The sequence below is a fragment of the Xenopus tropicalis genome, chromosome 10 (assembly GCF_000004195.4).
Source record: "Xenopus tropicalis strain Nigerian chromosome 10, UCB_Xtro_10.0, whole genome shotgun sequence".
In the NCBI taxonomy this organism is placed as follows: Eukaryota; Metazoa; Chordata; class Amphibia; order Anura; family Pipidae; genus Xenopus; species Xenopus tropicalis.
The window spans coordinates 19,711,503-19,842,821 of NC_030686.2; the positions used below are offsets into that span (position 1 = coordinate 19,711,503).

The window sequence follows — 131,319 nt, forward strand, 5'->3', positions numbered from 1 at the left end:
TACGAGTACCTCGTGATGCCCTTTGGCCTCTGCAACGCTCCAGCCGTCTTCCAAGAGTTCGTAAACGATATTTTTCGGGACCTCCTGGACCTCTCTTTTCGCCAAGTTGGAGAAATGCACTTTCGAAGTACTAAAGATCTCCTTCCTGGGCTACATTATCTCGTCTAGGGGCTTCGAAATGGATCCTGCCAAGGTATCTGCTATCCAGAAGTGGCCACTCCCCCAGAATACTAAAGCAATCCAGAGGTTTATAGGATTTGCGAACTATTACCGCCAATTCATTAAAGGCTTTTCTTCCCGCATTGCTCCTATCCTTTCCCTCATCCGCAAAGGAGGGAGACCCAATTGTTGGCCTCCTGTGGCCCTTGAAGCCTTCCAGTCCCTGAAGGATGCCTTCATTTCGGCCTCTGTTCTTCGACACCCAGAGCCTCATCTACCCTTCTTTATTGAAGTCAACGCCTCTGATGTAGGAGCAGGTGCTATTCTTTCCCAGAGACATTCTGCAGATGGTAAGCTCCATCCATGTGCATACTTCTCCAAGAAGTTTTCCTCCGCCGAGCAGAATTACGACATTGGGAATCGTGAACTCCTGGCTGTCAAACTCGCCCTCGAGGAATGGTGACACCTCTTAGAGGGAGCATCTCATCCGGTCACGATCTATACCGATCATAAGAACCTAGAATTTCTACAGTCTCTAAAGAGACGGAATCCCTGTCAGGCGAGGTGGTCGCTTTTCTTTTTCTTTTTCCTTTTTCAATTTTGTCCTGATGTATCGTCCTGGGACCAAGAATCGAAAGGCAGACGCCCTGTCTCGAAGTTTCTCCCCAGAAGATCGTCTACCTATAGAGCAAGAGCCTATCATTCCTCCATCCAGGATCATTGCCTCTGTATTGCCCCAATTCGCTGAACAAATATTGCTAAGCCAGTCTGCCGCTCCTCCAGATACTCCCATAGGGATGGCATTTGTACCTCCTGAATTACGCCTTCCCATTCTCCAGCAGACTCATAGCTCCAAACAAGCTGGCCACCCTGGTTCTGAAAAAACTCTTGAACTTCTTCGACGCCTAGTTTGGTGGCCGACCATCCGCAAGGATGTCCGAGACTTTGTCGCAGCTTGTACTGTATGTGCCACCACTAAAGCCAGCCACTCTCGACCCTGCGGTCTTCTGCATCCATTGCCAATACCCTCTCGCCCATGGACGCATTTGGGTATGGACTTTATTGTGGAGTTACCGCCCTCCTGTGGTAACACTGTCATTTGGGTAGTGATAGACCGCTTCAGCAAGATGGCACACTTCGTACCCTTGAGGAAACTCCCCTCGGCTGTAGAACTGGCTCAACTCTTCGTACAGCATATCTTTCGTTTGCATGGTTTCCCTGTGGAAATTGTCTCCGATAGGGGGTCTCAGTTTGTGTCCAGATTTTGGCGCTCCTTGTGGAAGTCTCTGGGAGTATCTCTTCAGTTCTCCTCGGCCTATCACCCTCAGACCAATGGGGCAGCAGAGCGTGTAAACCAAGCTCTTGAACAATTCCTGCGAAACCATGTTTCCCTTTGCCAAGACGACTGGTCGGATTTACTCCCGTGGGCGGAATTCGCTCACAACAATGCCAGTCACTCCTCCACTGGAAGATCTCCTTTCTTGTCGGTGTATGGTCAACATCCTTTGGCCTTCCCTCAAGATTTTCTCCTCTCCGAAGTTCCCGCTGCAGATGACCTGGCGGCTCACATGTCTGTTATCTGGGCTGCCACCAAGTCTAATTTGGAGAAAAGTTCCTTGGTACACAAGACCTTCGCTGATTGTCGGAGAAAGCCTTCCCCTCCATACAAGGTTGGTGAAAAAGTCTGGCTTTCTTCCAGGAACATCCGCTTGAAGGTACCATCTCCGAAACTGGGTCCCAAGTTCCTGGGTCCCTTCTCCATCTCTGAGGTGATCAATCCCGTGGCAGTCCGGCTACAACTTCCCCCAGAGATGCGGATTCCTAACGTGTTCCACGTCTCCTTGTTGAAACCAGTGGTGCTCAATCACTTCTCCTCTGCTCAGTCCCCTCCTTCTGCCGTCCTCGTGGATGGTCAGCAAGAGTACGAAGTTGAGAAGATTCTAGATTCTAGGCTCTCCAGGGGATCACTCCAATACCTCGTCCAATGGAAGGGATTCGGCCCTGAGGAATGCTCCTGGGAGAAAGACTCTGATGTACATGCTCCTCGTCTTGTGAAGGCGTTCCATGGTCAATTTCCTCAGAAGCCTCGGCCTAGTGGTCCAGTGGCCCCCCGTGGGGGGGTACTGTCATGAATCGGCGACGCTTCCTACCTGGCGTGCGGCGGCGTCCTCCCTCCCGGCGCGGCGAATCCAAGATGGCGGCGCCCAGGGCTCCACGTGGGCGCAAGGACGCCGGCGCGATGACGTCACGCGCTATGGCGCCAAATTCAAACTTAAAAGGACGCCAGAGACCCAGGTTCAATGCCCGAGTATAGCTCAACATACCTATTGTGTTCCTGGGTCTCTAATATTCTCATCTGCTTTCCTGTTGCTGTTTAATTGCCTGTTCCTGACCTTGAACCTTGCTGCCTGCCTTAAGTGACCTTTGCCTGAACCTGACCTCTCTATTGGATTATCCTGCATCTGTACTTCGCTCGGACTCGCTGGAAGCGGCCTTCCTCCTTGATCCTGACTTCACCCCTCCCGTGGGTGCCGGAGGCCCCCGCTGACAAAGCCCTGGTATTTCAAATACACAGAGGCTCAAACAGTAGTGACTGTCTATGGCATTTTACAGCAGCCCCTCTGGCATTTGCCCAAATGCACAGGTCTTGCAGGCATGATACAAGATGCAAAAGCTTTGCACCCATATTTTGCACTGAATTCAATATGTATTTATTGGTAGGGTTGCCACCTTTTGAAAATAAAAATCAACTTTCATAAATCGGCTCAAATTTTTTTTCACATGCATACTCTCTCTGTAGCATTCTATCTCTCCTACACACATAAACTCTCTCTTCTTATATCTTTTATGATTAACTGCAGGTGCAAAATCCAAAAGATGCTTTTCTATTAACCATAATGCACCTGTGCCCCTGAGCTCTCCAGCACTCATACCCATAGTAAATGATCCCTTAAGTCTCTGACACACACAGAAGTCTTCAGACTCTGTAACACAGACCTGCCAGAGTTCTAGAGGATCTCCCAGAGGGCCCAAAGTCTAGTAGGTCCCAGTAGGTCCCAGGCAAGGACATTTTCCATAAACACACACTCTCAAACACACTCATCTGCTCCTTATATTTTATATGAATCAGCTTTAAAAGCGTTACACAAAGCTTTTTTTTTCTATATTATGTGTATATATTTTTTTTTTCTTTAAAGCTTTTTGAAATATATAATTGTGCTAATATTGTATATATATTGTGCTATGTGTTTTTAGCATCTGAACTAGGAAACCAGAAATGAGTAAATGACTATGAGTAAAAGATTCAATATAAATCCCAAAGGGAGAAATCTTTCCAGTTTGATTTATATCTATAAAGCCAATACTGTACTATAAATATACTACAACATGGTTGAGAAAGGCGGTGTGCCACCTGGAAAGCTGCAGTACTTGGCAGAATGAGTCTCCCAGTGCCACCCAGTCTATGCTATGACAGTGCTGAATCATACAGCCTGCCCTGCATGTAAAGGGAGTGGCAGAAAGTAGGTTATGCAGTGAGAGAGTAGCACAAACAGGGAAGAGAAGCCTGCCAGCAAAAGCGAGCAAAGAAGCCAAGAGCCAATTTGGCAGCCACCAATGGAAGCCAGGCACCGTGTATGATACGGTTAAGAACTGCAAGCCAGGTCTGTATGTTAGTGTAAACTGGAATGATTGGGGGTCTGTGTACATGTAAACAAAATACTGGACTTCATGGTCTTTACTTTTTCCTGCTGTACATGTGGAGACATTTCCCGTAAAACACTTTCATCATTCCGTTGTGATTTTGCTCCTTTTATAAAAACAGAATATACACCCCTGGCTAAAAAAGCATATGGGTATGGGTTACAAATAGTAGCTCTGAAGCTTTTCCCAAATTGTACCTCTCGAATGTGACTTTGCTGTTGCATTAGAAATCTCCCTTGTCTAAAAAAAATAAAAGATACAGATCTATAATGCAGAATGCTTAGGATCAGGGCTTTGGATTTAAACATTAAATGAACCCAATAGGATAGTTGTACCCCCAATATGGATTAATGCTGCTTAGTTACTGTCAAGTACAAGCTACTGTTTTATTAATACAGAGAAAAGGTAAATCATTATTAAAAAATAGAATTTGCTTAGAATGTTTTCTGTGGGAAATGGTCTTCCTCTAAATCGGAACACTCTGTATTTCAAATCCCATACCCAGAGAAGAATCTATGGGCATAAGACAAGAAAGCTTAGCTTGCATTCCTGCATCTCTTGCTGAACTACAGCTGCCAGAATCTTCTCTTGGCCAAGCACCGTTGTCATATCAATAATGTATCAGAAGAAATAATGTACCTTTTACTAAAATGTATAAGAATCTTACAAAGAAAGGGTACAAGATGGGGGGTGGGGGGGGGCACTGATTTGAATCTTTCATGAACTATATTAAATAAATAGCAAAGGTAGTGCCTGGTGGCAATTGTGTAGATGGCAGTGGCTTCAGCTTATCTCAGCCCTCCCATAGGAGTGGTGCAGGTCACTATCAGGATGGCACTAACGATGGTGCCCAAGTTTAATGGCACAAATCTGACAGACTTGCTTGAGAAGGTGCCAGGAGTGGCCCACAGGGCTCAGGGCTCACTAGACAGATAAGTCCAGTGGGCAGTGTTGAAGTTTTCACCTGGAAAGAGAGCATACTGAGACTGGGATTCCAAATAGGCCCTGGCATTTCTAGTACACAGAGGCCCAAATAGCTCGCCCCACCAGTCCATTAAATAGTGATTGTCTATGGCTCCTCTTTGAGCAGCCCCTCTGGCATTTGCCCCAATTCACATATTGCCAGGGAAAGCCAGAGAGAAACACTTTGGAGGAAATTGTAGCATATCTATGAGTGCCTACTGATTTGACAGTGAATAAGGTTCTTTACCAAGAATCAGTGGAAAGGAGAGATGCTGCCACAGATTACAGTAGCTATTCAACATTTGTATAATAAGCTTCTTAAGGCAGATGCCCCTTACTAAAGGGACCCATGTTTATGGATGCCCAAGGCCCAAGAAGAGGGACTGATGGTTATAAGGGCAACCACAGGGAGTTGAGAACTGAGCCCTGTAGAATGCAAAGAAGGAATTGTGGACATAAAGCCCATGCTACTGATAAAATAGTGGGTTGAAAGGCTGGGCATTTGTAGAATACTGGTTTGCAGATGACTACTATGTTATTGCCTTTAATTGAGCAGTAGGAATTTTCCTGTCCCCGACTGCTGCTAACAATACTTTTGGTGTAGGTCACTTGGCTGGACATTGAGGTCTTTGGAAAATGCTTACTGTGTAAGGGGGTGGCAGTCATTAGACAGACTTCCATCCAGGAGCACCCTACAATGACTACCCTACAAGAATGGGTTGTTATTGGCTAATATACAGACCGTGTGTCCACCTTAGAGGAGATTGCCCAACTATTGCTACAAGTAGACCAGCATTATGAGCAACAGCAAGTTATAATGCTAGCTGTCAGGCCAGCCAGGGGTAGATCAGACACCAGCATAACAACCTTACAGCATACCCATTGATTATAACTAAGACACTGTCTTAATCTGTTTGACATATTTGAGAAGCATCTGGATGTGGTAGTGGGGCATTTGTTGCTTAGGCCAAACATTTGGCCAAACAAACAGCTAAATTACTTGGGCCATGGATATCATCACCAACCACGAGGCCCCTTTAGGACCAGACTTCAGGGTAGTCCTAAAGCAGAGGTATCCCGTTAGTGGGAAGGTGATATGGTGGTCTTGGTGGAAAACTTGGAGAAAGCTGGAATTAAGTAGGTTTCATAATTGAGCAGGGGATTTGCTATCAGGTACGGTCAACTGAAAATAATCTCCCTGACCACTTGTCTGAGTGCCAGTTAAGAAGCAGAGGGCTGCCTCTATTTTGTCTGGGGGAAATGTAAGGAGATATACTTTGGGATATAACCTTTGATATGAGATACATTATAAGAACCCCCAGAGTATTGTGTGAGGGCACAAACTGATATACCTGTATTTATGTACAGGGGCCATGGGCTGGTGGTAACTTGTGTACAAAAAACAAAAAATATTAATAAAACATGGCAGGACTGCTCATTTATTCCTTTTGTATGGTTATAAAAGGTGCTGTTCCAGGGTTTTTTTATTCTGCTACTATTTTTCCTACACATTACATTTCTTCAACTAAAAAGACTCTCTGTAATGGTTAAAGGCCTGTGTATATGTGTGTGGGTATTAATGGACACTGGGAGGGGGCAGCATATTTGGGAATGCTAAGTAACATGTCAGGCTTGCATTACTTGAGCAGCTTTACATGCCAAATATCTGTCTCTCCATCTCTTCACCTTACACTTAATTAATTTGTATTGAAGCTGCCTTCGCACCCAGGGCAAGACTTACTGAGGAACTTGGATGTCATCTGCGTAGCACAGCACAATTAGCAGCAACGCCATCAGAAATCATTTGTACAGGTATGGGATCCATTATCCTGAAACCTGTTATCCAAAAAACATTATAAGTAAATAATTATAATTTTTAAAAATGATTCCCTTTTTCTCTGTTATAATAAAACAGCACCTTGTACTTGATCCTAACTAAGATATAATTAATCCTTATTGGAGGCAAAACAACCCTGTTGTGTCTTATTGGGTTCTTTCCTATTCCTCGCAGTTGTATAACTGGACCTGTTTATATAGTTAAATGTTTTTCTGGTAGAGTTAAGGCATTGAGATTAAAATTACAGAAAGATCCCTTAGCCAGAGCATTCTGGATAACAGGCCCCATACCTGTATGTTGTTTAAGCAAAAGTATGTATAAATACCAGCATACAGTATATACATATAATATAGTAAAAAATGTACCCCCTATTGTAAAATATAAGGATATTATAAGACAAGTACCAATTTAACTGATGACATCACTACGCACGGTTTATATATTATACATAATTTACAGGATATTTGTGGCTCTTGTGTATTTTATATATATATATATATATATATACTGTATATATATATATACTAATATAGAGCGGTTGATCATTATCATTACATGTGTCATTGCACAGGGAGGATCATCATCAGCATACTGATACTCACAACTTCTATGGTAAAAACAGGCGAGGCATTTTGTCGCCTGTGAAAATTGCAAATTGAAATGGGCGCTGATAAAAAAAACATGAAAATGTATCCACATGATTGTTTTGCACAAATACACAAATAAACTAGTGGAGATGATTTAGTGACTTCAATACATAGGTATTTCCAGATGCTTATCAGGCTGTGCTGGAGGCTATTTAGCTCAGGTGACAAAACATTCTAGGGATCATACATGACCCCATAGTGGTGCAAGTGCAAGAGTACTAAGCAGCACAAGCGCACACCCCTTAGTGCTCATTTCCAAAGCACTTGCACCCCCAAGCTAGCTGCTCATTGCATGAATCAAGAACAGGGTTAGACTGGGCACTTGGCCCTAGTGGGCCCTGGTGGCTCATACCCGATGCCTGTTGCCGCTTCCCCTGCCACCGGAGTCCTCCCCTGATGTGTTTCACTTACGGACGTCTGGAGGGGGCCCCTGCAGGGAGTTGGGGGGCTGCGGGGGGACGGAGCGTGGCTGGGGATGCAACCGGCGGGGGCACCTTGGGGGGTGTGGGTCCCCTGGAACAGCAGCCCCAGTGGGCCCTGTACCCCCCCAGTCCAACCCTGATCAAAAACACGGTGTGTAAATAGAAGTATCAGTGCGCATACCCAACTTTTTATGTATGTATGTATATCTTTATTTATAAAGCGCTACTTATGTACTCAGCACTGTACAGTAGAATACATTAATACACACAGGGGGTTATTTAGATAATAATAGATAAATACAAAGTATAACAATAAATACAAATAAATACAAGATACAGTTGCAATAAGTAAAGAGTCAAAGACAAGAGGATGGAGGTCTCTGCCCCGTAGAGCTTACAATCTCAAATCAGGTGCTGGGCGAGTGCTCCAAAAGGTAGTCTTCAAGTTTAGTTTTCAAAAGACTGAGGGAGGATTCTCTCTGGAGGAAATAAGGGAGGGCATTCCAAATGTAAGGGGCAGAAAGGCAGAAAGGTTTAAAGTGGGAAAGAGCAGTAGTAGTGGGGATGCAACCAAGTGGTTTCTCTGCGAGGGATGAAGGAGTCGACCAGGAACGTACAGACACACAAGAGAAGAGATGTAGTGAGGAACAGAGGAATGTAGGGCTTTGAAGGTTAAGAGAAGGCATTTGTAAGATATTCTTTGTTTAATAGGAAGCTACAATAAGGACTTTAGCAGGGGAAGGGCCTGAACTCTCCTGGATGAGAGGAGGAGAATTCTGGCAGCAGTATTTAATATAGACTGTAGGGAGGAAAGATGGGAGTTAGGGAGGCTGGTTAGTAGCAGGTTACAGAAGTCAGGTCGGGATAGGATGAGAGCATGCATGAGCAGCCTAGCTGTTGCAGTAGAAAGAAAGGGATGGATTTTGGCAATATTGCGTAAGAAAAAGTGACAGGTTTTGACAGTGGTGTTAATATGGTCAGAAAAGGAGAAACAGGAGTCAAAGATTACCCCCAAACAACGCGCCAAATCGACAGGGTTGATGAGGGTGCCATCAACCCTCAACCCATCAATATGTAGGCGGTGCTTCCCGCTGCTACGCAACATGCTTTTCTGAATGAACAGCTATTTATACAATGCCCCATGAAGTGGGCAAAGAGTAAATAAAATAGGTAATTGCAGCCTTTTTTCACACACTGCGTGGGGCATCACAAATTATTTGGGAATCCAGGATTCTGTTTGAAATTCAGCCAAGATTTGGCCTTTTTCAGCAGGATTTGTATCTATGCCTCTGGCCGAACGGTTCGGTATTCAGCCGAATCTTCTGCAAAGTATTTGGGGTTTGACCAAATCCTAAAATAGTGGATTTGGTGCATCCCTAAAAATTAAGCCTTCCATGTTCTTATTGCTATGCAAAGCAGGGAGATTACTATCAGAATATTGGTAGATACCTATATAATCAGTTAGACAGCAGATTATTAGTGTACAGATACTTTGTACTATCATACAATACAGTACTGTTTAAAGCTTAGTACTTAGTATGACTGTCTGCCCATCAGCTTGTGTTCTTTTAGTTGTGTAACCCAGGACCCCCTGCATCCTGTGGCCTGGCACGGTACCGTCAGTGATGGCTCTCAGGTTCCGGGAAAATTCTTTTGGTATCAGCTGGACTCTGGAAATCCTGTACTCCAGGTGCTGACAGCCCATGATGTCTATCATCAGGCCAGTACAACGTGTGGAGATCCTCGGCATTAGGACAGCATCCCTCCTGTTCTACTTCTTCATTCTAGCAGCTTTGTAATATTAGCCAGGCTACATTGATGCTGCAACTCCTATATGCTTGAATACATTACAATGATAACTTATACAGTATAAAGGCTGTATGTGGCTTTTAAACTTATAAGAAATATTTGCTTTAGATAAAGTTTATGCACATTTTATACATAAACCCAAGCCATTTGAGCTCATAGTGGGGAAGGAGAATCTGATTAAATAGCTTCTCATCCTTTTTGCATAGTTGCTTTGAGGAATGTTGGTATGAATTATAAAAGGAAACTTCAGCTGTACTGTTCAAAAGTATTGCATTTGTACATTAAAACTACAGAAACATTTTAAATACAAGATGAACATAGGTGCATATTGCTAATTAAATAATAATTAATCTAAAATTTAAGTATGCACCAAGTCTACTATTTTGGAATTCGGATGCACCCAGAATCCTTTGTAAAAGATTTGGCTGAAGACCAAATTGAATCCTATTTTGCATATGCAAATTAGGCAACAGAAGGGATAAAAAGATTAAAAGTCCCATGATTTTAAGGATTCGGTTTGGCAGGCACGTGGATTCGGCCAAATCTGAATTCTACTGAAAAAGGCTGTATCTTGGCCAAATCCTGAACTGAATCCTGGATTCGGTGCATCCCTAAAAAAATTGTTTAAGCGCTCTTCTTAAAATTTTTATTCAATTTTACAATTTGCTGCTATGTTTCAGATATTGGCAGTTTTAGAGTGATCATATCATGCTTTTTGATTTTCTTTAATAAGCTTGCTGGTAGTTTACTATAGAGGATAAGGGTTCCATCTTGCTTGCTGACCCAATGGTTTCTTGTTGGAACTTGCCCATTACATTATTTCTTCAAGAAAGCTACCAGTAGCAGCCAGTGCTGACAGCGATTGGGTCCAGAGAGTACTTTTAACAAATTAGCACCCTCCACCTTTCTATGGTGAATGTCAACAGCTTATCTCCAAGTCAGCACAACTTTTTAAGTCCCCCAGTAGTGAAATATTGTAGCAACCTGCCATGGATCTGAGGCACTGCAACTCTTTTCATCAGTCAGCTCATCAGGTCAGATAGGACCCTATATTTTGCTACTGGAGGATTAAGAAAGTAGTGTTGAATTGGTGCAAAGTCCTGCTGTCAGCACAACTTTAAAACCTTTTGGAGAGCTGGGCAGAGTGGCCTCTGGTGGACAGCCGGAACAGCAGCTTAGACCTTCTCAGCAGAAGGCATGATATGTGCTAATATCTAAAAAATGACAATAAATAGAAAATTAAAGAAGAGAACTCTGAGTAACTGTCCATTCATTTTTTTTGATTTACAGTAACAAAACCACCAGACTTCCATTTGACCCACTTTTTTCCTGGCCACAATCTCAACACTGTCATGTTTTACTACCTACTTACTACCTCATGTGACATACAACATATTCCTAGACCTTCATATCTTGACAGCACCTAAGATAGCTGTGACTGCATTAGATGGCATGTTTGCTGTTCAGACATATTTGCTTTGTATTATAATACTGGGTACAATGTCAGGAAGTGCTGACATAGGTTCCATACGAAGAAGGCAGCATGGTATCATTAGCATAACTTCCTCAAAAGGGAGTAACGACTGCAAGGGAAAATTGATTCCTGTAATCAAGCAGACTTGGCTATTTGCATTTTGTAGCCCTCGGCTGCCACCACAAGGGCTCTTGTAAGTGTCACAAAGTGACCACTGATAGCTGCCACCATCAGCCTGACACATGAGTAAATCCAATGTTTTGTTGGACAATCTAACCAAAGTCCCTTGTTTAAGTCAGCCCCTAGGTAGATAATCACTTGTCATAGACCTAATACTTGGTCATTAACAATCTGTACTTGTTATAGCCCCAATACTCAGTCATAAACTATCTGTACTTGTTATGGTCCCAATACTTTGTCAAAAACTATTTGTAATTGTTATGGCCCCAATGCTTTGTCAAAAACTATCTGTACTTATTATAGCACTTACACATGGTCATACGCTACCTGTACTTGGTCATAAATGGTTTCTACTTGTTATGGCTCAAATACTTGGTCATAAGCCATCTTATGTGTTATGGTCCCAATACTTGGTCATAAACTATTTATACTTGTCCTTAGGGTTGCCACCTTTTCTGTAAAAAAAATACCAGCCTTCCTATATTTTTATCTTTCTTCCCTACTTGTAAGATTGGCACAACTCATAATTTTTACCAGCCAGGCCAGTAAAACACTGGTCAGGTGGCAACCCTACTTGTCTTCCACCTGTACACTGTACTTAAGAACCCTTACCTACAACGAGGAACAGTATTGCTTTATGAACATGGATCCTGGATGTTTATGTACCTTTTACATAAGCCCACCTGAATGAGTGCATGTCAAAGAGGGGGTATATTTTTCCTTAAGAACAACTTGGTGAACATGTGTCTGGTTTCAACCTCTACTACTATGTATAGCACAAATATCAAGTTACATTCTATGCTTGGTCATAAATAGAGGGGGTCAAAACTAATGTCATTTCTACTGAGATAATGTTTTTTTTACAATTAATACGAGAATCTAGTAAATAGTGTTATCAATATAAAATAAATAAATATATAAAATATATAAAAAATATGTAACTTTACTAAATAATGCAGTTGTGTATGTTTTGGTCAAAAGTAGAAGTTATAGCAGTTAACCATCACTAATACCCCATTCTACATTACAGTTAGATAGTTACATAGTATTTTGACCACAGTAGAAGAGAAAACTATGATGAAAACAGATCATTGTACAGTATTACATGTAGGAACGCAGAGGATAGATTGCAGGCTCTATGGCACAGGGACATCCTTCCTCTTGTCTGTTTAGCACTTAGCTTTTTATCTTAACATACTGTAACTCTACTTAGTATTTTTTTTGTATTGCCCCCTTTTTTCTATTATCAGTTAGAGTTGCTGACTTTTAGGGCTCTGGCACACGGGGAGATTAGCCGCCCGCGACAAATCTCCCTACTTACGGGCGACTAATCTCCCCGAACTACCATCCCACCGGCAAAAATGTAAGTCACCGGTGGGATGGCACACGCTGCGCAGGCGATTTCGGCAAATCGGCGATGTTGCCTCGCGAGGCATTTTCGGCGATTTGAGATTACAGATTAAAGATTGAGTTAGAGATTAAAGATTGTCAGATCCTGTTGCAAGGATGCCATATCCTGGATGGGCTGCATAGTTGTGCCATTGTCAAACGTCCTCTGTACACAATCCCGTAGCCAATTTCCTCACCATATACAAACAACATTACCAAGTCCAAAAGACCTGCAGGTGTTTATGCACCACTGTATCAAAAGCTTTGGCAAAATACAAGTGGATAACATCTACTAAAAACCACTTTGATTCCGACCCACAATGCCATACTGCAGAACATAATCTTAAATCTTATCCCTTACAAAGCTTTAAATAAACTTGCCCACAACAGTTGTCAGACTTACAGGCATGTAATTGTCAGGCTGAGATTGTGATCCTTTTTAAAAATATTGATATTACATCAGCTTTGCTGCAATCCATAGCTACCATTTATTAAAAATGACTTTGTAGGCTGGAAATAAGATCTCTCATTACCATATCCTGTGTCAGCCACTGACTTGATTGAGCTGATGGGTAACTAAAAAGTGAGTTCTGTAACTCTGGCTCCTTTGTCATGAGGAAAGAACTGATTAAACACATTTGATTTTTTTAGGGCCCCTCATACCCAAATCAATATTATTTTTAAATGGCCAAAAATGACTCAAAAATATTTCTGCAATTGATAGCAAAAATTCATGAAGGATTAAATCACCTATAGCAACCAATCAGACACAAAGCAAACATCTTATTGGTTGCCATGATTATTGATCTTGGACATATGTGTCTACGTATTCTGGCAGGTTTTCACGTGAGCTAAGAATACCATATCATGCAAAAAGGGCAAATTAAAAAGCAATTAGTGTTGCCTAGTAATTTGCATTTATTAGATGTGTCCCTAACCAGGTACAAGTCCCCTCATGCCTGCAATTATACTGAAATTATGGACAAATAAGCCGCCATTGTAGTTAAAAAAATTAGGATCTCTTTCTGAATTTCTATCTTGCAAAATGGACTTGTGGTAATAAATGATCGTTTTAGTCTCCCTCCTTTCTTTCACAAAACATAGTCCTGCCTTGCTTTATGGCTGAGATTCTAGCTATTTTTATAACAGAGCATTCTGTCACAGTGCAACAGATCCCATCTGATACCCATTGTAAGCAATAGTCCTGCCTTATTTTATGGCTGAGATTCTAGCTAATGTTGTAACAGAACATTCTGCCACAGTGGTCAGAGATACAAATTGAAGCCAATTGTTTGGGTCTAAACAATTGTTTAACAAGCAAGGCAAAATAACCACCTCCTCAGAAGTTATATTTTTATAAAATTAGATTTTTAGTAACATAAAACGTAATTGTGTTGGGTTGAAAAAGCCAATATACTGTTCTTCGACTTCAGCTTATTCTTCCACTTTTTCTTCTTCTTCTGCTTCTTCTTCTTAGTGCCCCTTATTTTCTCAACGCTACTCCTCCTACAGTTTTAGGGGTACAATACCCAAACTCTCCTCACTTCTTCTCCCTATAGCGGAGCAGGTTGCTTGTGCTTTTCTAAGGAATCGCTCCCCCCGTCTTTTTGTGGCGCCGCTCCGAACACCCCAATTTTCCCATTGACTTTGACAGGGAAGATTTTCAAACTGCTGCCACACTTACAGCTTTGAAGCTACACCCCCAAACTTGAATAACATAATAATGAAGTCACCCCAAATAAAACAGCAACATTTGTTGGATGACCCCAAAGTGGGAGGGGCCAACAACAGCCAATCAGATTTCACCAATAGACGTCATATGTATAAATTTAACCTGCTGCCATTCTTTATATATTAATACTAAGGTCCCCAAACTTTGCAGAGCTAGTCACCAGGTAACTGCGGTTCAGAGTTAGATAAAGTGGGCGGAGCCACCAACAGCCAATCAAATTTTAACTGTTGATTTTTTTTTTTGCAAAGTTGGTCACTGGAGGACTGCAGTTCAAAAATAGGAAAAGTGGCTTGGGCCACTCACAGCCAATCAGATTTTATCCATTGAATTTTATTGGTTTAAATTTAGAATGCTCTCATTCTCACACTATTTATGCCAGGGTGCCCACTGTTTGTGACTTTGACTCAAGGTTAGAAAAAGTGGGCACACCCACCAACCACCAATCACAATTTACTTATTGACTTTTATTGGTTTAAATTTAAACTGCTGCCGTTCTTTAACTATTAATCCTAGGGTCCCAAAACTTTGCAGAGTTAGTCACTGGGTAACTGCAGCGGGGAAATTTAAATTGCTGCCATTCAGACACTATTAAAACCAGGGTCCCCAAACTTTGCACAGTGGTTTTTACTATATAACTGTGGTCCAACAAAAGTGGGCAGAGCCAACAACAGATCAGATTTCATTTTGTGACTTCACGTTTTTCAACCCAACATGAAGTTTGTTCTCAAACTTCCCTTTCTAATTATAAGTCCATATTTGATCATGTTTATTAAGGCAACTCCCCATGCATCAGCTTATTGTATAACCCTGGGAATTTTTGCCTTTCATGCTTTCCTTTGGGAGTGCATCTCCCATGTTGAAATCAGTGCCCAAACCTGCCATGCAAGCTGGGTGTCTACCCAGCCTACAGAAACATTACGCCCCACAGGTATTCTACATGGAATTATAGTTCTACAAGGCTTATGGTAATGAAGCCAAATAGTAGGTTACTGACAAATATATGGTACTTATTACATTTATATTACTAATCCGGGGATGGTTTGGAGGCAGGAAGGATTATTTCCCCTGACTGAATCACATTGGAAACAGTTTAACATAAGGTTTATTTGATTTCCCTTGGATCAACTAGATATTAGGTAGAATGATTTCAGCAAAGAATGAACTTGATGGGTGTGTTTTGTTTTTAACCTCAACTAATCATTAATGATATGTGAAATTTACAAGGGTCTGAAGTGCGGCAAGGGGCTGTTATTAATTCTGTGAGTTGCATTTCAGCAACACATTTAGTAATGCGTGTGGTTCCTTATCTGTGACTTAAGGTGCCCATACACTTTCAGATCCACTCGCTTGGCGAAGGGACTAATATCGTCAGCTAGAATCGGCCCGCGTATGGGGACCTTCACAGTTACTACTGCCCAAGTAAATGCAATCTCCCCTTTTATTGCTTTCCCCTTTGTCCTGTTATGCACTTTGTAGAAGCAAACCCAAAGCATGTCCTAAAGGAAAACTAATATTTGTCCTGGTTATGTTCCTCCTTAGTATTACAGGTGGTACTAGAACTATTACCTGGAATGCTTGGGACCTGCACAACACAATTAGTGCAGAGCTGCTGCTTGGCTGACCCCACAAATTGTTAGGGTCTGGGATGGTGACTTCCTTATCACCCAATATGGAGTCAACACTTGCCTGGTGCTGTGCCTCATACCTAAAAGATCTTTGTTATTATTTTCAAAAGCTACAAAACTAATGGTTCCTTGGGTTAGTTGACTGTTACTATGTACAAACCTGGACTGGAAGTGTGTAGATTCTTGCAAATGTCATAGGGACTGCTGTAAGATGCCACATACAGTATTTATAGAGCCTGTGGGGGGATGTTTGAGCTTCTGTGTACTTACAATGCCAGGACCTGACTATACACCCTAATCTGTAGAACTGAGAGGAGAGATGAACCCACCTAGACACCTCTGCCATGTCAATGGCTGGCAATACAAACATACTGTATAGCAAGGAGGGGCGCAGCTGACATGGGACTAGAAGACAGATAGCAGCAGCTGGGTCCCTGGGTATTAATAGACATTCCAAGGAAGTGCCAAGCAGGCAGACTCAGCAGTATCCCTAAATATGGAAGCACAGCCTGTGTTTAGGGAGAAGCTAAGGACAGCAAACAGATCCCTAGTGAAGCCAATACTACATGTTAGAGAAATCCCTCTGTAGGCCAAACTGAGAACATACATTTTGCTTCTAAATCGAACCCAATCGGCTCTCCATATACCAAACTAATTTGCATTTTTAAAAAGTTCATACCTTGTAGCAGTGCTGTCCAACTGGCGGCCCGCGACACCCCTCTGTGTGGCCCCCCACCTGTCTGGCTGCTTTGATGGCTTACTCTTGTGTAAGATTTAAATGGTATCAGTACTGAGATTAACTGCCCCCCCTGCATGGTTCTCACCTCAGATTCAGGCTGTAATCAGGCTGTATTGTTTAAATATGTAATCCCCTGTGTTGTTCACACCTTTTAATCTCTGCATTGTTCACCCCCTGCATTGTTCACACCTCAGGCTCAGGCTGTAATCACCCCCATTGTTCCCCTGTTCACACCTCTGGAGCAGTAGAAACCCACAAATAATCCCTGCACTCTACAAAAAGAACATATACTGAGGTGGTACTGCAATTAAAACGTTTTTTAATATATAGTTATTGTGCAGACTGTAGGAGCAGTGCCAGCATTGTGTCACTGTAGGCTGACTGTGTGTGCCATACACACACAGGCAGGGTAGGGCAAGCAGAGTATGGCACACACAGGCAGAGTATGGCACACACAGGCCAAGTATGGCACAAACCAGCCAAGAATGGCACACACAGTGAAAGTATGGCACACAGGCAGGGTAGGGCAGGCAGAGTATGGCACACACAGGCAGGTTAGAGAAGGCAGAGTATGGCACACACAGGCAGGGTAGGGAAGGCAGAGTATGGCACACACAGGCAGGGTAGGGAAGACAGAGTATGGCACACACAGGCAGGGTAGGGCAGGCAGAGTATGGCACACACAGGCAGGGTAGGGCAGGCAGAGTATGGCAGGTTTTTGCTGTACTACAACCATTAATATGGGTATGGTCATGTGATAACATGGGTGTGGTTTCAAGTGGGTGCGGTTTCAAAAAGGGGAGTGGTCAAAACTGGCTTCCATTATCGGCCCTCCACCACGTAGGTCGGAAAAATTCCGGCCCTCGGTACAACAGAAGTTGGACAGCACTGCTGTATACCATTGTCTGTTAAACTTTTTACAATCCCTGTCTGTTTAAATTTATGGTGAAGTGCTGCATAATTTGCTGGCACTATATACATAAATGACGATGATCTATCAGAGTTTTCTGAAACTTCTGAACTTTGCTTTTTTCATCTAAATATTTTCTTTTTCAAGTAATTCTCTATATGCAAAAGTACAGTCAGGGCAGTTACTTTAAATTTCAGTTACAGACTAGTTTCACCCTTCTAATGGAACATGGAACTTTCACCATCAATGAATAAAAGGCAGATTTGGCCCCCTACTAGCCAATCCTGGACTGGCAACCTGTCAGTTTTGACAAATGCCAGAGGGACTGCTGTAAGATGCCATAGACAGTCACTATTTATTGGGCTGGGGGGGGTGGTTGTTTGGGCCTCTGTGTACTGTAAATCCCAGTCTGGACCTGCTGCTACCTTATATGTGCAGCCAGGGGCATAACCCTGCACAAAATAGAGGGTGACCTGTGTCCCCCCCAATCACAGACCCCATTTCCCCCACTTGTGGTGACCTGCCCTCTCTATACATACATTTAAAAATGTTTTCCTTTATTTCTGCACTAATAAAACAGTGCCTTGTACTTAACGGTAACAAAGTTGCATCAACCCATATTGGTGGCAAAACAATCCTATTAGGTTTATTTAATGTTATTAAATTGTTTTTAGCAGACTTAAAAGTGTAGTGATTCAAATTACAGAATGATCCTTTATGGAGAAAAGCCAATCCCAAGCATCCCATATAACAGATCCTATACATGTATAATCTTTATAAAGAGCTGCATAAATGTGTTGGTGCTTTATAAATAATGCATGCTAAAAAAAATAACTGAGTTCTGATCAGCAGCTACCATGGCTGAGCATTAAAAACCAGTAGCTGAGCTTTAACCTATAGGGTTTCACTCCTTGCCATGTGCTGTGCTTAATAGGATAATGAAGTTATAAGAAAATAGCAGTATAGTAACCCTTTATGGCAATGCTGTGTGGTTTACTGCAGTTAGTGAAAGCTATGAAAGCTAAGTGTAAATCTCTTGCTGCAGATATTAGTAGAAAGCTCACTTTCAGTGTGAATTGCTGCCTGAGCGACTAGAATAAAATAGGCCTGTACCATAAAAGGGGCTATGTGAGGTCGTCTGGGAGCCAGAATTAGTGAAGGGTGGTGAGATAACATGTGTGCAGACATTCTAGGACTAAATATATATGTCACTATGCATTTGAATATTCAACAAATAAACATGACGAACACATAGGCACACAAGCCCATATTGATAAAATGATATAGGAAATATATATACAGTGGTGTGAAAAACTATTTGCCCCCTTCCTGATTTCTTATTCTTTTGCATGTTTGTTACACTTAAATGTTTCTGCTCATCAAAAACCGTTAACTATTAGTCAAAGATAACATAATTGAACACAAAATGCAGTTTTAAAATGAAGGTTTACGTTATTAAGGGAGAAAAAAAACTCCAAATCTACATGGCCCTGTGTGAAAAAGTTATTGCCCCCCTTGTTAAAAAATAACTTAACTGTGGTTTATCAATTTCAATTTTCAATTTCAATATCAATTTCTGTAGTCACCCCCAGGCCTGATTACTACCACACCTGTTTCAATCAAGAAATCACTTAAATAGGAGCTACCTGACACAGAGAAGTAGACCAAAAGCACCTCAAAAGCTAGACATCATGCCAAGATCCAAAGAAATTCAGGAACAAATGAGAACAAAAGTAATTGAGATCTATCAGTCTGGTAAAGGTTATAAAGCCATTTCTAAAGCTTTGGGACTCCAGCGAACCACAGTGAGAGCCATTATCCACAAATGGCAAAAACATGGAACAGTGGTGAACCTTCCCAGGAGTGGCCGGCCGACCAAAATTACCCCAAGAGCGCAGAGACAACTCATCCGAGAGGCCACAAAAGACCCCAGGACAACATCTAAAGAACTGCAGGCCTCACTTGCCTCAATTAAGGTCAGTGTTCAAGACTCCACCATAAGAAAGAGACTGGGCAAAAACGGCCTGCATGGCAGATTTCCAAGGCGCAAACCACTTTTAAGCAAAAAGAACATTATGGCTTGTCTCAATTTTGCTAAAAAACATCTCAATGATTGCCAAGACTTTTGAGAAAATACCTTGTGGACCGACGAGACAAAAGTTGAACTTTTTGGAAGGTGCGTGTCCCGTTACATCTGGCGTAAAAGTAACACAGCATTTCAGAAAAAGAACATCATACCAACAGTAAAATATGGTGGTGGTAGTGTGATGGTCTGGGGTTGTTTTGCTGCTTCAGGACCTGGAAGGCTTGCTGTGATAGATGGAACCATGAATTCTACTGTCTACCAAAAAATCCTGAAGGAGAATGTCCGGCCATCTGTTCGTCAACTCAAGCTGAAGCGATCTTGGGTGCTGCAGCAGGACAATGACCCAAAACACACCAGCAAATCCACCTCTGAATGGCTGAAGAAAAACAAAATGAAGACTTTGGAGTGGCCTAGTCAAAGTCCTGACCTGAATCCTATTGAGATGTAGTGGCATGACCTTAAAAAGGCGGTTCATGCTAGAAAACCCTCAAATAAAGCTGAATTACAACAATTCTGCAAAGATGAGTGGGCCAAAATTCCTCCAGAGCGCTGTAAAAGACTCGTTGCAAGTTATCGCAAACGCTTGATTGCAGTTATTGCTGCTAAGGGTGGCCCAACCAGTTATTAGGTTCAGGGGGCAATTACTTTTTCACACAGGGCCATGTAGGTTTGGATTTTTTTTCTCCCTAAATAATAAAAACCCTCATTTAAAAACTGCATTTTGTGTTTACTTGTGTTATCTTTGACTAATAGTTAAATGTGTTTGATGATCAGAAACATTTTGTGTGACAAACATGCAAAAGAATAAGAAATCAGGAAGGGGGCAAATAGTTTTTCACACCACTGTATATATATATATATACACACAGATACTCACCCATTATCAATATATACAGGGCATTAAGACATTCTCCACATTAAGCTATCAAGAAATGCCAGTCCTACACTTATTCATTAAGAATTCTACTGCTTCAATATACCTTTAACAAAGGGACTAAGTTTTACCTGCAACTTACTTTCTTTCAAGGTAAATATATATTCAAGCAGTAGAATTCTTCATCGTGGGGTGCTAGAGCCGGAACTAGGGGTAAGCATAAGTGTGCCAGGACCCTCTCAGATAACTCTGCTACCTCCTATAAATTTGGCCCTGTGTCTCAAGCTTGCCCAATGGTGAGCAGGCGAGTTGCACACAGGATGAGGAGGGAAGTGGAAGTTGCATGGGGTGAATTGCTAAGCGGAGGGGAGTAGTTGATGAGCAGCCTGTTACAATGCTGTAAATGATGGGGGTAACTTACATTCCAGCTAGTGTCACAAATTGTGTTTTTGTGCCAAAATGTGCCCCATGTGAGCACTGACAGGCAGGTGCTGTGTCTGTAAGTACATTCTAAAGTATACAGGGGATAATGTTTTCCAGAGACGACAATGTTGCCAAAATGGAAGCTGGGGGATTGTAGCGGGCATACTATGCTGCTGAAAAATTGTACATCTTGTGCCATCCCTAGAACTGACATCATTGCACAGTGACATACGTACACGCTCTTTTAAATTCTCTAATTGCTCACCTGAGAAACTGGAAAACCTAGGGAAATTATGTATGGAGATAGGAGACCAGGGCCAAAACTGGGGAACTCATGGGAAAATCAGAGGGGTGTGTGATTTTCTCTTCTGGCATACAGTGGATATAAAAAGTCTACATACCCCTGGTAAAATGTCAGGTTCCTGTGCTGTACAAAAATGAGACAAAGATAAATCATTTCAGAACTTTTTCCACCTTTAATGTGACCTATAAAATGTACTCAATTGAAAAACAAACTGAAATCTTTTAGGTGGAGGGAAGAAAACCAAAAAAACTAAAATAATGTGGTTGCACACCCTCTTCTAACTGGGGATGTAGCTGTGTTCAGAATTAAGCAATCACATTCAAAATCATGTTAAATAGGAGTCAGACCTGCCATCAATTAAAGTGCCTCTGATTAACCTCAAATAAAGTTCAGCTGCTCTAGTTGGCCTTTCCTGACATTTTTTTAGTCGCATCCCACAGCAAAAGCCATGGTCCCCAGAGAGCTTCCAAAGCGTCAGAGGGATCTCATTGTTAAAAGATATCAGTCAGGAAAAGGGTACAAAAGAATTTCCAAGGCATTAGATATACCATGGAACACAGTGAAGACAGTCATCATCAAGTGGAGAAAATATGGCACTACAGTGACATTACCAAGAACTGGACGTCCCTCCAAAATTGATGAAAAGACGAAAAGAAAACTGGTCAGGGAGGCTATCAAGAGGCCTACAGCAATATTAAAGGAGCTGCAGGAATATCTGGCAAGTATTGGCTGTGTGGTACATGTGACAACATATCTCCCATATGTCTGGGCTATGGGATAGAGTGGCAAGACAAAAGCCTTTTCTTACAAAGAAAAACATCCAAGCCAGGCTACATTTTGCAAAAACACATCTGGAGTCTCCCAAAAGCATGTGGGAAAAGGTGTTATGGTCTGATGAAACCAAAGTTGAACTTTGTGGCCATAATTCCAAAACATATGTAACATCACCAAAAGAACACCATACCCACAGTGAAGCATGGTGGTGGCAGCATCATGCTTTGGGGCTGTTTTTCTTCAGCTGGAACTGGGGCCTTAGTTAAGATAGAGGGAATTATGAACAGTTCCAAATACCAGTCAGTATTGGCACAAAACCTTCAGGCTTCTGCTAGAAAGCTGAACATGAGGAGGAACTTCATCTTTCAGCATGACAACGACCCAAAGCATACATCCAAATCAACAAAGGAATGGATTCACTGGAAGAAGATTAAAGTTTTGGAATGGCCCAGCCAGAGCCCAGACCTGAATCCGATTGAAAATCTGTGGGGTAATCTGAAGAGGGCTGTGCACAGGAGATGCCCTTGCAATCTGAAAGATTTGGAGTGTTTCTGCAAAGAAGAGTGGGCAAATCTTGGAAATTAAAAATGTGCCATGCTGATAGACTCATACCCAAAAAGTCTGAGTGCTGTAATAAAATCAAAAGGTGCTTCAACAAAGTATTAGTTTAAGGGGGTGCACACCTATGCAACCACATTATTTTAGTTTTTTTGGTTTTCTTCCCTCCACCTAAAAGATTTCAGTTTTTTTTTTCAATTGAGTGGTACAGTTTATAGGTCACATTAAAGGTGGAAAAAGTTCTGAAATGATTTATCTTTGTCTCATTTTTGTACAGCGCAGGAACCTGACATTTTATCAGGGGTGTATAGACTTTTTATATCCACTGTACATGCAAAACGTGACACTAGCTTCAATTGCCAGGGATAGTGTTGGGTAGGTCTAGACTCTGAGGACTCTGTGTACTTGAAAATGCCAGGGCCTATTTTCAATCCTGGTCCAGGCCTGATGGCGCTTGTCATGAGAACACCCAAGGTTGCGAATTTTTTTAAATTCACCCCTCTTTATATAGGGAATAGTATACCCTGCTGTAAAATATTAGAATTTTATAAGTCACAGAAGAATTCAATGACCATAAAGAGGCAAACAGCTGCAGACCAAGTGCTTTTTACAGATTATGTCTTTTTTTTTATATCCTCATACAGCATACATACAGCAGCAAATATTTTTTATACCCTATAACTTTCAGTAGTCATGTGACACATTAAGGGACATACCTAAGCACTGATGACGAACACTGACATCACTAAGCATTTACAAAGTGTATATATTACAGGTTAGTGTATCCTGAGTATTACCAATGTTAATAGGTCAAATGCGTTTGCACTAGTGCTTAATGCATCTATTACGATACTGCCAGGTGTTTCAGAGACCATGGAAATTAGGGACGTTTGGTAACCATGTAGGCAAACATGTCAATAAATAGGGAGTCAAAACTATATCCAGAAGGCAGCTTGGATATGAACATTACTGAATGAGTCGGTTGCTTTCCCAAAATGAATTTGTGTAACATACGTAGCATTTGTGTGAAGAGTACAATATTCACACATACTCAGATATAAAATCACACTACATTTAGATTAACAAGCAATTCAAGCCTATACGCAATCACAGTGGGCGGAATGTCGAAACCGGAAGTGGGTGCAGATCGAGGACCGCGAAGCCACAGAGCGGAAGTGAGTGAGTTCTGAGGGCGCTGTATACATTGTTGCGCCTGCGTTTGATGCATAGGTGGGAGGGGGCGTTTTCAATTATGGGTTTGTGTAACATAGGTGTAGAGGTGCGAGTTGCAGGAAATTCCAAAAGGTCCCATTATGCCAGCATTGTGAGTTGTAGTTCTGCTGTAAACTGTTATAACGCCACAGTCCCAATTCAGTTGTATCAAGCTTTGTGATACGTAGCCTTAATTCTATTGACTGAGCCGACTGAGATTGCATTACATAGTGTTAAATATAGGAATGTGCATGGACGTTACCAAGTTTGGAAGCTACGTGGGGGTGGTGGGTAAGTAGTTGAACCTTCCAGAGCAGATATCAGGGGGGTAGTACAGAGTGCAATTGGCCTGTAATGATTATTAGATATGTTTACTGTCCAAACTGTAGCTGCCCACCTATGGCTGCTGGGAGTTGTACTTAAATAACAGCTGGTAGGTAATAGGTTAAAGCTACCTCCATTGCTTGCATCCTCAGATTAGTTCCCCAGCTCCCCTGCAGTGCCTCAAGGCGAGTTGGGGAAATCGTAGCAATGCGTATGCCATCCCGCTGGCGATTTACATTCTTACCGGTGGGATGGCATTGCAGGGAGATTAGTCACCAACGGCAACAAAGATTTGTTCGGGGGGCGACTAATCTACCCGTCTGCGACTTGGAAGCACAAGGGTTAATGGGCATGTAGATAGGTTAATTAGACATGCTGTTTATTTTGGGCTTCTGGGTATTCTGTGTTTCAGGCATGGGATCTGTCTTTGGAAATGATAATAACTTGATCAAATAAGTTCCCCCAGGTTGTGTTAATACATTGGGCTGGACCAAGAAAGTCTCCTGTGTATGTGAAATCTCCCCCTCTGTATGGTGGTAAACAGGTTAAGACATAGGATCCAGCATGTATTTTTGGGTTTCTCCCCCACCACCCCCTGCAGTTTTACAGTTATTCCCCCCTTATCTCATAACAAGAGTACACAGGAGTTGCTGCAGTCATCCATTTGTAGTATGGATGCACCGAACCCACCAAGCATATTCTGCCGAATCCCGAACTGCATCCTTATTAGCAGCGTGTGGCAAAATTTTTTCCCCCCCTACCATTTAACCTACCCGAATGCTTATTTGCGTATGCTAATTTAGGATTTGGTTTACCCGGGACAGTGGATTCTGCCAAAACCGAATACTAAAAAAAAAAAAAAAAAAAAAAAAAAAGGCTGGATTCAGCCCGAATCCTGAACCATTCGGTGCATCCCTAGTTTGTAGTTTTAGGCTTTTGCCACACTGGGCTGTTTTTCCACTTGTATCCCTTTGGGGATGGCATAACTACCATTCAGTCAACCTTGTTGTTCACAAGCCCATCAATTTATCTAAAATACAGAAGAGAAATATACATCTTGTAAAGTATACCTTTTTAAATAGTACTTAGTGATGTCAATTCTGATACGTGACTGAAATGTTTATTATAATAAAAATTAGAGGTTACCTGTAAAAAAAGCACTCAGTCTTTTTTCAACCCCTATAAACCTATACAAGCTGTTTAATAATTGTTAGTAAAAAAATTCTCATCAATTTCCTTTAAATAGATGGTAGGGTTAGAACATAAATTACCAAATGCAAAGTACATTCCTTATGTGTATTTTTAGTACTTCTACATATGTGTGGATGCAACTGTAACACACACCCCCTGCAGGACTATTTTCCATATACTTCAGTAGAACAGGGACCTCTAGTGGCCATTAATAGATGGTGCTGCTCTATGCAGCTCTCATTGACTTGCATCAACTCGGATTTATAGAGCGAGTGTTCTGTGAATAAGATACATCCTTGTATTTTACAATCTCAAAGTTTTCACAGGGTAAACCTACTTATCAGCACTAGAGTTACACGTGTGGGTCATGGACAATGCTGGAAGCTGGGGTCTCTCCTAATGCATATTTGAGGCCTTGTTTTTTTTGCACATCTCAAGACATCCAAAGACATTTGTGTCACAGCCTTTGGCCAAGTACATACACTTCTTAAAAAAGTGAGCAGGATCTGGGGGGTGGGGGTTAATGTCCATCGATGCTCAGTGGCCTCCTTTCATAATGGATATATATACAGTACTTTCTTCTGTTCTGGAGACTGTACTTAATATATTTTTTTTGTATAGCAGATGGCCTCCAAACTTCTTCAGAGGTTACGGTCAACACCTTTAAAGGAGGAGAGAGGTCCTGGTCCCCCAGATGAACCACCAGAGAGTGCTGAGCTAGTGGATGACACAGAGGGACTGTCTCTTCGACTGAGTGGCACTCTCAGCCTAAGTGAAGACAGCCTTGCCTCCCAAGAGAGCGATGGAATGGGTACCAGTTATTTGGGATCAGATGGGCATGGAGGTAGGTAAAAGTATTGCTGTTGGGACAAGTGTGGAATCTAATTAAACAATTGGTTATAGACCATTACTTTACTGGCTGCAAGGAGAAGGCTAGCTACCTGCAATAATATTGTCAGTATTACCTCTTACAGAAAGCAAATCCCAGGATGAAAATAGTTCATATACATTACTGACCAAGCAGCTAAGAGAAATGTGGGAACGTTCCCAGAATGTGCGTATCCCCATAAGGCTGACTTTTGAAGTGACAGATGCAAATATTGTGCAAGATGCCCATGCCAAGTATGTGGTGAGTAAATTAAAAATATAGTACATTCATCTAGCTAAAGGAACCTTAGTTGTTCTTTTACAATGACTGTAATGCTTGTATTATGACATCAATGTATACTGATGTTTCCTTGCCTAGGAGAGCTTTTGTCATTTTTAACATGATTCAAGTGTCCATGGGCATAAAGAATTCATTTCTTTTTCAGTTTTGGTTATATAACTTTTTTACAATAAAACAGCATGGGGGTGTGGCCTTATGCTGGCCACACTCCATTTGCATATGTCTAAGGCTCAGTCTCGGCCAGCGGAAAAATGAGAATAAGCCCCTCAGCTGGCATTTTTGTATGACTAAAGCTGATGCCACAGGGGGCTGATTCTCTGTGAAAAAAACTTCCCTCCATTAGCCCTCTTACCTCTAACGCAAGAGTTTGCATTTTAGAGCCAATATCTGTTGTGTGTGCCTGCACCTGGGCCAACATAATGCTTGCAGGTGCAGGCAAGGTAGGGGGCTGATCCTCTGCTTGCATTTTTCTGCTGGCCCAGAATCAGCCTGTGTGGCATCTCCCTAAAACAATTAGGGAGAAGAAGCAAACGGAATACACATCTTTCTTTATTTGCTCAGGGCCTGTACACAGGAAAGAAAGCTATGCTTCACTTATGACTCTCCAAGCACTAGGCATAATTAAAGTGAAGTAAATTTACAAAAACTGCCTTCCTGAGCACTTTTGCAGCTTACTTTTTCTAAATATGTAATTTTTGAGAAGCAGGCATCACTAGTTAGAAGCCTTCTGTGCAGGAAGCCCTCCATTCCAACCCTGTCAGTTGGTGGTAAGCAAAAGCATCCCTAAACCTAGAGCAGTGCATTTGCAACAGATGCTGAGCCCTTTACTCTGTTCCTGTAGAGGCCAGTACAGTGAAATAAGATGAAGCATTGGTGTTCCCTTGGTGAAGATGTTACCTATGTAGGATCCATTATATTGGTGAAACTAATCCCTGGACCACTCTCCTTTCAGAGGTGGAAAATTGCTTTTGGTGGTGACAGAGAAAAAGCTCAGGGGAGCATTTTTTGCATCCTTTATTCTTTAACATATACCACCCCTTCCCATTTTATTGACCATTCATTGTTCTATACATGTCCACTCAATTTTTGATATAGCTAAATACTCTACATAAATTCAGAATGTCTGCCATTACCATGTTTTTACCATATGTTGTATCTCTCTTTATCAGTTATACACCATCTACTTGTTGCAAACTGGCCAGTATGATCCTTCTCCTGCCTACATCTCCTGCCGATATTCTGACCTATATCATCTAAAGAGGCGCCTACTTGCACTTTTCCCTTCAGAAATGCGAGGGGTTTCCTTTCCTTGCAAACGTGTACGCAAAAACTTCACTCCTGAGACGATTGCAAAGCGCAGCCGTGCCTTTGAGCAGTTCCTCTGCCACGTGGCTTCTCTGCCTGCCCTACGCGCATCATCTGCATTCCTTAACTTTTTTTACCTTAGAGATATACAGAAGGCACAGGCGCTGACCTGCGCAGGACTCTACAAACTAGCACTTCCCATCTGGACCAACAGTTGGCGTCTACAAGAAAAGCTGTGCCCCTCTGGGCCCTCTACACATAGATTGCTGGTGCTAGCAGGACTGGTGGTTTGCCATCAGGAGCTGGATACACTGGAAGAGGCTCAGGCATTCAGTGAACGGGCTGTAGCTTTATTGCAGGATGCACAGGACAAGCACATTTCTTTGCTGGTGCCCTTTCTTAATGCACATATCCAGCTGTCATGGAGAGTGGGTATAGACAAGAGAGAGTCTGAAGCTTTATTACAGAGGCTGCAGGAAACTGGGCACTACAATCATAATGTGCCCAGTCTTAAGGAGTTTCTTGTTAAAGAGACAATCAGTTGATGAGGCAATGTCACTAAGGCAAACAGAGGAGCCATCATTATCTAGTGGCAACATTTGCAGTTAACACCTCTGGTTTTGAGGTTCAAAAACACCACTATGCTAGTAATCTGTTAGAAATAATCATTTATTTATTTTACAGTTCATACAATTAGCATAAATTATTTACAAGTCAGTTAATTAATGTTTAGTGCCAGAACAGACGTGGGGGATCTCCAGGAAACTTGATTTTGTTTCTGTCAAAAGTACAGTGGATTTTGTGCTTACAACTTGCTTTGTGATTGATCTTTCCGCACACGGAAAACTCCTTCCTGGGCGCATGTGACAGCCAGAACACCGTCTCTGCGCCACAGACGACCTTGAACAAGCCCACGACTGTTCCCTGTATGGACCAATAAACTATTACAGACTGTAAAACAAAACTTTAGGCATACTCTGTTGTGTAGAACAGTTATATAATATAACAGGCAGCACATAATTAGGGAATGTTGGCCTGTTGCCCTGAAGCTGTTCCTGAAGGACAAATTCAAAATGTAACTAAACAAATTGTAACTAAATTGTATGACCACAGGGGCTTTTTGATCTTATTCAGACAGTCCTCTCTGCTTTCTTTTAATTTAGTCAAATTGAATTGCTCCTTAAAAACTTAGCAAAAAACTTGGGGTTGTACCTGTTGTCTATTGTGAGTGGGATGCTGACAACGTCAGACATCTTCGTTAGATACAGACAGGTGCATAATGTTATATTTTTGATAATTTGATGCTGGTAACCACAGGTACACAGCAAAATGAAGAGTATACCTTCAGCCTAAATTATCCACCTGATGATGCTGAATGCTACCAATATTCTCTGTATAAACATTTGTGTAAACATTGTTTAGAAGGTGTAGTCCTTAAAACACACTATGATCTTTTATTCTTCTACATCAGTGCTGTCCAACTAGCGGCCCACGCCACCCCCCCCCCGTGTGGTTTTGCTGCACTACCACCATTGTGATAAAATGGGTGTGGTTTGAAGTGGGTGTGGTTTAAAGGGGGGAGTGGTCAAAACTGGCTTCCATTAGCGGCCCTCCACCATGTATGTGAGAGAAATTCCGGGCCTCGGCACCGCAGAAGTTGGACAGCACTGTTCTACATAATCCCACCTAGAATTTAACAATGCTAAATTGCTCTCTGTTATTGAATTGTGAACAAATATTTTATTACCAGCTCCCCTAAACTTACCAGCCCAGTGGCTCTCGCACTCATAGAGCATCCATTCATCAGCCCTGAAGGGTGAGTGGAACCACATGGAGTGGTCAAGAGATGCCATAAATTGCATGCGGTACTGCAGATAGGGAAGCAAAGCTGTGCCAAGAAAGGAGTAGTCTGAGATATATGCAGCTACACAGCAGTGCAGCCGCATATCTCCAGGGCCTAAAGGTTTCAATAAAAAAAGGGGAAGGAAAAACACAGGACAATAAGGGAAACATCAGTATTTTTAATTAAAAAATTCACCTTTTTATACCACTATTTTTTCAGTATTTACAGGTTGTAACATTTATATTCAGGCCAAAGCTCCAATAAAGAACTATTTTAAGACTCATGGAAGCAGCTTCTTTCTTTAGGAATAGCCAAAGTCCAGTACTGGAATATATGTACTGTACATTAAAGGGATCTGTTATGCAGTAACCTGTTATCCAAAAAGTTCAGAATTATGGAAATGCCATTTCCCATACAGTTCATTTGAAGCAAAACATTCTAAATAATTTCCTTTTTCTCTGTAATAATAAAATAGTAGCTTATACTTTATGGTATCTAAGCTGCATGAATCCATATTGGTGGCAAAACAATCCTATTAGAGTGGAAATTATTTTTCGCAGATACGGTATGGGGATCCACATTATGAAAAGTTGCCTTATCCGGAAAACAAGCATTTTGGATAATAGATCATAATCCTGTATTACCCATGTACCCAAGTGCTACTGTACAAAAAATTACCTATACCTTTACTCAGTAGTTTTAGGAATACATAGGTAATGGGAAAATACTCTGACAAGGGACCTTGGAAACAGAAGTATGTATTACAGTATCTGCCTGTAAATCTTGCTACATATCTTCTGCTCGCTCAGTTCCCCCTCCCTCCATTTAGAATTAGCCTTGGCGAATGGAGCATGTAAACTTTAAAGCTGCTGTACTTCTAGAGAAATAGTATCGGTCTGTAGGACAGGACAGACTGAAGGGGCTATGCGCACATGCGCCTTTAGAACAGGAAGAAAGTTAATGATGACGTCAAGCAGAGAAAATGACCACCGGGTGGAACCCTTAAAGGGGACATATCATGTAAAAATTAAGAATGTACCAGTGAATTATACTCCTCTAAACATAGAAGGATTGTTCTTAAGGTGATACTGACACGAAAAAACTACTTTTCAAAATATGAATATACATAAAAAACTACCTATAGGTCGTGTTGATGGTTTTTCGCTGACAGGTTTGGTTTTGTAGGTAATTGTTACTTGAAGTTCCTAAACCTGACTGTTTTGCCAACCTGACTGTCCCTTCCCAACCTGTCAGTTATTGCTTCTAATGCTTACAGACAAATATGGCAAAATTATAAAGTTCTTGCAAAGACAATGTTATGATAGATGTAAAAAAAGATTTACTTTCTGGTGTCAGTATCTCTTTAAAGTTTTTCGGACTGATTTATTGAGAAATTCCCCAAAAACCCTACTAGTCCCGACCATCTGTTCCATTTCCTGCTGGTTAAATTGCTGCAGGGCTGTGATTGGCTATCCCCCTCCTACTGTGTTTCTGGCAGGGACCGTTAGGACACACTGACCCTTCATTTAAAGCACTGACAGAGACCTGAGAGGATCTATAAGGAGCTCCAATAAAGGGGCCATTTTTGCAGACAGTTTTCAATTTTAGCCCAAAGTGAAACAAGTGCCATATATTATTCATAATTGCCTACAAAATAAGGATTATTACTATTCTTTTTTTAGTATTCTAACACGTTTTAAGGTAAAATAAGATTTACACATCTTTTAAACAAGCATGGTTTTTTTTTTCAATTAGTGCTATATAATGACAAAAAATATATGCATTTTGGGTCCTATTTATTGTGCTAATTTTTAGCTAAGGTGATATTAGATGTATACTGTCCTTTTACAGGTATGGGATCCATGATCCGGAAACCCCTTATCCAGAAAGCTCTGAATTACAGAAAGACAATTACCCACAGACTCCATTGCTATAAATGATTTCTATAAATGATTTCCTCTGTAATAATAAAACAATACCTTGTACTTCATCCCAACTCAGATATAATTAATATTTATTGGAGGCAAAACAATCCTATTGGGTTTAATGTTTAAAGGAAAATTATACCTCCAGAATGAACTTAATCAACAGACAGTGTATATCATATTAAGTGGCCTATTAAAAAATCTTACCAAACTGGAATCTACATATCAATAAATATTGCCCTTTTACATCTTTTCCATGAAGCCACCATTTTGTGATGGTCTGTGTGCTGCCTCAGAAACCACCTGACAGAAAATAATGCAGCTCATACTGCAACAGGAAGTAGTGTGGGAGTAAAAAAAAACTTTTAATTGGCTTATGGGGCCTAAGATGTGGAGCTACCTCGATTTATACATCATATCTGCCATGTGCTTGACAGTTTGCCCATCTCTTACCAATGACTCCTTGGGCTCGCACCCAGAACATCTGGCGAGGTTCCTGCGGGATCCGATGGAACATGTCAGGAGGATTGATAGGTTTAATCTCAATAGGGACCTCTTGTGCAAGGAGTTTGTTCAGACCCATTCTGTGTTTCTCCACCAGTGAGGGGTCACTGTAGAAAAGATACATCACCTCATTTAACCACCTTCAAATGACAGAACTAATGCTCTACTAAATATGCATTACATATATAGTAAAAACAAAATACCCCCCTTTGTTCAATATGAATAGGGCTTGTGCTAAATATTGTTTTAAACAGATAAATCTATGTTTTGTTTTTTCTTACGCTAAACAGGGCAAACAGGAACTTCAGCTACTCAATGTTTGGTCCTTGCAAGATAAATATATATAAGATTTCTCAGGAAATCATGGCAGTCTGACCAATGTCCTAACTCCTTTTTATCTATTCAGATAATATTTATACCCAACTGAATGAGCTTATGTAAAAGCACTTTAGCATTGTCAACAAATCAAAAAATAAACTTTGGTTCCAGAACTTTTCTGCCATCTTGCCATTGGGAGCTGCAGTGTCAATAATAGGTATGCGCTGAATCCAGTATTTTTAGATTCAGGCAAATTACACCCCTAATTTGCATATCAAAATTACAGTAAGGTAGGGTTCAAAATGAACTATGTGCAGAATTTTTTGTATTCATGTGACCAAAAGTCACATGATTTTTTGGGATTCGGTGTGTCCCTAGTCAATAATATTGATACATTCAAAACTTATATTGAGTACCCCCTAGGTGCCTTCACAATGTACAAAATACTCCCTTCATAGTGTGTAAAAAATGTTTAAAGGGTAACCCTTTTGAAATAAAAAATAACAAATGTGGTATAAAGGTGATACCTTTATTGGCTAACTAAGATAACCATAGCAAGCTTTCAGAACATTTTAGTTCCTTTTTCAAGCTGATTACAAAGAAGCTGTGGTGCTCGCTGATATATATACAACATTCAGCTCATAGATCAAATAACCAGAAAAAAAGAATATCTGTGTGGAAGGTGTTAACAAAGTCATATAAATTAATGAAAACTTTCAACTCTCTGGAGAAGGGACTGAACCTGGGCCTTGGATTTATGGCAAATTGTATAGATTAAGAACTGCCTGCACCCAGCCAGAAATACCAACATCTGTAGAGACACTGGGCCAGTTAATCACATGGAATTCCATTCACTTCACTTCAGTAACTTACCTTAATTTATATCAAGTCACTTTGATCCACATTATCCTGTACCTTATCTGTTTGTATCTGTTTGTCCCTTGCAGCCCCCCCCCCCCCCCCGTTTATATGACTTTGTTAACACCTTCCACACAGATATTCTTTTTTTCTGGTTATTTGATCTATGAGCTGAATGTTGTATATATACAGTGGCTTGCAAAAGTATTCGGCCCCCTTGAACTTTTCCACATTTTGTCACATTACAGCCACAAACATGAATCAATTTTATTGGAATTCCATGTGAAAGACCAAAACAAAGTGGTGTACATGTGAGAAGTGGAAGGAAAATCATACATGATTCCAAACATTTTTTACAAATAAATAACTGCAAAGTGGGGTGTGCGTAATTATTCAGCCCCCTGAGTCAATACTTTGTAGAACCACCTTTTGCTGCAATTACAGCTGCCAGGCTTTTAGGGTATGTCTCTACCAGCTTTGCACATCTAGAGACTGAAATCCTTGCCCATTCTTCTTTGCAAAACAGCTCCAGCTCAGTCAGATTAGATGGACAGCGTTTGGGAACAGCAGTTTTCAGATCTTGCCACAGATTCTCCATTGGATTTAGATCTGGACTGTGACTGGGCCATTCTAACACATGGATATGTTTTGTTTTAAACCATTCCATTGTTGCCCTGGCTTTATGTTTAGGGTCGTTGTCCTGCTGGAAGGTGAACCTCCGCCCCAGTCTCAAGTCTTTTGCAGACTCCAAGAAGTTTTCTTCCAAGATTGCCCTGTATTTGGCTCCATCCATCTTCCCATCAACTCTGACCAGCTTCCCTGTCCCTGCTGAAGAGAAGCACCCCCAGAGCATGATGCTGCCACCACCAAATGTGACAGTGGGGATGGTGTGTTCAGAGTGATGTGCAGTGTTAGTTTTCCACCATACATAGCGATTTGCATTTTGGCCAAAAAGTTCCATTTTGGTCTCATCTGACCAGAGCACCTTCTTCCACATGTTTGCTGTGTCCCCCACATGGCTTGTGGCAAACTGCAAACGGGACTTCTTATGGTTTTCTGTTAACAATGGCTTTCTTCTTGCCACTCTTCCATAAAGGCCAACTTTGTGCAGTGCATGACTAATAGTTGTCCTATGGACAGATTCCCCTACCTGAGCTGTAGATCTCTGCAGCTCGTCCAGAGTCACCATGGGCCTCTTGGCTGCATTTCTGATCAGTGCTCTCCTTGTTCGGCCTGTGAGTTTAGGTGGATGGCCTTGTCTTGGTAGGTTTACAGTTGTGTCATACTCCTTCCATTTCTGAATGATCGCTTGAACAGTGCTCCGTGGGATGTTCAAGGCTTTGGAAATCTTTTTGTAGCCTAAGCCTGCTTTAAATTTCTCTATAACTTTATCCCTGACCTGTCTGGTGTGTTCTTTGGACTTCATGGTGTTGTTGCTCCCAATATTATATGAGGCCGTCACAGAGCAGCTGTATTTGTACTGACATTAGATTACACACAGGGGCACTCTATTTAGTCATTAGCACTCATCAGGCAATGTCTATGGGCAACTCACTGCACTCAGACCAAAGGGGGCTGAATAATTACGCACACCCCACTTTGCAGTTATTTATTTGTAAAAAATGTTTGGAATCATGAATGATTTTCGTTCCAGTTCTCACGTGTACACCACTTTGTATTGGTCTTTCACGTGGAATTCCAATAAAATTGATTCATGTTTGTGGCTGTAATGTGACAAAATGTGGAAAAGTTCAAGGGGGCTGAATACTTTTGCACGCCACTGTATCAGCGAGCACCACAGCTTCTTTGTAATCAGCTTGAAAAAGGAACTAAAATGTTCTGAAAGCTTGCTATGGTTATCTTAGTTAGCCAATAAAGGTATCACCTTTATACCACTTTTGTTATTTTTTATTTCAAAAGGGTTACCCTGTAAACATTTTTTGACTGGCTAACACGGTACATCACCTTTTCCTGCATTCATAGTGTGTACAAAGGTTTTTCAGCTGTATACCGAAATCAGAGCACAGTCTCCCATACCTCCCTAAGCAGTGCTTGTTAATATCCAGTTAAAGTACCACAAAGCTGCATTCACTACTGTGGAAAAGACATACTTACCGTAAGTACTTTTGAATAAGTTCTTCCCGGGTCAGGAGTTCCTCTGGTGGAGGTACAGTAGGTATGCTGAACTGGTGCTGGATGGGGCTCTCCTGGAATTGATGGAAGGAGGCCTGGCATGTCAGAATAGGCACCCCATGCTGAATTGCCTTGACAGAGCGCACACTAAAGCTGCGTCCGTCTCGAGTCCTCTCCACCTGGTACAGCACTGGAATCTTGGGGTCCCCTGATAAGGTGCAGAATAAGGAAAAGTTGATAGAGTCAGCGCAAAAGCATATATTCTTCCCCTGAAGTCTCTCAGCATCTCTCTATCAAGAAGTATTGTTCATCAACAGCTGGGCATTAAATTCAGATTTGTATCTTTAACCCTTTAAACTGAGAAATTACCTGCACGCACAAAGTAACAATGCAAAGAGTGAACGTTGACATCCTCGCTGACAGAGCTCGCTGCTGCTACCAGAGCCTGACCCACTATCTGACCCCCAAACAGCCTTTGAGTCAGTGGCACCCAGTGATGGGAACCTCTGCAATGAGAAAATTATAGTGGTTTAACAGAGGTTAGAGAGGTTTAACAAACAGCAATTTAACTGCCACAGATATCACAGTGATAAATAAAGGACAAGTGTTACTCCCTATCAAGTCTCTTGGCTGCAGTTGTTGCCTAGTGCCTTCTGTTTCAAACTTAGCACTGCTACACCTATTGACAGACAGTTGCATCTGATTCGTGTCAAAGTGCAAGAGCAATTCTGTCAATTTTAACACGCCACCCACAATTGCTTCAGGCACATATTCCCCGTTGTGACCGCAGTGGCGCTGGAATCATGGGAAAAAATGCTGCACTGCATCAGACATTGCACTTTTCACACTGCAGGTAAGCAAATAACACCTATGCAGTAGCATAACTAGCCACTTCTTTAGTGAACTCATCACTTTGTGCTATAAATATATATATACAGTATATATATACAGGAAATTACAATTCACTCTTTCCTATGGTCACTCATTTCTCAAGTAATAATGACACAAAAAAACAACTTATTAAAATATGAATCTTCATAAAAAGTTACCTATAGGTCATGTTGACCATTCTTTGCTGATAGGGCTGCTTTTGTAAGTAATTGTTCCTTAAAATTCCTAAACCTGACTGTTCCTTCTCAGACTGTCAGTAAAAGTTTCTAATGCTAACAGACTCCTGCTGCACAAATATGGCAGCCCCCTCATAGAGGAACATAGGGGATTAGATAGGTAGTTTAAAAGCATCAGACATATACATTTATGGCAAAATTCTCTCTAACTTCTGCCTTATTCTCCCAACCCCCCCTTCCCTTTGTAGGAGGTACAATCACCTAAAAAGATCTTTATCCAGGGGCTCCAAGTTCAAGACACTGGTCACTAGAATGCTCCTTAGATCTGATGGGTTAGCTTTTGCTGGCTCTGGTAAATCATCCGGTTGCAAGGAAGCTGCCATGTTTTTGCTATCATGTGACTGCCTGTGCTAGCCCATGTGACTGAACCTTGATCCTTAGTCAGGAAGTAAAGGGAACTAAAGCTTCGTCACATGTTGGTTAGCAGGAAATGAGACAAAGAGAGAGAGGGGGTGGTGAACAACACTCCTAATATAAAAGCAATGTTTTGTGGAGAACAATTCCACCCCTTGTCAGATTTAAATTATGTACACACTGGTGAAAATGTGAAAGCACACACCCCTCCCTTTCCTCACACTGAGGCTCTTTATAATGTTCCGTCATTACTCAGTCCATGTTGCAATAAGACCAGTTTTCACAAATCCACATCTTGTTGGTGTACTCACTTTCCCATCATTCTTAGTAATCTTGAATTTTTTTTAAAAAAGTGTATTTTCCTAGATATTCCATAAAATCAGAACTACATTTCCCATCATCCCCTACTGGACATATCTTAAACATAATATACAATCTAACACAAGCCAAAACATGCCGTATAGAAACTAAAAGGTTGTGATTTTTTACCTTTCTGTTGGAATTACTTTTTTTTAATTTATACTTTCCATCTTGCTGCATTTACAAAAATAGAGTAGTGGCTCTGTGGCTTTCTTAGGTTGTAACACCGGTCTTTTTTTTATAGTTTTTATAAAAGCCTAAAAATGATTGCTTTGTGTAGATACAATTTTATTGTTATTATCTTTCTATTTAATCCCTCTGCTGTTCATCCTACAGTCTCTTGTTTAAAACACTGCCTGGTTGGTAAATTGGACCCTAACAAACAAACAACAAAAAGAAATAGCTGCCGAACTTTCAAACTGGAAAGCTAATGAATAAAAAGGAAAATAATTTAAAAAAATTCAAAATAAAGACCAACTGCAAATCCTTTCAGAATATTGCAGTCTATATTATTCTAAAAGTAAATTTTATTGTGAACTACCCCTTTCAGTTCACCTTTGTAGCACCACATTCTGACATTCTGTCAGGGTTACATTTTCCTCATAATAAGGTTGTACACATATACAGTATGTAGAATGGGCAATAATCATTCACTCTAAAACAGTGGTATAGAGGTTGCCAGAGCTTGGTTGGGTTGAGAGTTTAATTGGGTGGGCAAAAGCATGAATAATTGGGAGGAGGGGTGTTTGAATTTACCATCAATGCTATCAGCAGTACATAATTACTACTGTCCCTTAAGGTGGCCACACACGTGGCGATTTGCGATGTCACACGAAAGATCGTACAATCAGCCACAAACCATTCAGGGCTGAAACGGCAGATAAGGAGGTAGAAACAATAGGATTTCTACCTCCTTCTGCCGATTCAACGCTGAAGGCAGATTTTGCTCAAACACCTTCTATGGCGCCCGATCAAAATCTTTTAACTGGCCCAATCGGCGAGTCGACCGATATCAGCAGCTTCCTGCAATATCGGTCGACTCGCCGACTTGCCATACACGCACCGAATATCGTACGAAACGAGGTTTCGTACGATATTATCGGTGCGTGTATGGCCAGCTTTACCTTAAGGTGGCCATACACAGTGCTTGTTTGGATTGTTTGGCTCTAGGGCCAAATGATGGAATTACAATGACAGGCATATGCGTCGTCAGATCAAGGACCGCATGAATGAGCACATGCAGTCCCCAATCCACCAGAAAACCAAACCTGCCCAATTAAGTTCTGGTAAATTTTAGTTATCAATCTGTCCAAAGGACCTAAATTGGCACCTAAAATCCGCCCATGAATGGCCACCTTTAGGCAATTTTTTTCTAGCTAGCAATTCAACAATCCAGTTGTGCCCGATTTGGTGACATTTGATAACCAGAAAAGAAAGTTTGAGAACAAACTTTATGTTGGTTTGAAAAAGTGAAGTCACTGAATGAAATCTGATCTGTTGTTATTATTATTATTATTAACATGTATTTATAAAGCGCCAACATATTCCACAACACTGTACAATAAGTGGGTTTCATACATTGGACCTACAGAGTAACATATAAAGCAATCAATAACCGATACAAGAGGTGAAGAGAGCCCTGCCCAAAAGAGCTTACAATCTACAAGGAGAAAGGGTTGAGACACAAGGTGTGGGAATGGGCACGACAGAGTTGTGAGAGGTGTGGCACAGGTTATTGCTTTTAGCGGCACACTGAGGTTATTTTAAACAAGATTAGGGTAAGCATCTCTAAATAAATGCGTTTTTAGAAATCTCTTTAAGGCAGAGAGATTGGGAGAAAGTCTGATAGTTTGTGGGAGCGAATTCCAGAGAAGGGGGGCAATCCTTGCAAAATCTTGAATGTGAGTGTGTGAGGAGGGAATGAGAGAGGAGTTGAGGAGCAGGTCAGTAAAGGAGCGTAACAAGCGGGTTGGATGGTACCTAGAGATAAGTTCAGAGATGTAGGGTGGGGCAGAGTTATGAACTGCTTTGTATGTGAGAGTCATTAGTTTGAATTTTATCCTGGATGGTAGGGGAAGCCAGTGCAGGGATTGGCAGAGTGCCACGGCAGAGGAGGAGCGGTTGGAGAGGTGTATGAGCCTGGCAGCAGTATTCATTATGGAATGGAGAGGGGACAGTCTTTGGAGGGGAAGGCCAATTAAAAGGGAGTTACAGTCGTCCAGGGGAGATATTATAAGAGAGTGAATAAGAATTTTGGCAGCATCTTGGGTGATAAATGATCGTATTTTGGAAATATTTCTTAGGTGAAAGTGACATGATTTGATAAGTGACTGGATATGAGGAGTGAAGGACAGGGCAGAATCAAGGATAACCCCAAGGCACCGGGCCTGGGGAGATGGGGTGATGGTGGAATTGTTAACCTTTATAGATACCTCGGGAACAATGTGGGCGTTGGATGGGGGAAAGAGAACCAGTTCAGTCTTAGAGAGGTTTAATTTAAGGTAACGTTGGGACATCCAAGTGGAGATAGCGGGCAGGCAGAAAGAGACACGGCTGGCTGTTCTTGGCTCTGCCCAGTATTTCTAACCTTGGACCACAATTATTTAGTAAAAACCACTGTGCACCCTGGCATAAATAGTGTGAGAATTACAGCATTTTAAATTTAAACCAATAAAATTCAATGAATAAAATCTGATTGGCTGTTAGTGGCCCAACTCACTTTTCCTATTTTTGAACTGCAGTCCCCCAATGACCAACTTTGCAAAGTTTGGGGACTTACGCTTGGGGGCGTAAAAATTGTTGGACTGACAGCATTTTACATTTCACCATTGAAATGTGAAATGTGATTGGCTGTTGGTGACTCCATCCTCTTTTTCTAATTTTGAACCACAAATGCCCAGTGACTAACTTTGCAAATGATTAACAACCCTGGAATTTAATACTTAAATAATGGCATCAGTTTAAATATAAACCAATAAAATTTAATGGGTGGAAACAGATTGGCTGCTGGTGGCTCCACCCACTTTTCCTAACCTTTAACCTTAGTCCCCCAGTAACCAACTGTGAAAAGTCTGGAAACACTGGCATTAAACATGTGAGAATGGCAGCAGTTAAAATTTCCCCATTAAATCGATGAAATGAATCTGATTGGTTGTCTGTAGCCCCACCCACTTTTTTTTCAAACCTTGGATCTTTTATTGTCACCAGTGACTAACTTTGAGGACCTTGGCATAAATAGAATAAGAATGGTAGCATTTTAAATTTCAACCAAAAAAATTTACTAGTTGAAATCTGATCTGACTGTCTGTTGGTGGCTCCATCCACTTTTTCAAACCAAAAAAAAACTGTCCCCCCCAATTACTGTATGAATGGCAGCAGGGTGAATTTCCCCATTGAAAGTCAACAGGTAATATCTGATTGGCTGTTGGTGGTCTGCCCAATTTTTTTAACCTTAAACCACAGTTACCTGTTGCCTAACTCTACAAGGTTTGGGGATCCTGGTGTTATTACTGTGAGAATGGCAGCAGGGGTCTTTTCATTCAGGCTGACCCCATGACTATGTGATTCATGTTTGGTAAGTGTGGCCTAAAAGCTGTAAGATTGGCAGCAGTTTTAATTTCCCCATTAAAGTTAATTGGCGAAATTTGATTGGCTGATGTTGGCTCCTCCCACTTTGGGTTATCCAACAAAGGTTGCTGTTTCATTTGGGGTGACCCCATGATTATGTTATTCAGGTTTGGGGAGTGTAGCTTTAAAGGTGTAAGTGTGGCAGCAGTTTGAAATCTTCCCTGTCAAAGTCAATGGAAAAATTGGGGTATTAGGAGCGGTGCCACAAAAAGACGGGGGGCACAAGCAACCTGCTCCACTATAGGATGAAGAAGTGTGGAGAGTTTGGGCACTGTACCCCTACAACTGTAGGAGGAGTAGCGTTTAGAAAATGGGGGCGCTAAGAAGAGGAAGAAAAGCGGAAGAATAAGATGAAGTCGAAGAACAGTCTGTTGGGTTTTTCAACCCAACATAATAGAACAGATGGTGGACATACAAGGGCAGATTTAGGCTGCCAATTTGGCCCCTTCAAAATTAGTCTTATCTGCCCATGTACAGAGCCCACAAACAGGCATACCCGATTATGTCTAGGCTAAAAGCTCAAGATTACTTTTGGATAATTTCACCCATTAACTGTTTTTAATTAACCATTGTTTTGTCTCTAAATTGTAAAAAAAATGTAGCCCTTGTTTGCACTAAAATCCACCTGGACCCTCCGATGCCACCATGCAGGCCTTGACTTCGATTAAAATAGGCACTGTAATTTCAAGTACAGTGGCCCAAACAGCCCCCACACCAGCCCAATAGTGACTGTCTATGGAATCTTACAGAGGCCTCTCTACAGAATCGCCTGTCTGGGCCTGCCATGAAAAAAAAACCTCAAAGTGACTTAGTAATTTTCACCATTTGTCTTCTCTTAAATTAGCCATTGGTTTGTCCCTTAATTGTAAAAATATGGCCATCTTCACATACAACACTGGATCAGAACTCAATTTAGCTGTGTCTCTTATGAGTAAGGCCCATCTGTGAAACCCCTGCCAGCACCAGTTATCAGACACCCTTTTGGAGCCACATAACTTTCTGCTGAGAAACGGACAGGGAACCTGCACACTTTGGAATTAGCACCAAAGTAAAATATCTCCTAAATTAGCCGTTGTTCTGTCCCTTAAGTGTGAAAAATCTCTCCCCTGCTTGCACAAAAGAATACTGGGAACCTCAAAGTACAAAAACCTGAATCTGACTTAAGGTCCCCATACACGGGCCGATAGTAGCTGCCGATATCGGTCCCTTGGACCGATTCGGCAGCTAATCGGCCCGTGTATAGCGTGTGAGCGGCCTGGCCAACCGATATCTGGCCTGCAATTGGCCAGATCTCGATCGGCCAGGTTACAAATTACAGGCGGATCAGGGCATACCTCCCAACTGTCCCGCTTTTCGCGGGACAGTCCCGACTTTCATTACTCAGCCAGCTGTCCCGGATTTTTGTTTAAATGTCCCGCTTTTCAATTGCCCACTTGTGACTGTGACGTCATGATTAGACTGCTCCGGGAAGCACAGAAAGTTTGCGAGGTGAGCGCTGCAACTGAGATTCCAAGCCGACAGGATGGATTTATTGCTGTTGCCCTCTGCTCTTTTATGGCTCCTTCTCCCCTGCTGCCAGTATGTATGTTAGTTGCAGCTCACTACAGAAGCCTCCCTGTCTCCCACTCCTACCGATTCCTCCCCTCTTCCCGGTACAAGTTTCACTATGCTGTTTACCTGCTACCCCTTACACCTCTTTCACTGCTGAGCTCTCTTTAGCTGTCTCCTTCTGATAACCTCCCTACCCAGAGTTATCCTGAACCTTTAGGCCAACATTTCCTTAACCCCAGTCTTCCTTACTGGTACAGGACAAAACCCTGATGGTGGTCAGTATATCATCTATAATACCACCTGCAGGGTAATTAGCTTAACCATGTTAGTTTGCTACAACTCCCTGCACTCATTAATATCTAAAATACATTCTGCATTCTATTAAAAGTATTGCTGAAAGGATATTGCCTTATACTTCTCACTGTAATGTATGCCTTATACATACACTGTAATGCTTGTGCAACAATGAGTGTCATGACATGCTGTGCTACTGTGTATGGGGGGGCTACTGTGTATGGGGGCTACTGTGTATGGGGGGGGCAAAACTGGTACATACTTATAACTCACTTATAACTGACTGCCTTTTCTCTATACTTGTATTTATATGTAGGAGTTGCTATAATGTTTTCCTTAGGTAGTACAGTATGAGGGAATAGCACATTTGCGTCTGATCCCGCCATTTCATCTATATAAAAGGAGTATTTTTTAAATGGGGTGTGGTAATTGGGGCGTGGTCACAAAAGAGGGCGTGGTCAAAAAATTGCCGTAGGTGGGGATATCAGGTGAAGATCCGCTCGCTTGGCGACATCACCAAGCGAGCGGATCTTATAGTGTATGGGGACCTTTAGCCCTAGTTTGCATGAAAATTCAAATTAGGAAAGATGGCTCTGATGGCAGCAGGTTTTGTTGGCAACAACAACAATTTTTTTTTTTTTCCTGGAACAAGTTTGAGCTCCAAAGACAAGAAAGGAGGTATCTCCCACCAGAAAGTAAATAACGAACTACTTCCTAGTTGTAGCATTACTTTTATGCGCGACATATGTACGTCACCATGGCTCGCCACGCCTCCTAGGCAGCTACGTGATTTCATAGTCTCACGAGATTATACTTGTGACGTGTGGGTTAGATGGCCGTCAGGAGCCGAGGATCAGGATATTTGAACGGTGTTGCGGGACATTTAAACAGCATTCGGGGGCAGAGAAAACTGGGACTGTGCCGCGGAAAGCGGGGCTATTGGTCGGCATGAAGGGTCAGCTGAACAGGCAGCCGGCGTATTTATATATCAGATTAAAAAGCAGCCGACTAGCCTTAAGTCACCCCGCTTTGTGCTAACAGCCTTACATCTAAACTATCCCTTTGGAATCATTTGCAGCATTCTAAGGAGACTGACCCTGTAACCCCCCATGTTATACGTGTCAGTATTCTAAGAGCTGCCAGCCCAGCCGGTATTGAGTGTTTAGTGGCTGATTGGGTGGGGGGGAAGGGTCAGCAATGCTTCTAGGGAGCTGTTTTCTGACGTACGAGGACTTTAATAAAAGGTTTATCTCCTATAAAAATGACACCAAGAGCAACTACAGCATCCACAGCAGCACCTCTGTACTGGAACACAATGAATCCCAAGGAGCCTGTGTGCGGGAAGATGTCATGTAAGGGTTCTTCAGCTTGACTTCTGTGCTTCATTTACACCTTCAAACACTGACCTGTTCATTTATCCTTTTTGTTCTGCTTGTAATTTCAGCGGCTATCTGGTTTCTAGGGTCCAATATACCTTAGCAACCAAGCAGTGGTTTGAATGAGAGTGTGGTAGACGAATAGGAGAGGGCTTTAATAGAAGGATACAGATTTAAAAATAAAATTGTAGCCTCACAGAGGAACATTGTATGTTTTCATATGTAAATTGTCATATCTTGTATTAAAAAAAATAAAATAAAAAAAAAATTGTAGTCTAGAATATATTTATTTATAAATAGGGAAATATATATATATTTAACTGCAATGTAGTAGAAATTTAAAGGGTCATGCGTTAAACTGTACTAAGAGGTATGGTCTTACCTAGGAAGTTTCTCCACTTGCTGTTTTTCTACTGGCAGAAAACTCCTCCTTCAGCCCCCTATCCACCTTGTATATGTGTGCATTAACTCGAATGCAGTCCACCTGTCGCTGTGTGTAAAATATATATATATATATATATATATATATATATAGCAACAAATAACCGAAAAGTGCTTGTGTGGATTTTTGGGCCACAAAAAGACTTCAAACATAAATAAAGGCAGCTCTCTCAGCATTATTATTCTTTTCTCTAGATGGACTGAAAAAAATGTTGCTGCTCCCGTAGGCTATCACATGCAGTTGTTTCTCCGCCGTTAGTATGGATTCAGTTACCATCATAGCGGTGTATTGGGGTACACCGCTATGATGGTAACTGAATCCATACTAACGGCGGAGAAACAACTGCATGTGATAGCCTACGGGAGCAGCAACATTTTTTTCAGTCCATCTAGAGAAAAGAATAATAATGCTGAGAGAGCTGCCTTTATTTATGTTTGAAGTCTTTGCAGCAATACTGGTTTCCAAGGAATTTATGACAGAGTTTTATCTGCTGTTAGCTTCAACTTGACCCACTACATTTAATAAGTTGCACAGCACTGGCCTATAGCATATGACAATTAGGAGCTAGTAGGTCCATAAAATGTCAATTAACTACATTATACAAATGTTTGTTTATTATGAATACTGCTTCTTAAACACATTTTTCTGTCTATTGCATTGCAGATTCGCCCATTTAAAATTTTGTTGTTCACGGAGGCAGGAAAATCCATGCCCAGCTTACTTTGTTCTGCAGTATGACGAGAAACTGGATTGCCTAGTGATAAAGGATGAGGACTCTGATCATGTCCACACTGAGGAGCTTTCCAATGAAACAGAATCTCTTTCTGAAAAATCTGAGCCGCTGCCCAAGAAACTGTGCAGTGAGAAGCTATTTTCAGCTTGCACAGATGAGAATACAGTACAGGTCTGTGTAAATATGGAGGATCTGTCAGATCTAGATGACTGCCATGGTGGTTCAGTCAATGAGACTGACAGTTTAGAGAATGCTGTCTTGGGGGATGCTGTCACGAACTTGACCCAACTGATGAACACATTTTTGTCTGAAGATACAGGTGCCAAGGCTACTATGACCATTGGGAGTCGTCAGGAACTGGAGCATTTGGGTTTCCAGACCAGTAAAATGGGTGGTTTGTTTGAAAAGTATCCAGAGAGTCTTGTGCTACATAGGGTCACTATCAAATCTGGTTATATCCTCTATGCTTTCCTGGTTGAGACCAAAGAGCGTGGCACAAAAGTAGTCCACTTCGCCTTTATCAGAAGGGAAAATACAAACACCTTGCACAAAATGTTAACCGTCTTTCAAGACTTCAACGCAGAATGGCTAAAAGTAAAAGTAATCTTTACGCAAATAGCTTTTGGCCACACGGCCCTTCTGAAAGAGAGTTTTCCTTTTGCACAGGTTCTGCTGTCAGTGTATCACATGACTCGTTTGATTGAGCGAAAGATCAGAGGACCTGCTACAACCAAGGAGTGGCTTCAGAAATATTTAGATGATGCTATATACAACACATCTCCAGAGAAGCTGTCGCTTCTTGCGGAAAAGCTGCAGGGCAGAGTGGCGAAAGAGCTGTACGACTTCCTGGGCACTCACTGGTTTTCCTGTGAAATGCTTTGGTACATGCATGTAAAAAAGGGCTTGCATTCATGCAGCACCTACATGGATAGTCTGGATGTTGTCACCAAAAAAATAGGCTGTTTGCTGGACAAACAGAGCTCGATAGAATCAGGTATCCAGAAGTTTGTGGAAAATGCAGACTGTTTCAACAGCAAAGTATTAGGGAACCACAGAGATGGTTCCTTGGGCTTTGTCAGGCAGAGCCCCAGAAAATCAAACAAAAACAAGAAAGTGATTCAAAATAAAAAAACGTTACCTTCGCCACCAAAAGTCTCTTCACCCAAGCCTTTAGGAATCATTGACACAGCACTGAATGTTAAGAAAGAAGAAGATGCTTCCCCAAATGACTGTCCCGTTGAGCAATATGACAGAAAATCTCCCCCATGCTCCTCCAGCATTTTGAGCAGATGGTTAGTGCAACAGGAAATCTCCAAGCAGGGAGATAAAGAAACTGCAAAAAAGTTTATGGCCCACAAAATTGCGCCAGCTCAAAAGGGTCAAGCCAGACCTCTGAATGCACCAGATACCATGGCTTCAGCGTTGTGGGAGCACTGCAATCGTCTCGGCTTCCAGCTTTGCATGAAGGAGTGGGAGTTGGTGAAAGGGGCCACGCATCTTATTAGTGCAAAGAGCAACTATATCGCTGTCCAGATTCTAGAACAACCACAGCAGATCAGTATTGGTTGCCGTTCTTGCACCTGCTACTTCAGTGGACGCTACCAGCTGCCATGTCGGCACATCCTGAGTATGCTATATGGAAGCAAGAAGCCTGTGGAATTAGCCATGGTCTCTGGCAGCTTGCAAAAGAAATACATTCAGCCCTTGTGTGGTTTGAAGGTCTGGAACAGGTTATTGCACTATGCTAATAATGAGGAAGAAGTAAAGGAAAGACATTGCAAGATTCGGACTCTCACAAAGGAACTCTCAAATCTCCTCTTACAGTGCGGAACCCCTGAATTGAAGGCCAGGTGCTGTACTTTGAAAAACATGATATACAGGTGGAGTACACAGTCTAAAACAGATGTCAGTCAGGATCATGTTGAAATTAACACTGTAAGACCTCCCTATCAGTGGGTGAAGAAAGAACCCTCAGAGGGAGAAGAGGATTACGGTTGTCGGGAACTGTGTAGATTGGATTTTCACCCATCTCAGAGCTAAAGCACAAACGACTACTGAGACATGAAAGTAATTGTTAATGTGATCTCTGTACTTACCTCATGCCTTCAGTGAACTGTGTGTCTGGGCCTTAATATTTGTGTCTATAAACCAACAATGCCGAAAATGTATTTATTGTAAGAAAATAAATCTTTTTGTACATATCCTTTTAATCTATATATTTTTTCTTTTGGTATGTACATGTAGCAGGACTATATATCTTTAGAATTGGATTTTGGACTGTACTAGGGATGCACCAAATTCAGGATTTGGTTCAGGGTTTGGCCAGGATTCAAACTTTTTCAGCAAGATTCAGATTTGGCCAAACCCAAGTGCCTGGCCAAATCCAAATTCTTAAAATTGTGTAAACATGGAGTTACAATACTTTTCACTTGCACTTTGTGCATGGTTCTCTTTAACCCTTCCATTCCCACATTTGCATATGCAAATTCAGATTTGGTTCCTCTTGCATGAAGGATTCACGGTTCAGCTGAATCCCAAAAAAGTGGATTCAGTGCATCCCTGGACTGTACCGCTTTGATGTCCAGCATTCGTTTGGTCCCCCTTATAAGGCTACAGGTACAGGTATTTGAAAATATTGTTATTCGGTGCATTTAGCATTCTAAGGCAGAAAAAAGTGTTTGCCAAACCACAGCCTAACTGACTTTTAATTTGGTCTTCTGGTACTAGTAGAGCAACTAACTTTATTCTTCCCAGCCAGGGGTGAGCCCTATGGATTGGGAACTACTAACTAGACCCACCTGTTTTAGGTTGTGCTTCAGAAGCAGCAGGCAGGGGGAGGCATATAGGCATACTCCCCCCACCCACCTTGTGCGTCAGTCTAATCTTATATACAGATTCTGAATTATGGGAAGGCCAACACCTGCAGAATGCATTAAATTCAAATAATTCATTTTTTTTTTACAAATTATTTCCTTTTTGTCTGTAATAATAAAACAGTACCTGCACAGAGCTGCATGAATCCATATTGGTGGCAGACATAAGATATGGTGATCCAACTCATGATCCCTTAAAGACCCATTCCATTAAACCCCAAATCTATATATTTTTTACAGTATGTATAATGTGTGTATTTATCCAGAAACCCTTTATCTAGAACAGTGCTGTCCAACTTCTATGGTGCCAAGGGCCGGAATTTCTCTAGCATACATAGTGGAGGGCCGCTAATGAAAGCCCCTTTTTTTTTAAACCAGCCCCTTTTTTTTTAAACCACCCACTTCAAACCACACCTATGCTACCTGTGTGTGCCATGCTCTGTCTGCCCTATGCTGCCTGTGTGTGCCATACACACAGGCAGCATAGGTCAGGCAGAGTACATTCAATGACACAATGCTGGCATTCAATGACACAATGCTGTCACTGTTCCTACACTCTACTCGACCTGCCCTCTGCTGCCTGTGTGTGCCCTTCTCTGCCTGCCCTTAGCTGCCTGCATGTACCATGGTGTGTCTGCCCTATGCTGCCTGTGTGTGCCCTTCTCTGCCTACCCTTAGCTGCCTGCATGTACCATGGTGTGTCTGCCCTATGCTGCCTGTGTGTGCCATACTCTGCCTGCCCTTAGCTGCCTGAGTGTGCCATGCTCTGCCTGCCCTATGCTGGCTTTGTGTGCTATACTCTGTGTGCCCTTAGCTACCTGCGTGTGCCATACTCTGCCTGCCCTTAGCTGCCTGCGTGTGCCATGTTCCGTTTGCCCTTAGCTGCCTGTGTGTGCCATACTCTGCCTGCCCTGTGCTGTCTGTGTATGCCATGGTCTGTCCGCCCTTAGCTGCCTGTGTGTGCGCCATGCTCTGTCTGCCCTATGCTGCCTGTGTGCTATACTCTGCCTGCCCTATGCTGCCTGTGTGCTATACTCTGCCTGCCCTATGCTGCCTGTGTGTGCCATACTCACAGGCAGCATAGGTCAGGCATAGAACATTCAATGACACAATGCTGGCACTTCTCCTACAATGTGGGTATTCACAGTCTGAGCCTGAGGTGTGAACAATGCAGAGATAAAAAAGTGTGAACAGTGCTGCCAGTTGGACAGCACTGATCTAGAAAGTTCCAAATTGAGGGTAGGCCATCTCCCTCAATTTTAATAATAATTCAAAAAATGTGAAAATGATTTACCTTTTATCTGTAATAATAATAACACAGTACCTTGTATTTGACCTTGTACTACGATATATGAATCTTTAATGGAGGCGAAAGAATCCTATTGGTTTTATTTACTGTTTAAATGATTTTTTAATAGACTAAAGGTGTCCATACACGTTACAATAACTATCTTTCCTGCAACCATTGGTCAGATATGCAGGTAGAAACAATAGGAATTTTACCCCTTACTGACAGTTCAGCATTAATGCACAGCTGATCTTCGGGTGCATCACAATTTTTCATCCTGCATGTTCAACAAGACAACCAATATCCAAGGCTATTGCCGATATTGGTCGCCTCATTAACCCCACCATACATGCACCGAACATCATACAAAACCTTGTTTCATACAATATTGGTGCATGTATGGGCACCTTTAAAGTATGGAGAACTAAATTAAGGAAAGACCCCATACCTGAAAAACGTACAGGTCCCTAGCATTCGATAACACGTCCTATACTTTATTTAAAACCTGAAGAACAACACTTTTAGTGTTCAAAATGTTGGATTAATAAAGATTATTTGGTTTTTTTTAAGTCCCTGTGTGTGTGGCGCTCTGTTCTTTTTACATATATATATGTAGGGAAACTTTACAAACAATGTAGATCTCTCTAAAAATATATTGCATAAACCAGCTCATGTAAAATCATGATTCATCTAAAGAAACCATTTTCATAAAAATATACTTCTTTTGTGCTATTGGATACTCCTAAATAGAAAATTGCCATTTTAAGAATTAAGGGCCGCTTCCTGGGATCACAGGATTTACAAGGCCACACATACATACTAGGCCACATCAGCCAATGAATGGACCAAGTTCTGCCGATTGCTCCCACACTCATTCCTGTTACAGTTAGAGCTGCATTATTTCTAGTCATGTGATCTTGGAGGAAGCCCACAGCCTATTACTAAATGGTGAATCAAGGGAAAGGATGAATAGGGCAATATTTTCTGATATATATATATATTCCAGTTTGGTGAGATTCTTTAAATAACCTGCCAAATTTAGTCAAATGGGAGTGGTATTTAGGGGGTGTGGTTACAAAAACGGGCCTGGTCAAAAAATTCTGCCACACTGTGCCCGGCATTTGTTCTTGTCCCTCTTTCCGTTTTCAAAATGTTGGGAGGCAGGGGCGGGCCAAGCCAACCGGGTGCCCTAGGCAACTCGGTCGGCCACCTCGCCCCTGCACCTTCCTCTTTGCCCCCCCCCTTTGGCGCGCATGCGCAGTTGAACGCGCTGGGGGCGGGGTTCGCGTTGCGAATCTATGGATCATTGCCCCCACCGCGTAGGGACAAGCGGCGGGGGCAATGACTAAAGAGAGCAGACTAGGGGTAAGCAGGAGAGGCTGCCTGGCGCCCCCAATCATTGCGCCCTAGGCAGCTGCCTCTTCTGCCTACCCCTAGTTCCGGCCCTGTTGGGAGGTATGCATTAACCTTATTCACAGCTACACAGGGTTACGTGGTCCCAGGTACCTTTCCTAAGCCACATGCACTGTTGTCTACAGATGTGCAAAAACTGCCCCCCCTGTTTACTTTGTAGGGGAGACAGGACAGACCTTGGTTTCATATCTTTTTGGATTTTGGTCTGAGCAGATCAGGGGGCATGGTTAAGCGTGGACATTTTTTTCTGTGGATACAGAATGGGAGAGGGATACTAGCTATATTATGAAGACTCTGATGTAAAACACATTCCAGTAGTTATGTTTTCTTTATCTAGTCAAATTCCCCCTTACTTAGTATTGCTCATTTAAGTCATATTGATCAAATTCCAGATAGGTATGTATTGTATAAAGGGGATTACACACAGCCAATTATTTAATTTTACTTTTTTTTTTGTTATCTGCGTATGCCTGTTAGAGCTTGGTTGCTAGGTAAAGTAGGGTTCCCACGGCAGCGTTGGAGCCCCTCCTACTCGCCATTCTTATTGGACAAAGGCTAAAACCTTGTGATTGGAGGAAAAGCGTCGTGTGATACGTGTTTTTTCTTTAGCGATCCCTTGTTCCAGGAAGTGTGCTGATTGTTTAGGATCGGCAAAAGCAATCTCTCAATTATATGGCTACTACCCCTGAAGTGATCGAGGAATCCAGCAGATTGCATTGGCACTGCTCGCTCCTGTTTGTTTCGGGCTCAGGACTCGTATTAGCTGGAAATGACCGAGGTAACGATTTAAGAGCTAGACGAATGCATTACTTGGTAATGTAGGAGCATTTTATCTGTGCAGCAAACATACTTGCTTACAGTCTGCGCTTCTCTACCTGTCCTACTGCTGCTACCAGAATTCGGAGAGCTGGAAACATGCAGGCTGGACATTAAGATTAGGGCCAACCTCCCTGCTCTAGCACCAGTAACCTTTACTTTCACACCGGGTAGACATATGTCCTGATACAATATTACCACCTATTTTGAAAGGCTGCAGGGTTACCCTTCATGCTAGGCAGTACAGTGACAAACCATCCATTAAGGTTTTGACATTGATTAAAAGTAGGCCCTGGCGTTTTAGTTACACAGAGGCCCAAACAGCCCCCTCCAGCCCAATAAATAGTGACTGTCTATGGCATCTTACAGCAGCCCCTCTGGCATTTTCCAGAATGCACAGATTGCCAGCCTAGGGCTGGCCCCATTATTAACAATTAAATGTGTGTTTGTATTTAACTCATGGCTTCTCCTAGCTCCCCTTCTTTGCAGTGGGCAACCATAATGTCAAGTTTTTGTATCCTCTCCCTCAAAAAGTAAAAATGAAATCCACTAAAATTGTGTCTTGTCCCAGCCAAAGACATTTCTGCTATGGTTATACTATTGCAAGGATTCATTTCCCCTTTTCACAGTTGCTCCTAGCATTTGAACTGATAAAAGTGGGTTTCAATATTAAAGGGAAAATGTAGTCTCCTTTTTGACATGGGCTTATTTAGTTGGGTTTAAGTAAGCATAAGTGCATACATGCTATGTGAACTGCCAGAAATATATATAAAAGTATTTCTTTTTTACACAAATATGTTTGTATATCTTTATGTATAAAGCGCTACTTATATATGCGGCGCTGTACAGTAGAATAGATTAATATAAACAGGGGGTTATTAAGATAATCATAGATAAATAAAAAAGTATAAAAATAAATACAAGATACAGTTGCAATAAGTTTAGAGTCACAGACACAAGAGGATAGAGGTCCCTGCCCTGTAGAGCTTACAATCTATATGGGAGGGTAACTTACAGACACAAACAGAAAAATATAAGTGCTGTAGGTCACAGTGGGTGACACTACAATATAAGTGCCAGTTCCCAGATCAGATACTGTGCAATTGCTCCAAAAGATAGTCTTTAAGTTTAGTTTTAAAAAGACTGAGGGACGTTTCTCTCCAGAGGAAATCAGGGAGGGCATTCTAAATGTAAAGGTCCCCATACACGGGCCGATTATAGCTGTCGATATTGGTTACCTGGGACCGATTCGGCAGCTTATCAGCCCGTGTAGGGGCAGAACCGAGGGGCCTGGCCGACCGATATCTGGCCTGAAATTGGCCAGATATCGATCGGCCAGGTTAGAAAATCCAATCGGATCGGGGACCGCATTGGCTCGCTGATGAGGTCCCCGAACCGACTGCCCCATATCCACATGTAGAATTTGATCGTTTGGCCCCAGGTGAAGTATCAGGGGAAGCAGCCAGTGAATATGTTCGCAGACACTGCCTGCATTGGGCGCCACAGTATACTTGGCAATTTACAGTTTAATTTTGTGTGTATCTGGCGTGAGTGCAGAGATAAGCAGGGACAATAAGGAGTAGATCTTCTATTGCTTAAGAAAGTATGCAGCAGCCCCATGTATTTGAAAATGCTCACAATTTTTAGTTTTAGTTGCTGTTAAGGGTCTCATTAAAATGGTTATAAGAGATGTGGATCTTAAATGTAAAGTAGCTAGCTAGCATGTCTTTGTGTGTCTTACACTGCTATATTAAACCACTGTTTAAACACTGTTGTGTTCCCCTTAAACAGATGTTGAAAATCCAGCTCAAGTCCTTGGAAAATGTCAGTCCCGCAAAAAACAAGGTTTTCCAGTCACTGCAGAACGTAATGATTAACGATCCTGGTTCACAGCTTAGCTTTCAGCTGGATACACACACCAACATAGAATCAATCAACTTCCAGTCCAGCTTCATGACCAGGGTGTTTAATGAGAGCCCAAAAGCCCTGCTGATGATTCGCATAAACAATACCAAAGGGAAAACCTTATATCTGTTTGCAGCAGATGGGCCATGTATGAGGATGGAGTATGACTTTTTAAAGCTTGTACACTTAGCTATCCCTAAGGAAGAGACTCCCAAAGGTTTGACTGACATGTTCACTCTGTTGAAGGATTTCAACTCTCGCTGGGCTGATATCAGTACCTTCCTGGTGGACCCTTTATTTAAAGGCAAATATATAATTTCCAAAATTTTCCCATCGGCTGAGGTTGTTCTTTCAGCTTATCATGTCAGCAAACACATACAGGAAGAGATTTACAGTCTGTCGTTGCCTCAAAAGTCAGAGAAGTTGTTAACGGAAGCACTAAAGAAGACAATGTGTTCAGCCACAGATACAAACCTAAAGAAGATGCATATGACCCTGCTACAAATTTTAAAACCAGATCAAGAGGCTGCCATGAATCCAGACCTACTCCTAGAGGATAAGATATGGGCCTTACACCGCTGGAGAACTCCTCCTCAGTGCTCTGTATATTTCCATACAGTGGAAGTGGCACGTAAAGAGTTCAGCAATATCTTCGATAAACCCGTTGCATTAGAGACTGTTGTCACTGATATAATTAAATTCATACAGGATAAAGCACATAAATGGCAGGTTGAAAAACTCACCTGCAGTCCAGATGATACATCCCTTCTCTGTTCAGGGAAATGTCCAAAGAAAGAGAGCTATGGGCCCATGTCATCAGATTTTTGTTTAAAATCAGGGACAGAGTCAGACTCCAGCGTGAAACCCAAGGAGGAGTCCAATTTGGAACCTGAGAGGCAGACAGAGGCAGGGGAATTAATTTGTCAGTCTCTGGATCGCGTTTGCATCGCTGCGGCTTCTGATCTGTGTATGAAGGAGTTATGCGCTGCACAGAAGTCTGCACAGCTCTTGCTCAACAAGACTGACAATATGGTCATCCAGCTTTTGGAGAATCCTCAGGAAGTTACCTGGGAGAGCCCAAAACAATGCACCTGCTACTTTAATAAGTGCCTCAAACTCCCCTGTCGCCATATTTTGGCTGTGCTCAATGCCAATAAGGAGGTGCTAAAGCCTGAAATGTTTGATAGCGCTTGGCATAAACAAACTAATGGATATGAAAACATACTCCCTGTGCCCATCCCTACCTTAGAAATCATCAAGGGGGAGAGCAAGGGGATTGCTGATAAACACATGCAAGTGGAGACCCTCATGAATCAGATGGCTCAGTCATTAGCGGATTGCAGTAATGAGGTTTTCCAACACCGGTATAGTATGCTGAGAGAGTTAGCAGACTCTTGGATTGGCCCTTATGAGCAGGTGGAACTGTAGAATAAATTTATTGTCCGTATTCATTGTTCTGCCAAGTTTAGATTGCCAGGTACATTAGAGGCACCCAAACTGGTTCTTAGTTATACATGGACTGAATAGGAGGATTCCAGCAGACGTTAGAGAAGCAGCCCAGACATTGCACTCAGGACCTGCTAAAAAAAAATATTTATTTCAACAAATACCTTAACATTTCATTCACTGTAATTAAATCAAAAAGTTACTTAAAATCAATGATTCACAAACAATTCCACACAGCTGGCTCTCCTCAATATATATAGCGCGCACAGATACTCTGAATTATGAAAAGTATATTGCTCATACAGAAAGTTGTTTAGTTATGTATGTATGTGTGAAAATAGGCGGCTATTATCCGTTCTTGTTTATATACACATCCAGCTATCAAGGTGTATTCACTGTGAATACAGTAGCAGACCACTTCTATTCACTGCATCATAAATAACATGCTGTTAAAATAACTGCTGTAGACCGTGACATCACGACTGATCCTTAGGAGCTGATCTTTTAAAGGGGAGTCTAAACCCAAAAAAATGAGTTGAAGTAAACTGATTCATAGTGCTCCTTTGAGCACGTTTGCAGTTTAAATTCATTTTTTATTTTTAGTGGTTTGTGAGATTAAGTTAGCTGTTTTATACTGCCAGGCAGGCTTGGATCTGCAGCTGTTTTTTGCATGCACTTTTTGAATTAACCCTTGGGTTGTTGAATCCCAGTTGAACCAAAAGCCTGCTATTAGCAGTCTAAAATGCAGATATCTAAGAAAAAATTAGTAAACAAATATAAATTATAAAAGTGATCAGATAATCTTCCCTTTAGTAAATTTAATAATAAGACCAGTTAAAGAGGATCTAAACTCAAACAATGAATTAATGTTATCTTAGTCAGGGTGTGTCTCCAGCACTTTTGCAATTTACATTCACCTTTTTAGCCGTTTCTAAGATTTGAATTTGTAGACTGAAGAATTTGGGCTTTAACTGAGAGTCAGAAACACAAGGGTAAACAGAATACAGGAAGTGCATAGAAAATACATAGACAGTTAAGGTGATGTATACGTGAGGGCCTCTTATATGTTGGGCAATATCAATATGATCTGATCTCTTGGGCCAACAATTGGATCATAATGGGGACCAATGTAGGCCAACAGGAAGACCACATCAGCACAGCGATGCTGTCCTCAACCCCATGGGATTATTAAACTTTCACAAATAGATTCCTACACAACACTATCAGACAGGAAGTCAGAGAGGGTCCATAAGGAGGCTGATAAGTTACTGACATAGTCTTAGGGCAGTGGCACACGGGGAGATTAGTCGCCCTCGATAAACTTCACTATTGAGGGCGATTAATTTCCCTGACATGCCATCCCACCAGCAAGAATATAAATCGCCGGTGTGATGGCATACGCGTTACTTCGGTTTTACGAAGTTGCCAGAAGTTTCCTTGTGAGGCAATTTCGTGTGACTGAAGCCACTGCCGTTAGGGGGCCGAAGCTTAAATCTGCGCCTGTATGGCCAGATTTAGGGTCGCTGATACTTTGGGCCTTTAAAAAAACTGATGAGCTGAAATCAGAATGAGACTGCCTATACCTCCTGAAACCATTTACAACAGAAAACGTCACCCAATCCACTTGAGTGGCAAAAGATGTAATGTGATCTGCTTAAAGGGAGTGGCATGTTGTGATATTAAAAGCAATCTGAGCCAAATGTCAAGGTGAAGTTTGCCCCATCTGTATCTTAAGGCAAACTATATCCTTGTTATAAGCAGACGTAATTTCTATTTGCATCATGACAGACTTTCTTAGCTACAAATCTGTGCAGTGGGAACTACTTGGTGTGTTGTGTCTTCAAACTTTGCTATCTAAAGAAAAATAAATAGAAGCCAAACTTTGTGGGTTTTTTTTTTTTTGTTAATGTACCAGAAGTAAAAAAAGAGCACAAGTTAGTTGTGTGTGTGTAGGTGCAATATTCCAGTGGACCCCTGGCAGTGACAAGGGTCAATATCAGGGCTCTTTTGTATCTGTGCGCCCTTGCTTTGGACAATGTTGACATTTTCTGTATCTACTGTCCCTCTCTGCTCATCTTAAATCATCATTAAATTATATCCACAGACACAACTGTGATTTTGGTGCAAGGAACAATTCTGTGGGAATCAGGGCTGTATTTTTATATATATATATATATATATATATATATATATATATAAAATCAATAACGTGAAAAAAACCTTTTCTGCTGCCGCCAGATCTACTGGTGGAAATCTGGGGGAAAAGTTTTTTTAAATCCAGTCAAGATTTTACGCCCTTATTGAAAATGAAAGGATTTTAAAAACAAAAACACAATCATGGAAAAATAAAAAGTCTGTCCGTTATGGCCTGATTTTTTTTTTCCCCTTGCCTCAAATTGAATTAGCAATTTTAAGTACCGGTAAATATGCAGTCACTATAACATATTGATGCAAACATTGGCAAGGAGAAAATTCATCTAAGTACATATGAGCCTTGAGGGCCCCAGATTAAAGAAAAAGGTGAAGAAACACTGGGTTTACAGTACAAAAAATTAATCTGCTGGTTGTTAGATGTAATTTCGGAGAATATCTGTTCTCCAGCTCATGTACAGGCTGCTGATGTACTTTTGCTCCCATATTTTGGCAGTACAGGTTCATGTAGATCAGGGATCCCTAACCTTTTTTACCTGTGAGCCATATTCAAATGTAAAAAGACTTGGGGAGCAACACAAGTATGAAAAAAGTTAATGAGGGTGTAAAATAAGGGGTGTGATTGGATATATGGTAGCCCCTATGGGGACTGGCAACTTACAGGAGGCTCTTTTTGGAAGTACAACTGGTTTTTATGCAACCAAAACTTGCCTCCAATCCAGGAATTAAAGTGCTTTGAGGCCACTGGGAACAACATCCAAGGGGTTGGGGAGCAACATTTTGCTCACGAACCACTGGTTGGGGATCACCGATGTAGATGTAGACATTCCTTATTCTGTACTTTTTTTCCTAAAAGCTGGATTTTTACTGATGAAGATCTGGGTAGCTTCGATCATGTCCTCTTCTGGAATCTGTGAAACAAGCACTGATGGAAGATGCCAGCCTTTCTTGCCAGCATGCACTCTTTAAAGGGATAGACTGTTACCAGGTCCAGACTGGGAAATAAAATAGGCCTTGGTATTTCCATTGCACAGAGGCCCAAACAGCCCCCCCACTGGCCCAATAAATAGTGACTGTCCTGTCTGTGGCCTCATACAGCTCATCTGGCATTCATTAGAATCTACAGATTCCTTGTCCGGGCCTAACTGTGACCCTCTTCAGGTCCGATACAGAAATGGAAGCACTGTTCAAAACAAAGGAATTACTGGTATAAGGTTGGAGGCTAACCGTGTAGTCTAATATATAATCAATATTTTTTATTTACAGTTTTTGGTACTTACAAAAAATCTTTGCCCATTACAGTGCAGTCCAATTAATTATTTGTCTGGCAATAGTTTATCAGATTTGACAAAAAAAAAAAAAAAAACCAGACAAACATAAAAATATACATTGCACAAGAATAAGGAAATACCATTTTTATAAAGGAGAAGTATGAACCATTAGGGCTTGTGCAGAACATACATTTGCCTTAAATAGATGTGATTTTACTTCTTAGGCTGAACAAGGAAATTAAACTAGTTTTCTTAGCTTAGCTCTGTCTCGTTCTGTCAAGTCACTGTTTGAGGAGTAGTAGTATAATAGCAAATGGTGTATGCAGATCTGAAGTCTAAGGCACTTAGGACGCTTCGCTTAGGCCCTTTGTTTGCAATACACTGATTCCCACATAAAGGTGAGCTTAAAAGTAAGGCAAACTAATGCTGTATATTTTCTTAAGAGGCTTCTAAATGCTGGAGACAAAACAAGATTCATACATTTCTAATTGTACTGTACTCTTTTATATCTTACCAGCTTTTAAATGGGGATCACTGACCCAGGCGGCCAAAAAACATTAGCTCTGTGAAGCTTCAATGTTACTGTTTTTGCATTTTTATTACCATTCTTTCTATTTAGGTCCTCTACTATTCATATTACAGTCTCTCATTCAAACTACTGCCTGGTTGCTAGGGTAAATTTGATCATAGCAACAGATAGCTGTTGAAATTCCAAACTGAAGAGCTGCTGAACAAAAAACAAAATAATTCAAAAACCACAAAAAATAAAAAGTGACAACCAATTGCAAATTGATTAAGAAAATCAATCTCTACATCATATTAAATGTTAATTTTAAGGTGAACAATCCCTTTAAATGGAACAAGTTATCCAAAAGAACCCAGGCACACCATTGTTTTACCTATTCAAGTTTATTAAGGGATATAACTTCATGACTGCAAACCAGAGTTGGGCTACCCATGGCTTTCTGGGTGTTGCTGATTACAACTGCTGAGAGTTTTAGTTCTGCAGTATCTTGAGGATTGTAGTTTTCTAAAGCTTGATGCTGTAATGCAGTGTTGTATGACTTCTGTGGTACAGAGGGACAGAATTTTTCTGGCCTACATGGTGGAGGGCCGATAATGGAAGCCAGTTTTTAAGACCATACCCACATTAATGGTGGTAGCGCAGCTAAAACCCAAATGGTTGGTGCTCACTGTGGGGATGTCACCCATCATTTATATGTGAAAGAATTATGTGATATTAAGACACACCCTTGAATCCATATGCCTCCTCCTCCCCTCTGGATACCACAGCAACTCCCAGCATATAATTAGACACCTTAGGGACCATTTCATTACTATTTACAACTGCTAACAAACTCTGCCTGCCCGTGTGTGCCATACTCTGCCCATGCTGCCTGTGTGTGCCATGCTCTGCCTGCCCAATGCTGCCTGTGTGTACCATACTTTACCTGACCTACCCTGCTTGTGTGTGCCATACTCTGCCTGCCCTATGCTGCTGTATGTGCCATACACACAGGCAGCATAGGGCAAGCAGTACATACAGTGACACAATGCTGGCACTGTTCCTAAAGTCTGAGTTGTGAACAGTGTGGGTGCTTACAGTCTGGGCCTGAGCTGTGAACAATGTAGGGGGGAATACGATGCAGGCACTAAAAGGTGTTAACAACACAGAGACTTAAAAGTGTGAACAGCACAGTGGATTACAGCCTGAATCTGAGATGTGAACAATGCAGGGGGCCAGTTAATCTCACTACTGATATCATTTAAAGTTTACACAAAGGTAAGCCATGAAAGCAGACAGACTGGTGGGAGGCCACACAAAAGATGTGTACAGTAGCATATGTTAAGGCATAAACTCTTTATCTTCTCCTGGTGCAAAACTATGTAACAGATCTCCGAAAATAGATAAACCCTTAATTCCTGTGTTTGGGTCTCATTCAGGCTGATCCGAACACCCTGATTACTGATGCAGGCTGCCCTCTTTGTCTCTTTCCTAGGCATCCCCTGCCAGTCTGTGTCTATGCAGCGACTGCTGTCATTCATATTTGCAGAAGTTCTTCAGCATTGTTGGCAGGTCAAGCCAATCAAAGGCTAACCGGTGGACAATATGTTTCTGGATCACCAAGCGGCAGAGTGTCTGCAAGGATGGGACTGAAAGGAGAGAGGACAACCAGTTAGAGCAGTTCTGCCCAGGTTCACCTTCCACAGGCAGCTTAAATCAGGCAGAGTATGGCAAACACAGACAGCATAGGACAGGCAGAGTATGGTACACACGGGCAGCACTGGGCAGGCAGAGTATGGTACACACGGGCAGCACTGGGCAGGCAGAGTATGGCACACACAGGCAAACTATGCAAGTAACTGATCAATATGTACTGTACTATGTGCTCCTGCATACTGTCTGAGGTGTGAAAAGGTAACAGTGTGGGCTCTTACAATCTGAGGGGCCAGTTAATCTCAGTACTGATACCATTTAAATTTTACACAAATGTAAGCAGTCACAGCAGCCAAACAGATGGGGGCCTAAACAAGGGAGGGGGGGGGCAGAGGGCCGGATGCAGACAGCACTGAGTAAGAGCATTCAAAAACAAGTCACAATTGAGATCTATAGAAATAGTATCAGTTACTGTAAAATAATAATTACAAAATGCAGAATAATATATCAGTATATTATGTGTACCCTAGAGCTCAGTTTACACAAATACAGCATACATAAGAAAGTGATACGTACATCCGTATTCTAATTGGATGACACGGACACTCTTGGTTGAAGCAAAGACGTCAATAACAGCGTAAAGAGGCTCAGTGGCAGGTATTCCTTTGGCACTGGGTCCCATATCCTCACCGTTTATAATGATGTGCATATTTCTGGTGCCATCAGACTGAGGTTCGTACAGCACCCCTATTCTACTCCTGAGAGCTGTAGGTGGGAGCACATTGGATTTGTACAGTTCATCCAAGATATGGCTAAATCGCCCAGGACGACTACGAGCTACTAACTTTTCTCTAGGATATTTAAATTTTCCCACCTTTAAATAGGGGTCTGCAAGAAGCCCCTTTATTGCTATGGTGTTGCTGTCTTCCTCTGTTTGTACCTTGTTATGGTTGCGAGTGATGGCAAAGATCCAGCTCCCCCCCTCATTTACAAGATCTGGAAGAGAATACTCCGGCACCACATCAAGGTTATGGGGATCCCGAGCCATAAGTCCCACCCTGAGGTGCCCACACCATCCCAGTTCCTTGTCTTCAATCTCCACCAAGAATATCTGCCCGGGCTGCAGGGGTTCCTGGCTAAAGCAGATGCCATTAGCAAAGCTCTCTACTCTGGTGGCTAGCGTTCCAGAAGGGTCTATACGTACATTGGCCCCATGGATATGATGGAAGCTCATAAATGGCTGACACTGCACGGCCATTGTCCCAGTAAAAATCTCAGCCGACATGCTGTCCTGATGCTATTTTTATAAAAGGCCTGCCCAGGGACAGCTGCACCGAGGAGGAGACGGTTCCTTTTAGGGAAAGCAGAGTGGTCTCACACCTAGCAGGAGGGATCCAGGACTATCAGTTTCCTTTTTTGTTATCAGTATAAACAAATAATCCCCAGATGCACAAGGTAATCCATCAAATCGTAGCACAATGCAGTTTTAATGACACAAGAAAAATGACCATGTTAAAACTCATACGGCTGAACTTGCGAAATGTGTGTCTTTTTTTCAATTTACTATGTTACTTTGTATGGGGGTATTTAAATATAGGATAATCCAAATGCACATTATTATAAAACTATATTTTGCATTAAAAGGTTTTTTTCTTACATGAAACAATATGGGCTGTTTTACAAGGGTGTGATATTATAGCTTTCCTTTAATATACTCTCTCCTTCTATTCTGTTGGGTAGACTAATCCAACCCGCAGTGGAGAAACCCTCTGCATTCAGTTGGTTAGAAACCAGTGTCTCTGATTCAGGATCAAGCCAAAGTTTTCTGCTACCTTCCCTCCTTTGGCAGTGCTTGGGAGAATCTATGAACAGGGTCACACTGGGGTGTGCAAGGCCTACCGTTGTTGCTACCATAGGGGCCACCACACCCCCTCTGGGACCCGTGCCACCCATCCGATCATCCACCACCAGCCCACTCCCCCCATGCACGCCTTAAGGTGGCCATACATGGTAAAATCCGCTCGCTTGGCAAGGTCGCCAAGCAAGCAGATCTTCTCCTGATATCCCCACCTGCGGGTGGGCGATATCAAGCTAATTTGGTTGTTTGGCCCTGGGGCTAAACGAACAAATTAGAACGACGGATATAGGTGTCCATCGGTTCAGAGACCGCATCAACAAGCCGTTGTGGTCCACGATCGGACTGATTTTCAAACCTGCCGGATTGAGATTGGGCCGATATCAGGCCAGATGTCGGTCGGGCAGGCCCGTCGTTAGTGCCCGTACACAGGCTGATAAGCTGCCACATCACTCTAAGGGACCGATATCACCAGATAGAATCGGCCCGTATATGACCACCTTTACACTTACTTTTGCCGAATCAGGAGAGGACAGCAGCAGAGAAGCAATGAGAGAGGGCAGATGGGGATCAGGTCTAGTTCAGCTGGACCCACCAGGTTTTTTCCCAGTGTCCCACCGGCCCAGTTCATCCCTGCTTATAAAGCACACTGCTGTATCCCTTTTCCCAAATACTCAAGGTGACAGCTGCATTTTGGTTTTAAATATACAGAATGATTTCACTTTTGGGTAAAAATGTGTGGCCCCTGAGAACTATTTTATTCCAAGCCTCCACCCCTGGAACATTACTGTTTTTTGTCACTTGTTGTTGCTAAATATGGACCCTTTACACTTTTAAGTTGTATACAGCTCCTCTGTTCTAAAGTTCAGGCAAAGGCACAGACTCAATTATGACCCACAATGAAGTCAGGCTGCATTTTCTGATAAATATCATGAATAATATGTGCCTCTAAGCAATAAACATTAACTGTGGTAATGGAATTAAGTGGAAAAATATGTAATTTTTCCTCTGTGAAAATGTTTTTTTATTGCTAATTATTTGTATTTCTACAATATATAGTAGTAACTTGTTACAAGACAATTTAATATGATCATTAGTGCAGTATTCATATGAAACCCCACTACCTCTCATAGTTGGAGTCATGCCAGTTCTGTTTGTGCTGCTAAAGTACCTACATCAGGACTGGTAGCCTTCATTCTGCCTAGGCCTCATTTATATGGCCCCAACCGAGTGTAAATGTGTCCATGCATGGTAAGATTTGCTCATTTGGCAAGGTCACCATACAAGCAAATCTTTCCCCCAATATACCCCCCCCACCCCCCAGGGTGGGCGATATTGTGCTAGGTTCTAAATGATCGCATTACAACGTAGGGGATACGAAAAGTCGAAGGGAGAATAACTTCAATGAGCCATTGCGGTCACCAACTGACTAAGAAATCAAACCTGCCCAATTGACACCTACCCGATTTTTGGCTAAATATTGGTCGGGTAGGCACATCAGGGGTCCTCATCTTCCAAAACTCTTTAGGTTTTCTTCTACTCCAGTTATCATCCAATAAGCTGTTAAAATCTCCATACCAGATGTCTTCAGACACTTAGATAATGGGGTGGTTAGCTCAAAAATATGAAGAAAACCTTGAGCAGTAAGGTTAGACTCATATCTTAAAAGAGACTACCTTACGCATCTGAGCTAAACTGATAATTTTTTTGAAACTCTGAAAGCATTGCAATAAGGCAAACATAAGGACCAGAGTCAAGTTTTTCAATTCTGCACTAGTGGGTTTCACTAATCACTGATAGCCTACGATGATAGGGATCCTGACTAATCTTCTCCCACCCACAAATCGAAATCAGTCAGCTTTTGCACTAGTTACAGAACGAACAATAACAGGTATTGTGTCTGTCCAGTATCGCCAGGTTTGTAGGAATTTTAACATTTGCCCTTTTTCGTCTATGACCCTTTCCAGTGATGCCAGGTCATCCATTGCTGTCTTTCATTGTTGTGGGTTGGGAGGGGTAGTGTCCTTCCAATGTAGGGTGAGCAGGCTCCTGGCTTGGAATAGTGCCTTTGTGACAAATATTTTTGAGTGAAAGTCTAGAGAAGTGTCCATGTCAAGTCCCAACAGACATTTTCTGGCATCGCTGGACCCCCACCCTGGGATTTTATTTCCTAGCCATTTACCAATTTCTTCTCTGTAGTGCTTTAAGTGAGTACAGCTCCATAGTGTATGTACCAAGGTGGCTATTTCTGTTTTGCGCCTCTGACAGTAAGGGGAGTCTAGTACTTTCATAGTGTGTATGAATTAGGTACAGTTGCAGTAGTTTATGCCTCTGGGAGTAAGATACATGTACTGGGGTAGCTAATACCCCATCCCATTGACTATTTCAGTATCACGGATTTCAGTATCTTTGTATAGAGGATGACTAGCTTGCCCTTTTGTGCTGGTGTTTGTAGGATATCTACAATAGGAGAATTGGCTACATAGAAATATGTCTATGAAGATTCTCATTCATCCAGGTCATGATATACAGTATCTAGTAGAATTAAGTCTAAAACAACTGGACTTTTCTGAGTTTTTCTTGAAAACGTTTCACCACTCATCCGAGTGGCTTCTTCAGTTCAAATGACTGGTAGGGAATTCCCCGGTATTTAAACTCTTGATGGTAGTAGAGTCACAGACATCCAATCACAATGGTTCCATTGAACTTGTTCAGTTAGGTGTTAGCTGAAACTGACAGGTGTAAGAAGGTATGATCCAATCACAATGGTACCAAGATTCTCATTGATGAAGGTGTTAATCCTTCAAAGTACATGACTGGAAGTGTGAACTGTTGTGAAACTGCCGGGGTAAGGATGTCAACGCGCCATGTATGTTGGTGACAAGCGGTGTCTCAGGCCCCCTCCTCTGTTCAGGGATGGTTTTTCCAGGTTGGCATAAATGGCCTCTTTCACACCTCTTTCAAACCATCTGTCCTCTCGGTCCAAAATATGCACGTTACTGTCCTCAAAAGAGTGACCTTTTTCTTTGAGGTGTAGATAGACCGCTGAGTCTTGTCCTGAGGAGTTTGCCCGCCTATGTTGGGCCATTCTCTTACAGAGAGGTTGTTTTGTCTCCCCAATGTATAATGTATGGGAGGCTTGATAGGTACCATTTTTGGGAACAATGCTTTTCCCCAGATAGTTGTTTGGGGTAGGTGGTGTTTGTATGATATAATGTTGTGCCCAGTACCTGCAGTAGTAGAATTGGGGAGAGTTCTTTTCTTGATTTCTTAGCTAACAGGACTGGCCATGGTGGTTCCTGGGCCTTATTAGAGTGGTGAGGCGCAGTATGGCTCTTGATGGGCTCCATATAAATTTAGTAAAGAGAGAGTGCATGGAGAAGAATACCTTTTTGGGAATGAGGACCGGGGAATGCCAAAGGATATATAGCAGCTTGGGGAGGATAAACATTTTTATAAGGTGGATTCTTCCTACTGGGCCTATCGGAAGTGTTTCCCATGTTGTAATCTTTTCTTGTACCCAGCCAAGTAAGGGGTCCAGGTTGTGTGCTATATATTTGGTAACAGGGAGAACAACCTGTACACCTAGGTATGTAAATTTGTTGGTGACTTGCAAAGGGAATGTTGGAGGAGGGGCTGCTTTGGGTTTTTTATCCACTAAGAAAAGTGTGGATTTGGATGCATTGGTCTTAAGGCCTGATATTGATCCAAATGTCTCCGTAATTTCAATTAGTGCTTTGAGTGATGGTCCACTGTCTTGCTGGTACACTAGGGGGCACATTCATGAAAACGTGAGTTCGAATCCCGAATGGGATGAATTCGGATTGGATACGATAATTTCTTCTTGGCTACAGGATTGGGTACAGAGGGTGGTTGTTAATGGTACATTCTCTACTTGAAGTAAGGTTCTCAGTGGGGTCCCTCAGGGTTCTGTACTGGGTCCACTGAATTTGTCCTGTAATAGAAATATTATATTGCCTATGACTACGTATCTTTTGTATACAAAACGCCTCAGGACCTTTTTTGTTTTAAGATCTCTACAATAAAGACAAGTTTTAGTGGACCAAGGAGTGCATGCCATTTCTCTTCAAACAGAAATATTATATAACCTCATAGGGAGTGGGTCATGCCACTCTGTTAAGCACAATTTACAGCCAGTAAATCGGGAGGTGGGAAGAGTAACGTGAAGAGGTACGGAGCTGCAAAATAGCCCTGATGCATTTACAGCACCTACTAATAATAACTGGTGTTGAGCTGAACTGGGTCATGGTGTTACAATACAGTTATTGATGTCACCGTTTCAGCATATGTTGCGCCACTTTAGCTTGTGTAGTTTTCTGTAGTGCAGTGGAGGATTGGACATCGATTAGGAGCTGTGGATCTTTGGCATTTGGTGTTCTCGATCGCCTTTTCCATGTCTAGGGTTCCTTAGCTAGGAATTCCTCTGGCATCCATTCATGCCTGTAGCTCCTGTGGTGTAGTAAAGAAGTGTGATTTGCCGTCTGCTTGTACTCTCAGGCGAGCTGGGTAGAGTATTGATGTGCGCTCTGATGTGCGTAGGCAAACTTTGCTGCTTTGGAAGCCTGCCCTTTGCCGTCGTACTTTCATGGAGTAATCAGCGTATATAGATATGTTTGCGGCCTGGTATCTTAACGGCCCTCTTGTTCTGGCAAGCATTAGAATTTTGTCCCGGTCTCTATTTTAATCTTCTCCATTTTGTTGTTAATTAGTGATGTGCAGAGGTCGTTAGCTGCTCATATCTCTGCTAAGACATCATGCAGGGTTGGTTCAGTGGTAACAGGAGGCTCTGCCTGCGACGCGGTTGCCGTTTCAGGCGTGGGCTTTTCTCCAGTGTGCGTAGGGGAATTGGGAGAACATGCGGCCCGCTCTGTAGCTCCACCATTTTGGTTTGCGGGCATATTTCTCTAAACGGGCTGCCACCTCGGAGGCCCTTTTTTGATCTCTGTGTTGCGCCATCAGAGCCCTTTGTGAAAGAGGTACCCAACAGGGTTCTTCTGGCTCCGATTCCATAGCGCATAGGTAGGTATTTCAGGATTTTTTCCCAGGGTGTTTGGGAGTTCTAGACAGTGCATGTGCTCACATCCGTGGTCAGAGCACTCCCAACAATACATCCTTTAAGGTACATACCAATGGGTGTTCAAATGTTTATTTGCTAGGTTGTTCATTTTTATGCATTACCCTTCCATGGCGACATTAGAAACTATTTATCTCTCCCTACCTCACCTTTCTCACCAACAGGTTAAAACAGCCCTAATAACAACTCAGCCTCCAAAAGAGCACTCAAAATAATAAAAATAGCAGCACAGAGATACTAGCATAGGTGCTAAAATTTGGTTGGTAAATCAGTCTCGGTAAGGCCAGATGCCAGATGCAATACCAATTATTAGGTCTGCCATTAAATCCATGGATCATACAGAATCTTTAAAAAAGAAACTAAATTTGTTACATGAATGGCCCAGAACTAGTAAAATATGAGATTAATGTGAAATTCTTAGTGGACACCACAAAATGTTCTCCTGTTCTATTGTTTTTCATATCCCACCCATTAAAGGATTAGTTTACCTTTAAATTAACTTTTAGGGCAGTGACACACAGGGAGATTAGACGCTGCACAACAAATCTTCCTTGTCGAGGCTGTTGTCGCCACTGGCTAGAATGTAAATCGCTGACTAATCTCCCTGTGTGTCACTGCCCTTAGTATGATGTAGACAGTAATATTCTGAGACAATTTCCAGTTGGTCTTGATTTAATATTTGTAGTTTTCAGTTATATAGCTTTTTGTTTAACAGCTCTCCAGTTTGGTATTTATGCAGCTATCTGGTTGCTAGGGTCATATTTAAACTAGCAACTGTGTGAGATATGGTACTTAAAGGAACAGTAACACCAAAAAATTAAAGAGTTTTAAAGTAAATTAAATATAATGTACTGTTGCCCTGCACTGGTAAAAGTTGTGTGTTTGCTACAGTAACTCTACTATAGTTTATATATTATAAGCTGGTGTGTAGCCCCGGGGGCAACCATTCAGGCTGGAAAAAGGGAGAAAGGGCACAGGTTACATAGCAGATAACAGATAAGCTCTGTAGAATACAATAGTGTTTCATCTGTTATCTGCTATGTGCCTGTGCCTTTTCTCCTTTGAATGGCTACCCCCATGGCTACACAGCTGCTTACTTATACCCAGGCCCGGATTTGTGGCGAGGCCACAAAGGCCCGGGCCTAGGGCGGCATAAACATAGGGGCGGCATGCCGCCCCGCCGCACGCAAATTTTAAAATTTTGTTCCCATACGGAGCAATGGGGACCTCTCCCCACTGCTCCGTATGGGAGTTTTAACTTTGGCACATGCGCGTTAGCGCGGCGGTAGGGGAGGAGGAGGTAGTTTGCGCATGCGCGCTCGCGAGGCGGTAGGGGGCGCCGACGCTGCTTATACCAATGCAGGGCAGCAGGACATTATATTGGAATTTCTTTTTTGGTGTTACTGTTCCTTTAATAAACATAGCCTCTCAGAACAATAGTATTTTGGCTGCCTGTCAAAAAGCATAAAGAGACAGGAAAAGGCAGCAAGTAATTCAAAAAGAGGGATGTAGGAGAGCTCAGAGAGGAGAAGGGAAGGGGGAGAGAAATAACAGACTGCACCACTGATTGATATGCTAATTTGGAAGCCACTGTAGATGGATTACCAGGTAAGTGTAGTGCAGCGCAGTGCTAAACAAAATAGCTGCGCACAACAAAGAAAGTTGGACACACCCAGCGCGAACATGTGACCTTCAGTCAGCTGCTGCTGTCACATGACAGCTCTAGAGCGCTGTAGAAGAAGGAAGTGTTTGTTTTGCTGGGCGCCTGCAGAGGTGAGAGGGGCGAGCTGCCGGGGGAAGTTTGGGTGGAACAGAGAGACAAGAAAGAAGGCAGGTATGCGGGAATAATTTAGGGCAAGGGTGCTGCAGTCAGCATTATGGTGTTATTGAGTTGTATATCTTTGGTGTAGAGACTGGTTTTGGGGCAGGGCGGGGGCTGTTTCTTTTATGTATCCTTATGGCGACTTCTATAACAATTGTCAAGTATACATCATCAGTACCTCAGTCTGCCTCCATCCTTTTTGTTGACTCCCTCCAATACAGAGTTTGGCGCCCATACTGGCAGATCTCTTCCCTTGTGCTTGTTATTAAACCTGCTGGCAGATACCTTCAAAGGCCCAAATGGGAGTGTTGCAATCTCCATTCCTGACAGGCTTTTTCCTGTCCATTACATCCTGTTTATGTCTCAAGGGGTGGATTTGAGACAGTGCAGCCAAAATGCCCTTGGGAGAGTAGACTGATTATTATTATTATTATTATTTATAATAGCTGTGCTGCTCTCCTGTATCATTCAGAAAGCATTCTTTTAACCTCCTAACCTGCAGGAATTGTTTCTATACAAATTTGTTTGAGCCACCCCAAGCCGTATTATTTATTCTTTCTCTACTGCCTGGTTTCAGATGGACCTCTATTTACAATGCTTCATGCTCCTGGGGGGCCTCTTTCTTGTTGCCTGCTACACTGCAGATGAGGTTACTTATTTACCTGGGTTGCCTAAGCAGCCATCTTTCCGACAGTATTCAGGCTTTCTCGATGTGCCAGAGGGAAAACACCTTCATTATTGGTGAGTGGCCAAGAATAAACCCTTGCTTATCCACAGTCTGTGAGTCTCTCTCCTAAGCTTTTGCTTAATTTCAGGTTTGTGGAGTCTCAGAAGGATCCCAGCACTGACCCTTTAGTTCTCTGGCTAAATGGAGGTCCAGGCTGCAGCTCATTGGATGGACTGCTGACCGAGCATGGCCCTTTTCTGGTGTGTTTTAACTGGAAATGTGAATTAATTGGACATTTTCAAGGGAAGATGTAACCCCCCCCCCCTTTGTGACACGAGCTGATTTAGTTTGGTTCAAGTAAAAAAGGTGCAAAATTAACTCATGCGAAAAAGGGGGTATATATTCTAAGTCTACTTATGATGAAATTTGGTAGAATGTGCATAAGTTTCACCAAAAAAATTCCCCAAGAAAGTGAAATAAAGTTCTTCCTAGGTTTTTAAGGTACATCACTCTCCTCTTCGCACTTCCCGCTTCCCACTCCTTGGCTGCTTTTTATCCTATCCTGGTAGGCATGGGTCTTGGTCCTGTGTAAAAATGATAGCAAGGAAAGAAGACTAGAGTAGCCTGATGGAGCAAATATTTGCATCAAAGGCAAAAGCTGTATAGATGCTTTGACACTATAGTGTTTTCACTCTTGCTGGTGGATTGTGAGTGAATTGTAATGATCATAATCCCCCTAATAACTTGTCACTGCTGCCTATGGCAAAAGCTCGGAGTGTTTTTTCCACTGGTACAGAAAATGCTTATTTAGGCCCCAATCCACCTGTCACTGTACACTTTGGAAGGATTTTGCACCGAAACCCACACAAGCATTTTCATGCCAAAACCCGCTCCGTGTTCACAGCGACAGTCTCATCCTGGGCGGAAAGGGGCTAAATGGGCAGTTTCTGCCAGTTTGACATTAGCCTAGCAGCAACTGGGTAAATATTTCATCCAGAATGGACTTACTTTTAAAGGAGAGCTGGGATTCTATTTGATCACATTATTTCCATTTTTTTAAATAGATCCAACCAGATGGAGTTACTCTGGAGTACAATGACTACTCTTGGAACAAGGTAATTTTATTCATTTATAATATATATATATATATATATACAGTGGTGTGAAAAACTATTTGCCCCCTTCCTGATTTCTTATTCTTTTGCATGTTTGTCACACAAAATGTTTCTGATCATCAAACACATTTAACTATTAGTCAAAGATAACACAAGTAAACACAAAATGCAGTTTTTAAATGAGGGTTTTTATTATTTAGGGAGAAAAAAAATCCAAACCTACATGGCCCTGTGTGAAAAAGTAATTGCCCCCTGAACCTAATAACTGGTTGGGCCACCCTTAGCAGCAATAACTGCAATCAAGCGTTTGCGATAACTTGCAACGAGTCTTTTACAGCGCTCTGGAGGAATTTTGGCCCACTCATCTTTGCAGAATTGTTGTAATTCAGCTTTATTTGAGGGTTTTCTAGCATGAACCGCCTTTTTAAGGTCATGCCACAACATCTCAATAGGATTCAGGTCAGGACTTTGACTAGGCCACTCCAAAGTCTTCATTTTGTTTTTCTTCAGCCATTCAGAGGTGGATTTGCTGGTGTGTTTTGGGTCATTGTCCTGCTGCAGCACCCAAGATCGCTTCAGCTTGAGTTGACGAACAGATGGCCGGACATTCTCCTTCAGGATTTTTTGGTAGACAGTAGAATTCATGGTTCCATCTATCACAGCAAGCCTTCCAGGTCCTGAAGCAGCAAAACAACCCCAGACCATCACACTACCACCACCATATTTTACTGTTGGTATGATGTTCTTTTTCTGAAATGCTGTGTTACTTTTACGCCAGATCTAATGGGACACGCACCTTCCAAAAAGTTCAACTTTTGTCTCGTCGGTCCACAAGGTATTTTCCCAAAAGTCTTGGCAATCATTGAGATGTTTTTTAGCAAAATTGAGACAAGCCATAATGTTCTTTTTGCTTAAAAGTGGTTTGCGCCTTGGAAATCTGCCATGCAGGCCGTTTTTGCCCAGTCTCTTTCTTATGGTGGAGTCGTGAACACTGACCTTAATTGAGGCAAGTGAGGCCTGCAGTTCTTTAGATGTTGTCCTGGGGTCTTTTGTGGCCTCTCGGATGAGTTGTCTCTGCGCTCTTGGGGTAATTTTGGTCGGCCGGCCACTCCTGGGAAGGTTCACCACTGTTCCAGGTTTTTGCCATTTGTGGATAATGGCTCTCACTGTGGTTCGCTGGAGTCCCAAAGCTTTAGAAATGGCTTTATAACCTTTACCAGACTGATAGATCTCAATTACTTTTGTTCTCATTTGTTCCTGAATTTCTTTGGATCTTGGCATGATGTCTAGCTTTTGAGGTGCTTTTGGTCTACTTCTCTGTGTCAGGTAGCTCCTATTTAAGTGATTTCTTGATTGAAACAGGTGTGGCAGTAATCAGGCCTGGGGGTGACTACAGAAATTGATATTGAAATTGAAAATTGAAATTGATAAACCACAGTTATTTTTTAACAAGGGGGGCAATCACTTTTTCACACAGGGCCATGTAGATTTGGAGTTTTTTTTCTCCCTTAATAACGTAAACCTTCATTTAAAAACTGCATTTTGTGTTCAATGATGTTATCTTTGACTAATAGTTAACGGTTTTTGATGAGCAGAAACATTTAAGTGTGACAAACATGCAAAAGAATAAGAAATCAGGAAGGGGGCAAATAGTTTTTCACACCACTGTATATATATATATATATATATATATATATTGGAATTTTTTTTGAGTTTCAGTCCTCCTTTCAGTCCCAAGCTTTGTTTGGGCCCCCTTTTACCACATAACATAAGTTGCCAGGTATAGAAAATTACCAGTGTATTGCCACCCAGCCATTGTTCCAAAAATATTAAGAACAGCAAAGATGCCTTCACCCCAAAATCTCACTCTATTTTTATATTGTGAAAATATGCATTCTCCCCAGAGAATATAAAATTTTACCTTATCTTAAAGAGGTAGTTCACCTTTAAATTAACCTTTAGATTGAGAGTGGTTTTCTGAGACAATTTGCAGTTGGCCTTAATTTTTAATTATTTTCATTTTTTGACTTACTTTTTCTTTCCAACAGTTATCAGATAGCTGCTATCTGGTTGCTGGGGTCAGGAAGTGGTTTGGAATATGAATAGATGAGGGCCTATATAGAAACATAAGTTATAAAAAAGTAACAATAACAATATATTTGTTGCCTCACAGAGCAATAGTTTTTTGGCTGCTGGGGTCAATAAACCCCATTTAAAAGTCTAAAGAGTCTAAAAAATGAATTTGATTAATCTGACCTGCTTGCTGAACAGTTATGTCCCATGTGCCCCCCCACTAAAGTCACTGACTAAGGTTAGAGATCTGAAAGCAGGAAGTAAAGTTCTGGCTATTATGTTTGGCATCTGCTCACTCCAGCCTTAATAGATTACATTTTTGCCTAACTAACTATATTGCAAATATGTTTTATTTTGCACAGACAATATATTTTACCCAGGTTTATTTTTATACTGAACTGCTCCTTTAACATTAATTTTAGAACTATGATGTACAGTGTTCATTTTGAAGTATGGACTAATGTTTAACCTCTTTCCAGACATTTCTGAATTTTTGTTTAGGGGGTTAGGGACAGTGACCCCAGTCAATTTAAATGTGAGCTTTCCATTTAATTACATGATGCACTTTAAAAGCAGAATTAAAACCTGTCTGTTATATAACTGATAGAAAGTGTAACTTGCTTTGTTCCCTCTTGCACAACGGCATCTGCTGTATGTGTAGTGGTGGTGGTACTGCATCTCTCTCAATCTGTTTTTCAGATTGCCAATGTTCTGTACCTGGAGGCTCCGGCTGGTGTGGGCTTCTCATACTCTGATGATAAAAACTACAAGACAAATGATTCAGAGGTATAATGGGAAGACTGTGTTTTTTTTTAAACTCAAAGTGTTATCTCCTCTCTTACTTCTTCTGTTCTCTCCCTTAGGTTGCTCACAATAACTATCTGGCATTGAAGCAGTTTTTCCAGCTGTATCCTCAGTTCAGTAAAAATGACTTTTACATTACGGGGGAGAGCTACGGGGGAGTGTACGTGCCCTCACTGGCTGTGGAGGTTTCTCAGGACTCCAGTATAAATCTTAAGGTGAGAGCCGTACTGCATTTCTCAGGAAGCAAATGCTAATTTATACTAATATTAGCATATGCTAATTAGGATCCGGAAATGGTAAAAATCGCCTTGCGTACAGTGTGCAGTGAAAATGTTTTTCCCCCCTAACATTTAACTCGTCTGAATGCTTATTTATGCTAATAGGGTTAATTAGGGTTCGGTTTGGCCAGGACTGTTGAATCGGCTGAAACCGGACCCTGCTAAAAAAGGCTGAATCTTGGCCGAATACCAAACAGAATCCTGGATTCGGTGAATCCCTAAAAAAGACACATTGCAATTTTCAGTGCTGCTGTTTATCTCTCCACTTATATCTGTGTGTGCAGCTATAGATAAGTAGATTCAAGTAATAATTTGCCTGCAACTCTTTTTTTTTTGTTTTTTTTTAAGGGGATAGCTGTGGGCAACGGACTAAGCAGCTATGAGAATAATGACAACTCGTTGATTTTCTTTGCTTATTACCATGGGATTTTGGGCAGCCAGTAAGGAACCTTCCTATATTTTTTTTCTGTTTACCATAAGTGTTTGTGGTGTCAACCCCCCCTAAAAAAAAAAAAACAATCATGGACATTCTGCATCCTATGTTTATTCATATGTTTTAACTGAACTCCTTTAGTTGGATGTTCCATGGAATATAATAACTCACTCCCATTGGCAAGATGTGTGTTGCTTAAACTGCACTCAGAGCTCATTGCATAATGTTCCCATCTCTTTCTAATTCTCTTATAGCCAAAATTATGTTTCTCAGCTATGCCATAAGCATCTGGCTGGTTTTACAAACATTCTCCTTGTTATAACCTGTGCCAGCTTTATTAATTCCACACCATCTCTCTTAAATGCAACCACTTGCCAGTTGTGTCTTGTCTCTGTAGGCCATGTTCATTAACCTAGATCCAAGGCTCCATCTTTGTGGTGTTTGATCTTTAAATGTTATTTTCCCCTTTCTGCAGGCTGTGGTCTGGATTACAGAGGTATTGCTGCGCAAAGGGACCTTGCCAGTTCTATAACAATCCAGATGGAAACTGCTCCCTCTTGGTAAGAGTGTACTTCTGGGAATTAGGTAAAATGCAATAGATCAGTCTGTATAAACTGTCACAGGGTCTAATAGGCTGAAAGGATATTTGCAGAGTGGTAGAACAAGTGAGTTTGTTTGTCCCTAGGATTATACAGGAATTAGGCAGAACAAATATGGCCACCAGTATGTTCCTTCTGTATTTCTAGGTACAAGAAGCCATGCATGATGTGTACAGTACAGGACTGAATATCTACAATCTTTATGAGTCCTGTACTGGAGGGGCCCCTGGGGAGGTCAGGTAATTAATTCCTGTATTTTGATGTTTAGAATGGTGAATGACGATTTACTTCTTTTTTATAAAATGTTAGGCAAAAAAAAACCTGCTAAATGCTGGTTGTCCTTCTGTGCAGGGATAATGGTGATCATGTAACAGTGTATCATCCAGGAATGATTTCTCCTCAGCTACTCAAACACTGGAACAAGGTAGGTACTTTTTTTTTTTTTTTTTTTTTTTCTTTTCAAAGGTTTTTATTTATGCATTTGTAACATAAAACAACATTAAACATAATGACATTGGTTCTACAAGCGAATTCTGTTCATGTCAGGATATATACAGTACATTGACTTATATAATCAGTAACAACCTACTCAAGGTAATGTTAAGGCTTCCGTCAGAGAGGGTGAAGTGGACTCTGGGGTTCTCAGTGGGGTTCGGATTCTTTGGGACAAGATTATGTGATGCTATTCCATAGCCTCGACCCATCCTCCCCATACTTTGTCATATTTTTGGGGGCATCCCCTTGCTGTGTAAGTGAGTTGTATCAGTGGCAGAAGGGCTTTAAGTAAATTGAGCCAAGTAGGGACTGTCGGGGGAGAGTGTGCCATCCATTGCAAGAGGATACATTTCCTGGCATAAAACAATAATGTTCTAAAGAGGGTGCGCGATGCTGATTTAGGAATAATATCATCTATAATGCCAAATAAACAAATCTTGGGATCGAGTATTTTAGGTAAAGATGTTGCATTTTGGATGTGGTCAAGGACCTGGTCCCAAAAGTAGTGGATTTGTGGGCATAACCACATTAGGTGATAATAGTCGGCTTCAGGGGCACCACATTTAGGGCACTGAGACGAATCACGAATTCCCATTCGATATAACCGTAAGGGGGTCAGGTGGAGTTTATGAATGATTTTGAATTGGATTAGTTTGTCTCTTGTAGAGATCAAGTAGTCATAGGCCCTGTCTGTCGCTTCCTCCCAGTCTTCATTGTTCAGCTCCGATATGTCTTGGCACCAAGCTTTTTGGGCTGTGAGAAAGGGCAATTGGAGCGTAGAGAGGAGCAGAGAGTATACTGTGGTGATCAGCTTTTTGGGGGAGGGGTTTCGAAGGGTGGTTTCAAGCTTAGTAAGCACAAAGGGGACTATGGTTCTTTGGAATTGGTGTCGGAAGGCCTGTTGGAGTTGTAAGTATGAGAACCAGGGTAATAGGTCTCCAGTATCTATGTGTTTGATCTGGCTCCTAGGTAGCAGGGCCCCAGCATTGGTCACATCTCCCAGTGTATGTATGCCCCAGTGTGGCCACACCCGGTATGGGGCAATTTGTTGGAAGTTGGGTAAGTAGGAGTTTCCCCACAATGGCAGGCCCGGTGATAGGATTGGAGGTTTCAATTTGTATAATTGTAGTATCTTTTGCCATGCTTTGTAGGGTGTCACAATGACTGGGTGGTTGGTTTGCATATCTAATGGTTTACGAAATGGGATATACTTCAGAGACTCCATTGAGCTAGCTAGGGTTGCCTGGAGTGGAACATTGGGATTAGTGAGATCTGGGGAGAACCACCATTGGACGTAATAGACCTGTGCTGCTAGGAAGTAAAATTGCCAATGTGGGAGACCTAGACCGCCTTCCGTGATTGGTGCTCTAAGTTTGGCTCTGGAAAATCTGGGAGGTTTGTTGGCCCACAGAAAGGCAGTCTGTGCTTTATCTAGAGAGGCAAAAAATTTGGGTGGAATGGAAATAGGTGAGTTGTGGAAAATATAGAGAAATTTAGGAAGGAATATCATTTTTAACAGATTGATTTTACCCCAGATGGATAGGGGGAGATTGGCCCACACCAGCAGCTTCTCTTTCATGGCTTTAAGAATGGGGTCTAAGTTGTTGGGGATGAAGTCGCTCAGCTCTTTACTTATTTGGATACCCAGGTATTTAAATGTGTCAACCCACTGCAAGGGAGTAGGAGGTACTTTTAATGGGTGTTTTTATTTCAGTAGAAAATCCTTGTTCTGTGCTAGAAAATGAAATGTTTACATGAAGTTCTTTTTCTTTTAGTGTTTGTTACTTTCCTTAATTCCCCTGTGTCTCTGTCGCCTGCAGCCATGCAGTTTCCACTAAATAATTTGTGGATCAAGCATGCAAAAGATGTGTGCCAATTTATTACATTATTATATGACTCCCAGAATGCATTACCCCTACCCCCATATTTTACTGTAAGTGGATGTTGTGGGTTATTTACCAAATTGGAGCTATAATTAATGTATTCTGCAGCGCTGTACAATAAATGGAACTCACCAGATTTTAGTAGTGGAAACTGATTTCCACTTGCTTTGCTTTCTCTCTCTGGCACAGAAGCTGCTATCCCTTTCACTTGTACAGAAACCGATACGAATGGACCCCCCATGTGTAAATAGCACAGCTTCCCGTACCTTCCTGAACAACGGGCTTGTGAGGCTAGCTCTTCACATTCCTTCAAGTGTGCAGCAGTGGGAGGTCTGCAGGTAAGGAAAGGAATGGGGAGAGCACAGTAATATCTTTTGGAGTGGGATATTGCATATATTAAGGTCTCAGCAGGACAGAATTTTTAAAGAACTGGAACATGATCCTTTAAAGTTTAAATGTATTTAAAGAACTGGCATACTTAAGGCCTATGGCACACAGCAGTTTTTCCACCTGTTTACAAATGCTAGTGAGTAACATTGGGGGGCATGTATAGACAATGTTAGTCCTTCTAACACACTTTTGTAACATCTGTTTTTTGTTTTTTTCTTGCAGCTATGATGTGTACAGTGCCTATGGGCGTGTATATCAGAGCATGAAGGACCAGTACCTGAAGTTACTCAGTACCATGGTAAGATACATGCTGGGATATTTTATTTGTATTTCTGAAGCCCAAAATATGGGGGGTGTTGTTAACAGTCCCTTAAGCTGGAATGGATGTAATTGCAAAAGTTATTCTAGTATTAGGGAGGGAAATGGCACCTATAATCTGCTCACAGACCATTCTCTCTTCTGCAGAAATACAGAATCTTGGTTTATAATGGAGATGTGGATATGGCTTGTAACTTCCTGGGAGACCAGTGGTTTGTGGACTCTCTGCAACAGAAGGTAAGAGTATTACATGCACACGCTTAAAGGACATGTAAAGCCAACACTTGCCTACAATGTATATCAGCTGGGCACGACTCCCCCACCCAAATGGCATCATTTGTACTGCATATATCCCCTACGCTTGCTAGCACCATCACATTTTCCTAAAGCAAATAGCAGCTTTCACCCGGTGGCCATTTTTCCTCTGATACATAATTAGATACATTTAAATCTATAAACAGCATACACACACACAGACCCTTTTTCAGGGAACATTTCATCAAGAATGCAGGCTCACACAGGCAGAACTGTCTTTGATAAAAGTTCTGCTTTGTTTGAGCTGAGCTCAGGAGAAAAAAATTGAAGCAGACAGCTAGAGCTGAGTTTCTATGGGAACCTGCAATGCCATCTCTTCACTGGCTGCTAGACTGGGGGCGTGTTTAGTAATCTGATTTTAGAACAACTGAGCATGCCCACAAGCCAACAACCAAAGCAAATTCCTGAGGGAGGGGGCCGAGTGGGTTACCGGAGAAGGTAATCTAAGTGATTAAGGAGATGTTGCTGCCTTACTATTAACCTCTGGACAACCAGTGTGGCTGGTATTGAAAGATTTCAGAGAAGCTGTTCACTGATCGGTTTCACTGCTGTGGAGGGACAGTGTACCCTGCTGTTAAATGTGTCCTCACAGGACTTATATTCATGACTCAAACGTTACATTGAGTATGAGCCATTCTTGATAAATTTGTCTAGTTTATTTCCCTTTGTATTCTGGCGTTTTCCACTGAAGTGAGATGTTACGGGTATACAGTTCACTCCATAAATATTTGGACAGTGACAACTATTTTTCTAATTTTGGTTCTGTACATTACCACAATGAATTTTAAATGAAACAACTCAGATGAAGTTGAAGTGCAGACTTTCAGCTTTAATTCAGTGGGGTGAACAAAACGATTGCATAAAAATGTGAGGCCACTAAAGCATTTTATTAACACAATCCTTTCATTTCAAGGGCTCAAAAGTAATTGGACAATTGACTCCAAGGCTATTTCATGGGCAGGTGTTGGCAAGGTCGTTGTTATGTCATTATCAATTAAGCAGATAAAAGGCCTGGAGTTGATTTGAGTTGTGGTGCTTGCATGTGGAAGATTTTGCTGTGCAGTCAAAGGAGCTCTCCATGCAGATGAAAGAAGCCTTCCTTAAGCTGCAAAAATAGGAAAAACCGATCCGAGAAATTGCTACAATATTGGGAGTGGCAAAGTCTACAGTTGGGTACATCCTGAGAAAGAAAGTAAGCACTGGTGACAATGGTGGCAATGCAAAAAGACCTGGACGTCCACGGAAAACAACAGTGGTGGATGATCATAGAATAATTTCCATGGTGAAGAGAAACCCCTTCACAACAGCCAACCAAGTGAACAACACTCTCCAGGGGGTAGGCGTATCAATATTCAAGTCTACCATAAAGAGAAGACTGCATGAAAGTAAATACAGAGGGTGCACTGCAAGGTGCAAGCCTCTCATAAGCCTCAAGAATAGAAAGGCTAAATTGGACTTTGCTAAAGAACGTCTAAAAAAGCCAGCACAGTTCTGGAAAATCATTTTTTGGACAGATGAAACCAAGATCAACCTATACCAGAATGATGGCAAGGAAAAAGTATGGAGATGGCGTGGAACAGCTCATTATCCAAAGCATACCACATCATCTATAAAACACGGTGGCTGCCAGTGGCACTGGGACACTAGTGTTTATTGATGATGTGACACAGGACAGAAGCAGCCGAATGAATTTTGAGGTGTTCAAAGACATACTGTCTGCTCAAATCCAGCTAAATGCAGTCAAATTGATTGGGTGGCGTTTCATGATACAGACAGTGACCCAAAACACACAGCCAAAGCCACCCAGGAGTTTATCAAAGCAAAGAAGTGGAAAATTCTTGAATGGCCAAGTCAGTCACTTGATCTTAACCCAGTTAAGCATGCATTTCACTTGTTGAAGACTAAACTTCTGACAGAAAGGCCAACAAACTAACAGCAACTGAAAGCTGCTACGGTAAAGGCCTGGTAGAGCATTAAAAAGGTGAGCATCACTCATGGTGATGTCCATGAGTTCAAGACTTCAGGCTGTCATTGCCAGCAAAGGGTTTTCAACCAAGTATTAGAAATGAACATTTTATTTCCAGTTATTTAATTTGTCCAATTACTTTTGAGCCCCTGAAATAAAGGGATTTTGTTAAAAATGCTTTAGTTGCCTCAAATTTTTATGCAATCGTTTTGTTCACCCCACTAAATTAAAGCTGAGAGTCTGTGTTGTTTTATTTAAAATTCATTGTGTACAGAAACAAAATTAGAAAACAGTTGTGTCTGTCCAAATATTTATAGACCTAACTGTAGATGTTTCTAGAGTTCGGCCACGGGCTACCTATATCACATACACATCTGGCTTATAGTTACAGGTACAGCGTCGACCCTGGTTATATAAGGAGGGGGAACAGCAGCAGCAGATTGGTGGCTTTGTAAAGGAGTTTTCTAACCTTTCCTTCCTAACCATCAAGGTATGTCAGCCAAGAGGGCTAAAGTGTATTTTAAGCACTGCCTTCATTCTTCCTCCTTGACTATTTTATATTCTGCGTTGGCTTTTTCAAGCCAATTCTTTGTCCTTCCTTTCTCCCATTATGTTGCCAGTATAGTATACAGCTAGTACTGGAAAACATGACCCTTCATTACTTTCTTGGTCTGTCTGTCTTCCTTCCTTCCTCCGTATGCCTCTAGCATAGTATCTACTCTAACAACTGTTGTGATTGGTTCACAGGGAGCTGGTCACATGGTACCAACAGACAAACCAAATGCTGCATTTGTTGTGTTCAGCCGCTTCATCAAGAATGAGCCCTTCTAATTGCAAGCACCCCTGCAACACACTAAATAGGTCTGCACAAAATTTTCCAAAAGCTCTGAAGGCTTTAGGCATGTATCACAAGCATCCTTTCCCTTCTCAATAACTTGCTTTCTGTCAGTAGTTTCCCTAGGGCGCAAAGAAACAAAAAGTCTGAGCCCAAATCTGCTTCCTTTAGCTCTGTCTACTGTTATACAGTAGCAATGTGCTTGAAAGATGGGAACACAGCATTGTGTCAGTATATTGATTATTTAATGAATACGCCTATAAGGAATAACCACTGTTGGGTTTGTGGGTGGCTCTTTCCTGGTTACCCAGTCATGTTCATCTCGGGTGCCAGCTGCTTGTTTTTTGCTTTGTATAGGGTTGTTGATCTGTGTGGGATGCTGGTGCCGACCCTAAAATATTGCATTTCCTACCTCTGCTTAAATTAAAAGGGATAACCCTTATTCCAGTTGAGCTGATTTGATCTGTGTTTTCTCATTAAATCAAAATATCACTTGAAGCAAAGTCTGTAACTGATTTTCAATAAAAGGATTTTTTTAAAATAACTATCTGAATTGTTGTTCTGATTTTATGGGTGGGAGTGGCTAGCTTATATTTATATGGGCCACCATATTCCATAGCGCTTTTTAAGGATCATTATTGACATACGTGGAGTTTACAATCTAAGGTTCCTATCACCTCACCCTTGATTGGGGCTCATTAGTACAGTGCAGACACCTATGTATGCTTATTTACAAAACCTGCACTTGACTTATGAGCCCTATCACGAGACGCGCCTGAAACCGGGATGGGGAACAAGGGGGTTACATTCAGTCACCTTTCACACAGGTTAGACTAACATCAAGAACCCAAAACACACCACCACCCCAAATAACTATTCGCTGCCACCATCTATCATTAACAGGAGATGTAAACCTAATTACACAAATATATCACCTACAAACTTTCCTACTGCAGTTAGGGTTAGTTTCCACTAATTTAACAGGACACTAGCAGCCACAGGGTTAAAATTACAGTCAAACACACCCCCCTGCTAGCAGCCCACTAGTTAATTAGCATCTACACAGAACTTGCCCCCCCCCCCCTTGCTCAACACACACACACCCCAAACAGTTAATACAGTTAGGCCTGAGCAGTCATCCAAAGGACGTGGAGATCATTATAGAGCCAAAGGACAAAACTTAATAAATTTTATATTTAATATTACAAGGGTAAACCGTGTATTAAAAAGATGTTACAAAAGAGACATATACAAACAGTAAATAAAATAAAAGGGAATAAAAACAGAGAAAAGTACATTACCGAGTTCCTTTTGCGCCCTCTGAGGCAAGACGTTGGAAATCCTGAGCCCATCCCCCAACATTAAGTTGAGGCCTCCAGAATGAGCTAACTAGTACCTGGTTCTGTGCCCCTTATATCCCCCTGCTGGGCTCCTCCCTCATTACCGTATGCATGAGGAGGGAGTGCCCAGGGGCTTGTCACATGCCCCCCCCATAGAGCTGTACCTCTCATGCCAGTTTCTTTTCATATAATATTGGTACTTGCCAGTAGGGGATTGTTTTAACCTATATGTGGGCGATCAAAATTATACCAAACATGAGGGGTGTCTCATGTCCCAGTCCCCCAGAAACCATCCCTCCTAACTGGTGGGTATAGGCAGTCCTTGTTTGGTATCATTGAGAAGCATGCGGCCCCCTCAAAAACCTTATGTGATTTATGAGGATGGGAACCCTAAAGCAGAGGAGATATGGACCCCTTTCTATAATCCATATTTTTCTGTATGCTGTTCCCCCCTGCAGTTCTGGGTCCACACTTTGCCTCTCTTTGATCAACAGATCAAAGAAACCAGCTTCCTGCCTCCACAGGCTGGTCCCACATTGTCTGATGAAGTTGTCACCTTCCACAGTCCCTGGGGTATTTGTGAATTACTGGGAAGGGTTTCCCTCAAATGTGGATTCCAACCAGACTTTTCTAAATTGAAAATTTAACCCTTTACATTTTGAGCTTTACTGCTACAACATGACAAGCCCCAATAAGGGTGTAGCCATCCTACAGTTGCACACTGCCCTGGCTGTGGTTCAGAATCCCATGGGTGAGCTTTAGTTTACAGTGGGCATCCCAAATCTTTACCCTGAGTGCCACGTTCAAATGTAAAAAGAGTTGGGGAGCAACACAAGCATTAACCTGGGCGTACCAAATAATAAATAAGCACCTGCTTTGAGGCCACTGGGAGCAACATGTTGGTCCACTGGTCTACAGGGTATTCCATTAAAAGGTAAATATTAGGTGAGATATTGTATTTTCCTTTGCAGGGACTCCACTGCCCCCCTCCCCCCAATGAATAAAAAAAAACTTCCACTGCCCCCAATAAACTGACTAACATAGTAACATAGTAAGTTGGGTTGAAAAAAGACATACGTCCATCAAGTTCAACCATAATGCCTATATATAACCTGCCTAACTACTAGTTGATCCAGAGGAAGGCAAAAAACCCCATCTGAAGCCTCTCTAATTTGCCACAGAGGGGAAAAAATTCCTTCCTGACTCCAAGATGGCAATCGGACCAGTCCCTGGATCAACTAGTACTAAGAGCTATCTCCCATAACCCTGTATTCCCTCACTTGCTAAGAATCCATCCAGCCCCTTCTTAAAGTTATATAATGTATCAGCCAGAACGACTGATTCGGGGAGGGAATTCCAGAACCTCACAGCTCTCACTGTAAAAAATCCTTTCCAAATGTTTAAATGGAACCTCCCTTCTTCTAAACGGAGTGGGTGCCCTCGTGTCCGTTGGAAGGACCTACTGGTAAATAAAACATTAGAAAGGTTATTATATGATCCCTTTATATATTTATACATAGTTATCATGTCACCTCTTAAGCGCCTCTTCTCCAGTGTAAACAGACCCAACTTGGCCAGTCTTTCTTCATAACTGAAACTTTCCATACCCTTTACCAGCTTAGTTGCCCTTCTCTGGACCCTCTCTAACTCAGTAATGTCCCGTTTGAGCACTGGAGACCAAAACTGAACAGCATATTCTAGATGGGGCCTTACCAGCGCTCTGTAAAGGGGAAGAATAACCCCCTCCTCTCGTGAATCTATACCCCTTTTAATACAGCTCAAAACCTTGTTTGCCCTTGCAGCTGCTGCCTGGCATTGCTTGCTACAGCCAAGTTTATTATCTACAAGGTCCAAGGTCCTTCTCCATTATGGATTTGCCTAGTGCAGTCCCATTAAGGGTATACGGGGCTTGCATATTTTTACATCCCAGGTGCATGACCTTACATTTATCCACATTAAATCTCATCTGCCACTTAGCTGCCCAGATTGCCAGTTGGTCAAGATCCTGCTGCAGGGATGTCACATCCTGGATAGAATTGACTGGTCTGCAGAGTTTTGTGTCATCTGCAAACACTGATACATTACTCATAATACCCTCCCCTAAGTCATTTATGAACAAATTAAACAAAAGTGGACCCAGTACAGAACCCTGAGGGACCCCACTGAGGACCTTATTCCAAGTAGAGAATGTACCATTAACAACCATACCCGATCCTGTAGCCAGTTTTCTATCCATGTGCAAACGGCTTCACTAAGACCAATAGACCTTATCTTAGAAAGCAGTCGTTTGTGGGGAACGGTATCAAATGCTTTGGCAAAATCCAAATAGATGATATCTACTGCATCCCCACTGTCCAGCTTCTTACTTACCTCATCATAAAAAGCAATTAAATTGGTCTGACATGACCTGTCCTTCATAAAGCCATGCTGATTACTGCTCATAATGGCATTCTCCACTACATAATTTTGAATGTGATCCCTTAACAAGCCTTCAAATAACTTGTCCACCACGGATGTCAAACTTACAGGCCTATAATTGCCAGGCTGAGATCTTAATCCCTTTTTAAATATGGGAATGACATTCGCCTTCTTCCAATCCCTAGGTACCATACCTGATGAAAGAGAGTCTGAGAATATCAGAAACAAGGGCCACTGCAATTCTGCACCTAGTTCTCTCAGTACCCGAGGGTGTATTCCATCTGGCCCAGGTGCCTTGTTTACATTTATCGTGTGTAACCCTTTAAGCACCATATCCTGTGCCAACCACTGTGTAGTTGGAGCTGAGGCAACAGTGAAGCTATTGGGTGGGACTTGGCCCACTGGCTCCTCTACTGTATACACAGAAGAAAAGAACTGGTTAAGCACATCTGCCTTTTCTGTATCCGCTGTAACCATATTGTTATTATAACTCAATGGGGCCACACCCTCAACCTGCATCTTTTTACTATTAATATACTTAAAAAACTTTTTGGGGTTAGTCTTGGCCTCGGCCGCGATGCGCTCCTCATTTTCTATCTTTGCCTTCCGGATTGCTGTTTTACAACACTTGTTATAGTGTTTATAATCATTAAACGCATCTACTGTCCCCTCTGACTTATATTTCTTAAAAGCTTTCCTTTTTTTCCCTATTAACTCCTTTACCTCAGAGTTAAGCCACATAGGTTGATTCTTAACACTTCTACTTTTTCATATTAATGTAAGCACATACATTATTAATTGTAACTATTATATTATATATGAACTGCTTATTACATCAGTTGTTTACATCAGGACCTATTTACTGAACTATGAGACTTTCCAGCAGGGGACTGGTTATTGGGCCCACAGCAACATCATTGTGTTCATGGGGGGGCCCAAAGTTTCTAATGGGGGCTGTGTGTAGGCACAATCATAGTTTTGTAGCCGTATATGGGTAAATATGGGTGCTGCTCCTTTCACTGAGAGATCCCCCCCATTAATTCAAGGTGGTACATGCACAGGTATAATGCAATTAGAGACACAATATATATGTACCACTGTCCTGTGTGGATCGTTATTTGCATAGCCACACATCCACTCATTTTGCAGAGGCAATCTTTATAGTCTTTTTTTCTACTTTAAATATTTAGTGGTACCAGCCCTACTTATGTATTGCCTGCCATTGTGCCATGGGTTTGCGGCACTACCCTAGCTTGCCATGCTGAGCTCCCCTAATGGAAGAGACTCACTGTTTGCCATCAATAGAAACCCACGGTTGCCTCTAGATGGCGATGTTCTGCTGTGGTTTTAGCTTCCGCTTTTTAGGTATAAATCCATGAAAAGATAGAAGGAATATTAGGTCACACAAGTAATACCCTGCATTTATTATTATTATTATTATATATATAGCATTAAAGGATAAGTAAACTTTAGAGGGGTGGTTCACCTTTAAGTTAATGTTTAGTATATTATAAAATGTCCTTTTCCTAGCAAGTTTGCAGTTTGTCTTTATTATTTTTTATAGTTTTTAAATTATTTGCCTTGTACATCTTTCGAGCTTTCAATTGGGGGTCACTGACCCATGCAGCAAAATAACTATTGCTCCCTGAGGCTACAATGTCATTATTATTGTTACTTTGTATTCTATTCATTCCCTTTCCTATTTATATTCTAGTCTCTCATTCATTTATACAAGTGCTGTCTTGTATAAAAAAGGGCATTAACTCAAGGGATGAAAACATAATTTTGCCCCTTTATAGGTCCCTGGTAAGGCCTCACCTTGAGTATGTGGTGCAGTTTTGGGCTCCAGTCCTTAAGAAAGATATTAATGAGCTGGAGAGAGTGCAGAAACTGCAACTAAACTGGTCAAGGGGATGGAAGATTTAATCTATGAGGTTAGACTGTCGAGGTTGGGGTTGTTTTTCCTGGAAAAGAGGCGCTTGCGAGGAGACATGATTACTCTGTACAAGTACATTAGAGGGGATTATAGGCAGATGGGGTGTGTTCTTTTTTCCCATAAAAGCGTTCAACGCACCAGAGGCCGCCCCTTTAGATTACATGAACGGAGCTTCCATTTGAAGCAACGTAGGTGGTTTTTCACAGTAAGGGCAGTGAGGTTGTGGAATGCCCTTCCTAGTGATGTGGTAATGGCAGATTCTGTTAATGCCTTTAAGAGGGGCCTGGATGAGTTCTTGAACAAGCAGAGTACGCAAGGCTATTGTGATACTAATATCTACAGTTAGTATTAATGGTTGTATATAAAGTTTATGTATGTGAGTGTATAGATTGGTAGGTATAGGTTGTGTGTGCTGGGTTTACTTCGAAGGGTTGAACTTGATGGACTCTGGTCTTTTTTCAACCCTATGTAACTATGTAACCACTGCCTGGTTGCTAAGGTAAACAAGACCCTAGCAACCTGATAGCTGCTGAAATGCCAAACTGGAGAGCTGTGGAACATAAAACTAAATAACTGAAAAACCACAAAAAATAAAACTGTTTCAATATCAATGGCTATGTCATACTAAAAGTTTAAAAAAAGGTAAACAACTCCTTTAAAAAAAAATTATGGAAAAAATTCCCAGGGTGCTTTTTCTTCAGTTTCAGAGCAATTTCAGTTTTTATTAACTGCCAATTAAATTAAATTTGTAATAAAAGTGTCACCTGCTGGTGGGTTCTAATAAATATTTATTAAAAAGGAGAATGGAAGCCTGAATCAAAATGGGTTTTTTCCCTTTTAAGAACCAAAATGTGTAAAGAAGAGAGACAAAGAAATCACTGGGGGTCTCTAGGCAGCTGCCTAGGGAATAAGAAGCAAGGGGAAACAATTCCAAGAGAGGAAACTAAACAAATGCTGACATCCTGCTAAGATTTGGACCTTTTTTACAAAGCGATCTGTTAAGAGATAAGAAATTGGAGTCCTTGATTTCATCCAGGATGGTAGGTGAAGATGTAGTGGCTTTGAATTCATGTTAAAAACAAGACTGGTCTTGTCTTATATTATAGTCCATGAGATTGAAGAAGACATGGGAGGTTATCTGACTGGCTGATTGGTTTGGCAGGAAAGCTTTGAATGCTGAAACAATGGGAGATATCTTAAAGCTGACCCCAGGACCTGACACAAGCCAGCTGGACTTTTCACTTTTGATTGCAGAGATCACAGAGGTAGGGGTCAATGCGCCATTTGGAAACTGAACAACAAAAAAAGGTCTCAAGACTGGACTGAACTTAGGTTCTATATTTGTTTAAGATCTTTAATGAATGTTTGAATGACAACTTCTATTGTCAATCTTCTTGATGTCAAAGGTTAAAGAACTGGAATTAAGAACTGGAGGCTAATTGGCCTTCTCAATGGATTATTTTATTTTTAGACACATTATTGTTTTGCATGATGAAAAGGCAAAGTATTTTTGGGGCAGTCCTTACTTTACAGGAGGTTTAGGAAAGATGCAGAACTTTGGGGGAAGTATTTCTTGTCCTTGGATCAAGCAAAGGTCTTTAGTAGATTTAAGGTCCCCATACACAGGCCGATTATAGCTGCCGATATTGGTCCCTTGGACTGATTCAGCAGCTTATCGGCCTGTGTAGGGGCAGAACCGAGGGGCCTTGGCGACCGATATCTGGCCTGAAATTGGCCAGATATCGATCGGCCAGGTTAGAAAATTCAGTCGGCTCGGGGACCGCATCGGCTCATTGATGCAAGTCCCCGAACCGACTGCCCCATTGCCGCGTGTAGAATTCGATCTTTTGGCCCCAGGGCCAAATGATCAAATTTGCCTCCCCAATATCGCCCACCCGTAGGTGAGGATATCGGGTGAAGATCCGCCCGTGTATGGCCAGCTTAAGTCATGAGTTTTATCAAGCAACAGCATTTTGGGTAAACTCATTGGTTTTTCTAAAGGGGAACTCCACCCAAACACAACTTAAGCTTTTTGAAAAGTAAAAATAATTTCAAGCAACTTTGCAATATACATCAGTTGAAAAATATGCAGCCTAATGCAGTCATAATTTTAAATCTGATCGGGCTGACAAATTGGGGAGTAGTCGACTGTCTTCAGTCTGTCTTCAGCCTGAATCCTCCAAATCCCACAACTCCCTGCAGAGGTGATGTCAGCAAAGGGAAGGATGTAGTTGCTGTGGAGCGGTTGTTACAATTTTAGTCCCTCCTCCCCTGCTAGGATTTCAAATGATGCAGAAAGAGAACTGTTTTGCAGCTGGATTTCAGAATATAAAAGTGGTATTTATTTATACTGTTTGAAGGAACAGATTACATTGATAGGTATGTTAGGGTTTTCTGTGTTGTGTGGGGCTCTTTAAGGGCTCTGGTACACAGGGAGATCAGTCGCCCACGACAAATCTCCCTTGTTGCGTGCGACTAATCTCCCCGATATGACATCCCACCGGCGAAAATATAAATCGCTGGTGGGATGGCATACGCTTCGGCGATTTCCACAAATCACGCCACCGCGTATGCCATCCCACCGGTGATTTACATTTTCACTGGTGGGATGTCATATCGGGGAGTTTAGTCGCCCTAAACGACTAAACTCCCTCGTGTGCCAGAGCCCTAACAAATTTTAGTTCAGAAGCTAGGCTAGGGGGGCAAAAAGCTCTCTACTGATAAACAGTTGCAAAGGTGATATTTTTAGTGTATGGCTAGAGGCAGGGTTGTCCTTTGCATTGTTGTATTAGATGCTCGGAGGAAACAGATGAAAGAAAGGGAGATAACTTTCTTATACAGAAATGAGATTGACCTGGGATGAGTTGTCCAATCACTTCCTTTGATGATATCTTTCGCTTTGGAAAGGTGGGTGAAAGAACACTATTCCCCATATGTAATAAGGGCCACTAAGTTTGCCCAGTAGCAGTAACCCATATCAACAAATAAGATCTTTGCTTTTAAACAGGTGACCAGTAAATGCTACCTGCTGATTGGTTGCTATGGGTTACTGCTCCTGGGCAAATCTAGTGCCTTTTATTGCATAACCCCAACTATCTGCGTTCCTGGGTATTGCTTTTTTTTCCAGGGAATGGATACAGAGCAGTAGTGTAAAGGAGGTCCAGATATGTGAATATATTGTTAAAGAAAAAAATGAATGCTACTACACCTGCATTTTAAGCATGGCAATCCTTGTGATTGTGGTTAACTGCTGTCTGGGGATCGAAGCCCAGACTCGGCAGATTCAGCAAAACCACAAAATAAAAACTGATGTCTACAGATGTTATCTTAGCTGTCTTGTCTTGGGAAATTTTCTGGGGTTTTGACTCTTTGTGACCGGTCACCCACATGTAATGTCAGTATTACAGAGTACTTAAGAAGATGAAAGAGTCTTTGAGATGGGAGCATGAGTCAGCTTGTTTCATGACAGTTAGTGGTGAACAAAAGTCTGCATCCAATTATATTGTTTTGAAGTAGTTGTTTTGTTTTTTTGTAAGCTGGGGTTACTGGAGAGCATAACCAAAAATTACCTTTTAAGACTGGAAAAAGAAAACACGATCACAGAGAATATATTTGGTGCACAGCTAGGATTCAGTTTATAATTTAACCAAATCCTTTTTCCAGGATTCAGGTTTAGCCAAATCCTAAAGATAGCTATATGATTGGGTACACTCTTCAACCATTAGTGTCCAATGGACAGAGATCATTTAAGGGGCCATACACACATGGAAATCTTTCTATTGTTCCAGTCATTTGGGCCAAAAGTCCCTACAACAGGGGAGCAGGAAAAAGGTGAGCCAGAGTTGGACTGGGCTTATGGGACACTGGGAAAAAACCTGGTGGGCCCTGGTGACCCAGACCCAATCCCTTTCAGCAATTTAGGCCTTCCACCCTCGCCCAATACTATCTATGGTATCTTACAGCCGCCCCTCTGTAATGCTACAGATATGTAATCAAAAGGTTTTGAGGGTCTTTAGTTCCACATTTCTGACTGTCCAAAACCTGCCTGTTGGGCTGGGTTCCAAGCACAAAGCAGAACATAAGGGAGAACTACAACTTGCAAAGCAGCACAAGTAGCTTATTTTCTAATATATCATTACTAAGTTGTACTGTTCTTTAGCACAGAGACCCCTCTAGGCTGTATCATAGTGAACAAAATGTACTTTTGGGATAATGGGTCATTTCTTCGTTTGACTTGCACTGAACCTAGGGTTAGGCCTAGAATCCGGTGTCAGAGCAAGATGTTTTCCCAAATAGGAAGTAGAGACAGTCACATGAGTATAACAGGAAATACTGTTCCCCACACAAATTTTAAACATTTTTGGAATTTAAGTAAATGTACTTTTTGCAAAATTGTACATTATTACACATTGTTCTCAGTAATAATTAGACATTTTCCCCCAAAGGCATTCCCATTAAAATGCTGCATTCCTTACTAGCATTTCCTCCAACTGTGGGTAGAAAAAGATACATGGGGGGGGGGGCAAAATGGTGTTTCTGAAATGTCTTTTTTCATTGTTTTAGTATAAATTTTTCCATCAGGAAGCTCTGTCTGGCATGTTAAAAACCTAGGCTCATATTGTTACAGTCTGTGCTACTGATTATAAAGGCTCTATGTTTTAGAAATGTTAGCAGAATTCTTATTTGCTTAAGGGATAGTAATTATGGACTGCTTGTATAGAGTACTGTCTCAGTATACTTCTCTACAACACTGTTTTTTTGGCAGGGGGTTGGTACCACCCAACACCAAACTTTTGCTTTGATTGGTAAAGCAACAAAATTAATTTTTTAGGACCATCCTTCAGCCCACAGGTAAGGTGTCCAACAGAAAAAAAAACACTTTTTCATGGTGGTGGAGCACCCTGGGGGGTTGATATTTGGTCTTGAGAATCCGGAGGATCCCAGCAAGAGGGTCTTAGATAGAGTCGTTGTTCCCCACTGTTGTTGTTGAGATAGTTGGAGCAGGACGATATTTCTCAATAACTTCTCGAAGACTTTTGGAGAAGTGCAAATCGCCACCAATAAGGATAAAGCCCTAAAAAATATCATTACAAGACTTCAGATCTCAATGAAGTTTATAAATGAAGAACAGGTCTACCTTTAGCATTTCTACTACTTTTTCTACTACTTACAGCATGGTGAGATGTAGTCTCTCGTGTAAAATCCAATCCTTCTGGTAACGGAATCTGAACTCCACGCTTGGTTCTCTCTGGAACAAAAAAGAAAAAGTGTTACAGAAGAGATCCATGCTCTTGAGGCTGAGCTCGTGGACTGGACACTTATGATGGCTTACCATTAAGAACAGGCATGACAGTGAGCTGTAAAAGTGTTTTTAATGGGTTCTGTAGCGGGATGAGCTGTGGAGAAAGGAATGATTAATAGTAATGGCTTCAAGATTTGCAAAATATACCCTATTCTAAAAGTAAAGTCACACTCACTGCCAAGGATTCCAGTGCTGACTTGTTGGAGAATATGCGGAACCTGCCAGAGATAAAGGAACTGATTAATACCAGCCAAAAGCTGTAAGAAACTAAGGAAGAGTTCAGTAAATGCAAACATCTGGAAGGTCAAAGAAGTGACTGACTAGACCATAACCTCAGGTAACCTAATAAATTGGCTGGGTAATAGTCTCTCATCAGCTTAAATCCTTTACTTTAGAATGTTAAAAGGGGGAGGTAGGTTATATTACCTCTTAAGGTCCAGGTGAACCTGCAAGGTCTTCTTTTTGAGAGTGACTTTGGCACTGAGGCGAGATTCCTTAAATATAAATGAAATAGTTTCAACTCATTATACCTGTGTTGCAGGACAACATTTATCTATCTGGGACAAAAATCTGTTAGGCTTCTATTGCTGAATTACATCGCGGGTATATTAGTGGGTTTCATAGCTATCTTCACAGAATATGGAGGGTAACATACCATGGTTAGGCTGCTCAGCTGCACAGGAGGCAGGTCCTTCGGGGTGAGGAAGATATTTAGAATTGCGTTGACAGAGACACTGGTCCCAGAGGGTTTGATTGTAAAGCGGGGAGGAGCTAAGACTCGCAGCTCCAACTTCATGGGGGACTCAGCCACCGAAGGATCCTATAATAGGGTATAAATGCAGTTAGAGAGATGCTTTATAGAGATGGGTTATTTACAGTAGTTGTACAAGGGCAGTAATATTCTGACACAAAATGATGAGGTGCGTAGAATATGGTGAAACAGCTGAGTATAGACTAGGGAATATATAGGCGAAAGAGCTGGGGGGAATATACTAGGGGGTTAATAGAACATAGATTCCCAAACTGTTGAGGTGGCCCTATATGGGGGCCTAAAACTGTCACACAAAAACAGCATGAAGTCATACAAAGGCTGACTTGAACCAAAAAAGTCTGAAGATCAGTGATAAAGTGTTATATGTGTTAAAGACATAAAGACATCAATACAGCATAATTATATCTGGCTTCCAATCCAATATTTGTTAAAGGCACAACACAGAAACCCCTAATACACCTATGAATGTGGTCTGTTCCTTCAAAAAGTATGAATAAATACTATTTTATATGCTGAAACAGTCCTTCTCTTTCTGCATCATTTAAAATCCTGGCAGGGGAGGAGGGACTGAAACACTGATGTTACAAATTGTAACAACTATTGCACAACTTACAGACAGCACGCAGAAACTACTTAAAGTGGACCTGTCACCCAGGCATAAAAAGCTGTATAATAAAACCCTTTTCAAATTATACATGAAACCCAAACTCAATTTTTAATTAACACATCAATACCCATTATAAAAGCATTTAAAAATTACAGCTGTCAATCATATACTGCCTGCCCCGCCTCTATGCCTTAGGCATAGAGGTGGGGTAGTCAGTTGCTTTCACTTTCAATTCAGAACTTCTTAGATGTTGGTGCTCTCCTCACATCCCCCCTCCCTCCTAATCATCTAATTTTGGAACCTGAGTATGGACATGGGTATCAGATCCCCCCATACAGGCACAGAAAAAAGATTTTGGCAGGGTGCAAAGCTTTCCTTAATAACAGTGTCCGCAAAATGGAGCCTGCCTGCATGCTGAAATTGTGAATTTCAAGAATGAAGAACAACTTGGAATTATTTCTTAGGGCTCTGGCACACGGGGAGATTAGTCGCCCGCAGCAAAACTCCCTGTTCGCAGGCAACTAATCTCCCCGAGTTGCCTACCCCTGCCATCCCTCCGGCGAACATGTATGTGCAGATGGCAGACGCCGCGGGGCGATTTCAGGAAATCGAGTCTTTCTCTGCGATTTGCGCGAAATCGCGCCGCCGCGTCTGCCATCCCGCTGGCGACTTACATGTTCGCCGGTGGGATGGCAGGGGTAGGCAACTCGGGGAGATTAGTCGCCCGCGAACAGGAAGTTTTGCCGCGGGCGACTAATCTCCCCGTGTGCCAGAGCCCTTAGGGTGACAGGTCCCCTTTAACTTACAACACATTGCACTGTGATGTTTCTTTTGTTTTCATCACGTATGCAGGGATTTGTGGGATTTGGAGGATGTACGGTGATGGCAGGCTGAGGATAGTCGCCTACAGTTACATTTTATTTTGAGTCTTAAAGTAGTCAGCCAGATCAGTTGGAGAACATGGGGCGAGGCTTAGGTAACTGTTCCAAACCATATAATTACATAAAAAATTGTGGAAAAGACTGCATATTTTTTAATTGATGTATATTGAAAAGCTGCTTGAAATTTTGTTTACTTTTCTAATAGCTTCAATTGTGTTTAGGTGGAGTTTCTCTTTAATTATAACACAGGACAATCTCACAGAGCAAGAGACAAAAGAGTAGATCTACCAACTTTATTACCAGCAACATGATGCTTCCAAAGAATGAAGTCCGCAGCAAAACCTCCAGGTCTTTGGGCATCTAAGAAAAAAGGAAAAAAAGCTCAGTGTAACCAATACATAGTGCAAACACATTTATCTTGTGAACGGAAGGCCCATACATGGGTCAACAGTGGAACTGATTTTGACAGACTAAGTTTCTGTAAATGGATATAAAACAATATTTTACCCTAATCAATATTTTCTGTCTGTATATATATGTCAAATGATCTGGGCAGCCAAGTTTTGCATCGGGCTGAACTACACAGCCACACTGGCCCCAAATTTTTTTTGGATGTTCAGGAACTGGTCCAAAAGGTGCGCAGGTGAGTTGGGCAATTGTCCACATCTGTTCTCCAACCAAATCAGAGTTGAGATTAGGAGGTCTAAGCCAGAAGGGACAAGATCTAGTAATCTAGAAAGGGTTGTGGCCACTCTGATCCCATAGGTTATAAATTTCTGCACAAAGACTGCAGTACACAGTACAGCCTAAAAAGGGGAGACAGAAGGCTAATCTATTGAGAACCAGGAGTTCTGACTACTTACCGTGCAGTACCTGGTTTAGACCTGGTGCTACTAAACCTACCTGGTCATCTGCAATTTCCAGACTCAGCACATCAGAGTAGAAATAAGCATGCATTGCTGAATCGAAAAAGTACTCTGACAGCGCTATGTACACCATGCGTTCTTTTTCCTTGATGTATAATTCTGGTGACATATTGGGAATGGTCTCATTTTTTGCAGAGAGAGAGAAGAACATGCCCTGCAAAAAAAGGAAGAGTGTCAGAGGCCGGCATAAGGCAACAACATGACTACTGAATGTCTATGATAGAAAGCAATGATTATAAAGCTGCCGTTGAAGACATCAATGATGTGGGTTTTCTGCATTTTTTAAAGAATGCGTTTGTGATTGTGACTTTAAGAGTTATGGTTCCTACCTTAAAGTCCATGTCCAAACTGTCTTCAGACACGTCTGGGTCACTCACGAGGGAGTAATCAATTCCTATATAATCATCTACTGGATTGCGCACTGCAACAAATAAAGAACTGAGCAATATAAGGGTTCTGCGCTGAACCAATTTTTGAGACTTGAGCCAGCTACCGATGTAATAAACTGCTGGCTAGCAGTGGGTTAATACTACTGCTGTGTTAGTTCAGGTACAGATACACACTGGAACTTTTGGTATATATATTAGAACATGGCAGGTAGATCTGGCCTGCTCCATGCTTGCTCTCAGCTTAACAGGAAGCACAAAACAGGAATAGGAATATCATCAATAAGCAATGGCAAAACAGTAAGAATGGCCCTTAGCCAAAATGTCTACACAAGCAGGTTACTACAAACGACCCACAACTGCCTTATCCGCAGCCTGATCTGCGACCCACTGACCATCATTAAACAGGAATTGCTGCTGCTATAAACCGTAAGTGCCATCATCAGAAGAAGTGGGTGGGGTAAAAAAAATTGTGAAAAAAGTTTAAAGTAGTAAAATATCGACAATATAGGGAATATGATATAAGATGTATATTTTTTATCAACTCTTCCCCGCCCCTTGCTAACACCGCCACCCAGAGTACAGAAACTCACCTGGCACTGTATGTAGCAATGAGTTCAACAAGACAAGCCCGGCATGCTTGAGTGCTGGACAGATCTGTCATAGAAATGAAACAGTAAAAAGGGCAGGAGGGCTGCTGTGTGTTAATTGTATTAATGGGGAAAACGATGAGAAGTTCTGGTGGGTGGTAGAAAGACAATGGGAACGTGATAGCAGAATCGTCTGTGTTTACTCAGTAGTACTATTTGCAGTGGGTTAACCCAAAACATTGTAAGTAAAAGATGTGGATCACTTTGGGTAAAATATGGTATTTACTGTGTTCAAGGTGTGGGTCTGTGGTAACGTTTAATCATCCTCCATAGGATTAGGGCAATTTAACTACAAAGTACTAGTATGCTAGTATCAGCAAAAGGGGAGCCAGAATCAAAATACATCTATAAGTTAAAGATAGAGCTTTGCTGGAAATGATGGGTTTCTGAAGGGAGTAATTATAAGGAAGAACTGATTTAAACACAACATGTAAAATGTAATGGTCTGTTATTATTCTAGTACTAAACAGATGGAAGCCGGGTTGTAAGTGTAAGAGGTAATTATTAAGCATACACAATGTAACAGTGCCATAACTACAGAGGAAGCAGACCCTGCGACTGCAGGGGGGCCCACGAGGCCCTAATTAATGAATAATACAATAAATATTGGTAAAACAGGTCCCACCTACCTGCTTGTTTAAGAGGAATCTCATTCCTGACGTTATGAAAGCACCAAGAAAATCATAAACCCTCCTACAATGAGAGTTTGGAATTATTCTTAGAATACAAAAAAAATATTAACATAAAAAACATTTTTATTGGGTTTTAAATGGATGCAAGAAGAGATTGTGGTGGTATCGACTAGGAAAAGAGAAGTGATAACAGGAACCAAAAAGGCAGAGCAATGTATATAAGAAACATCTGTTTATATATATATAATACACAAGAGCCATGAATATCCTGTAAATTCTAAAAATGGTAGTTAGTGATGTCATCATTTACAATTGATGCTTAGTCACCCCGAATTTACCATATTAACTCCTTAAGTCTCACTAACCCCAATGCGAGCAAATGTGCAAACTCCCTACCAACCTTTCTTCCCTTCTCTTTTTCTTCCTTTTCTCTCCCCCTCTCTTATATTTGTTTTATTTGTTTGGAAATAAAAACATTTAAAAAAAAACAAAAAAACAATTGATGCTTAGTCAATTGGTATCTGTGCTTAGCCTTTGGTCTCATGCTTTTATAAGTTCATGGAACTCCTTGTTGACTAATAATATCCTTATATTTGACAATAGGGGGTACTCTATCTATCTATCATCTATCTGTACAGAAACCTAATCTAACCTAATCTCATGAAATTATGCATTTTAAACCAGTTCCATTTGTAAGAGCTAAAATGCAAGTTAGAAGAATAATGCAGAATAATTGTTCTTGGGAAAGCATGTCCACTGAAGGTGGGTCATGGCTACCAAAGACTTCAATAAGTGTGTGATGGGGAGACACATGATGATGCATGATGAAGAAATCTTTGGGCAAGAATGTGTCGTTAATGTTTATTTGTAGCCATAACTTGGGAAACAGATTGAGTTAAACAGGGAAGGTGCAAGTAGAGAATGCTACATAGTTAAGTTAGGTTGAAAAAAGACCAAAGTCCATCAAGTTCAACCCTTCCAATGTGGCGGATTAGAGAGTAATGTCCATGGGAAGACAGCTTGAATCAAAGAACAGAAAATAATAAATAGAAAGATTTTGGTATAATATTAGAATGAAATTATATCAATAGGGATGGAATGTCCCATCATACTCACTTGAGGGTTCCACTGAAGTCAGCATGCATTCTGTTGATAGATGCATCACAAGTCATATTGGCTATTTTCATCCGCCCCAGCTCATCCCTGGAAAGATCCACTTTCGTCTTAATGTGCACCCCTTCAGCAGAGGCGTTAATCATCCCAACATCGTAACTGAAGTGCCAAGACAAAGAGCATATACATAAATATCACCCATTGTGCCTTGCATACTGTTTCTGTCTCTTTCTTCTCTCCAACTGTTCTTTTATGATACTGATCTGATGATACTAATCTGATGATAAAGCATGAGAATACTCACAAGAGCCAATAGAGAAGCTTGCGCTGGAAGGTCAGGCTGATAGATGCGTTGTTAATGTCCAACACCAGCTGTTTGTGTGGCTGAAACCACAACTCTGACTGAGCCAAATGCAGATGCGTCACACGAACACTGAAACAGCCAATGGAAGATGTGCCCTCTTTGGTCACAGATAGCATTTAATAGCACAGATATGATAAATGTAATATTCTACTCACTTGCTGATGTTGTAATTGAAGTTCCCCTCTTTTCCACTCAAGTCTGGAATGATGATATGCTCCAGTTCTTCCTCCACAAACCTCAATCCCTCCTGTTTTACTGGGTACAAGACAAAGCCACTTGGTACAAGATCATTCTCTGAACAATAAGCTGAACCAAGCCCAACCCGCTGTGCCAACATGCGTTATGTACCCCTTCCTGAAGAATTACGTCATCTGCAATGCTAAATGGGTCCTACATAAACATTAATTACCACTAACAGGCCTGGACTAGCAATCTGTGGATTCTGGCAAATGCCAGAGGGGCTGCTGTAAGATGCCATTGACAGTCACTATTTAGTAAGCTGGTGGGGGGCTGTTTGGGCCTCTATATACTGAAAATGATTTCCTATGCAGGCCTGCTCACTAATATTTGTAGCTTTCCTTCTGCTTACCAAACTGCAGCCCCTTGGAGGTGATCCTGATTCTGCAGCCAGGATTCTGCAGGCTTGATGCCAGTGCCATGGTGAGAAGGGAAAGGAAGATATATGATGGTTCCATTGTTCTTCGCTAGAGGGGCAGAAAAGAAGGGTGACACATAAGCTTATAGACAGATTTCAGTGATCATTGCACATTGCATATAATAATAGTACAGAAACTTATGCAGTTTAGCTAATACAAGGACACTCAGGGCTGTAGTCCTTTAGCATATGAAGCTTGACTATTGCCAATCGAAGTTTTATGGGACTTACAGTATATTGTTTGTTACTACGTCTGAAGCGAATTTACTCTCTTAATGGAATTAGGCTCTTAGTCTGGTGGTTTATAGTGTGCTGGAATACTTGATGAATTACCTAGGCAATTAATAATTCCATGACAGTAAGAAACACACTGCAAGAGGTGGGGTCTTAAGAAGCAGTGAGTGGCAGTGGGCGGGCCAAGCCGAACTGGAATCCAAAACAACCAGGCTGGCCATCTCGCTTCTGCACCCTACTCCCCCCCCAAGCATGTGCAACGCATGTGCAGTTATGTTCTGGGGGGGATTGCTGTGCAATGACAAGCGGCGGAGGCAAGAGGGTGCGGAGTAGGGTTAGGCAGAGAGGTACCTGCCTGGCTCCCCCCCATCATTTCGCTTTCGTCAGGTGCCTCTTCTGCTTTCCCCTAGTTCCCACCCTGGTGAGTGGATGCACACACAAATTTAGTATTTCGTCTGTGGCCAGATGGGCCAGATGGGTTACTCTCAATTCCCTAGTTCACAGAGTAAGGTTGCCACCTTTTTTCATATCACATTGGCATCAAGCGTCATTTTACCAGCCAGGCCAAAGCCAGAAGTTCTGCTTCAGCCCCGCATCCTTTTTCAGTCAATAAAAGATTCCATGACTGGACACAATGTGAGCATGTTCCTAAGGACACTCTCAAGGCTACTTCGACGACTTTGGCAAATCGCGGCGCCACATTCTACATTCTAGCCGGTGGGATGGCATTGCAGGAAGATTAGTCGCCCGTGACAACGTAGATTTGTTGCAGCTCGACTAATCTCCCCGTGTGTCATGGCCCTAAGCCAATACAGAAGGCACTGTCTCACCAAACATTATTAGAAATGAGAAAACTCTCTCTTTTCTTATCAAATAACCAAGATTACTATATTATCCTCAGACAGCTCCTGGGGCCTTTAGTTTTACATGCTCTGCCCCTTCACTCGCTTGTGCTTGGCAAACACAAGATTCCAAAACACTACGTGTCAGAGATGGACAGTTTGGACATCGCCAAAATCTGCAATGAGACCCATATTTGGACTGACCCCATGGGCGTTCCTAGCCCTAATGCTGCCCGAGGAGGCTTTTGCGATGCCTGATGGGTAAAGCTAAAATGGCATACATTCTACATGTGATGTAATTTAGATCTGATTTCTGAGTCACACATGATAATTATTATTATACAGGTATAGGACCTGTTAACCAGAATGCTCTGGGCCTGGGTTTTTTTTAGATAAGGGGTACCTTAAGTCTATAAAAAAAATTATAATTTTAAGATTAAATAAAGCCAATAGAACTATTTTGCTCCAACAAGGATTGATTATATCTTAGCAGGGATCAAATACAAGGTACTGTTCTACAATTACAGAGAAAAAGGGAATCATTAAAAATTAAAATGATTTGTTTAAAATGGAGTCTACGGGAGATGGCCTTCCAGTTATTTTAAGCTTTCTGCATAACGGGTTTCTGGATAAAGAATCCTATCGCTGTACCTTTAATTATAAAAAAGCACAGGGCAAATATTTGCCATTCAATATGGAGACTTGTGCAGTAGACAATAAATCCAGAACTGGCTATGGAACGGAAACCTTTGTTTTGTACTCCTGATACAAAACACTGAGATACAATATTGCACTTGCAAAGTAGGGAAGGGGGTATAACTACCAGTGAGCAGGGATTGCAACTGCACCAGGGCCCTGCTAAGAGAGCTCCACTGCTGCAGTCAGAATCCACTGAAGCGCAGTGGCAGAAATCTGATGTTATGGGGTGGATGCAAATTTTGCCCCATGGCCCTAAAGCCCTTAGTTAAGCCACTGCATGAAGGCTGAATATATGAGCATATGTGCATAGTTCACTTGTGCCATGGTCACCCAATATACATAAAAAATTGAAATCTAGTGACCGTAAGAAATGATTTAAGATTCTTGGAAACAATACAGCATGTGATATAGCTCATACTGTGATGACAGGTTTGGGGGGAATCTAGATGGGAGCATAGGGCAGGCAGAGTATGGCACACACAGGCAGCATAGGGCTGCCTGTGTGTGCCATACTCTGCCTTCCCTACCTTGCCTGTGTGCCATACTCTGCCTGCCCTACCCTGCCTGTGTGTGAAATACTCTGCCTGCCCTATGCTGCCTCTGTGTGCCATACTCTGCCTTCCCTTTGCTGCCTGTGTGCCATACATGCAGTGACACAATGCTGGCACTGCTCATACAATCTGAGGTGTGAACAAGTGAACAATGTGGAGGCTTACAGTCTGTGCCTAAGGTGTAAACAATGCAGGGGGTCAACAATGCAGGGAAGGTTGGCACAGTACAGGGACAGGGGATTATATGTTTAAACAATACAGGGGTTTACAGCCTGAATCTAAGGTTTTAACAATGCAGGGGGGGAAGCAGTTAATCTCAGTACTGATACCATTTAAAGCTTACACAAAAGGTAAGCAGTCACAGCAACCAGACAGGCAGGGGGCCACACAGAGGGGGCACGTGGGCCGCCAGTTGGACAGCACCGGAATAAAGCATTTTGGGTATGTTAATCCTAAATTGAAATGTTGTCCAATGAAAAAACAATTAATTTCGAGCAATTTTCCAGTATCCATTTTTTTAAAACAATTCAGTGGTTTTAAAGTTATAAGTGATTTCTTGCAACAGGCTAATATTAATTTGGAGGCACTAATATCGATTTGTTTGTCTTTTTCTATTAGTCTGACATAAACTTCATTTTGCAAGATCTTCTGCAGTTGGAACTGGATTTTCATTATTCAGATCTGACAAATATTGAGTTTTTAGGCAAGGCTGTATGGTTCACAGTGGGGCACAGTTGAGGCTCTATGGCTTCTATCCCCGGTTAGAGTTAAGTCATTATAAATAGACACTGATCTTGGGGCGATTATAACAGATTTAGGATAGGCTGCAAGAGACAAACTGCGTCATCCACTCAATCATTCTCTATGGCCATAGGAACTTTCTCCACCCTAGATACAGGGGAACCCCTTCCCATGCATGCCCACCTTCCCCTGACAATGAATAAATTTCAAATAATAAAGAAATGATATACCTACTCCACTTCAGCCGTTGCAGGGAAGACCTTGCTGTTGCAGTAATCACAGAGCCAAGACTGGAGCTAAGATCAGCAGCCTGCAGAGCTTTATATACAGCGCACATACACTCAGCCCACCGTGTACAGCCCCTCCTCCTGCCCAGAGACCACACAGCTGGCGAAGGAACAGTCCCCTGGGCTGCACACTGCAATTAGCACTGGATAGTACACAGCATACACTAATGTGTGTATTATTCTGTAACACACTCATTGCACTAACAAACATAGAAGCACAATCAGTCTGTACAGATTTGGGCAGAAGCCAAGAAATGTGGCAAATTGAGATTTTACACTGATTAATGATGGTGAGACATAATGATGGATGGAGCAGGCAAAACCAGGCATGTGCTCTGAGTTCATTAGTAGTCAACATACCTCTTTCCATCTGTGCTGAGCAGCAACTCCCATGATCCTTAGCAACCTATGGTTTAGCTGCTGCTGAAGAGCTAAAGCTGTGGAGGATTTGTAAAAAAAATCATACATAATTAGTATATTTTTGTTTTACAGAGCATAATATAGCTTTAATGGGTTGTTCACCTTTAAATTAACTTTTAGTATAATGTAGAGAATGCTATTTAAGAAAATTTGCAATTGGTCTTCATTTTTTTTTATTAATTACGGTTTTTGAAGTATTGCTTTTTTGTTCAGCAGCTCTCCAAGTTGGACATTTCGGCAGCTACCTGGTTGCTAGGGTCCAATTTAAACTAGCAACCAGATAGTGGTTTGAAAGAGAAAGGCCCAAATAGAAAGATAAGTAATAAAAAGTAACAATATCAATAAAACTTAAGCCTCACAGAGCAATAAATAATAAATGTAGACACATAGTTGTGAACCACCCCTCTAAATCAGAGGTTCCCAAAGTGGGAGGCTGGCACCCGAAGAAGCTTGGGACAGAGCCCAAAATGTATGAGAACCTCCCCCTAAGTAATACCATAAAGTGAATATATAGTTGTTTTTTTTTTTACTTTATGTCACCCATGGCTGCTATTAGTAGGAGGGTAATGGGGGTTCTCCGTAATGGGACTTGTGGCAAAGGAGGGGCCTATTAGGTAGCCTTTATGCACACTATCAGCTTACAGGAGGCTTTATTTGGTAGTAAATCTTGTTTTTATTTAACCAAAACTTGTCACCAAGTCAGGAATTCAAAAATAACTACCTGGTTTGTGGGTACTGAGAGCAACATCCAAGGGGTTGGGGAGCAACTTGTTGCTCACAAGCCACTGGTTGGGGATCACTGGTGAAGATGATGGAGGGTGTACACCTTACCTAAAAGATAGTCAGAAGTTGCTATTCTTCAAGTACATCTCCTCTTCTGCATGGGTCTAAACAGGTATTTTTTTGAAACACTGCATCCAGGTTTTCTTTCTGTTGAAGAAATATATAAAGATATAACATTAGTGTAAAGGATATGTAGTGGGCATCATGTGACATTTAAAGAAAGGACTCATGGGCAATAGTCAAACACTGTGGAATTTGGCCAGGTGCCCTAATGAGTAGATATGAAATGAGGTGAGCGGTGGCTTTTACTCACTGTAGATGCCCATCAATAGATCAGCTTTTCAGTCAAGTTTGCACCTTGTTGCACCTTTGGTGGTTATTATTAAAATAACTGAAACCTGGGCATTGACTACATGAAGCCTGTTAGAGCTTGGGGAATAAAGGTAAAAAACCAGAGGTTTTGGTATACGAAAAACATTACTCATTCAAGCGAATTGTATAAAGGGTATATTTCTCCTTTAAATATTCACCTCTTGTCAGGAAGCACTGCAGGAAAGGTTAGCACCGAGGCCCAAATGATTATGGAGCAGGTGAGAAGGAACAATGTATCGAGGTAGAGGCAAATTTCAAGGGATGTGCTGGGCTGGGGACTTGTCTGTGTCATTATTTGCAGGGAGCCACTTTGCTGAGAGTTTAGAAGGTCAGCCTTGGATCTTTAAATTTTAATCTGATATTGGAAGCCAGTAAAGGGATTTGTATTGAGCAGATGTGAGGCAGGGGGATAAGCCCTGGAATTCCAGTCCAGAGGTTTAAAGAAAGAGTGAGAGACATATTTAGAGGATGAGGTGGAATGCTGACCCATCTTTACTAGTGATGGATCTTAGCACTGTTGGGAATTCTGCACTCTGCACCAAGCAAAAAAATCTGGTGCTTAGTGCAGGGAGGAGTGTCTACACTTTTGTGTGGGAGCACTCATATTAGTTACCATTCCTGAGACAGCCTCAATCCATTAAAGGAGAAGGAAAGGATAATAAAGAGTTAATCTCAAGCTGCAGGTATACCTTCAGTTGTCCCAATAGTGCCCTTAAGTCTCCCCATATTTCACCTGTTCAGAAGATCAGAAGCCAAACAGGAAGAAAAAATGCTGAGCTGTGTAAAGAAAGTTCCCATAATGCCTCGCTCCAGCACAGACATCCAGACCAAGTGAACATGCTCAGCTTCCTGCTGATTGGCTCAGATCCACATTCCTAAGGGGGGGGCGGAGGGAGTCCTTAGCATTCTTGAGGGAGGGGGGAGCAGGAGAGATGCAGAGAGCAGAAAGCTGCGTGTCTCTGGCACAGGAATTACAGACACAAGAAATCTTTTTTCAGAAAAGTCAGTGCAGCATTTCTGTGAGTGCTTATGGCTGTATTTACATAGACCTTTCTGATAAAGCTTACTTAGTTTTTACCTTTCTTTCTCCTTTAATGACCACTCAAGCTGGCCATACACGCACTGCTGATATTGTATGAAAACTCGTTTTGTACGATATTCCGTGTGTGTATGGCAGATCGATGAGACAACCGATAATGCAAAAGCTGTGGATATCAGTCATCTTATCAATAGGCCGGGTTAAATGTTCTGCTCAATGTTCTGCTCAACAGGATATCATGTCTGATGGTCAGGATGTGGTCCAACGGCTTTAGGTACAGAGGCCAAGTGAGAATGGCCAAGATATAGTCCTGTTTCTCTGGGCATCTTGCCTTACCACAGGTGACGCTTAACTACCTAATCCAATAAAATAATTGTCTTATTCTGTATATTAATATGTTAACCAATTAAATTACAAAGGTAATGATACGTAATTACTTATGCTAATGATGTTTATTCAAAGGTATAAAAAATTATGTCACAGGGTAGGTGACACACAAAGTTGTGAGAAGCTGATGAATGCTGTACTGCTATTCTATGCTTGGTGCACCGCATCAATAAATTTCCTTTTCTGAGTGAGCATTGCAACATCTCCTGTTCTGTCGTTCCCTGGAAGTGACCTTTGACCTGCTTGATTTGATTTTTTTGTCCTAGGTTCTAAATGCGGCAGAGATAAGTAGTTTACTGTCATTCCGAGGAATGTTTGGTCTTTGGGTCCAGTTTTTTTAGAGGAGGGCAGAAAGGCAGTTTTCCCTGGACCACAGTACAGGTATGGGATCCATTGTTAGATCTGATTTTTGCTTTGCTTCTTAGACCTGAGCTTGCATTGCTCAGAAGATTGGCTCAGATAAACTTTTACCTACATAATAATATGCCTGGCAGACTTCCATGTCTGGAACGTTTCTGCAAATGTTCTGCTCAATGTTCTGCTCAACAGGATATCATGTCTGATGGTCAGGATGTTGTCCAACGGCTTTAGGTACAGAGGGTAGGGAAGTGAGAATGGCCAAGATATAGTCCTGCTTCTCTGGGCATCTTGCCTTACCACAGGTGATGCTTACCTACCTAATCCAATAAAATAATTCTTATTCTGTATATTAATATGTTAACCAATGAAATTACAAAGGTAATGATACATAATTACTTATGCTAATGATGTTTATTCAAAGGTATAAAAAATTATGTCACAGGGTAGGTGACACACAAATTTGTGAGAAGCTGATGAATGCTGCACTGCTATTCTATGCTCAGGCCCGGATTTGTGGCGAGGCCACAAAGGCCCGGGCCTAGGGCGGCACAAATTTAGGGGCGGCATGCTGCCCCACCACAACGAAATTTTGACATTTTGCTCCCATACGGAGCAATGGGGATTTCTCCCCACTGCTCCGTATGGGAGTTAAATGCCTGTGCATGCGCTCTTGTGTAGACGCGACGTGGCGCGGCACGGGGGGTGGGGTTTGGTCGCGCCTGCGCAGGGGGTGCGGCCTAGGGGCAGCAGAATTTGAAATCCGGCGCTGTCTATGCTTGGTGCACCGCATCAATAAATTTCCTTTTCTGAGTGAGCATTGCAAAATCTCCTGTTCTGTCGTTCCCTGGAAGTGACCTTAGACCTGCTTGATTTGATTTTTTGTCCTAGGTTCTAAATGCGTCAGAGATAAGTAATTTATTGTCATTCCGAGGAATGTTTGGTCTTTGGGTCCAGTTTGCTTACAATACACCCCTGCAAATATCCTTGCAGTAACATCTGGAGGGGCATGTAAATCACCAGGAAAAGAAAGACAGAGGAAATCAAATGAACAGTACTACACAGGGGCTTTTTTAGAGGAGGGCAGAAAGGCAATTTTCCCTGGACCACAGTACAGATATGGGATCCATTATCTGGAAACCTGTTATCTAGAAAGTGTCGAATTACGGAAAGGCCATCTCCCATGGACTCCATTATAAGAAAATGATTCTAAGTTTTAAAAATGATTTCCTTTTTCTATGTACCTTGTACTTGATCCCAACTAAGATATAACTAATCCTTATTTGAGGCAAAACAATCCTATTGGGGTTATTTAATATTTAAATTATTTTTAGCAGACTTAAGTTATGGAGATCCAAATTATGAAAATACTTTGCTGATAAATTTGTAATACCAGCCCTGGCCTTGGCTCAAATACTGGCCAGGTGGCAACTCTAACCAGACCTAGAAAATCTGTAGTGCAATTGCACCCGAGGTGCATTTAAATACAAGCTCAACTGCATCCATTTTGATGTATCAACTCCAATGGCAATAGGTGCCACTTCATCTGGCATCCTCCAAAATTTCAGAATAGAAAAAGATGCATTAGCTTGAAAAAAAAGGTGACTGCATTGGTTAAGTGCACTTTGCACACTACGTCTGAAGTAAGGTTAAATAGCAATTCATTTAGATTAACGTGACATTAGTGATGCAAATTCAGTTCATTTTGCGATAGGCCCTAGTCTATAGCCTATACACCTCCAATATCATCTGAAACTGTAGGGCCACCGCTGCCAGTTCTGATGGGGATTACTCTCTATGGACAAGTTCAGACATGCAAATAATAAACACAGACTTAGTGAACAGGCTAAAGAATAAAGGGATGAGAAATGAAAATCCCTTTTGGCACAGTGGATTTTTGCCCAGAAGCAGCTTTTATGTTGCATTCATTTTTGCTTTGAAACTGGTCATCAGATTTACTTTTCCTCTGGGCTTGTCATGTTTCAAGAGGACAGACATTAGCATCGGATTCCTAACATAAAGCTACCCTTAGGTTGTGAAGTTATGTAAAAAATTTGTTAAAGCTTAAAGGGGTTGTTCATCTTTAAATTAACCTTTAGTATGTTGTTGATTCTGAGATTAGCAATTGGTCTTCAATACTTATTATTTTTTTTATTTAATTATTTAGCTTTCTGTTCAGAAGCTCTTCAGGTTTTCATTTCAGCAGCTATTTTGTTGCTAGGGTGCACTCTACCTTAAAGCAACAGTAACACAATTTTTTCTTAAGTAAAAAATCTATTCTACCCTGCTCCAATAATTGCCCTATCCTGCACACAGTTTATTATTTTTAATGCTTTATTAAAAAATACCTTCTAAAACTCTGCTTCCGGTCTTTTGTGTGCAAGATAGGGCAATTATTGGAGCAAGGTAGAATTGTGCTTAAAAAGTAGTGTTTCGGAAATTCCACCAAATCTGTTCCACTTCTTACTGACTGAATTCTCTGGATGTGCAGGGGATCTGACGGCTCTTAGTACACGACACTGTAGGATAGGAACCAATCAGCAGCTAGGCTGACCTGATAGGGAAATGAAGCATGTCTTTGCTTGTGTGAGTGCAAGGCTGTGATTGGCTATTCCCCTCCTGCTGTGCTTCTGGCAGGGATTGTTAGGACACGCCCACGATCTATAGGGAGCTCCAATAAAGGGGCCATTTTTGCAGACAGTATTCAATTTTAGCCCAAACTGAAACCAGCACCATATATTATACATAATTGCCTACAAAATTAGGGTTTTTTCCATTTATCCAATATATCTTCTTTAAGGACCTGGCAGTGGTTTGAATGCGTGAAATATGAAAAAGAGAGGGCCTGAATAGAAAAATAGGTAAGGATCTGGGTTTTTTTGCCCTTTATTTGTAAACACTCTGCAACTGGGCTGCTATATCTCACTAACAACCATGCCTGCCTCATTTCGCTCACCCTTCCAAATGTTTCTAAGACTGCTTCATGTCTGTGAAATTTACTTCTGTTCTATTTCTGGTGTCATTTTGTGTTTGAACTGGGAAGGTTCTTTAGTAAAGACACCATTCTGTTGTGCTTTATGGCTGAGACTTAACAGACCATTCAGACCAAAGTGGTCAGAGATCCTGTCTGAAAGCCAGTATTTACATCACTGCGGGATACTGCTTCCTTAAAAGGACAAATTAGTATATTAATTAGTAAAGAGAATACTTACAAGACTCACGGGAGAAAAGGAGTTAGGGATGCACCAAATCCAGGATTCAGTTCAGAATTTGGCCAAGATTCTGCCTTTTTCAGCAGAATTTCCTTACCTATTTTTCTATTCAGGCCCTCTCTTTTTCATATTTCTGTGCAATTATGTGACAGAATGGATTTGCAAGGATTCAGATTTGGTTCAGCCAGAGGCATGGATTCGGCTGAATCCTGCTGAAAAAGGCAGAATCTTGGCCAAATTCTGAACCGAATCCTGGATTTGGTGCATCCCTAACTCCTTTTCTCCCGTGAGTCTTGTAAGTATTCTCTTATACAGAAAACAAAGACAGTAGGTAATCCTGCCTACAAGGCTTACAAACTAAATATACATACAACAGCAAAAAATATCTAATAATGACCAAATTGCACCCTAGCTTTACTTCGCATAACCCCCACCTTCCTTTTCCTTACATACTCCCTTTGTTGTCTGTAGAAAACTTTAACAAATCAAAAAAATCAAAATAAAAAAAAAACCCTAACAATATATTATATAATACAATATTGAAATATGGAATATTGGACTATTCTTCAGGAATTTTTAAAGAATGCCTTCACTACATCAAAACAGATGCATTACAACAGGTCACCCCAAATTGTTGCATGAGGGTGGCTGAACCCAAATTCAAGTTTTGCCCCAGAGCCCATGGAGCTGTACTTAATCCACTTGAATCTTTCCAGGTTTTGCTTCTAAGGTGAAATTTTGCAGACATTTCCAAGGTGATATTTCCCTGACATCTCACTAGAAAAAGCCAACTTTATTACTGATCTTGGCTAAACAGGTAATTTTTCCATTTGAACTTACGCTGGATAGGTGGTGTAATGTTCATTAAAATGGCAAACATGACAACAACAACACCAATGTAACTCAAGCTGGTTTGCGCCTGTGTTCAGAAAAAAAATGATAAATGAAATATAAATCTACTGTGAATATTGGCATATATTTGTTACGGCAGTAGATAGACCACTAAATAGTTAATGCAATTATGTATTTGTATACCATTGCTATTCTTCTCCATTTTACAGAAATGCACGCAATGCTGGAAGCTTTATAACCTTTTTTGAAAGACTAATTAGTAGATTAAAAACAAGGCTTCATCTATATAAACAAATCATTCATCTGTTTTCATTTCAAACACTTGGGTTTCTTCTCCGTCACTGGATAACCACAGTTGCCATGGCATCACTTCTAGCCAGTCACAGCACACTGAGACACTGTTTATTTCTAGTTGCCATCTATTGCAGAGGCATATTTTGAACCAATCAGCAAAACTTCCCTATTTGTGATGTCACGTCTGATGTGCAGCTGGAGACAGCCATCTTAAGTGTGTTAATTTGTATCTTTAATATCAGTTGACGCTGACTAACAACCTAGGAAATGTCTGTAAAGAGACAGAATATGAAATGTTATTTTAAACAGAAAAAGGCAGTAATAATGCCCAGGTTCAAATATGGATAAAACTGAATATTCACATATTATAATTTCATATTACCTCATGCATATTATTTTGTGGGATCCTTGGTGTCTAAATTATATTGCTTATAAAATTCTGTTCTTGGGCATGATTGCTGAAATTCTTATTACATTTTTTAAGCAAATTTCACTTATTCCTCTAACTCTCCATATAAATGATAAATGAGCTGTGTCCAGGGTGGTGGTATTTTCAGGGTCCCTTATTGTCAGTGGGTGCATATAAACAAGATTCATCAAAAGAGGCAGTATAGATGTATTGTCTAACTGTATATGGAGAATGTTTAGACGCAAGTGGCTTTCATGAGCCAATATATTTTTTCATATAAAATGCTTCTTTTTTAATTTCCAAAGTGGCAGTATACCACACATTGGGGCCGATTCACTAAAGGTCGATAATGCTTATCGCATGCTTTTTTGTGTTAAAAAGCACGCAATAAATAAATACAGATTCATCAGTCATTTTGCATGCGTTAATCCGCATATCGCATGTGGAAAAAAATGCATCATCGCAAAGCGTTATTTCTAACGCATTGCGTTAATTAGCGAATAGAAATAGTACTAATGCATGATTCACAAACACATACGAAGCGTTAAACGCGCTAAATATCGCATCAATCTGTGCGAATATTAACACCTACTTGGGGTAGTATGTGTTGGCCCTAGAGTGATGCATCCTCCAGTTTTCAGGGAAATGGTAATTTTCAGAACAGTAGTTTTCAGAAAGTAACGGCTACGTGCGTAATAGCGTGCACTAATATGGCGCGTATCGCTAATATGACTGCAGAAATTATCATGCATGCGTTAAAATATCGCGCAAAGAACATTGCTTCTTAATTATGACACCTGTCCTTTTAGTGAATCGAGCGTTAAGTTGCAAAAAATAAGAAGCAATAAAATTGTTAACACATGCTATAAATAGCGCTCGTTTTATCGACCTTTAGTGAATCGGCCCCATTGTTCATTATGGATTCAATGAATAGAGCTTGTGCTCCAAAAATAGGCAGCAAGTTTTTAAGTGTGGGGCTAAAGTCGCACGTGCTATTTCTCCAGTGGTGTAAATACCGATCTGAACTGCTGTCAATTCCAAAACACACAACTGTGCATTTTTTGACCAAAATTTGCCCCATGCGTGTCTAGCAGCAGATTTGAGGTTTTTCCACTGGCGTGTTTGTAACACTAATTGTGGTAGACACAATTCTTCTCGTGGTCACAAATGATAAACTGTAAGGAAAAAAAAATGGCAAATTGAATCCAAAAACTCTACTGTCTACACTGAGCATGGTAAATCAATGTGCCTTATAATCCCATATTTGTGACAATATTAATAGATTTATTAATAGATAATATTTAATATTAATTGGAATAGCCAGAGTTGCCCTTACTTTAATAGAACATAAATCAGGTGACTGTGGAAGCTTTTAATGAAGAAATTGCCATGGCCTTTTTTACCCTCCATCAAAAGCTATGGTTGACAATAAAATCCATAAAAACTGGCAAATCAGAATCTCAATATGACCTTGCTGCAGATCAAAGCAATGTTTGCTTCCATGTGAGCCCAGACAGTCAAGCATTGGTTAATGGCTGGCGATGGGCCACAGTACTTGCTCGCACAAAGTTTTATTGTGGACTTCACATGAAAGCTCTCTGTGTGCAGCCACCATCTGAATTCAGAGCACACAGCAGGACTAAGATGGGGCTAATCACTCTCAGAGCTAATGCCAAGTAGAGCACTTCCACACCCCCTCTGAAAGATACAGGTTACAAACGGACAATGACTATTCCTATTGCCTATATCAAAACTGTGTGTGCTGTTATATATGCTAGACCACATCATACATAAGTAAACTTACAAGTACAATGCTGTTAGTGATATTGACTAATCCTTATGTATTTCATAATACTAAACATTACTCTATATATGCCTCATAAATGTTGCCAAGTACTAAAAACAGGGGGCACTGTATTAATCTGTGTTTATATACTAGACAGCTAAACAGCAGGGCTGATGAACAAACTTGCTGCTAAACTGCAGATGTAGCAATGAATCAGCAATAAGCTTTAAACAGACTGCTACAAGTTAAAAATGAAAGCAAAGTTCGGATTGGTTGCTGTTGGTATCAGCTTCCTAAACCAAAAGTGCTAGATCGAAGAATCTACATTCAGTAACGCTTTGGTCCCTTCATCCACAATCTGTAGCACTTGTCATGAGAAAAGTTGTCAGTCATAAAAATTTGTAAGCAATCTTCTTATTGTTACGTCACTGCATGCCACATACTTTGGTAATCCATATGCATACTGGGCATCCGATTGTTCAGCATTCCCAGAATTCCTTTTGTTTGCTTTTGTCAGTATGAGGCAGTCTCCTCAACCTTATTTATTTGTTTTCAGAAATCCCTTGGCATTCAAATTTTTAACGCAAGTTTTATCTCATTACCTAAGGATGTTGGTGATGAGACAATGTAAAAGGTAAATCACTAAGCTTTGCAGTTTGGTATGTTGTGAGCGGAAATTGACCAATTCTGAATACATTCCAATGTGTACTTTCCAAAATGTATGTTTTATGAGGTCAACTTTCTCTTAGGGGCCTTTGCTACGAGGTAGCCTTGTAGTAGCTACAGTAAGAGCCACTTAATTCATATACCCCATTTGTGTTTTGGGGTCTCTACATGCCACATAAAGTCAGACCAATAACTTATATGGCAAGACTACATGCCACCTTTCAATGCTCACCACCTATCCCCCCACCTCCACTTTCCCCCCACTACTTACTTGTTGGTTCAGTGGTGGATGCACAGAGCTGGAGTTAAAAGGCATAGTGTCAAGCCATAGGCATGCACCTCTGCTACCTACCCCTTGTTTCATACCTAATGTCACAAAATTTCCAAACTGCAATTTTTGACATGGTTTTCAGAAATGTAAAAGCTAAATTTAGCAAAGCTTTGCAGTTTGGATTACAATTACATATTTACCCAATATGCATTTATTATTATCAGTAATTTTCAAACTCATATACTAGGGATACACCGAATCCAGTATTTAGTTCAGTATTCAGCCTTTTTCGGCAGAATTCAGATTCGGCTGAATCCACGGTCCTGGATGAACTGAATCCGAAAAATCAGGTGATTTTTTTGTCATGCAAACAAGGAAGCTGAAAATTTTTCGGCGAGATTCAACCCTTCCAAAACCTAATTAGCACATGCTAATTAGGATTCAGTTTGGTATTTGGCCGAATCCTTTACAAAGGGTTCGGTTGAATCTGAAAAAGTGGATTCGGTGTATCACTAATATATACAGCCTTAGCACTTTCATTGACACCATCCAACCTCATTGGTTTGCAGTGATGGCTGTATTCTCTATATAGGCACCAGAGGATTCGCATTAGAGGGGTGGCCCTTGGGTGCCTATATATTAATAAAAAAGCTACTCCGCCACCCACCACCATATACTCCCAGGGAGTATGATTTCCCACGGATAACAAAACTCCCCATTTGCTATGACACTTAAATATACCTATTTCAGGTGTGGTGCTTTGCAAATTCTGTACTGCTGGGGATCCTGGGATACATTGTGGAAAATAAACTTGGCTGTAGCAAGCAATTTCAGAGAGCAGCAGGAAAGCCCAACAAGGTACTGTCCTATATATATTAAAAGGGGTATAGATGTAAGAGAGGAAAGGGTCATTCTTCCCTTTAAAAAGCACTGCTCAGACCCCTCATCTAGAATATGCTGTGCAGTTTTGGCCTCAAATCCTTAAAAAGTCTGTTATTAGGAAAGCCTGGCCAAGTTGGAGGCGCTAATCACAAACAGGGTAATTCTGAGTTTCTATGACTCTGATGAATGGTTGGCTTGTAGGAAGTCTCTGTTGCACAAAATTCTCTTTACAATTGTGGCTGAACTAAGTTGTTCCAATAAACAAGGGTTTCTTTGGAAGTCTCTCTAGTACAAATGACTCCCAAAGCATGAGACTTGCCCTGCTAAGAGAAAGCAGTTAGGGTGAGATTTAGGGCGAGGGCAGATGAAGTGTTAGTCCGCTTCTCTCAGCCCTGTGCTTTTCTGCCTGGCTGAGAGAAGCGGATCCGCTTTGGTACGCCACTTCCGTGTGCATGTGTTTAAATTTATGGCAACAGCCAGAGTGAGCCGCCCCAGGGGCCCCGCAACCCCCCAAGCTGCCTCCTCCGGCCATGTCCCCCGCCGCGCACCCTAACCCGCCCACCGGGGTTCCTGTCCGTCGTCCTCCCCTGAACACGTATGTGAAACGCGTCAAGGGAGGACATCGGAGGCAATAGCAATAGGTTTGGGGCCCACAGGGTATTTTCCCGGTGTCCCAGTCCGACCCTGAATATGGCCCTTCTTTGCACAAAATGCAGTGGGACTCTCTGATGCCACTGTGAAAAAAATCGATCTTAAAAACTAAAGATTACTTTTGGGCAACTAAATCCAGTGTCTACCCCTAAATTAAACTAAACTGTGAAAAATCGAATCCGTTTTCACAAAAACCACCACCTTATGATGCCATAATGAAAAGAAAAAAAAACAACACAACTCATGATTACTTTTGGTTAATATTCACCCAGAATATTTCCCTATATTAGTCCCTTTTGTGTCCCTATATAGTGAAAAATATGGCTAGTCTTTACATTAAACAGTACTAAAAATAACTTAGTCCGTTTGTGAGTAACACTGGGTGACAGCTGGTGTTGTCTACCTTCTCCATACAACAGGGTTTCGAAACCCCTGCTCTTCACCAATGGGGCCCCAGAACTTTCTGCTGTGGAAGGAACAGGAAACCTGCACACCATAGTAACCAAAAAGTAAGGATTATTTTTGGTTATGCACTCAATCTGCTAAACACTTGGACCCTCTGATACCACCACAAAAAAAGAGCCTAAAAATGTCAAATAACATTTGGTTAGCGTCTCCAAAAATACAGTGTTTTTTTCTTTATTATCTAGCGGAACTAGCAACCATGAATACAAAGAAATGAAAAAAACGAAGGATGAAATATTTTTTCGTTTCTGACAGGACAAGAAACACAGAGACTGAAAAAATAAGGACACAAATCCCTCTGCTTGTCGTGCCCTGCTATTACTAGCGGCTTGTTTTCCTACTACCTACCCTATCCCCTGCTCGTCACACCCACTAGGCGGCTACGTGCTGCGTCACCTCGCTTATATACTTGTTGTCGTGACGTCACAGTTCGCGAGATGAGATTGGTGACGTCTGGATTAGATGGCCTGCAGGAGCCGAGAAGCTGGACATGTAAACACCGTTGCGGGATATTCGATCAGCGATCCAGGGCTGCGGCGGGCGGCGTTAAGAGAAAAGCGGGACTGTCCGGCGCAAAGCGGGGGACCGTTGGGCGGTATGTTTATAGCCACACATACACAGGCACACAATATACATTTTATATGTATACTCTTATATTAGTGCATATAGATATGTATTTATAAGCACACATACTAATATATCATATTTCTCCGATTACTGTAACCCTGACATCACCATGGAAACCACAGCCTTTCTGTCAGGCACTCCCTTGCCTTGGCGCCTTTTTTTCTCAGGCCCCCCAACCACTGTGTCCCTGATATGCTTCCCCTCAGAACTGTCAAACACAGACCACAGACACAGATAGCAATGACTGATATTATTCATGTATCTGAAATCCCCATATTCGTAGGTACTGCATATTTATTGTGTGTAGTGTAGTGTGTGTGTGTTTGTGTGTGTGTGTGGGGGGGGGGGGGGTGAGGCGAGGGAGTATTTGGAGTGGGAACCAGCTGGGGCAAGTGTCATGATGGTTGTTCTCTGTATTACCAAAACTGGAGTCAGAAATATAACTAAATTGTGTTTATTATGGTTTTTCTCAAATCCCTTCTAATTTGTTGTGTTATTGCCATTTTAAATGTATTGTGTTCTTGATGTATTGATTTATGAAGCAGCACCAAATGCCAATATAGTTCAAAATGAATGTATAAATATTTAAGGGGAAATAAAGCCTCGTCAACTAGATCTTACTTTCACTTTCATTTCCTTAGAATGCCTTTTTATCTGTATGTTTGTATTTATTAAAGGGTTCATTCACCTTTCCATTAATGTTCAGAAAGTGATATTTAGTTTACAGTCTGCCTTTGTTTTTTATTTTTGTGGTGTTTGAACCATTCAGGTTTTTGTTCAGCAGCTAGTTTGGAATTAGAGCAGTCATTTAGTTGTTAGGCTTTGATTTACCCTAGCAACCAGGCAGTGGTTTGAATGAGAGGCTGGAAGATGCATAGGAGAGAGACTGGATAAAAAGATGAGTAATGATAAGTAGCAATAATACAATTGTAGCCACACAGAACAGAAGTTAGTTGGCTGCTGGGGTCAGTGACCCCCCCCCCCCCCCACCTATTTGCAAGATAGAAAGAGGCACTAGAAGAAGGCAAATATTCAACAACTACAAAAAAAAATTATAAATAAAGACTGGTTGTGAAAATGCAAACTTTTAGTTTAAAAAAAATAATTTATTGTGTCGCTGGTTATTTAAAGAGGTAGGTTTAAAGGAGAATGCAAGTCAAAATTTAAAAAGCATACTGCCCAATAGTCCTCCTATTGTTTAGTAAAAACGCCACACTTTTGGCTCACCTAATCAAATATTTACTCAGTCACACTTACTTCACATTTTCTAGAACAGGCAGCCATCTCTAAAAAGGTATTCTCCCTTCCTTTCCCTCCTTGCTTCATACTGCACATGTGTTTCATTCCCTCCCCCCCCTCCCCTCTGCCAGATCCGCTTCTGATTGGCTGGTGGGCATGTGTAGCTCAGAACAGCAGACAGGATCAAGTTACACACATGCTCAGTGAATAGGAAGGCTGCCACTGGCACTTACAGGAAGGGGAGAGAGATTTCAGTGATGTCACTGTAGTCTTCACACTGCTGTAGGCTGCCAGCACCATAACTCAGAGAAGCAAGCAGGGATCTGGGAATTTAGATATGCAGTAAGTACTTAAAAAGAATGCCTTTAGACTTACTTTTAATTTATATTAACCTTTCATTGTCCTTTAAGTTAACATTAGTGTGTTATAGATTTTTCGATTCTTAGCAGCTCTTCAAATGGTTTTAATTTCTTATGTTTAGTGTTTTTAATTTTTTTTCTTTTGTGAGGCTGCAGGTTTATTGTTATTGGTACTTTTGTATTCCTTGACTTTCTGTGCAGGCCCCTAATGTTCATATTCCAGTCTCTTACTCAAGTCACTTCCTAGTTGCTAGGTTAAAATGGACCCTAGCACCCAGACATCTGGTAAAATTCCAAGCTTGACAAAAAAAACTAAATTCAAAAACCACACAAAACGCTTGCAAATTGTCTTCTAATATCACATTCAGCAACATATAAAAGGTGAGCTACCCCTTTAAATTCTTAGAAACCCCTTTAATTGTTTGGTGTTACTGATAAGTGTTAGTAGGAAGTGTGTTTTCTAAAGATCTAATATGAAATAGTAGCCATAGAATTAAAGTGAAATTTTGTCCCCCCTTTCCATATTCTGTAGAATGGCATAAGATTTGCTCAGTTTTACCAAGCAATAGCTTTTGCACAAAGCATCTCTTAATATAATGTTTTTTGGGTTTTTTTTGAACAGCTATTAAAATGGCAAGAATTCACCTTGGAGCAGAGCTTACAATTTAAAATCTCCTTTGTGTGAGTAGACACGCTTGTATATATAGATATATATGAATATGACCATGGCTTGTATGTGTGTGGTGCAGTTATACGACTTTGTTTATACAATAAATATATTTACCCTTGATTCATTAAAAAAAAACCCAGAAAACTGCAAAAAGGGATAAGAATCTGTTTCTAGTAGATAAGGTTGTGTAAACTTCAGTAGTCAGTATCAGTTATCAAGTGGTGATGCAGAAAAGGTTCTGTTTAGGACTAAAGGTGGCCATACACGAGGTGATTTCGCTCGTTGTGCGATGAACGATTATATCGACAAACGATCGTATGGCGATCGAGTTCCCATACGATATGCCATCCATGGGCAACGATAATTCGGGAAAGATTTCGTCGCATCATTATCGTAAAATACGTCTACGTACGATCGAATGTCGTTGACTTCCGCTGCTGGCAATCGTGACATGCGCAGAGAACAATCGTTGAAAGACAAATGTCTGACACTCACACCAACTGGCAGATTTTATCGTTAAACGACCAAAATTTTTAAACCTGGCCGATCGATTTTGGGGACGATAATGTCGGCTCGTTTAGTGGGCCGAGGATCGTTCGTACACCACCAACTATACGATAACTTAACGATAGCATCGGATCGTTCGGGAATCGGTCGTTTGTAAGTAAAAAATCGGTCCGTGTATGGCCACCTTTACACCTCATACACATTTCATGCCTGGGCACTTAATCATATGCATCATCTGCCTAAGAAATCACATACAGTAGGACTCTGATTATATATTTTCCCATCCTGAAAATTATATAGCTCTCTACAATAATCAGTTTGAACTTAATTATCAATGTTCAACCTTATTTCTTCCCTTTTCCTAGAGCATTTCAGTTGAAATGGCTCGTGACAATCATGGAAGTCCGCAAGAGGATGCTGCCTTGATAAGCTTATCTCCAAGCACATCTCATTCACCTCGCCCACCCCGTGCGCTTACTGATCTTCCAGGTAATACCCTGCCTCACAGAGAAGTAGGTATTGGATAAGGGCTCTGGCACAGGGGAGATTAGTCGCCCGCGACACATCTCCCTGTTCGCGGGCAACTAATCTCCCCGAATTGCCATCCCACCGGCAAAAATGTAAATCGCCGGTGGGATGGCATACGCGGCGGCGTGATTTCAGTGAAATCATGGAAGTTGCCTTGAGAAGGATGCTCATGTCTTCCTTCACTTCCTTTAGATGAGCTTGTGCAAGCTGGATGGGAAAAATGCTGGAGTAAAAGAGAAAGCCGTCCCTATTACTTCAACCGATTCACTAATCAGTCTCTGTGGGAAATGCCTGTACTTGGCCAGCATGATGTAATTGTGAGTATGACACCAGTACTATAGCTTAGAATGGATTGTAAGCTCATTTGGGCAGGGCCCTCTTTACCTCTTGTATCGGTTATTGGTTGTTTTATATGTTAAATGAAATGCACTTTTTGTACAGCACTGCTGAATATGTTGGTGCTTTATAAATAAACATTAACAATAATGTTTAACTTTTTGCGGTATACTACCAAAGTGCTAGGACAGTGGTTCTCAACCTTCCTAATGCCGTGACCCTTTAATACAGTTCCTCATGTTGTTGTGACCCCCAACCAGAAAATTATTCCTAAGACCATCTGAAATATGTGTTTTCTGATGGTCTTAGGTGACCCCTGTGAAAGGGTCGTTCGACCCGCAAAGGGGCCCCGACCCACAGGTTGAAAACCGCTGTGCTAGGACTCTGTAAAGAAACACTAATCGTATTTCAGTAGTCAAACATTACCTGTAAGAATTGCTTACCCAATGTCAGTCTGCAGAGATCGACAGCACCTAGAAGCTTCCACAGAGAAGAGCTGTAGCTTTAAGAACGAGTGCAGATACCAGGGCTGCATTCACTTACCAGTATAAAGTTAATATGATTGGCTGCAGGAACCACAAATGCCCAGTATTGCTTAAAGGAGAAGGAAAGGCTAATAAAGAGTTAATTTCAAGATGCGGGCATCTTTGTGAGTGCTTATGGCTGTATTTACATAGACCTTTCTGATAAAGCTTACTTAGTTTTTACCTTTCGTTCTCCTTTAACAATAGTTGTCAAAGGCTGGAGGAAAGAAAAGTGATCAACTAAGATCCAGAATCCCTAACCTAACGTAACTGGATTCAGGGAGAGCATATACAGTTAGGATTGCAAACTCTCTGACCATCAAAGAGACCTGCAGAGCTCAAAACCTGCTATTAGCAGTTTAAAACTAAAGAAACCACTAAAAAGCTTCTATTTAAAATGTCAATCATGTAGTGGGCAAAGCAGTTGATTGAAACTTTTAATTTAATTACACTTAAAATAATAACTGGTTATTTAGGGAGGGGAAAAGCAGTGTTGTGTTCTGGGAGGGTCTGAAGGCTGGCAGTGCAGATGATGCGGCACTGGTCCAAGCATTGAGAGGCATAGATGCACTGTTCTGGGGGAGTTCACACAGGACACGTGCAATGTCCATATTTTTGTCATTTTCTAAAAAGAACATTGCACTGTATGGTCACTATTGAGTAGGTACAGTCCATGGGCAGATTCTATTTTGTTATTGTTGAGGGGCTTTTACAGTCACAGTTAACTCTGTCTGTTCTGATTCTTATTACGCCAGTGGGCTAAATTGGCCTTGGTTCTTTCGACAGTCTGATCCACTGGGTCTCAATGCAGCCCCAGTTCAAGTGGAGGGGGCGGGGGCAGTGCCAGAGACGCCTAAAGATACAAAGCCCCAAAAAAGGAGGATATCTGAAGATCTGTCAGCGGGAGAGACTGTTAAGAAATTGAAGGTACTGTTATTTCCCTAACTGTGCTATCACACTTTTCTGTGTGCTGACTGACTTCTGTAACCTTAACCTCTGTTTAATAGATAGAATCAACTCCTGTTACACCTGGATCAGTACCCAGTTCTCCCATCTTCCCAGGGGTATCATTGGATGAAAAGCAGCTCTCTGCTCTGCTGAAAACTACTGAGTAAGTTCAACACTTCAGCGAGTAGGGGATGGAAAGGAGAAACATGAAAAGCAATGTTTGGGCAATAAAGTATTATTATAAGAAGAGGATAATTAAGGAGTAGGTTGTATAAATCATCAATTAGTAACCTTTCATGTGCCACCTATGCCAGAACTACAACTTCCAGCATCCCTTGAGGATGCTTTGAGTTCTAGTGTTTTACCTGCTGAACCACTGTTGTACAGGAATTAAATACAGAGGGTCTTGTATGTAAGTGACTGGGTTGGACGGCATAGGAGCAGTCCGTGGGGCTGATTTACACAAATAAGTAATAAGTTGCACTTGTGCAGTTGGCAGTAGCAATCTATTAGATTTTGGCTCTGATTTTCTAACTTGAAAATAGACTGATCGGAACTAGTATATTGATTTTTAGGGCAAACCAAATCTCTTGCTTTCTCACACAGTGTTTACTGGGACTTGGACATTCAAAGCAATGTAGTAGTGAAGCCACTTCCACCATCACACCTTCTGCCACCTCCTTCTCAGTTCTTGCCCCCATATCCTGAAGTGGAGCTTTTGCGGTCACAGCTTGTTCTCAAACTGAGACAGCACTACCGAGAGCTGTGCCAACAGAGGGAAGGTAAGTAACATGTATGGCCAGTCTCTCGGCACAGCATAAGCCAGCATGAAACCCCTGTGCTTAGTAACAGTGTGGCTGGGTCTGGGTACTGATATAGCACATTAAATTTAAAAGATGTTTTTATTTGTCTGATAATTAAGACATTGCTATTAGTTTATGCAGTGAAAGGGAATTCCTTCCTGACCCCAAAATGTCAGGAGCAGTCTTTGAATCAGCAGGCCCGCAAAAAAAGTTTGTCTGCCTACACAGCATTGTTAATCATTATAATTTCTGTGTATGAGTAATTAGCAAATAGTTTTGGAGGGCACACCGCAATTGCTAAAGCAAAAATAGCTGGCTTTAAAACAAAGACAGCAAAAAGAAGAAAAAGGGTGCAAAAGAGAATCTGTTCCCCAAGCCCACATATGGGCAAACAGAATATTAATACAACTCAATCAATTACTCAATGCACACCTACTAACCACAAAAGGCAGCAAATGGTATGTTTAACATATAATGCTCTTTATGTGGAAAATATTCACAGAACAGTAAGTATAATTACAATGCATAATATACCTACCACCAGTTGGACAAAATGCAATATACAGAAAAAGCATGGACCCAGAATCCCCTTGACAAAGGACTGTGTTCCGAAACGTTGGGGTTTTCTCAATCCACACGTGTCTGCTTTTTCTGTATATTGCATTTTGTCCAACTGGTGGTATGTATATTATGCATTGTAATTGTACTTACGGTTCTGTGAATATTTTCCATATAAAGAGCATTATATGTTAAACATACCATTTGCTGCCTTTTGTGGTTAGTAGGTGTGCATTGTGTAATTGATTGATATGAGTAATTAGCAGTCAATAAGTAGTGCAAGCATTTGTGCTGGAGGCCATTAAAAACTGGTTTGCGCAGAGATTATTCATTTTAGTAGTGTTGACAAACATAGAATAATGCTAATATTATGACCCACAGGAATTGACCCTCCCCGGGAGTCCTTTAATCGTTGGCTGCTCGAGAGAAAAGTCCTGGATCGTGGTCCAGATCCCCTCCTGCCAAGTGACTGTGACCCTGCAGTCTCACCGTCCATGTTCCGAGAAATTATGAATGATGTTCCCATAAGGTGAACTCTCAAGTGCAAGAAGATTCTGTACTTGCGTGTGTGGATATGATAGAAAAGTGATTATACTGTAAAGTCACCCTTTGTATTACTACTGGATATTACTGTATTGGAGTACTGGGTGTCTCCGTTATGTTCTTAGTTGATGGAAATTTTATATTTGTTTTCATGTGGCTAACACAGTAGATATAAGAAAGCAAGTTTTTGTAATACTAATATAAGCCACATTAATTCCTTTTTTAGACTGTCTCGCATCAAGCATCGGGAGGAAGCCAAGCGCCTGCTATTTAAGTATGCAGAGGCTGCCAAACGTCTCATCGAGTCAAGGTATTACTCTTGTACTGTTATTTTTGACGGTGGCTTATTCTTTTTATCTGTGCCTTACTTATTCTGCAGCGATTTGGACTTCCTTATTCTCTTTCCTCAACACAAACATTGTTCTTTTTAACCAGTGGTTTGACCCTTGTGTTTTTTTTAATCTGTACCCATTAATATTCTCTGGCCTTGCTTTTCTTTCTGAATTATCTGCACAGGTTTGCCAGTACTTTGACCCCTTTATTTCCTTCTAGGAGTGCCTCCTCTGATAGCAGGAAGATGGTGAAGTGGAATGTAGAGGACACCTTTAGTTGGCTTCGAAGAGACCACTTAGCCACTAAGGAAGACTACATGGTAGGTAGAAGTTATACTGTTACCAAAGCCTTCTCTCTAAAGGATTATTATCCTTGACATGTTACACATATCTGTCTCTTCACTAGTGTATGCTATTTGAGTGTTATAAAACTGCTGGAAGACACAGAGCACCTCAGGACACAATTTAGTGCCCAGAGAGAATGAAACCTTGAACTCCAGTATGGCTAAGCAGCAATGCTAATCTCTGTGCTGCCACTATTTCTGTCTGTCACTAAAATTAATAGATGACATCAACATTCTTGAAGTCCTATAAACAATTGTTTGCCATAGACAAGTAACCAAATTATATTTATATATATATATATATATATATATATATATAGAAACAACAACAAGAGATCCTCTGCACTCACCCATTATCAATATATAGAACATTAAGACATTCGGTGCATTTAAGCTACTAAGAAATGCCCTTCCCTTTAAGCAAAACAGGGATTGTTTGTCCATATATTGCAATATACTTCAAGCTGGCCAACTGCGTCAAAGTCATCCCTTTTGACCAGTTCCTACACTGACTTATGCGATTCATTAAGAATTCTACTGCTTCAATATACATTTAGCCAAGGGACTAAGTTTTACCTGCAACTTTCTTGCTTTCAAGGTTAAAACCCCCATATGGTTGCCCTTTTATTGGCTCCACTGGGATCATCTGACTGCGTCCAAGATACGTTGAGAATGACACGATACCTTTTAATCTCCCTACTCTGGCATACCAGTAACCCCGCTGCCTTTTACATCATTGGTCTGTCTCCCATAGTATTGAGCCCTTCGCCACCTGACAGCACCTGCAAAGGAGAGTCGCATCTATAATGTTCTTGGTGATGGCCGAGTACTACTGATCGGCTTTCCACGCTAACAAACGCACTAATTGGTGCCGTTGCTTTTGCTCTGTATGGAGCGCAGAGTCCCCTCCCACGGTCGTACCATCGCACCGTCATCTTCCCTTTCTCATTACCTCACTCTGTCCTCTCTACTTTGTCTCTCCTCAGTTACTATTTTCCATCTTTCTCTTTGACTACTTTTCTTCCCATCTGCCTCTTCTATTCCCCTTATCCTAGCTTTACTACAAATAAGCGGACCGATTCCCCATAAGGCACACCATATAATGCATTATTTGAAAGTCATGTCAGTCATGTCAGGCAATACATGCTGCACAGAACAGCCATGTTAGTTACTCATTTTCAGCAACTCCTTGATGTATATTTGCCCTACTGTCCCTCATTATTTCTTATTCCTTGGGCCAGTTCGATTTTGAACATTTATAAACTTATAACTTGGGGATATCTTTGCGACATGTGTGAGTTGCAGTTCAGCACTAGATACATAAGCGGGCTTTTTTAATACACACCCACTTTTCCTTTCCCCTGACAGTCCTTTTGTTTGTGTTCTATGCCTAATCCATATTATCTTAACATTTTTTGTTGATTCAATGTGTTTTGAGAGCGTTTTTTTTCACACTGTATGCTAATGCATTCACACCTATGACGTCATTGTTTGGCGCCAAATTCGGTTTTTTCAGTGCACCATTGTTTGTTTCACATTGTCTTTGAGCAAGGCTGTGGATGCAGCCGAAACGTTAGATGTTGATTTGAATAAAACTTCTATATTTTCTTAAGACCTGTGAGTGCGGACTCTCTCTACAGCTACTCTATATATATATATATATATATATATATATATATATATATATATATATATATATATATATATATATATATATATTGATGCAAGACTAACTTGAAATTCATTTATGATTGCAGGATCGTCTGGAACACCTCCGCAAACAGTGTGGCCCCCATATGGCAGCTGTTGCCAAAGATTCAGTGGAGGGCATATGCAGTAAAATTTACCATATTTCCCGGGAGTATGTCAAAAGGATCAGAGAGAAGCACCTGGCACTGCTACGAGATGCCAACATCCCAGGTATCTAATTTTTAAAAAGGATGAGACTTTTTTTTGCCAGTTCTGTGGGGAATGCCAAACTAAACCTGCTACTTTAAAAAGGAAGAAAGTATTGTTTACTAAGTAATAAATCATGTCTTCCAGACAGCCCTCTGACAAAACACTTTTTCTAATTATATTAAACAATATGAGTTTACTATTACTTCTTTAGGTTAACTGTCAGTAAAGTTCTAGATGTACATTTCTGTACCTAAAACATACACTGTCAGAATATTCTGCATTTGATTCTCTGTGATGCAATAACATTGTGGACCTCTATCAAAAAAAAAAATAAAAATTGACAATGTGATGTGCTAAACAACTAAATGCAAGGGTCTTTTGTGTAAAGGAATATTTTTTTCTCCACCGTCTGCTTGGGGGACACAGGAACAGTGGGGTATAGCTGCTACCACTAGGAGGCAGGACACAACAGCTAAAGTAATTCTGGCTCCTCCTCCACTGGCTATACCCCCGGCAGGCGGAGCCTAGCTCAGTTTTTGTTGTGTCCTCAGGAGTGCAGGATCTTTATTATTTTTCTCCAGACTAATCTTCTAGAACAGGCAACAAACCTGACCTTGGGGACAGCCAAGACCCCTACACTGAGTAGGAGGTCTCTCCTGGGCATCTCCCAACGTGGGACAGTCTCCGGGGGAACAGAGACCAGGGTTGAATCCACCCTGAATGCACTGACCCTCCAGCATCAAATCTCTCCTTCCTCCTTACAGGAAGGTAGCAGCTGGCCGGACGGCTGGGGAGGAACCTGCAAACCAACACTGATTCTGCACGTAAGGTACTGGGGTTTCCCGCCCCCTCCCCTCTTCCTCCCCAGGGCTACGGGTTGGTTCTTATTCCCCCTACAGCCTACGGCCACACACACACAGGGAGCTAAGGGAGACCCATAACTTACGGGGCTAAGTCCCTCTGAGGAGTCCGAACGCCGGGTTAACACAAGCGCTGCCGGCTTCTCCCAATGCCGGCTGCTTACAAAAGGGGGCAGAGCGGGGTTTTTCTCTTGGCACCGCCACTTTTTAAAATTGGCGACACTTTTTCGCGCGTCTCTTAGCCACGCCCCCCTTCTTCCTTCGCAACCCGGAAGCACGGTACTGCTCTTGGCCTCGCATCAGACCGCACACTGATCGCCTCATACCGGCACATTCTGCTCCGGATCCTCCACGGTTGTTATTTCCCTAAAGAGCAAGGGATACAGCAGCACAAGACACTCTTAAGAACGCCGCCTGTTTTTTCTCACACAGCGCCGCAGAGACACAGTCAGGTCAGGGAATAGCTGCTGCCACTCTGCAGAACACTCTCCCTGGGGTCTCCCTTTCTCCCTGTCGCTCCTCTTTCCTGCTCACCACCTGCAGGTCAGTTGGCTAGCGCAGCTGGTTATTAATTAATTAATTAATAAAAAAAAAGATTTTTCCTTATTCTGCCTTAGCGCTACGCACGCTCATTCACAGCCCCTCATCATGTCTGAGGGCTCCAGTGATAGTCTTTTCTCTAGGGGCGCGACCGCAGCGCAGATAAAATACCTAGCCTGTGCCAAATGTCGCAAACGCCTCCCCGCAGGTCATAAAGACTCCATTTGTATCTCTTGCAAACCGCGGGAGCTGGAGCCGGAGCCGGAACTCCCAGGGCCTGCTCCCCCTCCAGTGAACCAGCCACAACAGGAGGAACCCCCAGCAACTGCGCATCCTCCCCAAACAGAAGCGCAGCCCATACCTGAGTGGGCCTCCCAGTTAGCTTCAGGTATTCCGTTGCTGGCCTCCTCGCTGGATAAACTCCTTTTGCGCCTGGACAACCCCAAGGTTAAGCCCTCCAAGCGCAGAGCTCCGTCACCCTCAGACGAGGACAGTGAGGACTACTCCAGAGCGCCCTGACCTATAGTTCAGGAACCCAGCCTATCGGAGGGAGAGCTATCCGACTCGTCTGACCAAGAGGAGCACGAGCCTACCAAACACTCCTATGAGGCAGTGGACTCCCTTATCTCTTCGGTGCTGGAGACCCTACACCTACAGGAGCCCGAAACCACTTCTGACTCCGCCAAGGCACTCTTCAAGAGGCATAACAAATCCTCACCTGTGTTTCCTACACACTCTCAACTGGATCTCATTATCCAACAAGAATGGGACAAACCAGAGAGGCGTTTTCAAGTAAATCGCCGCTTCACAAAATTGTACCCTTTTCCTACAGACCTCATGGAGAAATGGGCCACACCTCCATCAGTGGATGCCCCGGTCTCCCGCCTATCCAAGACCACAGCCCTTCCAGTCCCCGATGCCTCCTCCTTTAAGGACGCCATGGACAAGAAGATGGAGAGCCTTCTCCGCTCTTCATTCGCAGCTTCGGGCACCTCCCTTCGTCCAATTCTGGCCACAGCCTGGGTCAGCAGAGCTATCCAATCCTGGGTAGATTTACTACTTCAAGGGATCGTCTCAGGGACCCCTCGTCACGAACTATCCCAGCAGGCCACCCAAATCAAAGAAGCAAACGACTACATCTGTGAGGCAGCACTTGACGTCACGCAACTCGCCAGCCGTTCCTCTGCCCTGGCGGTGGCAGCTCGCCGATCCCTCTGGATGAAACTATGGTCAGCAGATTTTTCCTCCAAAAAATCCCTGACCGCTCTTCCCTTCAAGGGCAAGCTCCTCTTTGGACCGGACCTTGACAAACTTATCAGCCAAGCCACCGGGGGCAAGAGTACTCTACTCCCACAACCTAAGGCCCGCGTTCCTTTTCGCAGGGGAAGGTTTTTTCGTGGCTCACAAAACAAACGTTCAAGATCACCTCCCACACGACAGATGACTTCAGGCAAGCCCCGCTTCGGGAACAAGCATAGACCCCCCTGGCAAGGCAGGAAGACCTTCACCAAGCCAAACGACAAGTCCACTTCAGCATGACTACGCACCCCACTCACCAGACCACGCGGCCATAGGAGGAAGGCTTCTCCATTTCGCCAACGCCTGGCTGTCACTCACTCAAGACGCATGGACCCACAAGATCGTGTCCACCGGCTATCACATAGAATTCGTGTCACCTCCACCATGCCGATTCTTCATGTCCAGACTTCCACAGGAAACATCAAAACGCAGAGCCTTTCTGGACGTAATTTCCAAGCTCCTATTGGCGGAAGTGATCACACCCGTTCCTCAAGACGACCGGTTCAAGGGCTACTACTCAAATCTCTTTGTAGTTCCCAAAAAGGACGGCTCCGTATGGCCAGTCCTTGACCTCAAAGAACTCAACAAGTTGATCCGACCTCGGAGGTTCAAAATGGAATCCCCCCGATCAGTCATCGCAGTGATGTCCCCGGGGCAGTTCCTGGCATCCCTTGATATCAAGGATGCCTACCTACACATGCCCATTTTCCCTCACCATCAGAAATTCTTACGATTTGCCTTCCAAAACCAACATTACCAGTTCACCGCCCTCCCATTCGGCCTATCCTCAGCTCCGCGGGTCTTCACCAAGATCATGGCAGCAGCCACAGCAGTGATCAGGAACAGGGGAATATCGATCACTCCTTATTTGGACGATATCCTCATCAAGGCACGCTCTCGACTCAGCCATGTCCATACTCCGGGAACTCGGCTGGTGCATCAACCTGAACAAATCCTCCCTAATTCCCAGCCAGTCCATGATTTTCCTCTGCATGAAATTCGATACCCTGGCCAAGAGAGTCCTTCTCCCTCAACACAAGATCACCCACCTTCAGACATTGGTCAGGTCTCTACTGGCCAGACCGACCCACACAATCAAATTCTGCATGAAGGTCCTAGGGGTAATGGTATCCACCATCGAAGCAGTCCCCTTCGCTCAACACCACCTCAGGGAACTTCAATGGAACATTCTCGCCTCCTGGAAGCAGAAGTCTCTACTTCAAGAGATCCGTCTGTCCCACCAAACAAGAGCTTCACTCACCTGGTGGTTACTAACCAGCAACCTCTCCTCAGGCAAGCCCCTCGGGGGAACCTCACTGGCACATACTCACGACGGACGCAAGCCTCTTCGGATGGGGAGCGACGCTGGAACATCGGACAGCCCAAGGCCAATGGACCCCAAAGGAGAAGATCCTCCCGATTAACCTCCTAGAGATCAGGGCAATCCGTCTCGGATTACTCCACTGGCAGCACGACCTGACAGGAAAAGCAGTAAAGGTCCAATCGGACAACTCCACAGCTGTAGCGTACATCAACCATCAAGGGGGCACGAGGAGCAGGGCAGCGCTAAACGAAGTAAAACTCATTTTCCGCTGGGCGGAGTACAACCAGACCCTATTGTCGGCCATCTACATCCCAGGCCTCCTGAACTGGGAGGCGGACTTTCTGAGCCGGCAGTCATTAGACCCAAACGAATGGTCGCTAAAAAGAGATCTTCCACGACATAACGTCAAAGTGGGGAGTTCCAGAGGTAGACCTCATGGCCTCAAGACAAAACAGGAAGGTCCAAAACTTCATTGTCTGGTACCGGGATCCTCTAGCACTAGACGTTGACGCCCTGACATCAACTTGGGACTTCCGTCTCGCCTACGCCTTCCCTCCTCTGCCCCTCATCCCCAGGACAATCAAGAAACTCAGAGCGGAATGCACGACCCTCATTCTCAGAGTGGATTCTCCCGGTCCTTCCAGATCTACTAACTCAGGGATCCATCCGTCACCCAAATCCCTCCAACCTCAAGTTGACGGCATGGCTCTTGAGACCCAGATACTAAAGAGCAAGGGATTTTCGGACGCCGTGGTCCACACCATGCGGGCAGCTCGCAAACCCGTGTCCTCCAAGTCCTACCACCGGGTCTGGTCCATATACCACCAGTGGTGTGATCGCAGAGGAGTGGACTTCGAGACCTTCTCAATCCCTACCATCCTAGAATTCCTACAAGATGGACTTTCCATGGGACTGTCCCTCAGCTCCCTCAAGTCACAGATCTCGGCCCTGTCAGTCCTGTTCCAGGATCGCCTTGCGCTTCTTCCGGACGTGAAAACCTTCCTACAAGGGGTATCCCACCTTTCACCTCCATACCGAGCTCCAACAGCCAACTGGGATCTCACTCTAGTTCTACGGGCTCTCCAACACCAACCCTTCGAACCGTTAGCCTCAATACCTCTGCAATGGCTCACTTGGAAGACTGTCCTGCTCTTAGCCCTAGCATCGGCGAGACGCGTCTCTGAGCTCAGCGCACTATCATGCAAAGTCCCCTTCCTGGTCTTCCACCACGATAGGGCAGTTCTACGAACAGTTCCTACCCAAGGTTGTATCCTCCTTCCATCTAAACCAGGAGATAGTTGTACCTACCTTTTGCCCAGCTCCATCCAATCCCAAGGAAGTAGCCCTTCACTCCCTGAATCCGGTGAGAGCCCTCAAATTC

The 131,319-nt window shown here is 41.9% G+C and overlaps 8 protein-coding genes across 29 annotated transcripts in view; 5 read left to right on the top strand and 3 right to left on the bottom strand.

Moving 5' to 3' along the window:
- Positions 1-3,708: 3,708 nt before the first annotated feature.
- On the top strand, positions 3,709-30,132 carry snx21 (sorting nexin family member 21). 15 transcript variants are annotated; one of them, XM_031894147.1, is made up of 4 exons: positions 3,709-3,821; positions 25,959-26,178; positions 26,294-26,463; positions 27,672-29,933. In XM_031894147.1, the coding sequence occupies exons 1-4, from the start codon at positions 3,795-3,797 to the stop codon at positions 28,350-28,352; spliced, it is 1,098 nt and encodes a 365-aa protein (XP_031750007.1). In that variant the 5' UTR covers positions 3,709-3,794; the 3' UTR covers positions 28,353-29,933.
- On the bottom strand, positions 28,459-36,902 carry acot8 (acyl-CoA thioesterase 8). Its single transcript, XM_002932510.5, has 6 exons — positions 36,717-36,902; positions 35,758-35,894; positions 35,371-35,596; positions 32,029-32,186; positions 29,573-29,764; positions 28,459-28,731 (listed from the first exon to the last, which is right to left on the bottom strand). Exons 1-6 carry the CDS (start codon positions 36,836-36,838, stop codon positions 28,613-28,615), a joined length of 954 nt encoding a protein of 317 aa, XP_002932556.1. The 5' UTR covers positions 36,839-36,902; the 3' UTR covers positions 28,459-28,612.
- A 6,522-nt stretch (positions 36,903-43,424) lies between these two features.
- On the top strand, positions 43,425-47,462 carry zswim3 (zinc finger SWIM-type containing 3). Its single transcript, XM_031894541.1, has 2 exons — positions 43,425-44,053; positions 45,183-47,462. The coding sequence occupies exons 1-2, from the start codon at positions 43,899-43,901 to the stop codon at positions 47,290-47,292; spliced, it is 2,265 nt and encodes a 754-aa protein (XP_031750401.1). The 5' UTR covers positions 43,425-43,898; the 3' UTR covers positions 47,293-47,462.
- A 3,935-nt stretch (positions 47,463-51,397) lies between these two features.
- zswim1 (zinc finger SWIM-type containing 1) lies at positions 51,398-56,876 on the top strand. Of its 2 annotated transcripts, none has more exons than XM_012971630.3 (2): positions 51,398-51,604; positions 53,434-56,876. In XM_012971630.3, exons 1-2 carry the CDS (start codon positions 51,596-51,598, stop codon positions 54,973-54,975), a joined length of 1,551 nt encoding a protein of 516 aa, XP_012827084.1. In that variant the 5' UTR covers positions 51,398-51,595; the 3' UTR covers positions 54,976-56,876.
- A 3,097-nt stretch (positions 56,877-59,973) lies between these two features.
- neurl2 (neuralized E3 ubiquitin protein ligase 2) lies at positions 59,974-61,879 on the bottom strand. The gene is made up of 2 exons (XM_002932509.5): positions 61,150-61,879; positions 59,974-60,569 (listed from the first exon to the last, which is right to left on the bottom strand). The coding sequence occupies exons 1-2, from the start codon at positions 61,856-61,858 to the stop codon at positions 60,454-60,456; spliced, it is 825 nt and encodes a 274-aa protein (XP_002932555.2). The 5' UTR covers positions 61,859-61,879; the 3' UTR covers positions 59,974-60,453.
- A 7,309-nt stretch (positions 61,880-69,188) lies between these two features.
- ctsa (cathepsin A) lies at positions 69,189-82,061 on the top strand. 4 transcript variants are annotated; one of them, XM_012952532.3, is made up of 15 exons: positions 69,189-69,296; positions 69,923-70,086; positions 70,161-70,272; positions 71,077-71,127; positions 73,900-73,986; positions 74,064-74,219; positions 74,631-74,722; positions 75,191-75,275; positions 75,462-75,553; positions 75,666-75,738; positions 77,882-78,030; positions 78,305-78,380; positions 78,548-78,637; positions 81,067-81,171; positions 81,429-82,061. In XM_012952532.3, the coding sequence occupies exons 1-15, from the start codon at positions 69,237-69,239 to the stop codon at positions 81,510-81,512; spliced, it is 1,476 nt and encodes a 491-aa protein (XP_012807986.1). In that variant the 5' UTR covers positions 69,189-69,236; the 3' UTR covers positions 81,513-82,061. The 4 variants fall into 4 exon arrangements, with proteins under 4 accessions (XP_012807986.1, XP_012807987.1, XP_012807985.1 ...); XM_012952533.2 differs by having other exon boundaries at positions 69,207-69,357; XM_012952531.3 differs by having other exon boundaries at positions 69,222-69,353.
- Positions 82,062-91,554: 9,493 nt separating this feature from the next.
- Positions 91,555-102,862, bottom strand: pltp (phospholipid transfer protein). Of its 2 annotated transcripts, none has more exon segments than NM_001016751.3 (16): positions 91,555-92,284; positions 92,382-92,458; positions 92,543-92,606; positions 92,688-92,730; positions 92,939-93,006; positions 93,168-93,332; positions 95,073-95,132; positions 95,676-95,852; positions 96,028-96,119; positions 96,678-96,741; positions 97,364-97,427; positions 98,483-98,638; positions 98,784-98,912; positions 98,999-99,098; positions 99,433-99,547; positions 102,800-102,862. In NM_001016751.3, coding segments are annotated over 15 exon segments (1,485 nt in total). In that variant the 5' UTR covers positions 99,539-99,547; positions 102,800-102,862; the 3' UTR covers positions 91,555-92,164.
- Positions 102,863-116,117: 13,255 nt separating this feature from the next.
- Positions 116,118-131,319, top strand: part of pcif1 (PDX1 C-terminal inhibiting factor 1) — a 24,200-nt gene continuing 8,998 nt past the window's right edge. The window contains exons 1-11 of one of the 3 annotated variants that reach the window (XM_012971801.2): positions 116,118-116,293; positions 118,546-118,604; positions 119,466-119,589; positions 119,821-119,945; positions 121,275-121,415; positions 121,496-121,599; positions 122,043-122,218; positions 123,179-123,326; positions 123,567-123,650; positions 123,893-123,992; positions 125,774-125,936. In XM_012971801.2, coding sequence (XP_012827255.1) covers positions 119,481-119,589; positions 119,821-119,945; positions 121,275-121,415; positions 121,496-121,599; positions 122,043-122,218; positions 123,179-123,326; positions 123,567-123,650; positions 123,893-123,992; positions 125,774-125,936 — 1,150 coding nt within the window. In that variant the 5' untranslated portion in view covers positions 116,118-116,293; positions 118,546-118,604; positions 119,466-119,480. 3 annotated transcript variants of the gene reach the window in all.

Excerpts from the sequence above, each read along its gene's own strand:
- snx21 (XM_012952514.3), top strand. The coding sequence starts at position 23,830 with ATGCATAGGTGGGAGGGGGCGTTTTCAATTATGGGTTTGTGTAACATA. Across the intron at positions 23,932-25,958 it reads GGTCCCATTATGCCAGCATT|ATGGCCTCCAAACTTCTTCA; the intron begins GTGAGTTGTAGT and ends TTTGTATAGCAG. Across the intron at positions 26,179-26,308 it reads GGGATCAGATGGGCATGGAG|AAAGCAAATCCCAGGATGAA; the intron begins GTAGGTAAAAGT and ends TACCTCTTACAG.
- neurl2 (XM_002932509.5), bottom strand. The coding sequence starts at position 61,858 with ATGTCGGCTGAGATTTTTACTGGGACAATGGCCGTGCAGTGTCAGCCA. Across the intron at positions 60,570-61,149 it reads CATCCAATTAGAATACGGAT|TCCCATCCTTGCAGACACTC; the intron begins GTACGTATCACT and ends CTCTCCTTTCAG.
- zswim3 (XM_031894541.1), top strand. The coding sequence starts at position 43,899 with ATGCTTCTAGGGAGCTGTTTTCTGACGTACGAGGACTTTAATAAAAGG. Across the intron at positions 44,054-45,182 it reads TGTGTGCGGGAAGATGTCAT|ATTCGCCCATTTAAAATTTT; the intron begins GTAAGGGTTCTT and ends ATTGCATTGCAG.
- ctsa (XM_012952531.3), top strand. The coding sequence starts at position 69,237 with ATGACAGCTCTAGAGCGCTGTAGAAGAAGGAAGTGTTTGTTTTGCTGG. Across the intron at positions 70,273-71,076 it reads CCGAGCATGGCCCTTTTCTG|ATCCAACCAGATGGAGTTAC; the intron begins GTGTGTTTTAAC and ends TTTTTTAAATAG. Across the intron at positions 78,638-81,066 it reads TGGACTCTCTGCAACAGAAG|TTACAGGTACAGCGTCGACC; the intron begins GTAAGAGTATTA and ends TCTGGCTTATAG.
- acot8 (XM_002932510.5), bottom strand. The coding sequence starts at position 36,838 with ATGGCAGCTTCCTTGCAACCGGATGATTTACCAGAGCCAGCAAAAGCT. Across the intron at positions 35,597-35,757 it reads TTGTTACTTTGTGCGTGCAG|GGGACCCCAAGATTCCAGTG; the intron begins GTAATTTCTCAG and ends GCACCTTATCAG. Across the intron at positions 29,765-32,028 it reads GCGAGCCCAAGGAGTCATTG|GCCCTGGAGATATGCGGCTG; the intron begins GTAAGAGATGGG and ends TGAAACCTTTAG.